The following is a 141,324-nucleotide window of genomic DNA, read 5'->3' on the forward strand; positions in this document are numbered from 1 at the left end:
CATTCAACTTCCCCAAGTTGGAAGAGGAAAACAATTGATAGTACAGTTTGTCATATAAGGATCCAATACTGCACACCTGAGCCATGACACCCACACTACATATGTGCAGCAAGTTAAGTAAATAGTTGTCTATCATGTACATACAGGTCTGCTCAGTTGTTTGCCCATCAGAATAAATAAATCACATGTTATACCACATGTAACTTTTTTGACTTTGAAAAAATTGTCCCAAAAATTCACTACATATAGTTCTGTAGCTGCTCAGGCAATATTGTTGAAGCCATTTCTTAGTAACAGAAAAGGTGTTACATGCAATTGAGTTGATGAGATTACACAAAAATGTTGAGTAAGTGTATGTAGTCAAGCTTTTGAATGCTTTTGTCAATCTGAAAAATGTTACAGCACATATTACATATGAATAACTTATCCTGATAAGCAGATAACTTAGCAGAACTATTTGTATTTCATAGCCACCTATTCACTGAGCCTGCTACACATATGTAGTGTGGCTGTTATGGCCCAGGTGTGGAGTGATAGACATTTTATGACAAATCATACTCCCAATCATTTTTTCATGCCCACTTGGGGAAGTTGAATAATGTTTGCAGTGATGCAGTCCAAGAAATCTCCCAAATATCCTCTACTATCTTGGAGATTTTTCTTCGTGAACCATCTTCATCCATGCAGACAGATGCAAAATGTCTGACAGATCCCAATGGTGCTATCTACTGTTGAAAGACAATCAAGACAGATGTCATGAACGTTATAGGTTTGTGAAAGGAGGAGATGAAATACTTACGGTTTAGTTATACTCAATCTGATAGTGATGTTAACGTTTCTTTGAGAGTGTTTTATTCCCAATCAAGTTTGTTGTAGATCAATCCCAATATGTTTGTGAAAGATGTGTTTTAGATATATATGTTAAGCTTTGTTCTTGTCTTACTCTCTTTTCCTCATCTATTGGAAAGAGAGTAAGTTTTCCCAATAGTCTTGTTATTTCGTTTTATCACTAACATCGACATTGATACACAACAGAACCTTTAGATCAACTGAGCCATCTTATACGCTCGTAACTCTTATTTTCTCATTTCACTTTTACCTCCAAAAACTTAGGTACATACATATATTTACTTTTCTCTTTATCCTATTACATCATTAACACTTTACTATCTTTTCACTTTTTCTTATTTGATTGTTGTTCAGGTTTGTCCCGCGTCTGCATACGTGTGGAGTGTTAGGAGAAGTGTGCTCACGTTTAGCACAATATTAACAGGTTAGTTATAAATGAAAATCATCATATCTATTGGAAAGAGAAACCTTTAGATCAACTGAGCCATCTTATACGCTCGTAACTCTTATTTTCTCATTTCACTTTTACCTCCGAAAACTTAGGTTTGTCCCGCGTCTGCATACGTGTGGAGTGTTAGGAGAAGTGTGCTCACGTTTAGCACAATATTAACAGGTTTGTCCCGCGTCTGCATACGTGTGGAGTGTTAGGAGAAGTGTGCTCACGTTTAGCACAATATTAACAGGTTAGTTATAAATGAAAATCATCATATCTATTGGAAAGAGAAACCTTTAGATCAACTGAGCCATCTTATACTTTACTATCTTTTCACTTTTTCTTATTTGATTGTTGTTCAGGTTTGTCCCGCGTCTGCATACGTGTGGAGTGTTAGGAGAAGTGTGCTCACGTTTAGCACAATATTAACAGGTTTGTCCCGCGTCTGCATACGTGTGGAGTGTTAGGAGAAGTGTGCTCACGTTTAGCACAATATTAACAGGTACCCCGTGTCTCTAGCCATTTACATCTACACCCCTGTACAGAGCAGTATTGTGGTAATATCATGGTTTTGTGCTCTGGCCTTAAGCCTAGAGGTTTCATGCTCTCTGTACACCTTGTTCATCCATGTGGAAGGATGCACAGTGTCTGGCAGATCCCAATGGTACTATCTACACCCCTGCACGGAGCTGTGGTGCAGGGATACCTTTGTTTTGTGTTCTAGCCTCACACTTAGCTGTTTCATGGCCCCATGGTGGTGGGCCCCTGCAGCAGGGCTTTGTGGCTCTCCCAGCAGGCCTGTTGCAAGCCATAAAACCCTGCTGCAGAGGGCCATCAACACAGTACCATGACACTGCATCTGTAAAGTGCAGTGTACACTCTCAAGTACTGTGCTCACCATAAAGTGCAGCAGGGCTTTGTGGCTGCCAATGTTCAGGCCTGCTGGGAGCCAACAAGCTCTGCTGCAGATTCCCACAACCACGGGTCCATGTAACATCTAGGTGTGAGGCTAGAGCACAAAACAACCGCACCACAGCTCCCCACAGGGATGTAGATAGTACCATTGGGACAAGGGGAACAAATTTTGGCAAGAAGTACCATCCAATCTCACACCATTATTTTGACTTCACTTGTAAGTCTGGAAGTTTTGTTATCTTTTTGATTGCTCTGACTTGACTAAGAAAGAGCAGAGTTAGACTCTGTTAAGTTAGTTGATTGCTATTCAAAGAATTCATTTACATTTGTTGATTTTATTTTATCTCTTCATCCCTTCTTTCTTTTTGTGTTTTTGTTGCCAGTGTTTTTTCTTGTTTTCAACTATTGTGTCCGCCAGCCACCCAGTAGGCTAATGTTTTCTATTGAGAAATTTTATTACACCTTGGGAATCTTACCCACAACTTCAACATCACCATGATATGTAAAAAAAGACGAAGTGAAGAATAGAAACAAAGAAACAAATTCATTGAAATCGTAAACATGCCATCATGATAGAGTCACGTAGAGGGAGAAAGATACAAGGCTTCATCCAGTCATACATAGCTTCAGAACAAGAGGAGAAGAGCAAAAAAAAGTCGTGAAAGAATTTACAATATAACTATATTATCTGACAAGAAATGAAGTGAAGAAGATAGATAAATATATGTTCTATGAAAGCGTGAAATGGGACGTCATGAGAAGGTCATAAAGTGGTCAAAAGCTCTAAGATTGCATTTAGTCCCACACAGGACCCCAAAAAAGAAGTTGATGAGGGTATCGCGTAGCACTCCTGAATTTCCAGTTAAAAGCTCTGATGAGTTTTTTCAAAATTCATCAGCCAAAAGCGGAGACGTAAGCTATAGCACAATCTCGAATCTGCATCGAGGGGATAGCGTACCCTTGATGAACAATTGGCTTATTTCCAATGTTGATACCAATCTCCAGTGAAATCATCCCCTGCCATACCTGGTACCACGTTTATTGGGTCTTTGCCGGATGGGTCTTTGCCGGATGGGTCTTTGTCGAATAGGTCTTTGTTGGAGACTACTTGGCCAGATCTTTGGGAGAAGTTTAGATTAGATTGAAAGGATGGCATGGATTTTCCGTTGTAAGCTAAAGAGACGTACTTGTTTGACTTCAAATGGAAAGTATTTGATTTCGGTTGCTCAGATCTATGAGAAAAGTTTTGATGAAATTGAAGCCAGACAATCATTTCAGGTTAAAATTCTCGAGTGTGATGTTGCGTTTTCAATTGAGGGTACGTACGGGATTGTAGAATGAGGCCCACTTTTGTTATTGGCTCTACAAGAGAAATCAAGGTGAAATTGAAAAAAGACGGCGATCGCTGGTTAAAATTATTGTTTGTGAGCTGGCGTCTTTGATTGAAGAGACGTACGGAAGTATATCATTCTTTCCACTGGCGTTATGGGCTCTATGCGAAAAGTTTAGGTGCAATCAAGAACGGAATGGTAAGAGTGCAAATGAGAGTTGTGATTTTGATCCTTTGTCTGCAACTCGAGAGACGTACGAGTAGCTTGGCGAAGATTCAAATCTTTTCATCTTGGAGGGATACGTTGATACGATCGTGACTAAGAAGCAATACGTGGAGTCATATCAGTGGATGGCGATAGAGTAAGGGTGATCGAGGGAGCTGAAATATACCACACAGGAACATGAGGATCACCACACCCGTGCGTTCGCAGTTGAAAAAGGAAAGCATGATGAACGATTTGGGGAAGGTTGAAAGCACCGGTGGTTGAAAGAGTTCGTACTTTGATTCGATAAAGATGAGGTCGCTGCCGTGGAGATCTTCGCCTCAAAGCCTGAAATTCGAAAGCTCTTATATGGTCCCATCTAACGACTCCGTTGCATACATACTTTCGTCATCTGTATGCTGTTGGAGATTGACTGATCGGTGGCGAATTATGAGAAGCCATAAGAAGACCGAGAAACTGGTTGTGTTGGTTGTGTGAATCGGCAGCAAATTGCTCACATACTCAACGCCTTCTGCATGCCCTTACTCTACAAAAAAAGAAGTGCTTCAGGTGGGAGTTAATAGGATATTTGTGCCATGGCTAATATGACCATAAGCTACGCCCACATCATCCCACTCGCCCGTCCGAAACTAGCGGAGGAAGGGTTGTTTGGTGTATTCGGAAAACGGCATGTGTTCCAACCTTCCGAATCTACTTACCTATGAGTGCCATGTTATCATGAGGCTCAGCTCATCCTGTTACCTGGCTGATGGAACGTAATAGAAACACTTCTGTACTTACCATACAAATCGTCTTTATGAGAGTCTACTAAACAAGAAAATAGAAACCGAAGGGATCATGAGAGCCACATTGCAATTGATAATCAAATCAGCCCCTTCGGCAAAGAAAAGCAAAGAAACCCCGCGTTTGGGTAGAAAAAGGTGACGCGTAGCGGGGTATGTACGTAGCCTTTCTGGTTCCCCGTTTTTCAGAGCTGAGCCGCCTTAAGCTCTCAAGGTGAGTTTGCGTTCACCTCAGTTGGTGATGGAGCCAAATCTTTAATGGGATTATACCTTCAACTCGAGATCTGGACGGGGTTTTATCAATACTCAAGCCTGCTACTGCCAGGCTTTTTTTCGTGTAGAATTCTTTGGCCTCTCTACCCAGGTTGGGCTCAGCCTCAATGAAAACACAATAACCGAGGTTCTGTCAGTCGCCTTTGATTCATGATATCAAAAGGTTTCGTCACTGTCTTACGCCGTATCTATCTGCAGTCAGCTCCTGATCTGGGAATGTCTTTCTCAATTTCTTTTTGAGTACATTGGTCACGGTCATCAGGCTTAACTACTGATCACGATAGAGTCAAATGGCCGGTCGAGATGAAGTACTACTCATCATTCTTCTGAGCACAAGTTGGAATCCCGTCTCATTTGATAAGCACATGAGTTCTGATCAAGTCTTGCCAGAAAGAGCGTCGTAATGACCTTATCCTGGTATGATACTGTGTCTTCGGCGTCACTACAGTGTTGTAAGAGCTATCTGTGCATAATATCGACTAGCACGCCGAAGTGAAGAAGGTATACGGACACTCGACAAGTTGGATATTGATTTGGTGGGAGGCACTTCACATTGATCGTATGTTCAAAAAATAACACTATCCTACTGAACAGGTATTATGTGACGCCATTAAACCGCGGGGAAAAAATCACAATGTCTGTAACATGATGTGTAATAAATGAAGTGAATAAGACTGATAAATATAATCATTTGAAGCGTAAAGTCAAACATCATGTGAAATTCACTCAAAGGTAAAATATTATCTAAAGTGTCCAATCATTTTCACACGAAATGATCAAAAACATAAAGTACTAAAGTATCACGTTGTAGTATTGCATTGAATGTTCCGATCAAAAGTCTCGAATGATGCTTTGAGATTTTCTCAGCAAAAAGCGGCGCTAGATGCTTTGATTTCGGATTCGTATTGAGGGTATAAGTTAGTTTTGAAAGATCGTCGGCTTAAAGTCTCCAAGGCTCGTCCCAATGGTTTCCAGCATAATCATCTCCCCCAAAGGCTGCTTGTCCCTTATCGTCGTGTAGTTGTCCAGAAGATCTACCAAGGAATGATTGGTAAGCTTTGTGTGAATGACAATGATTTTCCGTTTTCATATATTAAAGAGACGCACGAGTCTGTCTTGGGATGGGTACCACTTTTGTTGGTTTTCCTATGAAAGAAAATGTAGTGAGATGAAGATGTATTGGCAATTATAGTATATACTTTTGCTGATCCGTCTTCAATCAAAGAGACGTACGAGCCTGAGGTCGCAGGAGTAAACTGAGTGGACGAAGGAGACGAAGTGCCAGATTGACCGGTAGGATACGTTGATGCAATTGTGACTAAGAAAAGTATGCACAGAGCCCTATCAGTGAATGTTGATAGTTGAAGAGGTCTTGAGTAAATTGAGATGTAGTGCACCAAAAAACAAGAAGATAATGATCACTGTACCGGTGCGGTCGCAGGCGAAAAAAGAAAGCATGAAGAAAGATAAGGTTCGGTTGAAAGAATGCGGGTTCTGATTCGATCAAGTAGGAGCTGGTCTTCGCATTACTGGCTCAACTTGACGTCTCAAACACTCAAGACTAGTTAGAAGCACTTCAAGTCTCATATACTTGATTTCATTCGAATCACTCAGCCTTACTCCAGCTTCGCCTTCTAGGAAATTGTATGAGCGCATTGGCATTTCAAGAATGTACAAGAATAAAGAAAGGAAAGGTTTACCATCAGTCAACTAACCATTGGAATGGCTAACCGCCATATGTAAGCCATGCTTAAGTTCAATGGAATCATGAATTGAATCAAAACTTTCTGTCTTGGTTCTCTTGGTCGGTTTGCTCCTGTTTGCTCTCGCCAAGGCCTACATAGCAAGGCTGAAGTGAATTCTGGATTCCATCCATAGTCTTCTATGATCAATGTTGTAGTCGGAACTTGGCACCCTTATGAAAAGTCTGTGGCTTGCTTGGCGTCTATAAACAATTGACCAAATTGCTTGTGTACTCGACCGCAATTGAACTTCATGATACCACTCCATCATTGTACTGTCTCTTGCAGAAAGGATGAAAAAATCCAAAAAACTATTTGGCCTTGAGCACCGTGCGCATGGCGGACCAGGGCGGATACTGGCCAATACTGAAAGCCACGATCTCCCCAAAGTTCTCATGAGATCTCATGAGATCTCTTGCCCACGGGACAACTGATCTCGACCAGCCACCTCCTTCCTCTCCTCCCTCCCCAACCAACCCATCGGTTCTCTCGCTTCGCTTTTCATTGACCGACCAGATGGGATTTCAAAGCTACTCTGAGGACATCAAGCTCCTAGCCACCCAAATGTCCTTGGAGAACGTCGACCTCGCCATCATCAACGCGACACTCCGAACCTCCATATCGGCCACTTCGCTCTGGCGTTGGAAACAACTCTACGAGCGTACCAACAAAGTGATCAGAGACCCTCAAACTTACGAAACCCGTGGCCGGCCTCATGTCTTATCCGACGTACACCTCGGCGTCCTCAGCGAGCTAGTCACCGGAAAGCCCTCGATCTACCTTGACGAGCTCCAACAACAGCTAGTCCAAATCACAGGTGTCCCAGTTTCTCAAGCTACAATCAGTCGCGAGCTGCACATACGTTTAGGCCTATCTCATCTGGTCACGAGGGGAGTTCATTCTGCGCAGTGCGCCGAGGCCCGAACCAATTACATGTTGAGGGTGGGTAGGATTCCACCGGAATACTTGGTTTTCATTGGTAAGTGATCCTTTTAATTGAGTAAGATTTTAATGAAGAGCCATTAAGATCTTTCGCTTATCATGTTTTATGTTTTATCTCGTAGATGAGTCCGGCGTCGTGGGTCGAGATTGTCTTCGAAGGAAGAGCTGGGCTTTGAAAGGAACTCAAACACTTCGCCGCAAGACCCACCCTGATAAGGACCATTGGACCGTCTTGCCAGCTGTATGTGAGCGTGGCATGATTGCTGGAACGGTCATCAAAGGCCCGGTGGAAAGAGTTCATGTGGAACTATTCCTTGCTCGGGACCTGGTGAGTCTCTCATCGTAATCGGCTCGCATATCTCTTTGTTTAACGATGCTCCTTTTCCATTTTGTCACTAGCTCCCGGTGATGAATCCTTACCCAGGAGTCAACTCGGTGCTAGTCTTGGATAACGCTCGTGTGCACCACGGAGGCCTCATCGACCAGTTGTGCCACGACGCCGGTGTCCTCTTAGTTTATCTACCTGCCTATTCCCCAGACATGAACCCGATAGAGATTGCTTTCCACAGCATGAAGTGTCAATTACGACGCGAAGAAGCGTGGGACGAGGTGGAAGACAAGGCCGAATACTTACTATTACTTGCTGCGAAGGTTATGACACGCAGGCTGTTACAACCCCTTATCGCTTACTGTGGCTACGCCACCAACCTCTATTGGCAACGATTCAATCGTGAGGCTCAGATTTAGGGTTCAATCGTGATGCTCAGCAACTTGTGTGCGATACTCAAATGTCCTCCAGTGTGTGTGGTGCGATATCGTTCCTCAGCGTGAAATCTTTATATTAAAATGCTTTTGAGCAAATTTGTTTGAGATATCCTGAAGTGCCCAGTGTGATTGAGAATGATTATGCACGTCAGTGTAATTATGTTTGCCATTTCGATTCAAAGGCCAAGAGCCGAAAAGGCAAAAAATGACTAAGCGAGACGTCCTGGTTGTGTCTTGATGGGGCTTGGCTGCGAGTGACTCACTCCAGAAATCCATGAGCAAGGCACTCTTAGCCAAGTCCAATCATGAATGACTTAGCTTGTACTCCTAGCTTCATAATCTGAGTCGCAAATGTCTGTTTAGCTGTTTAGCAAACAGACAAATCGCTAATTTTGCAATTTTGTAAGTTTGTAATCTCACTTTCTCACGTTCTCGCCATCTCACGGATAAACGCTCGATACTGTCACAGTGACATTAACTTCGTTTGAACAAACAGAGTGGGGATTCATTTCTTTTAGCAGAGCGGTGACAACCTTCTACGAGAGTTTACGAGAGGAGATTTAAGCAGAGCAATGACATTTTTAAATAGGGTAGAGAGGAGTTTCTTTAAGCAGAGCAGCGATTTGGTTTTTTAATAGTGTAGTGTGATAAATGGATAAGATAAGGGAAGCGTGTACAATCCATAGGGAACAAGGGTGTCAAAACGATAGGGGACGATTTGAAAGAAACACGGTTCCTTTAAATTAAAACAAGATCATCCTTGAGCTTTGCCTTTCCCTTTGTTGAGAGGTGGGACTCGGAGTTCGCTTTGGCGAAGAAATTCCATATCGTCATCGTAGATTCTTCGTCTTTCGATACGTTCTTCTTCAATGGCGACTAAGTATGTGTAGTATTCCCGGCTTCGGGTCATCAGTTCAATGGCAGTGTCCCATTTGATCCCCCAAGATGCGATTGTCTTCGCATCTAAGACTTCAGGGAATAAAAATCGGCGAAATGATATGATTCCATGGGTGGCTAAAATGTTCACATCCTTCTCAATACCGGCTTCGTCAAGGTCGCAATACTTGAAGTACTTTTCAATGGGCAAGTCGTAGGAAAGCCGTCGGACCAATTTATAATCTATGTTGATCGAATGTCCTTGCATCTCCTCATAGCTACCAATCCGGAACTTGAGTTCCTCATGAACCTTGGCTCGTTTGATGGCTGACATAGGAGCTGTATTGCCAACCGGAGTGGTGTTGGAGACAGGAGAGATGTCGCCGCTAGGGGTTTGACCTAAGGATCGCTTGCCACCGACGTCCTTGAGGATGATGTCAATCCATATGAAGTCGTCTGGATAGATCTTGACCGGTGGGTCGTCAATAGTGATACCCTGGGTCCCCTTGGCCTGTGGTAACAAAGAGTGTCAGGCTTCGATCAATAGGACATATGACGACTTTGACCAAGAAGAATTAGACTTACCAATTCTTCGGACCAAAGTATCAAGGCCTTGAAGGTGAGTTCCATCTTCTGAGTGAGATCCTGCCGATTAAAGATACGCCACCCCTCGCCCTGTGAGGGATGGGTGCTCTTTGTGGGAGTACTCAGTGCTCACTAAAGGTTATATGGTAGGTTTCTCAATTTTAATTTCTTTATTTCAATTATGTAGTAAGTACAAATTGAAGTAAAGAAAGAAAAGAAAGAGGAAAAGGAAGGTACTGACAGACTGTTTGGGTAAACCCTGACAGACTTCAGTTAATTGACTCCTGAATAGGAGATTTAGTAATTATAATAAGATGTTATTATAATAATGAAGGTTGGATCCTGGACCTTCCTTTAATCTCTATTGTAACAGATCAAAGAGTGAATTAGTTCACCAATCTGGTTGTTCTTAAAGTCACCAACTTGGGGTTGTTCTTAAGGTCACCAGCCTGGAGTTCTTCTTAAGGTCACTAGCCTGGAGTTGTTGGAGGTCACTAACCTTGATTGGGTTTCTACTTAGGGGAAGTAGAGGATCCAGAAAGGAATGAAGAATTGTATTACCTACTTTTAATCAGGAAGCTGATTAAAGTTGATGAAGCTTATCACTAGTCTTACTTGTATAAGACTCTTGATATTTTACTTCAATTGAACTTTAATTGTTCTTTAAAAGTAGTGGGTAATAATTGCTTGGGGGATTTCTCTGAAGGCTGAGAGAGGAGGAGTTTATATACTCTTCTCTCCAAACCTAACTGTAGTGATATTTGTTTGTATCACTACAGTGGTTTAGGGTTTAATTATTACTATTAATTATGATTATTATTAATACTACATGATTACATATACCTGCTATGTAATTTATGTAGTATAAGCATTTTAACTCTTGACACTGAGTTATGAGGTGTAATTGGTGTTTTATTACATATTACATATGTTTTTAAATGTATATGTATATGTAATTGATGTTTGTATATGTTCTATTTACAAGTTACATGTGTTTTGTAAGCTATATACACATGTAATTAGGTTGGTAAGTGGGATTTTGTGTATTATAAGTTAGTTTTGGGTACATGTATATGTACTCAGGGCTGACACGCCCTTATTGGTGTGGAGCGAACTGTGACGAGATTGTAAAGCAGCAAGAAACTGCTTTTGAGGGTCCGCCGGAGCAGCATGGGCTATGTCGGAAGTGGTCGAACCACTCGCATGTTGGAGGGTGTGTTGAGCTCGTAAGCGACCCTGACTTTTCGTGAGTTCCTACACAAGTGGCGGGTGGGATTAGTACCAGGCTCTTGGGTAGTTTTGGGTGAGTGGAAACACATATACGTACCGCACTGGCCACCTGGGCTGTTTTGCTCGGGTTGTCCATAGTCACCGTGAATCCACAATTACCAACGGGGTCTTTAGGAAGCGCTGAATAGAACGCTTTGACCTGCTCGTCGCTAGCAATGGGTCGATTGTGATCCTTGGCGTAGTGATTGTGCCGGGCAATGTAACCACATATCTTCACCGTTTTGCCGGCATCCGCAAGGGTGAGTATGGCAGTGTTGCCTCCACCGGGGTCGTTGTCGACTTGGCTAGCCAAAGAGAATAACCGTGCTTTCAAAAAGCTCAAGGAGTGGTTGTTGACTTGGAACGTTTGCCTCGTGATCGGGATTTGAATCGTCTGATACACCGGTTTACTATTTTTCTTAGGAGGCCCCTTAGAGAGGTCGGTCCCCTTTGGCAGGTAAAAAGTGAATTGAACCACAAGGTCACGAGTTCCAGTGACAGTCAAACCTATAAAAGAGATGAATAAGTAAAATGTCTTATTCATGTGTAACGGATGATAACTGGGTCGTACCTGGTTTGACATCTCTCGAGATCGTTCGAGGCTTAGGCAAGTTGCCACTGACGAATTCAATATCCGAGCTGGCCTGAGGTGGCGTATCAAATTTAGGATCTGGTTCCAAATCAGAGCTGAATCCACGCGGAGTCGACCCGTCTTCACGAGGAGAGCCAGTTGACTTTGGAGTTCCCTCTGAGTCCGGTACAACCAGATCCCACGCAGGATCCCACGCAGGGGTGGCAGGGTTTCTATCTTCAGGGAACGAGCGACGGGCGTCAAAGCTGTAACTAAAGGGAACGATCGGAGGTTTCAGCAAACCCTGAAGGAAACAAATAAAAAATGGATTCCAGAATGATATTTCGATTAAAGCTCACTGATTATGAGGACTAGCATGATGCCACCCAGGGGCGGCAAGCATCCTATCTGCAGGTAAGGGTAGCCGATAGTTATTGTGGTTCCTGTGGGAAATAATCGGAGGTGTCAGCAAGCCCTGAAACAAAAAAAACAACAATGCAACTGATCACAAAATAAAAATTGAAAGAAAGCTCACTGTGGAGCAGTAGGGTATGCCCGTTCTCCAATGGGGGTGTCATCTTCGGCAATTTGAGTTAAAGAGTTGAATTTGTTCATAGCTTTAGAATTGGTATAGTCAAATGGTTGGAAAGTGTTGGTCAAACAAAGATAGTGGGTGTCCAGGCGGTTGCTATCGGATTGGATGGAGGGTGGATCGAGGTATTCCAAGAACGGGACACCCATTTTTTGGGCAGTAAAACAGATAGGGCGTCAAGGTTCGCCCTCCTTCGACTCCATATCGTAGTGGACAGATGTTCAGCCATATAGGCGGTATGAGGCTTTCAGTATTGGCCAGTATCCGCCCTGGTCCGCCATGCGCACGGTGCTCAAGGCCAAATAGTTTTTTGGATTTTTTCATCCTTTCTGCAAGAGACAGTAAGACTAAATCCTACAAGCAAAATGGAGAAAGTTGGGCCTCCACTCCTCTATTACGCCCACCTCGCTGATGGAATTTAAAAGAAACATTAAGTTTAACTAAGCAGCTCTCTTCCGACGCGGCCACGTCTTCGAGAGAGGTCTTAGACGCGCCGGATGGACTTTGATAAGTTTAAGAGTAAATAAACAAAACATCGAGCATGAGATTTCTACAAAATCATTCCCTTTGAAAAGTGAAGTAAATAAAGCCCATAATGGTAAGTAGTATCGTGGTAAATTGTTCATCACAGTAAGAAAAAGTGGAAGTGTAAAGCCTTATCACACCCTTGCACGTTGCTGTGATATGAGACGTGTTGTAAATAATATCGAAATCAGTTCTCATTCACCTCGCATCCAGTTGATGATCAGACTTGAGCTTCATATCCAGTAAATCTTGGCATTGAAGTTTCTATTCTTGAGCTCAAAAACAAAATTTGGTTTGATAGGGGCGAGGAAAGTATATATATAGCCATTAAGCCTCCATATATTCTGGATTCTTGGATCTCATATTAATTCTGATCTCGATGTAGTGAGGCTCTGACACCACATCCTTGGCAACACGCATGCATGATTATATTGTAGCAGGTTCAATGACCCAATCTGGGTAAGATCAATGCAATGGGAATGACTTCTCATGATCCACTCATAACTCATCCACTGCTCTAACTCATTCAAACTTTACTATTCTTATGTTTAACTTTCAATCCATTTTCTACATTGTCAAGAAAAAAAACCCACATATTCTTTTGTATAAAAAACAATTAAATTTCATCATACTAAGCAGAAAAAAAAATCACTTCTCAAACCAAGCTTAACAACAAGAGATTGAGAAAAGAGTGTTTAAGGTAACATTGAAATTTCTAAAACAAAAACCCGAGCACCCAATCAAATCAAAACCAAAGTGACTTTTTTTAATGTTCTTGTTGTTGTCTTTTTTCTATTGACCTAATTTTTGAGCTTTAGCATATAAAGAATCCACCACTGAACCGATTTGTTTTAAACAATCTAAAGTATGATCATAAATCAATTCATTTGAAACCTCATCATAAACTTCTAAACAACCTAGCCCTTGATCGATGATCCCATTAAAGACTTTATCCAAAATCATTTGTGATAATTTAGCTTCTACATCTCTTAATGGTAATTTCACTTGATTCGAAATAAAATTTAATTCTAATCTCGAATATGGTTCGATGATCCTTAATAAGTTTTGTTCTAATAATGTATCATACAGTGATGATAAATGGTTCCTAACAATCGGATCATCCGAAAGTTCTGGCATAATCACAATACATCAACATTTATGTAATACCGCACGCGCGCGCACACAAAAGATAAATCATTTACCTGGTTTGTAAGTCTTGAGAGCTTCTTCGAATTTAGCTAGACTTCGTTCTTGGTGAGCTTTAGCAATGGCTTGCATAGCTTCAGTACCACGACCTGTATACTTTCTAGCAAGTTTCGAATTTTGAATCGTTAAAACATCTTCAGGCTATGATTATCAAAAAGAAAAATCAATACACGAATGCTACATTTGATGGGTTAAAAGGGGTTGAAAGTTGACTCACCAAGTTTAACATCACTTTACACATCAACATACATTTCAATGCTAAAGAAGCGCGAGAATCATCTTGACTAGAAAACCCTTCAAGAGCTTCAAAGAAGTAAGAATAACTGGTTTGGAAAAACGATCAAGTCAATTCGTCTTGATGAATCGAGATGGTCAATCAGAACGTGAAGCTTACGCAGTTTTATAATCTTTTGATTCGGCATGAAGTACACCTGATTGAAGATCAAGTTGTGCTTGTAAGAGAGGAGGACAATAAATCGAATTTGCAGCCGTTCTTGCCGAGATCAAAGCAGCCTAAATCGACCAATCCCGTCAGTTTTGAAGGTCAGAAGAATCAGATCAGAATGATGACTTACATTAGCTTTAGGAGGATCAGATAAAGAATGACGAATTTTGCTTTCTAAGAGATGAACTTCCGTTAAAATCAATTTATCATCTAATTTCTTTAATTCGATCAATAAACTTGAAATCATCCCAAGAGCTTCTTTGGTTTGATGATCCTCAAATAAAAGATTAGATAATTTGATTTCCAAAGATTGTTTTAAAAAGATTTGTGATTCTTCTTTTGACCATTGAATGTTTTCTCTTGTGATTTGAATTTGAATGGAAGATGAACTTGGGTTTTGATTTAAAGGTGGGCTTGAGAAATAATCGATCAAGGTTTTGATCAGTTTAGATGTTTTGGCTTTGGCTATTGAACTCATGAATGATCTACATGATCTGATCGTGTCTGCTAATCCATTCGGATCACTGTTTGATTCCAACATGATAGGGTCAGTTAACAATCCAATACACTAAGAGATTGGTTGTAAATCTTCACTCACTTTTGATCACGGTAGATTTCTCCTAATTTGATCAAAGCTACTTCTTTCTCTCTTAATGCGTTTTCATCCTTGATATCTGAAAAAAGATTAGTATAAGATTAGTGAATTTCTGATGAGATGTGATAAGATGTGATTGACTTACCAACTTGATTTGATATGATTTTGATAAGTTGAGATTGAGCTTGTTTTGGATCTGATTTGATTAAGTTTTCGATTGATTGGATTGAGCTTGACATGGTTTGTTGAGAATGGATGATGGATGGTGAATGGATGGTGTGAATGGTGAAGTAAATGCTGAGTTTAGTTTTTGAAATTTGAATTTGATCGATCGATGACGCGGCTTCGATACAACTTCTCAACCAACTTACACTCTCACTCTACCATCAACCTCAACCACCCACTTGGAACACCTCACTCACAGTCCAGACTATCATCAGCAAACCATGTCAACTTCAAATAACACCAATGCTTCATCCGATCAATCAATCCCATTACCTTATCCTAACTTACTACAACAAGATCGTCGGTTTATCTTAAATCAATCGAATTCTAAACACTTACACGAAAAAGCTTTCGATGAGTTGATCGAGAATATTAAAAAAGATGGTAAGTCCCAAAATCGTCATCATCATTCTACAAATCATTAGCATTCTTATTCTAACTTGTTCATTGATCCTTTTTATTTTAGAAATGGGTCCATTCTTAAAAACAATCTTAGAAGAAGACCAACATCAAATCCCATCCAATCTATTATCTAAAATACCTAAAACCTTACTTCAAGAATTAGAACAAATCAATCAAGAAAAACTTTTATCATTAGAACAAAAGATTAAAGATTCGATTGAAAACTTAGGAGAAACTGAAATTTCGGATTCATTAAGGTCTAAAGCATCTTATCTTTCTCAAATCGGTGCCAAAAAAGAAGAGTGTATTAAAGCATTTGAAGATGCATTAGAAAAACAAGCTGGTTTAGGTTCTAAAATCGATTTAAGATTGGCTTTGATTAGGGTTGGATTCTTTTATTTAGATCATTCACTTATTACTCAAGAATTTGTTAAAACCAAACAGTTTAGTATCTTTTCATATCCTCTTTAATCTCATTTTTTTGATATTAATTCATCTTGGACCTGATCTTGGTGTTTTTTTCTTTGTCTTGATCAGATTAGTAGATTCGGGTGGTGATTGGGATCGAAGAAATCGTTTGAAAGTTTATCAAGCAATGTATTATATGGCCATTCGAGATTTCAAAGCTGCTACTCCTCTTTTGTTAGATACGATCAGTACTTTTACGGCTACTGAATTATTATCTTATGAAGATTTTATTACTCTGACTATCATTTCTTCTGGATTATCATTAGAAAGAAAAGATATGAAGAAAAAGGTCAGAATCTTCATCATTTGATCATTTCTTATTGAATGCCATTCTAATCTGAGTTTGATTTTTAAATTGATATTTCCTTAGATCATCGAATCACCAGAAGTAGTTTCAATCATTTCAGAAAGACCTCATTTAGATTCATTAGTTTCATCAATCTATAATACAGAATATGATAAATTCTTTATTGAATTATCAGAAGTCGAACAAATTTATTTGATTCCATCTCGATTACTTTCGATTCATACTAGGTTTTATGTTAGAGAGATGAGGATCAAAGCTTATAATCAATTACTTGAATCATATAAAAGTGTTTCGATGAAAAGTATGGCTAAAGCATTTGGTGTGACGGAAGAATTTATTGATAGGTTTGTGGTTTTTTTCTTTTTCTTTCGATTTGATTTGACTTGAGTTGAGTCATTTGGGATCCTAATATGTGTGTGTTTTCTCGTGCGGGCGGTTCAAATAGTGAACTTTCTAGATTTATTTCGGCTGGTAGATTGAACTGTTCGATTGATAAAGTTAATGGGATTGTGGAAACTAAACGACCTGATTCTAAAAACTCAATGTATATCTCTGTAGTTAAAAATGGTGATAGTTTATTAAATTCAATACAAAAATTGAGTAGAGTGATTGGTTGAAGGAAATGAAATGAACAATCTCAAAATCAACTCTGTGTTTTTTTCTTTCTTTCTCTGATTTGATTTTTGGTTTAAGAATCGATTCTATTTTTAGTTGTTATCAATGATTGATACTTTTTTTCTTTTGGGTAAAGAAATCATTTTTATTTACATTTTTTTGTAAATTTATTCTCTAACTTTCGAACGAAGACATTGAGTGCTTTTCATGACGTCATGGGACCGATTCCAATGTCATTGAGAGTGTAGAGCAGATCTACAATTCACTACAATGTAACTTATCCGTACGAATTCTAAAAAAACCTTGCCACCAACAAGGGGTTCTATCTATCGTAAGCCATGGTACGAAGTCATATACCCCGATGTAAAGTGAGGAGGTACAGTCGGCTCTGGTTAAACCGACCTCCACACAATTGGGTTCCGAAGCTGTCGGTTTTCACCGAGTACATATCTGTTTGGTCAAAGCATATTTCGTTGAGAATGAAAACTTATTTGGCCACAAAAGTATTGGTTTTCGTCCGAATCGGAAATGAATTGTAACTGCAGTCGCGTCTTAGAACACCGATATCCAAACGATTGGTTCCAAAATCATCAATTTTTACCGAGTCCATATCTCTTTCTTCTCAATCAATTTTCGCTAAAAATCAAGATTTCTTTCACCCAAAAAATCATCCTTAAACATGAATAAATATTTCAAAATTGAAGAATCAAAACCAAATTCAAATGAACCCAATTTAATAATTTGTTTAAATTCAGATGCATTTCAACATCATCCACCGAAAGGTAAAAGAGGAACTCCTTCTAGAAGATTATATGATGATGATGAATGTGTGAAGAGATGGAAAGATGAATTGGGGGACAGATTGGCTAATCTTTTGGAATTACCACCAGGTAAGTGTAGATTTTAAATTTCTTTATATAAAATCAGAATTGATGAAACTTGTTAGGAGATTAACTGATTTGATTTGGTATATGTATTATGATTTCAATCCTAGGCAAGAGATATAGTTTGAAAAATTTTCCTAAAAATTATTATTTATACAAGTATGCAAACTATGGTCCAAGTACCATGGACAAAACAGTCTTGTATGGTAAGACAACACTTTGAAATTGAATAAATATTTTTTGAAAAAGTTTTAATTTTGTTGATTGATGATCTATTTGGATTTTTTGTTTTGAAAAATAGGAGATTGTCCTCCCAAAAGGTTTTGGTCTTATCGTCACTTTGCTAGCTCACATGAATTCCTATTACATCTTTATTGGTTATGTACAAATTCACGTGAAGCAGTTGGGAAATGTCAGTGTCGAAAGTGTACTTCTCGAAAACAAAGGGAGGTTAAATTGTTTATAACTGAATTAGAACAATCAAAACAATCAGAAAGATTAAAAGCTGCAAGAAATCAAAATGATGATGATGATGAAAAACCTTTAAAGAAAGTCAAAATTCAAGAAGTAGATTTATTTCACTCAAGTCCATCTAGTATTGTTTTTGAAAAAAAGATTACTCAAGAATCAAAAGTGATTCAAATTTTATTTTCTGATAACATTAGTCAAATTTCACAAGGAAGTCAAATTAATTCTGAACAATTTGAGATTGATATCTTCCAAGCTTCAAATGAAATTAAAGTTCCTTTTCCTAGTTCTAGTGTTCTCCAGGCATCTGTGCAACCTATCTTTCTTTCTATTAGATCTAAACGTACTCAAACTTCACACAAGCTTCTCTCAAGTGATCCGACCAACACTCAAACATCAAAGGAAAGAGTTCAGTCTTCTAGATCTAGAATTACTCAAGCATCAAAAGGAATCAAAAGTACTCCTCATCTGTCCTCTCAAGCTTCACTGACTGCTGAACCATCATCTCAATATCAATTTTCAATCCAACCAATCAATCAAAAACTAAAAGATGATAAATCATACAAATCAAAAACTCACTTAATCAATCATGATGTTATACCATCAAGTTTACCTCAATACAGATATCTTGAATTAGTTTGGTTTAAATTAAAAAAACCAATTGAAATTCCTGCAAGTATAATCAAAGAAGAAAAATCGATTAAAATCAAACTTTGGCCATCAATTGTACTTTCAATTGGATCAAAATTTAATGAAACACCTAAACCGTTTCATATAAGATTACTTGGAATTCATAAAACTAACAAATCAGTCTTTGATCATGAACTTTTACCATGGAGAAGTTATAATTATGAAAAATTAAGAAACCAACTTAGATGTCAAATTGAAATTAATGAAGAGATTGAAGAAAGTTTGATTTATGAAGATTACCAAATTGCTATGACTAATCTTTCTTATGCAATTCAAATTAGTGTTCATTTACATTCGATGATCAGTTTGAGTGAAAATGATGAAAATGAATTGATTGAAAGTCAAGAATATGAAAATTATGATAATCAAATTTGGTTTGGAGCTGAGGTTTTATCAATTGGAGATTTTGTTATCTTAAATGAAACTATCAATCAAAAACAAAAACAAAAATTTAAAAGTAAATCTGAATTAAAAGAAGATGAAAAGACTTGTAAAGTGATGTTAATTGGAGAAATTCAAAAATCAAATCAATATGATCAACATTCAAACCAATTATATGAACTTACTGGACATCTGTTTACTACCTTAATTTCCAAAAAATCAAACTTAAATCAAATCAAATCAAATTCTAAAACTAAAAAAAATGATGATGAGAATGATGAAATTGCATTACAACCTTATTTTAAAGATCAAATCAATCCATCAAGACTTTTAAGAAGGAATTCTACATCAGGTTTTGAATTTGATTTGATCACTGAAACTGGTAAAGAAAGTGGTATGAAAGTTAAAAGGTTAAGTAATGTGGTAGTAGGTAGAATGTATTCACTTAATCATCTTGGTAAGTTTTTAGAACCTGAAAGGATTCAAAACAGTAGTATGTCAGAAGTTTGTGGTTTAAGAGTTGAAGAAGAAATCAAAAAGTATGTGATTTTTTTTATTTTTGTTTTTATTTTTTAATTGATCATTGAACTAATCAAGATCAAATTATCCTAGTCGGTTGATTATTCCTTCCAGGATTTCAGCTATCTCTTTTGCAATTCAAAAGGCAAGGGAAGACGTAAGTTGATCTTTGATTAACACTTGACATAAGACAATGTATTGATTTAATCTCTGTTAGTTTGAAATGGAGGGGTTCAGGTTCAAATAATATACACATAAATTAGAAGAAAATGGAAACACAAACTAAGATGAAGTATTGGTTTTTCTTCAAACAAGATTTATTTTGCAAGTTTTTTGATTGGATTTTTTCAGCTTTATATTTTTAACTTTCATGATCTTTTTGACAAAAAAAGATCATCTGTTGATCAAATTATTTCTAAATGTACAATCAAGAGTGTGTAAGCTTTCAAGTAAATCACTGTTATCTGTACTAGTAGTATGTATGTAAGGATATCTTTTCTCAGATTCTCAAAACCAAATCTGTTTTTTTTAACAAGTCAATCAAATTTAAAACATGAAGTATTTGTATAATAAAACTTATAAAGATCAAAGTAAAGGATTAAAGTGAAATGCATTTAGTAATGGTTGTTTTGCTACTCCCAGTTGTACTCACAACATCAAGTTTTGACAAGAGACAAACTCTTTATGAGATTCTGAGATGCACAGGAATACATAGCTCAGATAAAAATGCATGATTGATTTTATCTTGTGGTTGGTAACTTGTTCTTAATGGAAGGGACCGGGGATAATTGGACTTGTATATGTGACGTACTGACATTCATTGGATACCTACAGTTACATTTGTTTGACTTCAATGAGCTTATAGCTGTTTACCCATTCAGTTATGTATCCCATAGTGTTCTCTTCTGTCAATTTCATTTCTTCCTTGGATTCTCATTCAGAGTATCATTTCTGCGGGAAGATCACATTTCAGCCATTCAAATAATAACATTTAAGTCCTTGTTTTATTACAAAACTTCCATTTCTTTAAAAAAATTCAAATGAGCCAAGACAATTTCAACTTTAGCATGGATAGGGAGGTTAACAAGAATTTAGAAGCCCTTTCCCTTGCATACACAAATGCTAAGGGCCCGTTTGGCTGGTTTTCCAAAGATTCATTACACAAAAACAAATTTTCAATCTGCCCCTTTTTCAAGGGGCGGGTTGAAATACCTGATTTTTGGTATTACACTTTACACTTCACCAAAAACTCAACCAAAGAGCTTATTGAAAAATTGAAATGGAGGGGCAATTGAGTGTGAAAACTCTTGTTGGTCTCAAAAACAGCCTCAGGGCTGTTTTTCAAAATTGAAGACTTTTTGATAAAAAACAGTTTTTGGTTTTGATCAAATACTGTTGCCAGACGCTGGTATTTTTCACCAAAACCAAAAACCGTATTTGACCAAATACAGTTTTTGGCTTTGGAGAAGTATTTGGTTTCCAGCCAAACAGGCCCTAACGGTTCTGTTGATAAAACAATGTGTTGGGTTTGTTCAGAATTTTCAAAGATGTTTCCTTAAACGGCAGAAAATTGGTACCAGAGATGGTCAAAATTTGCATCCAATCTTATCAAATTTGCTGAGACTGCTTCACTTTCTACACACCAAAATGAAGGCCCTATCCCCGCAGGGCCTGTTTCATCTGACAAAGACCCATTTTTGTTTTTGATCTCACATCAAACCCAGTCTTTCCACCTGACACACCAAGTCAACATGGTTCTTAGGGCAGTTGTAGTCAAAAATCACATAGATCTAACAGAACTTCACTACCTGCTAGCAGTAGTGATTTTCCTATACATGCTCCAAAACAAATTGATGTCACCCAGAAGGTTCAAAATGTTCCCAAAAATCAACAAGAATTTTCTTCACATAGAGGAAAAGAGAAGAAATCTAGGAAGGGCAGTGATGCAGAATCATATGTTTCAGATGCAGATGATAAGCTTGTGGAACATCAAAAATGATTTGAATATTTTCCTAGGATGTCTCTGGGTCCAAACTCAACAGAGAACTACACCCCAAGTTCTACACAATTTGCCGCGGCAAAGAAAGGCTATGCTGCCAATCTGTCACTGGCAGTCAAAGGTTTCAACAACTCAGTCAAACCACCTGATTTTCCTGATGCTTTATCAAAGGGACTATTACAGGTAAATACATTGAACTTTGATCAATTAAAGGTGAATATTTACATTTAAAGAAAGGCATGTCTCCAGCGCTTACCGTGGCTAGAGAAGACAAAGTTCTCAAACTTCAACCAAAAATGCAATCTTTTCAACTCAATGATGTTTGAGAATGGTTCTACTATTTTGACATTCTTCAAAAAACTTACAAAGAATCATTTCTGAGCTGTCAACAATACTTTGCTGCATATGCAAAAATTTACATATGTCAGACAACACTCAAGCAAATTGGTATTGTGTGGTGAATTTTGATGCAACACTTGGAGGAAACTTTGCTTCCAATAACAATTTATCTTTTTCTGATTGGGCTCATCCAAAATTCTCAACCCTCAAGACAAGACACAAGGATGGCGCCCATTGGATTAACAATCCAATGGTCTCTACAAGCATTTTTCATCCTATGGCTTCAACGAGTGGTTCCCAACATAATTACAACCACCAATCTAACCCTCAAGTTCAAGATAGAATACATGCAGCAACTGTTACTCAAGCTTCCATTTGTAAGACACCAAGTTCTCATAATTATTTTGACCCAGATTTTAAGAATCAAGGGAAATTTTCAATTGAAGATACTGGGGATGCAAAGGATCCTGAAAAGTTTTGTTACAAGTGGAACTTACATGATTTCTGCAAATGGGGTGCTAAATGTTGAAGTCTCCACTGCTGTGTTTGTATTTCTTTCAAATATCTATTCTTAATTTTGGAAATAATCTCAAACCAACTCTTGAGTTAATTATCAGGACAACTTCTCCAGCATCAATCCCTGTAAACAGTGATATTAGATCAGAAGTGGATCCCAATCAGAAATTTTTAAGAGGATACATTTGGGACAGGGTAAATCCTGTTGGTTATTCTCCGGCAATCAAATTGAGACTGTATGCAAGACCTTTTCTGGACACGCCATCCCTGGAGATAGACAAAGACACCGCTTACATTCTTAAGCAATACCATTATATTTTTAAAATCAAAACTCCTATGAACATAGACAAAATGGAATCTCTTGTAGTTGTGACCAATTGTTTAATGTGAAGTCGGTACTTAAGGGTTTATGAAGTGGATTTTGGCCCAGCTCAGATCTTCCAAATCCAGAAGCTATTGAAGGTCCAAATCACATAAAAAATGATGAAGAGCAACGTCTGTTGGAAAGCTGGTGCCAGGAGGAGATTGACAAAGGAAACTTTTCTGACACATTCTCCCTACTCCTTGGAATTAAAGTACTCCCTCTTCTTATGGTATCAAAGAAAGATTCCTTAAAAATGAGAGTGTGTTCAATACCCAAACCGCTCCTCTCCAAATAGTGGTTTTGGAGCGGCTTGGTGGTCCGCTGTGACCTCTACAACTGATAGTGGAGCCTCTGCACCAAAGCCAAAACGCAAGGATCTCCATAGCGGAGCAACCACAACAAAATGGGTCGGGGCTTTGGGCGCAAAATATAGCGATTGCGATTTCTCTGCTCCAAAACTTTGCAAGACTTTTTTTTTCATAAATAGCAATTGCAGAGCGGAGCGATCCATAGCGCCAACTCCAAAACGCTATGAAATTGGACCAAATTTCATAGTGTTTCGGAGCGGTTTGAGTGTTGGTGTGTTCAAACATGAGCCATGGTCATCCTTTCCCAAACAACCTTATCAACAAAGACAATATAGCAGTCACCAACAATTCATTAAAATCATTCATTCCATTCCTGATTAACATGAAATGGGAGTTTGGTGAAGTCATTTAATTCAAGTCCAATATCAAGGGAGAATTTCACATTCTTCCTCTTCACAAACAGTATCAAATCCGTCAAATCTATCACATTAAAAAGAAAGTTAGAGCAGATCATATGCTGAGTTTTTGGTTCTTCAGCATCTCCTGACATTTGGTGTGGGGTGTTTTCTTTAGTTTTATGGATTGCTGAGTGCATTTTTGAAATCAGGTATATGAACAATGTGATGGACAATGTTTGGGGAGTGTGTTCAGCAAAGCATTTTGTTGACTTCAAAGGCCACCAGATTCCAACTCCTCAGGCAAAACTACTCAACTTATTCACCATCTTGGGTTTTCTGTGGTTCTGGAAAAAACAAATCCATGGTCCAGTAATTGAAAGTATTGGACATGTCATGGATTCTGAGAGAATGATTTTTTATCTACATCCGGTGTAGTATTTGAAGCTCAACAAGAGCTTTACAACGCCTAAGAAGGGATAATCTACTACGTGAGAATAGTAGAAGTTGCCTACAGACTGCCTTCTTCAAAGAAACCAGCACAAGGGCACTTGCTGACCACTTTGTGATAACAGATAAATAGATAAAGGCACCAGAGAAATGTTCTCAACTTTTATAAGTATTATTCCAGATTTTAAGCACAAAAAGTCCACAAACAATTTCAATTACTAGCACAACCGTTGAAAGCATTATTCCCAAAGAGACTTATAGTCTTGAACACACATAAATAAAATTCTCCTTGCTTTGAAGGGGCAGATTTAAGTGATCTTAGTACAAATATGGTAAATAAATGATGATTGATAACACTACAACAAAGGTATAAGATGCAGAAAAGGGAACAACAATCCCAAAATCATCAGTGAGTATTTTTATCCACATGTAACAACTCCTACAATGGTCAACAGCCTCAAAAACCAGTCAATTCCGCCTAAAGAACCCTAAAAACCATATGATGACGCAATGTAATGATCAAGTCACTAATGTATGATGTAATTTACACAGCCAAAAGTGATCAATTACGCAATAATTTGATGTAAAGCACTTCTTATGATGAATACAGGTGATTTTTTCCTTGTAAACTAGCTGCAAACCAATTTTTGAGATTACAAATTTTTTCAGATGGAGTCCAATTCTGGATTACTAAAGTGCATCTTGGGAAGCTTGTGATACTGATCAATAAATGGCGCCATATTGGGTATTTCGGATGATTGATGAATGAGTTATTGAGTTGTGAAGTTAAGGTTTTTGGTGTTACATGTATGCTTGTGACTGTAAATTCAAAGTTCACACCAATTTCTTATTTCCCTTATAACTCTTTTCATACACCTCTGCTACTAGTGATTTAAAGTTTGTAAATTATGTAATCCACTCTTTTGCTTGAATGAGCTATCTGCCATCACAATCTCATGTCATTTAACATATGTAATAAGCTGAAAACCTTCATTTTTGAGAAAATTCACCCATTTTTACTACTTTTCACAGCTGTTACTCCTTTTTCCTTGCTCATGTGATATGAAATCATCTTCTATAGCCTTAAAAATCCCGGAAAATTTCCTTGGCAACCTTAAATCCTGCTACTACCACCTTTACATATGTAATTTCCACGTATAGCCCTTGTTCACCATCCTCAAGAAAGCACCTTTCTCCTAATAACTTCTGTTTCTCCTTATCAACCTTCAATATTAAAATTGTTACATCATAATATAATTTTGTTCTTTTATATTCTAACCTCACAAAACCCATAAACCTAACATTACTACCCTAAAAACCATCTTCCAGCCTGTGTACCTATATTTTCAATTTTTTCTTATCTTTTTCTTATCTTTTTCTTTCTGTCTCTTTGTAATAACTTTGTAAGTAAACTATAATGATATTAAGAATATTTTTGAAATATGATGACATAATCTTGACCCAATAACCACACATAAGCCTATAAGAGCTTCAATTGATCTGAAAAAACCCATTTCAAATTTTCTGCTACACTGAAGTTTTCAGATAACTTGGTAAACTAATAATGATTAATTTTTTTGAGTGATCCCATAAATAGATCACCACACCGGACAAGAAACTGACATTGGTTGATTTGGTTGAAAAATCTGTTTTGAAACCAAGTCATTCTTTGAAAGATTGGCACGAGTTACTAGGTACTGCATCATGGGCTTGCACTTCAATGCACTGGGGTAGGTTTGATTTATAGACTTCCAACAAATTTGAATAGCGAAATTCAAAGAGATTTACAGTGGTTATAAATTTTTCCAAAATTTCTGATGGTATCAAAGTCCTGCAAACGTTGAGATGGGGGTTAACCAGAAGCATTCAGTTTTCTTTTCAGACGCTTGCATGTTGGGCATAGGCATCTGGGAGCCCATTCCAGCTTTAGGATTCTATTTCATTTTACCCCCTCCAGATTGTGATATCTTTTGGGCTGAACTTTTAGGTGTGGTTTTGGCAATAGACATTGGCATTAACAATTGTTCTAAACAGATCTTTGTCCATTCAGACAACAAATTAGTTGTTGATCTTTTCAGTTACCATTGTCACAACTAGACAGTTTGTCCTCTATTTTGTTATTGTATTATGCGCTTGTTAGAAGCCAGAGTGAAAGTTTGTGTCATGCATGTCTCAGCTGAAAATAATTCATGGGCTGACAAATTATCTTGCCAAAAGGTTTTGTTGACAGAGGACACTTACACTACTCTTTGTCAAATCACTGGTGCTTCTTCAATTTACTTTTTGAAAATTGATTCTTTCCTTGCTTTGGGTGGATTAGAAGCAAATTTATCAGTTTCAAATTCTCACGTCCAACCATGTGTAGATCTTCCATAAAAAAATCATCAATTAAGCATATCAGTTTATCAGATTTAAGAAAGTTATTGAACCAAGATTGTTTTTGTACAGTCTGCAAATTTAAGCTATTTAAATACAAATCCGGTTTTAAAAGATTTGCAAATTTTTGTGTTCTCTTTAAACAACCTTTTATTCCTAATGTCAGAAACTTATTTGATTTGATATCTTTTGCTAGTTGCTCAATCTCTCCACGATCAGTCCAAGCTTACTTAGTAGGCATCCACCATTTTTAAGTTGAACTTTGCTTCCGCTATTTGTCAAACTCATCATCAAGACGTAAAAGATACCATCAAGACTTGCATTAAGAATAATTCAAAACCAGTCATACAAGAAAATCCATTGTCTTTAAGAGCACCCACAATGGTTGTGGTAACAAGGTGATTTATCGTAACTTTACCGCTAAATTGCACACAGGTCCACTATGGGCCTGTTTTACACTTGCGGTCCCTACGACTGAATCAAATTTTGCATCACGCTTGTTCAAATCTACGAAAGCTTAAAACTTGATTTATCATAGGATTTGACGCATCCAATCAGTCAACTGCCATCCAATGATCCATCTGCATCCATCCAGCTTTGCACACCTTCAATCCTCCCTGTCCCCTCAAGATCCCGGCTTGTTAAGATTAGCTGTTTACTCTGAACTTGCTGAAAAAGTATTTTTTTTTTGAAAAAAAAAGTGATCTTGCGGGATCAATTTCACCAAGATCAAACAAGAGGGGAGAAAGCTTGTTGGCTAGTTTCTTGTCAACAACTGAAGACTTCACTTTGGTTCTTTCTAGTCACCAAGGTGGTCATCAGCATAGAAGTGAGCTGGGTGAGGTGTGGTAAGATAGTATAAGTCAGTTCATGATTTTGCCATAGAGTGTAGAGTGTCTTAAGAATGTGTTATCATTGGTAAATCACTTGTTACATCAATCCGTAGTGGATTTCATGCGTTTATCAACTTAAGTAAAACACACATGATTAAATTTTGCGCTCAGGAACGCAAAATTTACAATAAATCACCCTCATGATAGTGGGTGCTCCAAAGCAAATTGAGTCGGTTGTATCTCAATCTTCAAGTTCTCATGATGATGAATTGTTTTTAGCAATGCTAGGTATGGGTTTTGGAGGTCTTCATTGTCTTGAAGACTCATCAATTCCGGATTCAAAATTTCTTTTCAATGCCAAGAAGATCATTTTACAATTTTCTCTTCAATTCTCCACATGCAAAACAATTATTCAGTATCATCTCCAATATTCAAAATGTGATTCAACTTTTGTAGGCACTCCCATTATTATCCAGACATTTACAAATACAACAGCTTGTTCAGTCTTGCTTCTCAAATCATACCTACAATTGAGGGACAATCTATTCATTGGGACCCGCAACCTTTTCATCACTTCTTCTGGTTCTCCACCTTCTCGTACTTGGTTCCTTAATTACAAGGTTTCACAAATACATAGGCAAATCATACTCTGGTCACTCTTTACATTCTGGAGGCGCAACTGCATCAGCTCAGGCCGGCACTACAATAGATTATCTCAAAAGTGCGGGGAGATGGTCTTCAGAAGCATTTTTAATCTATGTCCATGGTCACATTGCCTTACAATTACCTGAGAATCAAAACCACGTAATTGGGTGTTTGTCTCATGTGGGTGAAAACATCAAATGCATTTCAAAGTGAGTTCTGGTTTATGATTATGGTGAATACTTTCTTTATTTGTATTGGTATTCTTTTGCTATTAGCATCAAGATGCTGGTAATCATTGCCTAAACAAGATTTCATACCGGGTTTTCTGGTGGCTTATTATAAGCCCGCAATTTGTGTTTGGGTTTTTGATTCATTTAGCTGACAAGTGATATTTTTTTCCCTCTCCTACTTCACCACTCTTTGATTACCCAGATTACAGGCGGGTTAAAGAGGGTGTTGTTATTATTATGAGGGAATTTATTAACCAAGGGCTATTAGCATTGGGAATTGGCCCAAACTCGTGTTTCTTATTTAGAAGCATTTCTCCTTACGTTTCTCGTAAGCTTCCTGATTCACGTTTCCACCTGTTCATAGGTGAAATATGTAGCTATACCACCTAATTTTTGATTTTTTCGATTCTCTATACTCTTTTAAATTCCGATCTTGTTAGACCTATGGCAGTGTTCGTAAGTTTGAGTGATCTACAATAGGATCTCATGACTCTCTAAATGAGATTTTATTCTGAAATGTGTTTAATCACATCCCTACTTACAAAAACTGATGTGGATCTGAAGGTGAAGTCAACCGAAATATATTTAATTTTGGCGTAAGGCGCTTGATGTATGGCTTTGAGAAGGATATTGTACTGTCACGTTATGGGTTTATGGGTAGAGTCGGGTTTGGGAGCGCGTCCAATTTTGATTCGCGTGACTCGAGTCAGCTTGAAGTTGTCAAGGACAGCCCATCATCGGTCCATCACCTCGTCTCAGATCCATCATAATTCACTCAACAATCATTCAAACAAGATGGAACAAACCGAATCAAATTCTTCGTCTAATCCTGTGGAGCAGCCGATTAAGGAAGATGTGATAGTCCCATCGATAGAGAACTCAGGCTCAGGCTCAGGCTCGCACGAAAAGATAGAAAAGAAAGAAGAAAGTCGATCAAAGGTAGATGAAGGACCGGAATTGGATCATTTATTCGATGATGACATCGATATGAAGAATGCTCCATTGGATCCCGAAACGTGATTGCAAATTCTGTCTTGTCTTCAACTACTCATTCGACGAAAACAAACTTGTTTATTCTAACATAAAAATTCGATTTGATTCATAAAAAAATATTATAACAGAGATCGTGGTCCTGTGGTTCCTGAAAAGATAGAAAAAAAAGAAGAAAGTCAACCAAAGGTAGATGAAGGTCCGGCATTGGATCATTTGTTCGATGACGACATCGATATGGAGAATGCTCCATTGGATCCGGAAACGTGATTGCAAACTTTGTCTTGCCTTCAAATTACTCATTAGACGAAAACCAACTTGTTTATTCTAACATAAACATTCGATTCGATTCATAAAAAACAATTTCACAGGCATCGTGTTCTTGCGGCTTACGATGATCCTTGGGCTAATCTGAATGAACCTCAAGTGATGTCAAATTACTATCGACGACTTTTTCCTTGGAAGCAACTCTTCTTATGGTTGAATCAAGATCATGGTAAGTCAAAGATTTATTCAATGAAAAACAAATGTGATCTTTGACTAAAAAAACATGAACTCATGAAAAGATGAGTCAATATCCGATAGTACCGAACTACGCCTTTACACATCGAGAGTTTGCTGTCACCCTTCGAAATGAAGCTTACCTAAGATACAACTCTTATGCGAGTCATATCGAATTGCAAAAGGATATTATCAGATTGAACCCTACGAGATTCGAAATCGGACCTGCTTATACGGCTCAGCCCAAAGATCGAAAACTGATCTCCAAAGCAGCTTTTAAACCGATCTTAAGAGAATTAGTCTTCGATATCGATCTAACGGATTATGATGATATTCGAAGCTGTTGTTCTGAAGCAAGAATCTGTTTAAAGTGTTGGAAATTCATTACCATCGCTGTACAAGTTTTAGATTTATCATTACGAGAAGATTTCGGATTTCAACATCTTTTATGGGTTTATTCTGGTAGAAGAGGTATTCATTGTTGGGTATCAGATGAAGAAGCTTTGAAATTAACCGATGAACAGAGGAAAGGGATCGTTAACTTTCTTGATATCTTAAGGGGTGGAGGATCAAGACATGGCTTGAAAGTGTCTTTGACCCATCCTCTTCACCCTGCAATCGAACGTAGTTACAATATCCTCAAGGTTTACTTTCGAGAGATTGCGTTTGTAGAACAGGATGCTCTCAAGGATCCTGAAAAATTGTCAACTGTACTGCAAGCTTTGAGTGAATCAGGTTGGTGAATTCTTGTGAACTTGATGCTTGACTAAACAGATGATAGTCTACATTTTCTGACTATGTCGTTCTTTCATCAAACAGAAAAATTGAAGCACATCTCTGAGAAGTTGACGTCGGCAAAAGAATTGACCTCGTTCGCTAAATGGGAAGAAATTCACAAGACGGTCGGACAAGAGATTAAAAATCTTGATAAAAAAGCTAACTCTAGCTTCGGTGATCAAAGAAGGAGCCAAAGATTAAAGGAAGCACTGATCAATATTCAATTACATTATACATATCCTAGAATCGATTTAGAAGTTTCTAAACATATGAATCATCTTTTGAAAAGTCCATTTTGTGTACATCCTGGTACAGGTAAGGTTTGTGTACCGATCGATCCTACTCAAATTCATGCATTCGATCCAGAAAAAGTTCCAGATGTTAGAGACCTTTTAAGACAATTAGACAAAGTTAAACTCAATCAAACTGGAGAAGGACCTCAACAAAGTAATCAACCTAGTTGGGAGCAAACATCTTTGAAACCATATATTGAAGTTTTTGAAAAACATATAAATAAGATTGTAAGAGAAAAATTAAAATCTAAAAAACGTGAGCTTTTCTTTCCCTTGATGCTGATATAATCTTGCTTGTTTTGGTGTAAACTAATGATTGATTACTTTTTTTTGAAAAAAACTACAGAAGCGCAAATGACAGATAAAGCTCACTCTATGGAATTTTGAAAGGCTTTCATTCTTTTTCTCCTGATTTAAACTTTTTTTATTAGAAGATTTCTTGTTATTATTGATGTATATTTGTGAATCTCGATTAAATTGTGTGCTTCTGCTTTGCATGTACCCAATCTATAAATAAATGTCTCAGGGTAGAGGTCATTTTTTCATCAAGTCAAAGGTTGAATTACTGATCAAGTTCACCATAACAAAGGATTAGATGGCTTTTATACAACTTGGTTCCCACTTCTGGCAATATTCTGTACTGGTCGACCAGATCATTCATATCTGTTGAGAAACTTCACCTTTGCCATAAGATTTACATACAAATTTAGTTTGTTCAACGTTTTGGGACTTGATCAACAAGCAATTTTTAACCCTTCAGTTCTCTTCTTCAAACATTGATAACCCAAAAAACAAGGGTACCTATGAGCTATGCAAGAGATATATCAAACAAATAAAAGAAAATGTGCTCGAAACGAAAAAAAGATGCTGCCCAGAATCCTACGGATGGAAACAGCACCCTGTGTCGAGGTAGGAGCCGCTGCGGTCATACCGGGGCCATAGCGATGACCTATTCATCTCGATACTTCGCAACCGGCCCCTCCGGTCCATAATGGCTGCATACCGATACGTCCACCATGCGTCAATACGCTGCCAACGTAATTCGTGTCATCGTCAATGCCCCTTCAGCCCTTAATCATGTACCTATTGTTTTACCAAAGAAACCTTTGTCCCTGATGCATTAATCTTTGCACGAGGTGTAAGCCTGCCACCGTGATAAAGATTCTGAAAAGGGTCTAATTACACAGCGGCATCTGCAATGTTTACCAACAAACGTGGCTCAAAACCGAGTCATGACAATCCATAATGACGAATAAGAACAAAAACTGGGCAAGCTGAATCGCCTTGGTGGTCAACTCGAAGTATGGCATGGAGACAGTATTGGCCCATGGGCCGAAACAGTCACTTGCAGCGTAGACACTATCGCCGTGTCAAGAGGGACAATTGACAACGGTCAACCTGCGTCACATACGTAAACGTAACGTTATGCTTGGCCGACTTATCTAAACACTGGGTCGGGAGGGCGGCGGGCCGCCCACGAGACTCTAGTCATGTAGAAGAAATAATTGTAGTATAGCTGTTATCCATAAAGCCAGATCACAGGTCACCCTCAAAGATGTGGAGCAACACAGGCCTCCACTGTTGGTTCATTTTAACAGTGCTTGTACCAAAGTTCCTTATGAGAATTTCTGAATCTATTATGTTTCACCTTCTGCTAAGGCATCCCGGATGCATAAAAGATCGACAATATCCATGAGACTCTGTGTCGGATTGGTCAATTATATTTTTTTGAAATCAAAGGCTTCTAGAAGGAAAGCTTTATCAGTCTTGCGCAGAATGTAGTAAAGACAAGGGTTCACTGGTGGAAAAATTCACACCCTGAGTTGAAGGCTTCCAAGAATCACCATTCAAATAGAAATTACCTGATAAGGAGCTCTTGAACCTCCAGCAGCTTTGCACATCGTGAATTATACACACCTTGATGTGGGACACTACCTTCACACAGAAAAGTCTTATCTGGATAGCAGATGTGAATAATCTAGACTATCAGTCAAATAAAATTATGAGACAGAACAATAAATTATAGACATACGCACAGTTTCAGCTTTGTTGAAGAGATAGTTGAAATGAATTTTATTTTAGTGTTCAATTTTCATTAAATTCACCAATATTTCAATTCAAATTGTGGTAGTGCATGGTCTATATCAACCAAAAGGGCTTCAAGAAGTGATTTAGGCACCTAGACAAAGGTTGCTTATCTTAAAGCAAAGGAGAAAAATTTGAGTGTTTTGACCACAAAATGAGGTACAGAGTATACCTCTTGTTAGTTAAGATCCTGTCAGTCTTCTCAACTGATGTTTCAATCTCAATGCTACTGCTCTGGAAGATAAGATGGTGTAGGGTCATAAATTTCAAATTCTACACATCACCGTCTCCTTACAAAGGCAGAAGCAAAACTTGAAAATTAACATATGTCCATGCTCTGTTGTAGCCTGCTGTTGTTCATTTATATTGTCCTCACACTTCAGAAATCCCAATCACCAAGGACAAGGTCAATTTTCCAATCTGAGGCGATGGGTCAAAATGCAATGGTCAATTCAGCCAATCATTGAGACCAGCGTCCACTTACATAAACAATTCAAATGTGTCTATGCAAAGCAAATGTTCAAACATTGTTTTGAAACATTGATTGTTCAGATGAGGAATATTATGGGCCTGCTTCCAATCCTTCAAACTAAATAGCTTTCAGATCAAAAACTTTTTCTTATAGAAGATATTGCATAAGATGATGAGATTGTGTTTTGCATTTAGGGTATGTGTCAATCCGTCTTCTATCTTATGACCCAGTCTTCCAACCCCAAAATCAGTTGTCCTAATTTTAGCAAAAAGATCATTCATTATGAGACTGGTTCCAAGCCTCCAACCTGGATAGCAGTTTGGATTGAAAGCTTGTTTATGATATTATTTTGAAGACCTTTCATAGGAACTTGAACCAATGTTTTGCCTTTAACTGATGTGAGCAGCCTTTGCTTGGCCTTATCTGAACAAGTCTTCCAAACCAGGTTTTGAGCCAAGCTTAAAATCTAGCATAACAGAGAAGCTTCCCCTTCCCAAAACCAAATCACAACCAGGATGTGAATACCCACAATATTGATCCATTGCTTACTTCTCCACAAGAAAATATTTTTCTGAGATTATGATAATAAGATTAAGTCTCTTGCATTCTTAATTAGATACATAGGCTGGGTGTGTACCACTCAGCTCAAATTGCAACATAGAGTCCTATTGATTGATCCACCCCATGTCTTCATATTTGTGCACAGAAACTAAGGGCCCGTTTGGCTGGTTTAGCCAAAAAGTGTTACACAAAAACACTTTTTCAATCCGCCCCATGAAAAAGGGGCGGATTGAAAAACTTGAATTTTGGGTTTTCAATTACCAAACACTTGGCCAAAGAGCTCATGAAAAAGTTGAAATAGAGGGGCAAATAAGGGCAAAAACTGTTTTTGGTCTCAAAAACAGTCTCAGGGCTGTTTTTCAAACTTGAAGATTTTTGATCAAAAACGGTTTTTGTTTTTGATCAAACAAAGTTACCAAACGCCGGTGTTTTTAATGAATCAAAAACTGTTTTGACCCAAAAGCGGTTTTTGGCTTTGGTGGTGCTTTTGACCAAAAACCATTTTTGGGTTCCAGCCAAACGGGCCCTAAGCTTTCCAATAACAAAAAAATCTTTCAACCCTTAAAAAATTTACAATCTATCAAGAGTTTTCTTGGAAAGATAATTCCTCAAATTGTGAGTCACTCTCTTTGATCTTTTTACATTTGTTTTGTTTGAAGAGCCATGATAGATGGACTTACACTTTTCCAATCTGATCTTCTGTCAGATAAACTTCAATACAACTAAGATGAGGGTTATCACTCTAGGTTTATATTCTGTAATCCTTTCTCAAGCCCATGGTATCATGCATAAGCAATGGTCAAGCTATGAAAATCCACCCTATGAGATTTCCTCTGTTGGTGACTGTGATGGAGAAGCTTCTGCAATTCAACAGAGTCTAAGCCAATTACAGACAAGTCATATAATAAAAGCAGGACAAGAGTCCCAGAGACTCCCATTGGATCATCAACAAGAAGCATGGATTGAAAGGAAAGGGCTTCAAGGTGATGACACCTTGCAAGATTTTGCCACTGTGGAAAACAAAGAATCAAAAACCACTTTGGTAGCACCATCACCACCTCAAATGGATCGTACACATATCAACTTGGAGGAAGTGGTGAATATAGGACAGGTGCATCAAGAGGAGCCATGTGTGTTACCATGTGGCAGTCAGTGTTCCATCATGCACATATAAGTCAGGACTTGTGAGAATGACACCAGTCTATGAAGGTGGAGTGGTAGCCAAAACTTAAAGAATACAGAGAAGAACACCTAACTGTAGAAATATCAGGTTTCTGTGAAGTGAACAAAGAAATTTCAATACAAGTTACCTTCTCTTAGTTTATCATTCAGCTTTGTTAGATCTACTATCAGTATCATATTGTTTGAAGCAAATAAGGTTTTTAAAACCCACCCTCTAAACCAAGATATGATACATCCTATCCTCTGACTATGCTGGTCATTTGCCCTTCTCTTGAACCAAGGATATACCAAAGGCCATGTATAACTAAATGTCTAGATGAGTTTTGAGGGGAGTCCAGAAAACCAACTTCTGTCTGTCCATTATGATCAATCATGATGATTACCTTTTTCCAAAGACTTTTTCCTTCCTTGCAGTGTAGCACAAGGCAAAAAACAAATTTTGATGTTGGCTATAGATCCTTCTCAAAGGTTCTGTTTCCTCATAAAGGTTATCCTTGGGATAAAACACTTTCAAGGAAAAATCCCTTTTGTGTAGAGGTTTGGAGAGTTCCTCCCATTAGACTTACATACAGTAAAATCTTCAGATTCATATATGTTCAATGAGCTCACTCACTAAATTTGATGAAAAATATATATGTCTAGATCATATGTATACCACCATAAAGTATTTTGGATTGCAAAGAGAAGTAGTGATATGATTAGATCTTTAAATCACAAATTGGTGAAAATATACCAAAATGACTTCTCAATCAAATTTCAAAATACAACAAAAGATAAATAGAAATAACTCCAATTTACAATTACTTTTCTTTTGAAAACTCAAATTGGTCAGATGAGAATTGATATTTGACCTCTTGGTTTAGTTTGTAAAACTTTATCAAAGTTAATTCAAATACTCTTTAAAATCTTTTTTGCTGAACTGTGGGTTTGCTTGACAGCTCTATCCAAATCTAAACTCCAATTTCACATTGGCCTGGTATTTGAACATTATCTCTGTTTTGAGATTTTGAGATTGATTGATTATAAAACTTGTTGAGTGATGCAGCTAAGAATGTGTTATTGAATTCTCACAGGTCTATGCGCATCTTGTACAAGCTCAACTATGGTAGAAGGGATGTTTCTAGACGAGAAGAATTACACCTCAGGGGTTGAATGAACCTGAGTCTAGCTTGTTGGGCCATTCTTGCTGTGGTATTCTTTCACCCATACAATTTGCTATCAGATAAAAAGACCAGCCCAAGACTAATGTGTTAAGCTAAAACCAACACATCAGCCATGTTGACAATCAATTCATGGGCTTTAAACATCCTGTCCATTTTCTCTTTATATTTCATTTTTTGAGGCTTTTGCACATTCTCATGCTCCCAATATGTACCCTCAAATCTAGAACCATCATCCATCACCAGACTCAGAAATCTAGTCTTATGAATTTTGCAGCTCGGTTTCCAACGTTCCAATCTCTATTTAATTTTAAACAGTACTGATGTTTAATCAAAAAAATCAACTCCAGGTTTTTTTAAAAAAACTTTCATTTTGAACTATCCAAAAAGTCTATGATCAATAATGACAATTCTATACTATTAATAAATAAAGAGATTTTAAGCAAAAAACACACACAAAAAGATACTATTAAAATGAATAAGATAAATAAAAGTCCAAAATGAAGGGAAAAAAAACAAGAAGTAAAAAAAAAAGATAAAAGAACCAATTGTAGAACAAACATAATTCTTGATTCAAAAATAAAGTAATCAATCAAAAGAAAAAAAAAGAAGGTTTAAGAGAATTTAGAAAAAGTTTTAACATCTTGTTTTGTACTAGGTAAGATAGAATGAATCGAATTTAATCCATTTAATTTCTTTTCACCTAAATCGATTTCAAATTTAAAAAGATTATAAAGATATAAACCAAAGAAAGTGAGAACCATTCCAAAAGATTGAAGTAAAGAGATCGATTGATCAAAATAAAAGATAGCCAAACAAATCACTGAGATCCGTTTGATGAGAGATGCAATGGAATAAGTCACAGGTGAGGTTCGAGATAAGATTGAAAAGGCTAAGATACATTGTAAGAAATGAATCGATCCATTCAACATAAAATAAAATAGTAATGATTGATGACTCATCGTTCGATCCGGATTATAATTCGTAAGTGACCAAATCTTAAATAAATCAAACCAAATCCAAATCGGAATCATCAAGATAAATGCAATACTAGAAGAATAAAATAATAAATTTAATTTATCGACTTTTCCTTTAGATGAGTTTGAGCTATTAATGATGAGGTTTGGTTTGATTGGATTGGTTGTATCTAATTCTTCATCTGATTCTTGTGGTAAAAGTTTTTTACCATAAATGTTTTGTGAAACGAAAATGATAGTTGAACCGAGTGCACATAAGAATCCGGTTAGGTTGGCGTTTAAATCGAATGAACATGTTAACATAACACCTAATGTTAATGGTAGTAATGAGAAATAAGTCATAAAACCGTATTTCACTCCAAACAATCCACCATAAGCCAAGACCGTAAAGAGTGGTGAAAGAGCCTGTAAAGGTGATGAAAGAGCGAGATTAGAAATCGATCATGAAGAGAATGGGATAGTTGGAAAGACAATCAAGAAATCAACTTACTTTAATAGTATGAACCGTACTGACCGGAACCCTTGAAATAGCCATTGAACTAAACACATGACCAGCAATCGAAAACAAACTCATAATCAAAGTACTCTGAATAGTATTCTGTTTTGGATAATTTAAATAACCTTTTGTAAGATAAATAAACCCACAAGACCAAATCCCAACAAAACCGAATTGAACAATCGTTAAGGTGATAGGGAATTGAAATTGATTTAAAATGATTTTACCAGTATTAGAAGAAATTGCAGATGAAGTATACCAAAGTGAACAGAGTAAAAGAAATCTTAATTTAGATGATGAGATTGATTTATATTGAGTTTTGAAAGTCATTGAATTTAATATTAATTTCACTTGATAATCAAATGGGAAATCTAATGTTTTAGTTTTGATTTTGTTGATTGATTTTGATAGTTTTGATGAAAGAGTTCCATCCCAATGAGAATGAGGTAAAGTAGATTGATTGTATCCATCTTGACTATAATGAGATGACGAGAATTGAGAGAATTGTTGAAGACCAGGAGTGGCTGGCATTGGATATTGATGACGTCTGATTGGAGATGGATCTTGTTTTGATTGAAATGAAGAAGGGATTGAGATTGAGATTGGTGGTTGTTTATGAAGTGAATGAATTGATTGAGATGGTGGTGATGAATGAATTGAAGCAGGTGGAGTAGGTGGTAAGGTAGGTGGTAGTATTGGATGATGATTACTTAATCTTGGTTTGAGTTCTGAAGTGGAATGAATCAGATTAGTTTGATAGTTCATCCTTGAAGTCTTCTTGTTTTGATTTGGTTTGGATTGGTTGATCTGGTTGAGTTGGTTTGGGTGTTCTTTCTGAATTTCCTGTCAATCTGGAAAGTTTTTTTGGTAAATCAACTTCAATTCGATTCAAATTAGACATCTTAAGTCCAATTTCTTAAATCCATTCCAAAATTTAATAGTTTTCATTTCTACAACTCATTTCCGACCTCTTCAGACTGGTCACTGCAGTGTGCCGAATCCGATAGTACACTAAAGACAACCTTAGCATGGATCCCAACTTTCAAGTCGCGAGAGTGATAAGCAATCCAGCTCCTTGATCATCATCGGCACAAGTCAGAGTAAGACTACTAACGTGTCACGTAGATGTATGCTAGTGAAAGAGAAGCACAAATCTACACGCCCACAATATCTACCACAAACATCAGCAGGACCATTGTGAACCTTATTTTATACAAGAGGATCAACTTCAACGTGTTCTCTCAGTGGCTTGAGTCCTATTTCAACTCATTGGTGGCTAATGTGATCATCATTGTCACAAAAAACATCATACACTTGATGCTCTTTTTATCTTGGTTTGCGTGTTTACGAGTAGCACTTGATTAAATTGATTGTTACTGGGCAAATGCGCTCACTTCATTCAATCATCATTTTTTGCTCAGCACTTAGCATTGGTGTTTTGACAAGACTTGTGTCTGAAAGTTTTTGAGGATCCTTCACACTCTTGCTTGCTTTCTAGAACCAAAAACATGACAGATGAACCAATCAACATTCAGACTAGAATCACATCAACCAATCACTCAATATAATTTAGGTAAACAAGAAGAAGACTGCTCAGAAAACATACTGAAACTGGCATAAGAGGATTGAAAAAAAAACATCTATGAAGTGGAAAGATAAGGAGCTGCTACTTCACTATTAGTGTAACTAAGAGAACTTTTGCTCTTGAATCCATACTAGTAAGTACATTTGGCCAACGGACAAATTCCAATAGCCGATAGACAAGCTTCTCCAGAATTCATGGGGTTTTGATGTTTCATTCGAGAATCCCCACAATATCAACAAAATGTTTGATAAACAAGGCTAAGCTAGTCAGGATGTTTTTCATCAAATTCATTTGTCCACAGCACCCAGAGTCGTCTTCTTGTTTGTGGGCAAAATCTACATCTTTGACTATTATGTTTGGGGCCCTCCTTCATTGGTTCATCTGCTATATCCTCTGTACGTGACATACTTTGCTGTGAAGGTGCCATCGTAGACGTTTCTTCGAAATCCTCTGAAGTTTCCATTAGCTGTTGTATCTCATGATCATCGAGTATTTTTCTAATTCTACCCTCGAATTCTTGACGATCGGGACTGAGAGATCGTTTTTCTTCATTATATATCAACCGAAGTGTCTGTCCTTCTCCCATATCCTTGTACATCTTTTTTATACCTTGAGCCCATTTAATCTTAGAAACCGCTCCAGCATTCCAATCAGCGGCGCTTATCTCAGAGGGCCCACGCGCCGAGCTTGTCGCCCCTGAAAGTGGAGTCATTCTAGAATGGACACCACAAGCGAGACTGACAAATAATCCGGAAATAAAAGGGTTCATCCTAATGGAGTCTTGCTACATAACCCATGTATGACCATCAATACGTGTTCTCGAAAAAAGTGAAAAAGCATCAATAAAGTAACATACATCAAACCTGTGTTTTACAAGAATTGAATCCTGATTGTAATCAGCTCAACCTCAAGAAAACGGGAGTATGTTGAAATGTCCCGTTTGATGGCAGTGTGGTGGCAGCGCTACTAAAGAGCTGATCGACTGTGGGTATTTTAAAATAGATATTAACAATTATTGACATAGTCTGGTGTTGCAAGTTGAGTGGGAATGCACGTACCCGACCTAAGTACTATAGATTCGAACGGTCTGAATCACCAAGAAAAAAGGCTACCGATGCACTTGGGCTCCAAGGTATCACACTCTTACAGAATGCCTTAAGATGTAACAAGCGAGGAGACTCGGAGAACGATTCAAGAGTTGAGGTACCAAACGATTGGATGCGAGTAGGGTAGGAATGACTTTGCGGTCCTGCCAGTGCAGAAAGTTGGTTTAGAAGTGGCGGGAACTGCGCAAGGGAATGTGAAGACATGCCTCGGCTTCTAGATTTGGAACGATTCCATATAATGTTCTGCGCGATCTAGATTTTGGCTGCAATGACTTATCTTGTAGTCCCACAAATCGTTTCTCAATCTTGTCGCCAAATTGAACCACATACTAGGTGTACCGAATTGTGTTGCATCCTGTCGAGTCACGTTTGGGGGACCACTGAACGTAACGTTCAGCAGAATTTCCCCTTTCACAACCTGTCAGTTTATATCAAAGAAGATCCAAGCAGAACAATCGGAATCGGTCTCACAATAAGTTTTACAACGCTATCGCATCAGTATCTTTTTCTTGCGTCAACATCCGGGAGCTTGCACCACATTATTTTGCATCCTGATGGCCAGCGTTGAGAGATGATTGCGCGTCGGTACATTCGAGTCCTGAAACCGAACCATCATTAAGATCGAAGCGATAGTAGAGTAATGGAATGATTAAATTTATCTATCTTACCTTTAGCTGCACTTGTGGTTTTGGGAATGCCATTCATCTTCTTGAATTCGTTTCCAGATCTTGATCAGATTCTTGAGGTACGAGTTCTTTTGCCATATGTCAAACGACGATAACAGTTGAGTTAGGTGCGCATAGGAATCCGGTTGAAATGGTGTTTTGAGCGAATGAGTATGTTGATATTACACCTAATGTTAATGGTAAAGATAAAAAGCAAGTCATACCCTGAAGAGCGGTGAGACAGCCAGTCAAAACTTTATCGATGTGATAATAGGTTGCTTGTGGAAAGTTGAAGATTTGAAAAGACAGCAAAACTAAAAACTTACAACTTGGACCGTATAAACTGTGATAACCGAAACCCTTGAAATAGCTATTGAACTGAAAAAATGACCCGCAATTGGAAAAAACTCATGACAAAAATGATCTTGATAGTATTTTGTTTTGAATATTCTAGAAAACCTTTGGCAAGCTAAATAAAAGTATATGACCAGATTGCAACAAAATCCGAATTGACCCAACGTTTAAGTGACAGGATACCTAAATCGACTTAAGATGATTTTTCCAGTATCAGAAGGAATACAACAAGTATAGAGTGAAAAGATTAAGATAAATCCAAGTTTACAAATCGGCTCAACGACAGGTTTGCATGAAGCGCGAGATCTGAGTTAGCCTTGATGACATGTCCTTCTTGCATTTGATGATTTTTGATGATTCTATCAATTATGAATAGAGATTGTGAGCAGGGATATGAATCAGATTGGATCTATCAGCTCATCTGATGAAGCTGGGAAGATTAATGGTACAATTTCTCAATCTGATAGAACTGGAATGTGGACATAACTTCAAATGGGAAGAAACAAAAAGAAGGGGGAGCGATCGGTTTTATAGTAAAGTCAAACTGGTAATCAAAGAAAACAAATTTGGTAAACCAGATTCATACTCATGACATCATTGTGATTATTAAGATCGGCTTGTCGCATCATCAGTGATCATAACACAGCACTGAATAGAAGAGGTAATCAAATCATTGCTACTCAGTTTATGGGCGCAAGAGGGTGTTAGCAGCTGGAATCTCTCGGCGTGAAAAGATAAGCGAGTCTCGCCTCCTCTGACAAGTTTGCTCAGAGCGGCAATTTGAATTTATGAACCTTGTAGTGGTCAGTGTTCATTGGTCAAAGTGGATCTTGAGCTGATAGGTAAGATAATCGAGTTTTCTATCGGAGTTGTATTTGTGAACCCTTGATTGAGTGACTGTATCTGCATAGGTCATCTTTGCTGCTGTCCCAGAAAAGGCGGAAACATTCGGCGATCAGAAAATTCAGAGTGTTCGAGCTAGTGCCAGTGAGAAGTTCCGTTGTTTATTCAAGAGTGGTCAACTCCCTGGTAAGGTATTATTCGGATCTCGGCGTCTTCCGTTCTTGAAGCTCAGCTAATGAAAAGGACACTTGGTTTTTGAGCTTCAAACAGAAAGAAATGTTAAGGCGACATTTAATTCACATGAGATCTAGTAACTTTGGACCCTACTCATTCTTACTCAAAATTGTCAACTTGAAGAAAAGCTTTATTCTTTTCATGAGGAATCCCACAGGCATTTAACAGCAAAGGCAATCGGAAGACAGAGTTTTGCTTTGTAGTCAAAAAAGGTCAGGATGTCAATGAAAAAATCGTAAAACAATCATGACAGGTTTCATTTCAATAATCATCAAATCGATACCCAATAGAAATGGTCTGAGGATTGAAAAAGGTAAAATCAAAAACAAATAATGGATTTGAGAATGATTCAGAATGAAAACGAGAAGTCTATAAAATCATATAGAGATAAGAATACGAAGCAGTCAAAAAGATCGTACAAGGTAAGAAAATTCGCTGTCTAGAGAGGAACTTCGAGGATTGCTACATAACGGTAAAAGGATCTCATGAGTAAATTGAGGTTGTGAATGTGAAAGAGAGACTTAAAAGCTAACCTGGTCCAGCGATCGTAGTAGCATCTGTCACATTTTGAGATGATGACAGAATGACATATGTTTGACCAGCTGCATCTTGAGGAATGCTAGCCTTGCCGTCTTTCCATGATACAGCAGTCTTATTTAAACCGTAGTAAAAGACCGCACTGAAGATGATGTCGAGTGTCAGCCACTAGATGGACTGAGATGAAGTTAAGAAAAGAGAGGCTGAGTTTCACGCACAAGATGTCACCAGTTGCGTTAGAACTCTTTGCTGGGTTCAGCTTGATTTCTTGGCCCTTAGAAAGAGAGCCGGTAGTCTCTAAGACCAAGTTTGGGAAAGGCGTCAAAGGTAATTTGGTGGCAGCTAAAGTTTCACATCCGGGATTGATGAACCCAGCTGCCAAGGTAAAGATTTGGTTGGGGCTCAATGGCTAAATGAAAATTTCAAGCAGTGCTTGAGTTTTTTGTCCTGCATGAATCGAAAAAGTCTAGAGCTTACTGTATCTTCAGCAGAGGGAAACCCAGATTCTCCTTGAATTGCTCGGATGTAGGTAGAGTGACGAGCCTCAACGGTCAAGATAGATGCAGCAATGGTCTAAGGAAAAAACAATCATGAGTTATCGAGATAGATTAGCTCGAGAGAATTTGTGCTGACCAAGTATGCCTTATTGGAGATGGAGCTGGCGCCACCGAGGTAAGCCGAAACACCAACGCCTATGTTAAAAATCACGTCCATTGAGTATCTTGTTATGTTCAGTATAGATCAGTGTTGAGAGACTCACCCTCGAGAATGTTGGCAACAGCAGCGAAGGACTTTGGGTCAGTCACCGGGCTAAAAGGCGCATAAATTTTAGTATCTGAAAATTCTTCTACAATTGGTTGTTAGAGACGTACAAAGTATAGTTGCATGCTCCTACTGGTGTGGCACCAGCGGCGGTGAGACCAGCAGTGAGAAGATCGACGTGGTCCGCCTCATCTTGAAGATGCGAAAAAACAAATGTTCTTCAGCATATTGATTGAGAATGAATTGGAAGTACAATGATTAAGGGTAACCCACCTTTGGCAATCTCTTCAAATCGACTACGGACCCAAGTTGGGAAACCAGCTTTGGTGAAATCAGAAGCGCTGTAATTGGCTAAAGCAGTTGAGTAAAAGGTACTTTCCAAGTGCTCAAGGGTAAGAGCATACTACGGAATAAGATCAAATGGGTCAGTTACACCGATCGGCCTGTGCATGTCATAGTTCGATACTACCCACCTGAAGGATATCGGCATCGGTAAGCGCTGCTGGAGCATCGTCTCTGGGCGACAAGGATGAAGCTGAGACTGAAAGGGCGGCAAGAGCAAATGATGCTAGTCGGTTAAACATCTTGTACTTTAGAATAAGTCAATCTCAAAGGAAGGATTCAAATGTTTCTTTTATAATATAGGCACGTTTGAATGGTTTGATCTGAGAATAGATAGATCTGAGAAGTGGGATGTGATGATGAGAGCAGGAAAGTTAATTCCATGACTGTATATTTATACCAACTTTCTTTGCCGGTGTCAGATGCGACTTAGGCTATGGTAGATCCACTAGCCGTATTGCTTTGCTGAAGTTTCCAAAGAGATCCGGAGGTTCGGTATGAAACGCTTGGACTGTTGAAGAGACGTACGAGCGCGTCATGGATAATGAGAAAATTCCGAAGCGTCAATATTGATGACTTCGAAGGTCAAAGCATTTTCAACGATGAAAACCGGCGCTGCATACCTCTTGTCCATACATCCTTGACTCATGAAGAGAGATGGATTCTTGATTAAATCTTTGTAATGATATTTGATCGATGCTCTTCTTTGGGTAAAAGATCAGCAAAAGATTCAAAGCCATGCTCTAGAATTTCGAGAACGTCCCCTCGCCCGAGTTCGCTGACATCTCTATCGAAATTTTGATGGCGCCATCGATTGTTTCGTTCGTTTTCAGCACTATACTTCTCATGGGAGGTCCCGGACTTCACCTCTTGTCAGAACACATACTCAATATGGATGATTCCGACGTGGACCGAAACCAGCTTTGACCGTGGACTATGTGAATTGTTCATCGATTCGAGCCTCATGACGAGGGAGCCAGGCAGACCAGGCTGAGGTCCAGATCCAGTGATTATCACACCAAGGTCGAACCCATGTAAAGGCCGTTGGACATGTCGCCGTTGACCTGTTTAATCTTCAATTTTCTCTTTCACTGTTTGAGGGGAGGTCATGGACCATGTGATCACAAGATGGCTATAAGTGTCAGGGAAAAGACTAGTTGATAGCTAGATGAGATATATCTCAGTGACCGAAGTAGAGCAAGTAAACCTGCTCAGAAGGATGGAATGTTATGTCCAAACTTCAAAGGCACAAGTCCGACGGCACCTGTGAAGTTCCATAGAAATGTGGGATGGACAGTAGGGTAGGAAACCCGGTACCAGGCCCGTGGTGGTACCGAGATCAGGAGGAAGATTTTCCACCATAGTCTGATCAAATGTGAAAGAAAAGAAATTTAAATGTGCCTAACTCAAAGTGAATTTAACTTGATGAAATAGAATTGGTAATGAGGTAGAGAATGTACAAAGTAAACATTACCCTTTGTCTTTATATACCAATAACATCACTTAAACACAGACACAGAATATCATATGATTACTAACAAGTATGACATCATATGAAAGACCAGGCACAGAAATCCTGGATGTTGTTATTACTGGCACATTGTTAGGGTGCTTATTTTTCACGTTTTTTTTCACTCTCATGTCTCATACATGACTTATTTTTCACTTTGAGATGTTGTATCCAACACAATCAAAATCATGAGTGGTTGCTCATGGCTGAGCAACACATGAATTCAATGAGGCACAAGACCTTCTATACAGCTGGTCATATGAGTCAATGCAACTCTTTGCTGTGATCTGGGTTCTCTTCTTTTGCTACCAAAAATAGAAACCTGTTTTTGTGAATACATTTCTTTTCTCATTCTTTGAAATTGAGATCATCATGTCAGGATGCTCTCCAAATCCCTGCTTTTTTTCTTTTGAAAGTGCTTTGAGGTGTAAATCAGTGTAAACCTACACCTTTTGGATAACTTTGGAGAATGAGATGACTTCCAAACGTTATGGGTTTGTGATTTTGTGCATGGTCAGACTTTTGTGAAAGGTCTTGGAGTGGAATGGTGTGTAAGGTTTGAATTATGATGCTCTGTGTTGGCCCAGTTTGGATTTTTTCAAGTATTCTCCACTAATAAAACTATCGATATCAAGCTTTTGTGGTTAGTTTGTACTCTGCTCATTTGAATCATGTTTTTTTGGGATTATCGAGCTGATATACATTGTCTTTCAATCATTGTTGATCTTGTAGGTATACCACCAGGCAAGCATCAATGTTATGGTAGAGAAAGCTGGAAAGCTGGAAAGCTGGAAAGCTGGAGTCTGTTTGGATGGAGTAGGATGTTATCTTGCATGTTGTTAAGAGCAAGATAAATTTAAGAGAGATTGGTGTGAGTTGGAGGGAAACTAGTAGGTCTTAAGATGTTAAGGCAAAGCTCAGAACTTATGAGGGACTTTCATCCATTGTAACACAACTGTGCTGAACTATAAATGATATGTCTACAAGCACAGTGATTTGGTGTTATGATTAGAGACCAAAATGCTTTGCTATCATTTCCTGGTTGCTATTATCTCATAGAGTGATGCATGGTATTGGATTGCTCCGCCTTGCTATGGTCAAAGTTGGGATTTTGTAGCGCATAGAAGTGTGGTCAAGTTTTTTTAATGCCAGTTTGATTGATTGTATCATGGATGGCAGAGTGGGGATTACCAAGGGATGAAAGAAAGAACACACAGATTTTTGAAAAAGTAAAGAAAAGCATGCACAATTTTTTTGATCTTTTGAGAGCTATTTCTGATGACATAGCTGTAGATGTATCTACCACATGAGTAGAGGCAGAGAGGGGATATTAAGGGGTAGAGAATCAAACAAGAGAAATTAATGGAAAGGTTAAATTGAATAGAAATTATTAAGAGAAAAGAAAAGAAAAATATCTTGAAGAAAGGATAAACTTCTTCTTAGCCTTGGTGCTAGAAGATTTGAAAGCTAAGATAGCTGCAGCTTCAGAAAATTTGCCTGATGGCAATATCTTCAAATTCAACCTCTCACATGCTCCTACAAGCTTCTGGATCATCTGGCCTGTTAATGATGAAGAACTATGCACCACAATATCTGCCGCAGATGAAAAGGTGTGTTTGCATGGACAAGAAACACCTGATAATGCAAGATAGTCACAGGCAAGTGTTGCAATCACAGGGGAATATTTCAAATTCTCGTATAAGTAAAGAACACTGTCAGATGAAACATAATTGAAAAAGTGAAAGCAAATGAACAAACCGACCTTCCACCAATCAAATTCATCTTGACCAGCAAGTAATATGTGGGCGCCTTCTCTGTACTTAACCCATTTGTTCTTGTTTTTGTCTGCAGCCAATTGAGAATTTACTTGAGTGGTAAAGACGTCAAAGTTGGAAACATTGAGGAAATGTGAAACAGACACAGGTGGTGTTTGGTTTACATCTTATGATTATGAGCCAATAGGATCTTTGGGCCACTTGTCAAGGGTTTTGTTGGTCACAGATGTAAACAGCTCTTTGCCTTGGACCACCTCATTGGGGCAATTTAAGTCAAAGAATCAAATTTGGAATCAAGTATTGAAGATGGTACTCAAAACAATCACATCTGATGCAACGGCCTCATCTTCCTATCCTTCAAGTTTGATATGCATCAACTTGAGCATGTACTTGAGGTATGGGTCAGTGCAGTCATCCTCAAGCCAAGTAATCTCAAGGACAATACTTGAATATTCAGCAAGCAAGATAGATCCAGTTGAATAATTTCCTTCCATGTGTTTGGTCACATACAGAAAAGCCTGTGGAGAGATGGGAAGATGTAAATAAAGAGAACATAAATGAAATAGAAGGTGCATGAATGCAAAAATTTGTGAAATGGCTAAAGAATCTGACCTCAAGGATTTTTAACAGGGTCTAAATTATGTCCCATTCATTGCCAGGTATGTGTAAGCCTTAGTAATAACAATTTTTGAAATTGCTGAGGAGAATAACATCCACAACCTATTCATCAAGAGATAAAAAATCATAAAGGGGGGAAGAAAAATCAAGATTGGTAAGTAACCATAAAAAACAGAGAGGAAGGAAAGATACTCACATTGCAAACATCAGACAACCTATTGAGGTAGTCTGTGTCAATATTCCAACACACTCCCCAGCCAGAGATTGGTGAATGGCCCTTTTACTCCAACTCTTCAGCCTTGGCTATAAACTCTTGGTACCTTGCTGAGCTTCTGGGATTAAAACCATTGAATGTTTTGACCTACATCAGAAAATATTGTGTCAGATTGGGGTGGAGTGGAGAGGTTTAAAGAAGATGATTCAAATAAAACAATAGCTTACTTTGCATACAGCCATAGCAATCACTGCCAGCATAGATGCCTCGGGTTGAGAAATCCAAGGCATCATTGGAGGCAAATCCTTGGACAGACCTCGTCCAAGGTTTTCACCCAAGGTATTTTTTTGCCCTGAGAATTACCTCGGATCAAAACCTCAGGAAGCTTCTGTCCGAGGTTTTGCATCTGAGGATACCTCGGATTTTGTAATCCGAGGTAAATATGTTGGTGGTGAATCTTGGAGTTCTCACCAAAATTGTTGGAGTCATGGTCCAAGATGCTGTCAAACAGTAGATCACTCACTTCAAGATCAGTATAATCTTGCTCCTCATTTGAGGAATTGAACTGGAGGTCTTTGTCACCAAGATTGGGTGTCAAAGTGGGGGCTGGTAATGTAGCACCAGGTGAAGTGGGAGGTTTGATGTGCCCAGCATGCAAACCTAACGTCTTGAGGTCTGCTTTGACAACCAGGCCAATCTTGTGTGTATGATACTTGACCTGGTTGGCAGCCAAGTCCCAATGCACCAGGTGGTCAGCTTGGCTGAACATATTCAATAGCTTGTTTGCCATAGTTGCAATCAAATTGCCTGAATTGGTTGCCTGAGCCAGCACACAAAGAGAGAGATTGGATTGGTTAGCATATATAAATCGAATAAATACAAAAAGAAATAAAAGAATGAAAAGGGTCACCAATAGATTATAAAGTATTAAAAAGGATTAGGGAGCTCCTGATAGATGGCTTTTGTAGTTTGAGAGGCCCACATAGTTCCTCAGATATTGGCCAATCAATCACATAGCTTGAAAACAGCTCTAAGTACTGGATTGTTGCATTGGGAAAATCAGAGTGCGTGACATAGTACACAGAAAACTAAGAAAGTGTTGAGAAGTTCAACACTGAAAGACAATTGAGAAAGGAAGGTCTAGAGTGCATTTTGGGTCGACTTGATCTATTTCATCTTGCTGCTGTTTCCGTGTTTGAGGCAGATCACACCCTTCTTTCATGGCAAGATGTTGTCAAGGAAGGGATGGCTGATCCTCTGCATCATCTTGATGCAAGTACAAGTTGTATTAACTTCATCTTCCTCTAGCAAAGTATTCATGATGGTATTGGCACTTTTACCTACAAGGATCATTGCCGGTCTAACAGAGGTGTGATGTTAGTGCAATATCCTCATGAATGACACAAGAAATGAAACAAGAAATTCCAGAGACTCTCCTCTCCTCTCATATGAATAGTATTGCGAAATGATTCCAAGAGTTTGGAAACCTGGCCAAGATCTTGCTTGACACCAGGTGTCTCAACAACTTCAATGTCTGAATCTTGATAGACATCAAGGCCAGTGGGGGCATTTTAATCCTAAAGATGATCTTAATGAAGTAAAGGTCAACAAAAAAAGAGAAAATATAAGAAAAGAAAAGAGATATTATAAGAGCTGAGATAGACCAAATCACTTATATCAAGAACTGTAACTGTGCTCTTTTTCTTCTTCTTCACAGGTGCTAATCAAGGTTGTGATGAGTTGGAACATATTTACCAACAGTACTTTTTCTTTTACTGTGTCCAACATTGTGATTAGTTCCTTTGGGGACCTGTTTGTGCAATTGTGATTGAACAGAAGATGATGCTGGGATGGGAGCAATCAAAGTCAAATCTGATGCCTTGTCCTCAGGTCCAGATTCTTCAGCCTCATCAGCATGTGATTGCAGTGCACAATGTAAGTCTGGTTGCTGCATCTAGACAGAAGAAAACTGCTCATTTGGGCAAAATCTTTTCAGGACTTAAGAGGAAACCATTTTTCACAGGAGAAGGAGTGGGGACATTGAAAGCTCAACAACAACCAACAAGGGGATCAATAAGACACTTGGCAGATAAGTCATGCAAGTAATGTAAAAGCACTTGGCAAATGAGTCACACAACAGAATTGAACACCAAAGAACCAATCTGATTTCACATCATACTCTAACGCCGGAAAACCTGAGCAACATATAAAGATGAATGAGAAGAAAAGAGAACGGTAATAGAACGACGGAAATTCGGGTGGACAGGACAGGGTACCATGACTTAAAGTGGGATTATACTCCAACATAATGTGCGTACATATAAGCTACACATCAAGTGCTTGGTTCGGGATGAATTTGTGATATCGCACGCCTTTGTTCGCGTTCTTCACGTATAGTTTTCAATTTTTGAGATATACCTTCAGATACACTTCCCAATAGTTCGCCGCAACGTTCACAGTAGTAACATGATGCAGTAGGCGTGATCATTGAAGCCATAACCACGCAACATTCTCCAACAGTCCACTCATGCCCGCTTCGGGGATGACGGCAATGGCAACAACTAGTTTCATAGATGAGTTGTTCAGGATTTTCTGAATCAAAGACCTTAATCCGTCCGCAGAACCCAGAGACATCCCAAAGTGATTTATCTTTCATGGATAAAATTTTGCTGTCCTTATTGTACTTGTAGTGTAAGCCATCTGTCTTTTTATTTACTTCTTTTGCTATATGGTGAAGTTCCTCTTCAGTGTATTCCGTACGCGACATACCAGGCTGGGAAGGTGCTTTCAAAGTCGTTGTTTCGAAACCCTTTGAACTTTGCGACACTTGTTGCATCTTGCGATCATGGAGCATTCTTCTCCCCTCCATTGCTTGAGGATCGGCACTAAAAACTTTGTCTCGTCGATTATATCTCAACCGGAGTGTCTGTCCTTCTCGCCATCCTTCGAACATTTTTTCTACAGCTGGATTCCATTTGACCCCGGAAGCCGTTCCAGAATTCCATCCATCGGAGCCCATAGCAGGGGGCACATACGACGAGCTTGCCGCCTGTGAAAATTCTACTATACCGGAATGGACACAGTAAGCGAGATACGCATACAATCCGAGAACAAGAGGTTTCATTTTTGATAAACTATAACACCTGATGGAATCTTTCTGAAAACGCATGTAAGACTATCAAGAAACCTTCCTGAAAAAATGTTAAAGAAGTATACAAAATGTAACGTACATTGAAACTGTGTACTAGGAGAACTGAATCCGATTTGCAATCAACGCAGCTCTAGAAAAACGTGGGTCTGTTGGTTTATTTTTTTTGATGACAGTGTGGTCTTACTAAAGGGTTGATCAACTGTGAATGTTCTGGGATAGGTATTGTGGACGAGACATATGAATTTCTTTGGATGTTCTTCGGTGTCAAGTTGAGCAAAGTTATACGCACTCAACCTAAGTACTGGAGATTTTGATGGTCCCAATCACCAATCAAAGAGTTCAGATGCCACAAATACGCTTCGAATCGAAGGGATCACACTCTTAAAAGATGCGCCCAATTATGAAATGCAAGGACAGCTTGATGATCAAGTTGAAGTATCAAAATATAGAAAGTGGGTTCAGTAGAGCTTGCCAGTCGTGCTAGTGCAAAAAGCTGCTCTAAATAAACTGACGGCAAAACTGCGCATGGGTATGAGAAGATATGCGTCGTATTCTAAATGTAGAACGATTTCACAGACCATTCGGCGCGATGTCTGAATCCCATTTCGCTTCCTACTAGTACGAGCATTGGTTTGAAAGATCGGTAGCGGACCCGCAATACAAAGGTTTGAAAGTTGTTGCGTAATTCGCCAAATTTAACTCTCTGCCATATACTAATCATACCGGGCTGTTTTGCATCCCGATCAATCACATTTGAGACATCACGTAGTGTCGGAAGTAGGCTTATTACAAATCTTCAACTCTATCGCGCTGTTGTCTTTCCGCAATCGTTTCAAGGTCTTTTTTCGATGATCGCGAGTCTGTTTGCCTCTCAGATCCGCAAAATGTGACATGACTGACAGTGAACTCCGACTAGGATGATACAGCGTCCTCCTTAAGGAGTTGAGATACCTTGTCTTGGTTCACCTGGGATCATATTAGTCACTCATTCAGGCAGGTAACTTTTCAGGTTAGGCAAGGAGTAAGAATGACTGATGACGAGCCTACGATAAGCTTAAGAGCTCCATCATATACGCTTCCAGATTTCGCTGTTACTGTGATAATTGATGAACTCTCCCGGACTGCCAAGAGCCTTTGAAACGTCGCACTGATAGAATTGGCTTTGGCGCCCAAAATGACACGGCGTACATTCGTCTTGAAAAGCATATCCAGACCGATAGGCCTCATATGGAAACGATACACCCCATTTCAAGTTATGTGGAATATGTTTCTGAATATTTGTGTATTTTGCAAATATGTAATAGATACAATAGACAGGTGATCGTTCTTAGGCATAAATAAGGCATTAAACGTCCGATACGAAAAGGTTTGATAGGAGACCATAGTATGATGTCAAGGATTTTACTTAGATGATATTGGATATGGTAAAGAAAAAGGCAGAGATAAATGAAATCTGGGCGAGTCGTGACATAAATTAGGGCATGAGGCACAAGAAACCAATGAAACGGTTGGTCATTTAACCCATAACTTCCACAATTGCTAAGAAAAAATGAATGTCAGTTTCTACTTGAAAGAGATGAAAAGGACAATTGGCGGCTTACCTGGTCCAGCGATTGTGGTAGCATCTGTGACCTCTTTGGCGGTTGATAAGATGACGTAGGTTTGACCAGCGGCATCACGAGGCACAGTGGTGCTACCATTCTTCCATACAACGGGAGTCTTGGTTAAACCGTAGTAGAATACAGCGCTAGAAAAAAACAAGTGTCAATTTGGGAAAAAGATAGCAGTGCAGTAACAGATATTAGTGGGATCAGTTTTTGGACGTACTATACATCTCCGGTTGTGGAGGGGGCTTTTGCAGGAGTCAATTTGATTTCGGAACCCTTGTAAACAAGACCATTGGCTCCCAAGGTAAGAGCTGGGAATGGTTTAAGGGGTAACTTGGCGTCTTCCAAAGTTTTGCATCCGGGTTTGATGAATCCAGCGGCCAATGTGTAGATCTGGTTCGGGTTCATCGGCTATGTAAAGATGGAAAAATGGTCAGCAGGAATTTACTTGTGAAGTCAAAAATTTAACTGACTGTGTCTAGCGAAGATGGGAACGGGGATTGCGATTGGATGTTTCGGATGTATGAAGAGTGGCGTGCCTCGACGGTGGTGATAGATCCTGCGATGCCCTGGAAAATGAATAGCACAGTCAGGAAGTCTGATTGGGATGGAGAGCTATGGTAGCACCAGACTGACCAAGTATGCCTTGCTGGAGATGATGGGGACACCGCCGAGATAAGCTGATACACCAACACCTGATGAAGTGAGGACAATGCAGTTCGGTCAGACAGTGCCATCCAAGATATTAACAACGAGATGCAGAGAGATGCAGACCTTCAAGGATGTTGGCGACAGCGACGAACGAACTGGGATCCGTCATAGGGCTAAAGCGATATGTACATGCATGAGTTTGTTGATCGCTCTTTCTTCGATCAAGGCCAAGACTCACAAATCGTAGGTACATGCGCCTACCGGAGAACCACCGGCGGAAGCGAGACCGTCAGTGAGCATCTTGACGTGCTCGGCCTCATCTTGAGAACACCAAAGATTTACATCAGTAAATTAAATTCAGTTGATCATGAGCTGGGACTGCAATATGACTCTCACCTTTTGCGATCTCCTCAAATCGTGTGCGGACCCGTTCCTCAAATCCAGCCTTGGTGAAATCATCTGCGCTGTACTTGGCTAAAGCAGTCGAGTAGAATGTGCTTTCCAAATGCTCAAGAGTGAGAGCGTACTAGAAAAAAATATGAATGGTATCAATTGAAAGGATCAAACTTCTACTTGGCCTAGAGAAAAATCATTCGAACCTGGAGGATGTCAACATCTGTGTATGCTGGTGAAGCGTTTTCGCGGGCCTTTAAGGCGGCACCTGAGACAGAGACAGCAACAAGGACAATGGATGCTAAAGAGTTGAACAACATATCGTAATGATAAGTTTAGAGTCTGCGTATGGATTGATTTAGTTATGAGAAGATAGAATGAGGTGGGATGAAGAGACAGCGCCGATGTGGTACGAACCCTTACCTTTATAAGCACCCTGCAAAACGTGGGGGGAGAGGAAAAGAGGAATGAGCTTCTTAAAACAAAGGTGTATGTCAAAAAGAATTTTCCTTACCCGCCGAATCCGAAGAATTCTATGGAATTCTAGCACACTTTGTGTAGAAGACCAATGCGACTCCACGATGCTGTTATGTGGCGATGTCCAAACGGAAGTTGTACACCGCCAACACGGAGGCCCTCCACATGCTGAATCAAGCTGAATCAGGTCCCCCGACGCCTGCGATGTCAGTATAGTTGGACCTATAAATCTGTAATGAAGGATACACATCGATCCCGAATCATGATGCACAAAACATACATATAATGAAATGGGTATTATTTTCTTCCGTGTGGAAATCTTTCTACCAAGAGGTCTCCTCGCCGTTGGGCAATCAAGCATGATGTAAAGCCCGTTCGATGACAAGGTGGAAGTTGGAACAAGTCGAGGATATCGGAGGGTACCATACTGCGTCATAGAGTTCACGTCTGTTCAACTCTTCAGTCTAAAAGTCTGGCGGTAAAGCCTTTGTGTTTTTGATCACATGCGCAATGCCTTGCCTCCACCAGATGACTTGTTGAAGGTGTGCGAGGTGGGACCAATTGAGATCATACATAACTTCAACTCTGCTGAGTTTGTTGACTGCTCCTATGCACTTTTCTTTCAAAAAAATCAAAAGGGCCTCCGAATCGCCGTTGTCGGCTTATAGTGGAAGTATAACACACCTCCCAGCCCATATTCCTCGTGCATTGATTGTAGACACGATCTGAATACCGAAAGGCTTGAAGCTTCACTCATGTGGAACTGATAGCCCCAATTCATCCCAGCACATGCTCATCATGCTCGATTTAAAGTCATCGATATACGCTCGCAAAGTCAATGCAATAAAGAGGTAATAGTTTTAGGGATGATTAAGGCATTCAAATTCCAACACAAGAAGTTAAGACATCAGACAATAAGACAACAATTGATTTAGGTAGATGAGATCAACTAAAGTAAGCAAAAAAGAGAAAAGTGAAAGCTTGGTGGGGACGGGACATAAACCAAGATACGAGGCACAGTATCAGACGTCAAAGAAGAGATTTGATTGTTTAAGCCATAACTTCCACGATCGCTAAGAAAGAAAAACGTCAGTTTTCAGCCGGTGAGATTACGATCAAGAGTGAAGGCTTACCTGGTCCAGCGATCGTAGTTTCGTCTGTGGCCTTTTGCGAGGTTGAGAGGATGACATAGGTTTGACCAACAGCATCAAGAGGGACACGAACCATACCGTTCTGGATCGCAACAGCGGTCTTGGTCAAACCATAGTAGAACACAGCACTGAAAAATTTTAAATGTCAATTTATGCAAAGAACAGGATTATCAGAAATCATCAAGAAAAGATTTTACATACAATACATTTCCGCTTTTAGCGGGTGATGTGGCAGAGGTCAATTTGATTTGAGAACCCTTGTGAATAGGACCAGTGGTTGATAAGGTAAGAGCCGGAAAAGGTTTAAGGGGTAACTTGGTGGCTACCAAAGTCTTACATCCGGGTTTGATAAACCCAGCCGCTAAGGTGTAAATTTGATTTGGGTTCAATGGCTATAAAGAGATAGAAAAAGTGTAAGTAGAGAACTACTTGTGAATTCAAATATTTTAACTCACTGTGTCTAACGAAGATGGAAAGGGGGATTGTGATTGGATTCCTCGAACGTATGAAGAGTGGCGTGCTTCAACAGTGGTGATAGATCCTGCAATAGTCTTGAGAATGGATAACACATGGTCAGTGATTCTGACTGGAATGGAAAGCTCCGGGATACCAAACTGACCAAGTATGCCTTGCTGGAGATGATGGGGACACCACCGAGATAAGCTGATACACCAACACCTGATGAAGCAAAGACGACGAGATACACTTCGATCAGACCGTGCAAACAAAGACATCAAGATTGAGTTGCAGACCTTCAAGGATGTTAGCAACAGCGGCGAACGACTTTGGGTCGTTCATAGGGCTGAAATACGGAATAGGACCATGCATGAGTTTTTTCATCGCGATTTTTCAAATCAAGCTAGACTCACAAGTCGTAGGTGCAAGCGCCAACCGGAGTTGCACCGGCGGCAGTGAGACCGTCAGTGAGAAGCTTGACGTGCTCCCGCTCATCTTAAAGACAAAAAGCATTCACATCAGTAAGATAAACCCAGCCGAGTATGATTAGACTACAATATGTTGCTCACCTCTTGCAATCTCTTCGAAACGAGTGCGGACCCACGGCTCAAAGCCAGCCCTGGCGAAATCAGCAGCGCTGTACCTGGCTAAAGCAGTCGAGTAAAACGTATCTTCCAAATGCTCAAGGGTAAGAGCATACTAGAAAAGAAATCATATGGTATCAATAAAAAAGATAACACTTCTACTCGAACTGGTGAAAAACTCATTCGAACCTGGAGAATATCGGCATCTGTGAATACTGGTGAAGGCTGGGTGTATGTTAAAGCGGCGCCTGAAACGGAAGCAGCAGCAAGAGAAACAGATAATAAAGAGTTGAACAACATTTTATGATGATATTTAATTTAAAGTATTAAGGTATGTATGTATGGAAGAATGCTTGAATGATAAAGATGTGGGATAAAGATATCTGAGCAGTTGGGCGTATCCACCCTTGCGCTTTATAAGCAAAATGTAAGACTTGGGAGAGAAGAAGGAAAGAGGAACGGGTGCTTCTCAAAACACCGATATACTTAACAGAAAACCAACTTTCCATACCAGCTAATTGCTGCTGATTGTCTATGGAATTCCACCACATTTGGTATGGAAAACTAAATCTCAATTCATAGCCTTGTTGTGTGGTGAACAAGGGTGAACACTTGACTGAAGCATGATAAGTACATACATATTGATGCCCAAACGGAATTTGTCTACCCCCGAGACGGAAGTCCTCCAGAGCCTCCACATAGTCCACATACCGTACCAACTCTCCCGACGCCTACGACGTCGGTATATTGGACTATAACCATAACTTAAAGCTATATCTATAATGAAGGATATCAAAGCACCGGTGTATCGAAGATTCGATTCGGGATGTTTATGAATTCCTTTCGATCTCTTCCAACTAGAAACTGGATGTTTTTATCTAGTACGTATGTATCAAGCTGCATAGAGCGGCGCTGAGCTGCGTCAATCGCACCGATAGTCAATCGAGTAAACTTAGCTTGATAATGCATTTAGCCCGCTTCATGACAACGTTAAACAAGTCCAGGAGAATGAACGCATCGTGCTGTGTCACAAAAGCTTACTTCTATTCAATTCTTTATCCTAGAAGTCAAGAAAGAAGACTAGAGTTTTCGATCGCATGTGCGATAACAGCGATAACTCACCTCCATCAGACTCAGACTTCTTTTTCAAAAGGTGGGTCTAATTGAGATCATAAATTGACTGTCAAGCCAGTATATTAATGCATAAACTGCCATAGGACTGTGAGACTACTTCACACTCACACAGGCACAAAAACATAGTAAAAAGATAAAGAGTGGAAACATAACATAAATAAAGGGAAAAAAAAAGACTCTTGACTAATCGTTTGTGTATCTTGAACAAAGATCTGTTCAAGAACGATCAAAAGAAATCCAAAGATCAAGCTACACTGCCTAATTCGAAACTTCGACGACAGCTAAAGTGTCCATAGAAAAAGAAACGTCTCAGTTTTAAAGCACAAACCAGATGAAACTATGTCAAATGAATTTCTTACCTGGTCCTGCAATAGTGGTTGCATCCGTTGCGTTTTGAGCTGAGGACAAGATGACGTAAGTCTGACCTGCGGCATCGTTAGGGATCATAACACTTCCGTTCTTCCATGGCACAGCTGTCTTGCTCAAGCCATAGTAAAAGACGGCACTACGAGGAGAAAGATGGTGATCCAGATCAACATGAGTCATGGATGACCGACAAGAACCAAAGACACTTACAACATATCACCAGTCATGGTTGCGTTCGTCATTGGGGTCAACATAATTTGTTGACCTCGAGTGAGGGTTCCAGTGGTTCCCATCATAAGCCCAGGGAAAGCCTTGAATGGTAAGTTAGCGGCTGCCAAACTGGCACATCCAGGTTGGATGAACCCAGCTGCGAGAGAGAAGACTTGATTGGGATCAAGCGGCTAGAGAGAGAGAGAAATGTGGTAAGTTTCCATGCACCATTGGTATACATACTCTGCTTGATTGACTCACCGTATCCTCAGGTGACGGAAATGCCGATTCTCCTTCGACAGCGGCACGAATATAAGACGAATGTCTAGCTTCCACCGTCAGAATCGAAGCAGCAGCAGTCTAACAAAGAACATATAGTCAGTTACCTACGGTACTAAAACACTTTGAAGATTTCAAGACTGAAGCTTACCAAATACTGCTTGTTGGTAATCGAGCTAGCTCCACCTAGGTATGCCGAAACACCAACACCTTATATGTGAGCCAAAAGAAACACAAAATCAATTTTTTACAATTTCAAAGCCTCACAGAACCGGCTTCATAAAAGTGACTATCAAAACATTCAACATACCCTCAAGAATGCTTGCAACGGCCGCAAAAGACTTGGGGTCTGTAACAGGGCTGATGGTAGGATTTTGATGTTAGAGACACCAAGAGCTTGTAAGACATAGAAAACACTCGACTGACAAGGTGTAGTTACACGCTCCCACTGGGTTTGCGCCCGCTGCAGATAGAGCAGAAGTCAAGAAGCTCACATGTTGAGCCTCGTCTGAAACACACCCAACATCAGCCGTTGAACTCACTTCGATCATGAGATAAGTCAAAGAATCAATCAAACCTTGTGCAATCTCTTCAAATCGACTACGGACCCATGTTGGGAAACCCGCGTTGGTAAAATCTGAAGCGCTATAGTTTGCTAAAGCAGTCGTATAGAAAGCGCTTTCGAGGTGCTCCAAAGTGAGAGCATACTAAAGAACATATAAAAAGACGTGTCAATCTTTGAAAATATACAAAAACTTGACTTGAATGAAAGGTATGTATAGAGGAAAGATTATTGACCTGTAGGATATCAGTATCGGTAAGAGCTCCTTGATTGTTCTGACGAGCATCAAGATTAGAACCTGAAACGACAGCAAGAGTAGCAAATAGGATCGAGACTAAAGGAGTGATCATCTTAAAATTAATCTTTTTTTTTGGAAATCTTTCTCAAAGAGTAGAATGAAGGTCAAGAATGAAAAATTGTAAAGCAAGAACGGGTTGTGAAGTTTGTAAAGTTGAAAAGTGGACGTAATGAAAATATCTTGTTCGAATTAGCAAGACTAGGTTTTATATCTTTCATTATCTTTTTGATTTGGTTATCCAAACATTTTCAAAACACGCGTTTCATCTTTCTGTCTGTCTGTGAACTGAGACTCAGCTCTCAAGGCAAAGACAAAATCACCATGCCGATTCATATGGTAAGGACCTCAAAGGACAATCTTAACACAGGCACAACTCATATAGTCTTACTACAAGCAGTCCATAAGGGCGGATGGTCCCAACAAAGCGTTTGATCCTATCCGAATCTTGGTCCAACAAATGTCTCATAAAAAAGGCCCATGAGCTCTGCTCTTGACCGTTCTTCAGCTAAGTCAGAAAACCTTGACACAGCTTAAAGATATCGGACAATGCACACTGAATTTGATTCTGGATGATTCATCAGTTTCAACTGTACTGACTGTGCTGAGTCTGACCTATTGATCAGATTCACGACCGGGTTGAACTTCCATAGATAGCAGTTGAAGTGCTTCACATGCGAGGGCGCGGACGCGACCGCGCAGACTCCAGAGAGGGCTTTGTTGAGCTATAACTAAACTCTTAAACTCTCAGTGATTTGTCATTCGGTTCTCCAGCTTCAAAACTTTTTATCAAATCTCTTCACATCACTAGCTCTCCATCAACATATCTCCTGGAGCTAACTTAACTAAGATCCCTCTACCTCGTGAGCGAGCCTTAGCGAGTAGAGGGACTTACCTGTAATGTCGAGTTTCTTGGTGAGGAGCAGATTGAGGTTTTGGTGGTGGGAATCTGTACTAATACAACTTTTCCGTATCGGAATACGAAATTTTCTCTTCTTGACTTATGTTTTGATTTTACTTCTTGTTCATCTTTCTATCTACTCAACTTTTGATTCTCAAATTGAGATGAAAAGTTTTCATTGAGCTCAAAAAGAGCTCATCTGAAATTTCGAATGCTGCGAGTTACCGAAAACAAGAAGGTATGTAATGTGAGACCTTGTGAACCTTTCGACTCAAATCTGCACTGTTGATCATCAGAAGTTGACCGAGAAGAACCGGTCAACAAGGATCAATTTGTTACATGAGAAGGATAAAAACTCGAGAAATTGGTGTTTCTGCCATTGGTTTTTGCCAGTTGCTGTTTTCCGCGGAAACAGCAACTGGAAGTTTTTGAGATACCTACCACTTGTTGACCACTACACCAAAACCTGATCCTAAAAATGAGTTCGCACATTGACCCAGCTGTGGGAGGACTGGATTCAAATACCGAAGCCAATAATCGAGTGCCGGCGGTCAGCACAGCTGGAGCTGAAGAGCCTGCTCAAAATATCACAATCAAGATATGTGATTATATCAAGAAGACATCTTCAATGACTCCAAAGGAATTCATTCAGAGTTTACTTGATTCTGAGGTCCCTGGAGTTGCTTCGAGACGCCAATATTGGGCTACACAGACTGGTTGGTCTTCGACCGAGAAACTTATCTTGAGTATCAAGAAACGAGTGATTGAAAGCGAAAAAAAGGATGGTACTGACCGATGGAGTACCTTCATCCTGAATGAGGCAAGTCTCTTCCAACAACATCAGAGAGTTGAATCCTTTCTGATGAAGTTGCAATTTCAAAAGGCTCACGAGATTCTCAATCGTGAAGAGCCGCCTCCAGGCTATGCTCCAAAGGGAAGCTTTTATAGTTCTGAGCGTGTGGACTACGAGTTTTTCGAAAGCAAGTCTGAGGCCATTCGTGAAAATATCATAAAAAATAGTATGCCTTTCCTCCATTCTTTAATATATGAGAAGATCGAGTTAGCTATCATGGAACGAAATAAATTGCGTGAGGAGAATTAAAAAAAAAAGGCTATTGAAGAAATAGATTCACCTACAAATGATGATAGTGTATTAGAGGCCATTCCTGCGGAGTCAATGGAAGGTATATTCCATTCGAAGAAACCTTCCTCCAGCAGTACTGATGATCATCGATTGAAGCATGTACGTATTTGTGTTGTAATTCAAGTTGATTGGATGCAAAGGAAAACATTAACACTTATGTATCTCTTCATTCAGCTTCCTTGTACTATACTCGCAATGATAGCCTTTGCCTGCAACAGGCGCTTCAATGGGACACAATTACAAAACTCAATTACCTTTATTGCTTGTGGTATCTCCGAGCGAGTCAACGATTATCTACACTTCCTGGGATTAACAACTAGCCGTCAAACTGGATTGAAAGCCATGGAAACTCTTGGAACAGCTTCTGAAGAGATCATCAAAAATCAAATGGCCCAAAAATATAACCTTCGGCCTTTCACCACACTTGATAATATCGACATTCAAGCACGTGTTCACAATCCTCGAATTGAGGCGTCTACAAAGATGTTCCACGGCTCTTATGGTCCGCAACGCTATGGAAATTGGCCCATTTTGGTTGCGGAGCGGAGCCTCCGCTATGGGAGGAACCACTATCATATCGCTATTTATGAGAAAAAAATTCGGACAAGGTTGCGGAGCAATAAAATCGCTATTTTTGCGCTATATAGCGCGCTATAAATGCATTGCTGTACAGCATACTAGAAGGTAAGAGAAAACATGCTTGACATGTTAAATCTATGTGTACCTGGTCTCTCCATACTTTCAAAAGCCTATCATTCCTACTGATAGTGGCAAAATCGACTCGTCGGTCCACAAACTTGGTACATTAAGCACATCACTTGCCTGACAAACACTTGCTTCCTGAAGATCTTGCTATGTACTTCAATCTCAAATGCTCTTGATGTTAATGCTGAAAAGCGTGGAACCAAATCGATCCACATAGAGACAAATAGCAGTGTTGGAATCGGAAAGTCAAGCGTATTGCGCTTCATAGATTGATGATCTTTGAGGGGTATCGATTGTAAGATTGTTTGAATAAAAAACATGCTGAAACAAATATGATATGTCCTAAACACATGACAACTTGAATTCAAACAGTCTTAAATAAACGAATTCAAAACGATACGGATTTGCCTTCATTTACTTGATCTTTATATTCAAAGTAAACACCTACAATTAATATATTGGCAACAGGCCCTCAAGTTCAAAAATGATTGAAAAATGATTTACCGATTAAACCTCCTCAAGGAAGTGGATCACATCGACCAAATCCTTCTACATTTGTCTTCGATTTGTTGAGGTTTGTTGGGGTTTAATTCGGTTGTGATTGAGGTTGATTACATTGATGTATCCCAGAAGGTGTTGGATTTCATCTTATCATGATGATCAAGGACTTGAAAAGGTGTTGAAAAATGCGATCAATGGAAAAAAGTGTTGAGCTAAAGTTCACACGCTGTATAGTTTGAATTTGGCCATCATGATCTAGTCGGAGCAAGCGAGTTTGTTGTCGTTCGATGTTGAGATAATTTCATCATATCGCTACTCTTTTGTTTCTTGATTAATCCTTTTTTTACTGTATTTGTTTCCTCCGCTATATAGCGGAGGACACCTGAACCAGGTGGGTTGCGGAGCGAAAGCTCCGCTATGAGTTTTCCGGGTCCTTGTGTGCGGAGCGCAGGCTGCGCTATATATATTGGTGTATATAGCGGAGTCCCTGGCCGCTCCGCTATCGCTCCGCAACCACTATATGGAGCGGAGCGATTCCGGTATTGCCTGCACATCTTGTTGATAAGATCGACCCCAAGGACTCCAGTCTCGAGTCTCTTCTGAAATACATCGAAAAAAGTCAATCGGAGCCGTTGGAGATTTTCTCAATGTTACGCAGTCAAGAAGATCAAGTACATTGGTCCCTTGTACTGAAGTCGCAGCTGGCTAAAGCTCTCCTGGACTACAAATTCAAGAAAGAGTCGCCAGCCTACAAAACTTGTAAGAAATTACTCGCAACCGTTCCTCCTTCAGTGGACCAAATCGAATGGCACAAACCCGATCTAGTGATGCTCAAGATGATGAGTGCATCAGAAAGCTCCTCTGTAGGTGTGTCTGATATGCTCAATCAATGTTTAAAGCAAACTGGCGAGGACCCGGATAAATGTGCTGAGGGAATTCAAGTATTTGAAGGAGACATGGGAACTTGCTTGAACTTCGAGTCATTGACTCGCCAGCGCTTTCCGGCTGAGGTAGCTGCAGAATCCTTGAGTAGTGTTCTCAACATGCCCGGACTAGCTCATACTATGTGGAATGTGGCTAGCAAGCTTATAAGCCACCATTGGGGTGATTCAAAGGACTCAAGTGACACTGGGCTTCACCGAACAGCTGGCGCGCTTTCAATGCCAACGGACAGACTTCCATCTCAACAGGATTTTAATTCATTGCTACAAATGATTCACAAAAGTCATACGGCTACTCTAGTATTCTTATTGAGATATGTATCATTTCATCTTCAGCTTCACCTACCTCTTGAGCTGATATTCTCTGTCTTTCAGCACACAGATAATTCAGAGTCGTGAACACCCTGTTGAACTTGATAAACCCAACATAGCCCAATCTATCATTGATGAATGCTACGAGAGATACTTCACTGTTTCATCCGTCAAAGAAGCTTCAAAGACTGGGGACTGGACTTTGTATAATCTACGCCTGCGACTTCGCAACTTTGCAACAATTGTCGAAGGTGATCACGCAATGCGAGTAGGAGACATAGGTCGTGTCCTGCTAATGTGGAAGAGATGGGCTGTTATGGCACATGGAGTCAAAGGCCTTTCGCACTATGCAATTCACCTCCCAAGATTTATATTGATCCTGAATCAATTCTTACCTCCAGAGATTTCTAAAGCAATCAAGCATTCACTTTTGATTGCAACTGGAGGGCGCGATGGACACTGGGTTGGCAAAGACTTTTATCTTGAGATTCAAAACTATTGGCTGAAATATTTTTACAACAACTCGGTGGGTCCTTCCCTCTTTCAATCTTTTGATGATCATGGACTGATTAGATCGGTCCATATAGGGTCAAGGTACAAAGATCAAAAGGCTTATGGAACGATTTTCAATCATCATTCCACTTGTGAGAAAACTTTTCTTTCTTTGATAAGATTTGGTGTGATTACAATGGTTGATTGAGTATGAATACTACAGTTGCGTGAGCAGATACATCAAATAAAAGCTCGATCTGGCCTGAAGGATGTATATCAGAACAATCCACATCCGATCTCAGATCAAACAATGAGAGACTTTCTACATATGGCTCAAGTTCACCTGAGTGATCCTGAATACTCTCAATATAAGCGATCTGCTGATGATAACGATGAAATTGATGATATAGAAACATTAGGAATTGAGAAGTTTCGGTCAATCCTCAACATTGAAGCACGAAAGAAGCTTCCTTCTCGCTTCATTTGGGGATCTATGAGCACCAAAACAGAAGATAGAGACAATTCAAATCAACCTGATGAAGGCACTTTAAATTAACCTGACGAAATCTCACTCTTTCCTTGAATCAAAGTGAACCTGATGTACTCGTAAAATGAGAAATTGATTTATTTTTATCGGCTTGTTTTTGTTCTTTCAATTTCAAAGCTTGTGAAGCCTTTTCGGCGCGTAGCTGCTTTTGATTTGCAATGCCTTCAGCTTTGAGATCTTTTGCAACAGCCCTCATTCGTAATTCCTCCTTGTGTTCCTGTTCAATAAGTTCTTTGTTAAGGAATTCTTGATCGATTTCAATCTGAATATCTTCAAGTTCGGATTGATGTAGTTTGTAGGAGTCACTATTAAGCCAAGAATTAATACTTGTCGTGATCATTTCAAAGAGTCCAGGTATGGTTTGTCCTCCAAGGATCTCTCGCAGAAAGTGTCCATTTGAAGCTGAGGTGTAATTCTTAGCAATCTGCCAAGCATGCTCACGGTTGAAAAGAGTTTCAGGTAGATAGGGTGGATCAGTTGGGTATGTTTTCTTGAAAAGAATTTCGTAATTTCCAAGAATGGAAACTGTAAGATCAATGATTGATACATCCAGTCGGATTGGGTCATTCCACTTGCATACAAGTGGAATGTTGCTGGAAAATTTTCGCTTCCTGCTGCTCCTTGGAATATTGAGTAGTGATTCGTCTTCTGGCTCAGATGGAAAAGACGAAAGCAGAGCATTCAAATCGGCCGATTTTGTTTGTGGAAGCAGTCGAATGATTTGAGCAGCTCCTTGAGGGTCACAATTCGAACATCGACAAGCAGGCATTTTTGCATCCTTTTCCCGCTGAATCTCCAAAAGATAACCAGGATCCGAAAGAGACATGGCAATGTAACCCTTTCTGTATCATGCATATTGATCAGCTTTCTGATGATGGACAATTTTTAGTCTTTGTATAGCATCCAAAAAGCTTACAGGGTGTCTAGGGAATATACCACTCTCAAGCAACACGGTGTGAGTCTTAGAGCATGCATACGCTCCTGATTGTCCATCTGATCGTTTACATCGACCTCGGAAGCCGAATTCTTACCGCTAGATAGGTTTGGCTGAACAAATAAGATTACTAAGCCTTCGCTCCCATCGCGTCCACGCCCAGCTCTTCCAGCCATCTGATTTGAATCAGATGGGTCCATCGCACCCATGATGACTACAATCTTGACGCGGGGCCAGTTCTGACCCAGTCCAAGAGCGGAAGTAGCAGAGAGGATTGGAAATTTCCCTTTGCCATAATCTTGGGCCCGTGTTACTTTGTCTTTATCGCCAGTTACAGAATGATATCTACAAATGCATTTTGATTTAGGATTCTTAAAATTGTCTGGTTGACCCCGTGATTTCGAAACTACTTCCATCACCGTCAATGTTCTATTACGAGTACCCGAGTAAATAATCATCGGAGGTAATTCATCGTTTGAAACAATTGATTTGTGAGGAATTATTGCAGAGAGATCTTCTGCTGAATCGACAGTCTCAGTCAAATAGAGTCGAATGAAGCGGAGTTCAGGACGAGTAAGCTCTCCCTGTACCATTGTCATATTTGATGATGTTAAGCTTAAGCTTTTCTTTATGGCTGAGATTGCTTGAGGCCGACAAGTCGCCGACATCAAAAGCATTGGTATGTCATTGGTTGCCATCAGCTGCCGGCCAAGGAACCCATAAGATGATCGAAACAGACCAATATCTTGTGGAGTCACATGAACGGAAAAGTTCTTTGAAGCTCCACTCTCCTGAAGCCCCCACAAATAAATACAGTTTGCTTCATCGACCACTTTCAAGACCAGATGAGACTGAAACTGTTTACTATGGTAAAGAGTTTGAAATGCTTCACTATTTAAGAAGATCTCGGGACTCTTTGGCAACCAATGATAAGTATTAGTTTCTTTGCAAATAAAGAATCGATGTGTTCTCTCTGGATAAAAGAACATACCAAATATATGAATGAGTATTCATTGTTTTTTAATTTCTTCAATACTTTCTTATCAAACGTATTCTTTGTTAGATTAACTGCAGTGATGCCGGAGAGTTTTTTCTCCAAAACCTAGAAAGAATAACGAGGTTCTTCAGGTTAATATGGCTGACATGAATCAGATGCCTAAACACACCTGATTATCACCAAGAGCATCTAGCAGGTTCAAGACCAATATAACGGCCTTCTTGACCTTTGGGAACATGAGGAAGAATAGTTCCGATACTCGACTCTTTCCAGAGCCGGTTGCAGAGAGTAAGAAGGTGTTTTGACCGTTTGCTAGACTGACAGCGGTTTGTAGCTGAACATCGCTTGGCTCGTCATTAAACCACCTAGCCATGAACTTGGCCTTGAACATTGTCCACTGCTCAGAAATCGTTGCGGTGAGGACTTTTAAGCTGAGGCTTATCCGTTCTAAATGCAAGCTACGGCTGGACTCGCTAAGATCGTTTAAATCCGGTCTTTGTTCATCATCATTTGGAGCGCTTCGAGTTCGCCTTTTAGTGGAAGACATTTCGTTTATTTATTGAAGTCTTCCTCATTGAATAGACACGTTCAAAACTCTTGAAGCGATGACTGATCAGTGTTTTTCCGATAAAGTCAAGACATCCTCGATTTTGGTTTTCAAGCTGCATGGATGTCACAGACGACCGTTGAGCCGACCTCCGCAGTCTTTTATGAAATTCCAAAAGCACTCTTTTTGAGCTCAAGGGAAACTTTTTGTTTTGATTGCAAAAGTAAAAGTTGAGTAGATAGAAAGATGAACAAGAAGTAAAATCAAAACATAAGTCAAGAAGAGAAAATTTCGTATTCCGATACGGAAAAGTTGTATTAGTACAGATTCCCACCACCAAAACCTCAATCTGCTCCTCACCAAGAAACTCGACATTACAGGTAAGTCCCTCTACTCGCTAAGGCTCGCTCACGAGGTAGAGGGATCTTAGTTAAGTTAGCTCCTGGAGCATGTATCACTTTCTGTTCCAATCAACCTCCCTACATATCTTTTTTCCTTGCTTCTTGGTACATATCATTCTTAGAAATTGAGCCAAATCCAAACATGGCACTTTTCAATATGAAACCTTTGTCAATATGATCAGATAATGTAAATGATATAACCCTTCCATGTGAAAGATTCCTTAAACCCAGCATGACCAGATCACCAGATCACCAGTTTTCCCAATGAGTCAAATAAATCCCACAAATCATCAAATCTTGACTCTTGTAAAAAATCAAACCAATCAAACCAACCACTTTACAACCTTTAATTAGAAACCAAGTATTTCAGGGTGATGACATAGGGGGGGGGTCAAAACCAGTCTTCACCCTTCCCAAAAGAAAATTATTCAACTTATTCCCCAAGTTTGATTGTGTGAATCTGGATCAGCCTTGTTGGTTATCCTTTAATAATTCCCTAAAATAAAAAAGTGAGAATACATAAAAATTCAATTATCAAAAAAAACTCAACATAAAAGTTTAAAGGAAAATAAACACTTCATGTAAAATAAACACTTCTTTTTTGTAGCTACAAAGCAAATCAAAAAAACACACACACGTACTAAAAATCTAAGAAGAAGAAAACTTCAAAAAAAACTTAGTTAAAGAAGGTAAATAGTCTAAAGATCAAAGAGAGAAAACTTGATGATGTTCAACAAAAAGAAAAAGAAGAAAACTAATAATAAAAGAGTGATAGAGAGAGAAATCGAATGAATAAATCAATGAAAAAAATAAATGAATGATAAAAAAAAACAATTGTCCAAACCAATAAATAAAAATAAAATAATTGAATAAAAAAAAAGAATAATAAACTCAATAAATCACAAAAAAGAAAAAAGTCCAACCCTGCTGAGATCCAACGCTTTTCAAAACTCCTCAATCCTTAACCATTGAAGGAATCCCACTCACAACCTTAACCAAAGGAGAATACAAAGCTCCTTGATTAGAATGATGAGTGATCAAACTATTAGAAGGTAATCCAATCTTCTCATCATCATTTCGTCTCATGATTCCATTCTGATTAACTAACTCGCTTGATTTTTTTCGATCTAATTCCACTTTAGCATAATAAGCTCCTCCGATTAATGTTAAGGTGATTCCAAACAGATTAGTAGGTGTGATCACTAAATTGAATATAAAGATTGCTAAGACGATCGTTAGAACTTGTTTCACATTAGCTAAATTGAAAAACAACCAAAAAAGAAAATCAAATTCAAAACTTCAATTTCAATTTCATTTAATAATGTTTGAGTAAGGAAAGAAAAGGACTGACCAGCAACAGTCATGGTAAGTGCACTAGTCTTTTTATTAGCCGTAAAACTAACCACATTCAACCCAAAGGCAATAAGTCCATTAATCACCAAAGCCAAAGCTTTCTTTCGATCCATCTGATTAGCCCCAAACTCTCTAACTCGATCCATCTCACCTGTCCAATAACTCCAAACCACACATTGAATAAACGCCAAGGGTGACATTCTCAATAACAAATCTAATGGATTCAACTTTAACTTTCCAACTTGAATCAAATTCGTAATCACCGTCTTAAAGGAAGCTAAGATGGTACCTAATAAAGTTAAAATCAAACCCCATGTGGTCCATCCGTAATCTCCATAGGTTGAGAATCCTACACCGGCTACGACTATGAAGAGTGATAGATAAGTTTGAAGAGGATATGATTTATGAAAATAAAAGATTGATAAGATGATCGTAAAGAGTGGTGTAGTAGCTCTAACAACTTGATGAAACTGATTTTCCCCCCCCCCACACACACAAAAGACCAAGAAAAAATAACACGAATCAGTCAAACTTTGAAAAACCAAAAAGGGGTAGAAATCGAACTCACAGGAACAGTCACCAAATGTAAACTCAAGTTAGAGACGGCAATATTAACGGTATAAAGCACACTAAAAGCCACCAGAATCCCACTTTCTCTTCTGTTCAATCTAGCAGACTTAAACAAACCACGGTTCAAAGCAAACTGAGATCCAACAGTCGATGCCAAAGCATGAATACCGGTCAAGGTCCAAGGAAACGGAAAGCCTAACAAGACTCGTTTGTTATAGATCGTAAGACCTAAATTGAAGGCGAAATAATAAATCAACCAAGCTGTGGATGAATCGAATTTAGATGAGACAGGTGGGCTGAGTTTAGTATAAGGAGATGGATGAGACGAGTTGGTGAGTCCTAATGGTAAGGAAGCTGAGTGTTTCGAAAGATCAATATCAGTATCAAAAAGAGAATAGATAAAGAAGGTTTAGAGTGAGATGGACTGACTACTTTTGGGTAAAGAAGCTAAAGAGGAAGGAGGTGGGTTTGAATAGAATGGACGAATAGGTTGATGGTTTAGAAGAAGTTTAGTAGATGTAGTAGGAATCGAATGTTTAAGATCGATTGAAAGACGATCTTTTGAAGCGGATCTAGTGATCGTATTAGGATGTTGATTGAAAGAAGTAGAAGAAGATCTAGGTTTGTTGGGAGTCAGATTATAATCCATGATGTTATGATTGAGTTGATCAGTAGGTGTAGATCTTTGTAGTTGGATTGACCAATCTTGATGAAGTTGTTGATTTGATTTTGAGATTGAAGAAGAAGGAGAAGAAGTAGTTGAAGTTGAATTAGAAGTAGGTGAATGAGATGAAGTAGATTGAGATGAATCAATGGAATCTGAGATTGAAGTTGAGATTAAAGAGAATGATAAGTTTTGATTTTGATTTGGAATTGAAGTCGTCATTTGAGTTGAGAATGATCAGTTGAGTCTTGATGGTCTTGATGATGATGATGATGATGATGATGATGAATGGTGAAATGGTGATAGTCTTCTTCTTGTTGTTGGTTTGGTAGTGAGGATGATGGAGTGAATGATTTTGATTTTACTAATTTTGGTCAACACACTTTGATTTCTATTTTTAACTTTCTTTCAATTTCTGACCTGATTTTCACTTTCACTTTCACTTTCATCAACACTTTTTACTTTTCTCATCAAAGCTCATCAAACTTGGAATAACAATCATCATTTTCGATCTCCAACCCTCACACCTTTTTAGGTTGCCCAGAGTTACACAGTTTGAAAAAGAAACCCCCAACATCTTGATGAGATCTTATCAAGAACAAATACATTTCAAAAACTTCAATTTTTTCATTGTTCGATCCAACTACAAATCAAAATTCAAAAGTATGTTGACACGTACAACCAAAGAAGCTTTAAAGAAGCCAGATAACATTGATAGATAAGAAATATACATACCTTGTGATTTGTACAGTGGGTCACAATGATCAAAAAGTTACAGTTTTTATCTTTTATTTTCCAGAAATTGGATTTCTGCAATTATGAAAACCTACCACAAACCCTGTTGAACATCACCTCCTGTATTCTTCCTATAGAACTACTGGCATAGGATCCCAAAAAGTCAATGAAAATTGTCATCTAGCAAAGATGGTACGGTCTATAATCTCATGGTTCAAGAGATATGGCACAGTTGAATGGTCCAAACCGATATTTCCACTCAAAAAAACTTGACTAATTATAATAATTGACATCTACTGCAAGACATTCAATGGTCACAAATTTTCAGCTATTGAACAGCTTACTACCAACTCAACTATACTATCATCAAGTATGCCATCCAACAGTTTTTGAAGAACTGTGGCTTCAAGTCTTTTTCTATGGACATCACACCATTCTACAATTATCAGAATTTCAAAAACCTACTAGAATTTGTAAAGCTCAATAGAACCTGGACTATGGGTCACTGGAGATTGATGGTCTGAAACAATGAATGAACTTCCAGCATTGGAATGGAAAATTTCTGGGGGCTAAGCATTCACAACAAACAGCTAGAGAAAGGTATCAGCAAGACTGTTTAGTTGCTTACCACTTGTCAAGTTGTTCAAGTGTGATGGAATTGGGTGGATTCTATGCCACAACCAAGCTTGGTATAGTGATATATGGAGCCCTGGAAGGATAATTTCTGAAGACTCATGCATCAAAAAATCATGAAAGCTATCATTTTGCACTTCTTCAAGAATTGGTCAGAAGCACTTGGTCTCATCTTGATGGAGGAGAGTTTACTAATACTATGCTTGATGACTCACATTTTTGGAATGATCAAGTTTACATTGTCAAGTTAATATGCTCACTTCTATCACTGGACCTTAATGCAATTGCAATCATCTGTGATCACCACACTGCCATCAATTTTTGCAGCAGATCAAATCAGACATTGATTCAATGTTTTAGTTGTTTCAATGGTGCCAATCCAATAACATGAAGTTGCCTGAGATCACCAGGTGAGGTTTGGCCCTCAGAGGCTATACAGTTGGTGTCAAAGAAGAACATCTGATCCTGATGTATCATCTCTCACATAATTTAGATGGTTTTTGTCCAGGATCCTCTCATCTACAAGAGGGGGGAGACTGAGAATGGTGGTCAAATATGTGTCATCATTATGGGTTGAGCATGTTATAAGATACAGGTAATCCTGGTGAATAGTAACTCAAGACACTGTATCAGCCTACCTGGAGTGAGTGAAATACTACAATGTTTGAAAATGTTGTACAAAACAAAGTTGCAGATGCACCCTTCCTACACCAGTATCAAAGAATCAATCTTGTTGATTACAAGATTATGAGCATCAATAAGAACAAGGGAGAGCATCAGATACCTTAGCTTCAACATGCCTTTAGTACTTTGAGCCTTTGAAAGCAGAGGCTCACTACTGATGTGCTAGTCAATTATGAATTGAAGATAATTGAACTTATTGATAATGTTTTGAATGACTATGAATGATAGTTGAATTTAATTCAACAACAATCTTGGTGGATTTGTAATGTAGGAGCTGGATTTATGGTGCCTACATCCTCCAATATGCCTATTTGAGAACCTGTGCACCTATCCCAGTGTCTGCATCAAGCATTACATTTGTAGACACCATGGTGGAGCACCTAGACCTCAATTGTGTTCATTTAAAACCTTGCGTGTCACATTTTCACCTAGCACATGCACTCCCAAGACCATTCACTCTGAAACATTAAGTCACAAGGATGATTTTTGACCAAAATGAATTTTCCAGTTATGAGAATGCTTTTTGAGTTACAAAAATGATATTTCAAGTTACAAGAATGCTTTTTGGGTTACAAAAATGATCTTTCAAGTCAAAAGAATTCTTTTTGGGTTACAAGAATGATGTTTTAGTCACTCAAGAAGACTCAAGATAACATTTGAGTAACTGGTAATATCATTTATGTAATTATGGTTCTCAAACCTGTGCAAGAACTGTGCAAGACCGACGTGCAAGATCCGTGCAAGATTTCTTGCACCAATCTTGCGCATTAAATTTTTTGACGACCCCAGCTATTTTGTTCCAACTGGTACGAAAACCGTGCGAGACCGACGTGCAAGTTCCGTGCAAGTTCCGTGCAAGTTCTATTCATGTCTTGCACAGAAGTTGCTCGAAACTTGCACAAATTTTTGCATAGGTTTGAGAACCATAAATTTGAAAAGCATTGTTGTATGTCAAAATACCATCCTTGTAGCTTGAAATATCAATTTTCCAACATGGAAAGCATTGTTGTAATCCAAAATACCATCCTTTCAACTTGATTTTTGTTTTCCTAAATCAAAATATCATTTTCACAACTCAAAATTCATTCTTGTAACTCAGAATATTATTGTTTTCACTTGAAAAGCATTCTTGTAGCTTAAGATATCATTTTTGGAACTTGAAAGGCTTTCTTGTAACTCAAAATGTCATTTTTGTAGCTCAAAAAGCACACTTATAACTCAATTTTGTAGAGAAAATGGTGTGAAAATGTGTTATGAAAGGTTTTAAATGACCAAAATCAAGATGTAGGCACTCCATTAAGGCGCCCACAAATGCAAAGCTTGACATAGGCACTGGGATAGTTGCCTGGTTGCTCAAACAGACTGGGAGAGAAAACAAAAATAGGTTTTGTAACTGCAACAGCTTTTTGAAAAAAAAATCTTTCTTGAAACAGCTGCCAATAAGCCTTTCAATTTGTGATTACTGAAACTTGTCAGTGAAATGGATATAAACTTGTACCCTTGTTATCTCATCATCAGACTATTCTACATACCATGAATATGCCAAACCTCATAAATTCTCATTTCCTAGCAAAATGGTAATTAAAATCACTTTCTGAAAAACTACTGGAGTTTCCCTCACACTCATCACAATCAAACTTCAGGCAGGAAAATAAGGTCAAGAAGATGTAATACTACAAAATGTTATTGGAGGTGACAAAAAACATCTGAAATACAACAACTTTATTTGTATACCCACTCAATTGTCTTCATGGCCTTCTTGCCCCATTTTTGATCTTGATTTTTTCTTCACAATCCAAACAACAGATGTACAATAGAAATCAGGGCTTGGTAAAAGTATAGACCAAATGGTATAGGTTTTGCATAAGTTTCAACCATATTCAGACATATTCAATTAAAAAATATGTAGCAATGTTGAATGAATGATCATTTATCCATAAACAGGAGAGTAAAAGAACTTTGTGAAAGAAGAGGAACTTGTACTGATAGTCATAAGAATAGAGACACAATGACCTGGTTGGTAAACAGTTCATTGCATCTTGTAGTCATTTACCTTGCAAATGTCTGCTCCAAACATTTTGTAATTCCTCATAGGCATTGAAATGGGACCCCTTGATTTGAGACTCTGTGGGGGAACAGGTTTTGACAGCCTGGTTGCTCAAGTTAACCACAACAATACAGACTCAAGAAACAGAGAGAATTTGTGATCATGTAGCGGCAAAGGCGTGTGATTTGTTGTGAATATGTTTCCTTAAATCTCTTTATAACCTTACAGAATGATCCCTTCACCAATGTTGTACCACAAATAGTGTCCAAAGTGAGTCTCTTGTATTGTAGAGCATAGAGCAAACAAACAATAGCTTTGCTTGTTATTTCAAAGAGTGAATTAGTTGAATGACATCGGTAGACTTCCTCTCATTGCCAGTGGCCAATGTTTCACATGTGGGCCTTTCCAATAGCAACACCATTTTCTGACTGTGTGCTGCACTGCACATTTCTACTTTTCGAGAGAACCTGGTGTGAAGTTGGAGTGTATGCAATTTTATCATGGGTTTTCAGTTAATGAGTGGTCGTACTATGGGTATAGTGAGGTATGATCGATATGTACGTGTCAAAGAAGGTCAAAGAGCACCTTCATCACTTCGATCCACTCAACTCACTATACCGACATCATCTTCTCAACAAGCTCATTGTAACCTCACTTGGTCTTTCAAACTCAACGACACCTGATTTACCTTAGAGTAAAGCAGCATGAACTTCAGCGTGGAGGTACGTTGGACTTCCTTACCGTTCTCCTAAGATACAGGCCGAAGAACTTGATCGAACTAAGCCTTATCCCCTCTTCGTCCAACCTATCATCCTCTTGAACTCTGTGGCGATGGTTCTAATGGCAGGATGTCGAAGATCGTGATGGAGCTAGACTCTCGTAAGATTTAAATCGACAAATTGCCCTCAAATCATTGATCATGTTCACACAAAGCTGAAGACTAACCATGGACTCCCTCTACCCTCTTCAGCTGGAACGTCTGGCCTGGATCAAGACTCGAAAGTACAAGGATTGTAGTCCCCATAGCTGCACTTTATACTCCCCTCAAACAGCGTGACGATCTACCTCCAGTTCTCTACGAGCCCGTCACCTGTAAACCTCCTTGTCGGGCTATTCTCAATCCGTATTGTCAGATCGATGTGAGGGGAAAGCTATGGATTTGTCCCTTCTGCCTTCAAAGAAATGCTTTTCCACCTCACTACAAAGACATCTCGACCACTAATCTGCCAGCTGAGCTCTTACCGAAATACACAACGATCGAATACACACTCAACCGACCAGCACAAATCCCCCCCATCTTCTTATATGTTGTTGATACTTGCTTAGATGAAGAGGATTTGAAGGCTCTGAGGGCAGAGTTGGTCATCAGTTTGAGTCTGTTACCACCTACTGCTTTAGTCGGCTTGATCACATTCGGAACGATGGTAAGAGTCTTTTGCACTTTGAAGTATTAGCTATCTGGTCTTGATAAATCTTTCTGATTTACTTCGATTTGGATCTACAGGCTCAAGTCCACGAGCTTGGGTATGGAGAATGCCCTAAATCTTTTGTATTCCGAGGCACAAAGGACTATTCTCCTAAACAAATTCAAGACATGTTAGGTCTTGGACTCTCAGCAGGGGCCATTCGACCACCCAATGCTCCCATGCCGCCACCAACTCAACATGGTGCGACTCGGTTTTTGCTCCCTGTTCAACAAGTTGAATTCTCTCTTACCGGAATCTTGGAGCAGCTTCAAAGAGATCCTTGGCCGGTTGATAGTGACAAACGTCCACAGAGGTGCACTGGTGTGGCTGTCAGCGTAGCAGTAGGATTGTTGGAAGTAAATCTATTTCTTTATGTTTCATGTCAATAGCTAGATCTATTTCTGACCTGTTTGCAATTTTCATCCTCACAGACTACTTTCCCCAATACTGGAGCTCGCATTATGCTCTTCGCCGGTGGCCCCCCTTCACAGGGTCCAGGCCAGGTCGTGAGCACGGAATTGAAGGAACCTATCCGATCCCATCACGATATTGATCGTGATAATGTCAAATACTTCAAACGAGCTTGCAAGTTCTACGAGGCCTTGTCAAAACGAGCCTCAGCTAACGGCCACGCGATCGATATCTTTGCTGGGTGTCTGGATCAGGTTGGGCTGTTAGAAATGAGATCGTTGGCAAACGCAACCAATGGGTTTATGATTCTATCAGATTCATTCACTACCTCGATTTTCCGACAATCTTTCCAAAAGCTTTTTGAGAAAGATGACGAAGGACAATTGAAGATGGGTTTCAACGCGACATTTGATGTTCAGACCACTAAAGAACTTAAAGTCTCAGGGTTGATTGGACATGCAGTCTCAGCCAATAAAAAGTCGGCTTGTGTGGGAGAAACTGAGATTGGAATCGGACAAACATCAGCTTGGAAGATTTGCTCATTAACTCCACGGACTTCGAATGCTGTTTATTTTGAGGTTGTTACTCCGGCCGGCCAACCTCTTGCGCCTAATTCAAGAGGTTGTGTTCAATTTGTCACTCACTATCAACACGCTTCTGGTCAATTTCGGTTACGAGTCACCACGTTGGCACGAGTATTCGCCGAAGCGGGCAATCCGATCATCTCTACATCTTTCGATCAAGAGGCAGCTGCCGTTTTAATGGCTAGGATTGCTGTCTTCAAGGCCGAGATAGACGATTCGCCTGATGTATTGAGATGGTTAGATCGAATGTTAATCCGACTTTGTCAGAAGTTTGCCGATTATAGAAAGGAGGAACCTAGCAGTTTCAGATTGTCAGATGGATTTAGTATCTATCCTCAATTCATGTTTCATTTGCGGAGGAGTCAATTCCTTCAAGTGTTTAACAATTCGCCTGATGAAACAGCTTTTTATAGGTTGGTGATCATTTTCTGTTCTTACATTCCTAAACTGGAGTGATCGTCGAAACTGATAGTGTTCATGACGTCCCAACAGACACATTCTTAATGCCGAAGATGTAAACAATTCACTGGTAGCAATTCAGCCGACATTGATGTCATACGGACTCGATACCGAACCCACGCCAGTACTCTTAGACTCAGTCTCGATCCAAGACAATACTATCCTTTTACTTGATACATTCTTCCACATTTTAATCTTCCATGGTGCTACGATTGCTCAATGGCGTAAAGCTGGTTATCAAGAGCAAGAAGATTACGCTAACCTAAAGGAATTGCTTCAAAGGCCAAAAGATGATGCAGCTGTTGGTTAACATTCTTTGAAGTCTGATTTTAAGTTTTTGTGTACTGATAATGGACTTTTTTTTCTCTAGGATCTTCTGTCTGATCGATTCCCTGTACCGCGATATATTGTGTGTGATCAGAATGGATCACAAGCTAGATTTTTGTTATCGAAATTGAACCCTTCCACTACGCATGCAAGTGGTGGTGGAATGTATGGTCAGCAGGGTGCAGGCGGTAGTATGATCTTTACGGATGATGTCTCTCTACAAATCTTTATGGAACATCTCAAGAAGTTTGTGGATTCCATTCTGTATATTGGTATCTATTCCCCGTCGAGGATTTTGAATTGACGAGATGTTTTTTTGGTACAGGTTGGCAGTCAGTGGTTCAAATTAGAGAATAGAGGAACAGTGAAAGCAGTTTTCTCAGCTTTGAGACATAGATTTGGACCAAAGGTCTTCCTGCTCTGGTTCTTCAATCATCGAGTGGTTCGAATACGAAAGTAATGCTAGAGATTGTTTGAGTTTTGTTTGTTTCTTTTTGCAACTTGTGTGGTAATAAGATCGGATGTGACTTTTTACTTATAAAAGGTAAGCATGCGAAAAAAGGTGACTCGAGGTAGTTTGGAGCAAAGATTTTGGAGGGTAGTTTGGTTGGAAGGGATGTTTTGTTTTTGAATTGCTGAATAAGCAACTGTTATAAGTTGATATGAAGAAACGAAGAACTGACGTAGACCTTTGAAGAGCGTAAAAATGAATAATCAATTGTGAGCAATCCAGATGAGAATCGTGCGGATTCTCTTTCCAGTATGCTTTGACTCTGATTATGAGACTGAGACATGAGGGGTTTGAAGAGTTCAACTTCTTGTGGTACAGCTGATCAAGGTATACAGTTACTTGATATAACTAAATCTTAAACCAAACCGTGAGACTCGGAAACAATGGCAAGACTGGGACTGATCAGCACTTGAAAGAGTGCCATCGACAACCCAGAATCAGAGTGAACTCTTTTGAGTGGACAATTGGATAATTTGCATTTCAGGTCAACAGATTGCGTGTTTGAAGAGAATGTAAAAGGAAGAGAGTTGAAAGGAAGGGGATACATTAAACAATTGACAAATGCAAAAATGTCCTTTTTAAAGGTATGATGTCAGCCAGGGCTGGATTTCTTTTATAAAACTGCTTTCAAAGCTCATCACTAGATATTCGATTAACACAAGTGGATATGGTTTGATTTGCCTTGCTCGATCTACAGAATGAAGGAGTCTTGAAGCAATGGTTGAATAAATTCAAAGGCTTCATCTCTAAGAGCGTGAAGACGGTCTTAGGAGGAAATAGTCCACTAGGCAGTCCTAACCACGAGCGCTTGGTTGGAACATTTACCAATGCTTCAAGTGCAGCTTTTAGACGGACTACATACTTCATTCCATCTGGACATCCGTCAACTTCAGATCCATCCAATCCTAATCCGAACTTGAAACTATTCTCAAGTCCGATCCTAGCACCTACCCCGATGGAAGCTTCCAGATTGACCACCTCCAACATGATCCCAAAATTGAATTGTGGCTTCAAATCTTGGACAACACTGAGCTCTACTGGCTCGATGTTAAAGCTAGGCTTGTGAAGAGTAATGAAGGGTTTTATAGGTGAGGAACTGCTAAGGGACGGATCTGCATGAGCGTCAATTGTGGTGTCCATACGTTCCCACTCTATATCAGCTCCAAAGGTTGTACTGGCTGTGCCTTGGAAAGCGATAGTTGAACTAGTGACCAGCCTTACTTCCGGTCCGATTGTGATGATCTAGAAATAAGAAGTGGATATCGTCAGGTCAAAGGACTCTCTTGTGAATGTGGGATGAAATGATCACAATTCCTCACATTTGGAATCGACAATCCTGTCAATCCAGCCGATATAACCGGGATATTTCCTAATTCAAACTCGACCCTTCCCTTCACATCCACTTTCAAATCCACGCGAGCTTTCATTCTTCCAGTGATCCTGGCATTCATCCTTCGACGACCGCGCCTACAAAATGCAAAGCGATGAGACCGTAAGGTATCAAGCGAAATCCAACTTCTTGGAGTCAAATTTCCATGAACCGGTTTGAAATTCTCCTCCGAACAAACATCGGCTTCAGAAATTGAAGCATTGGTTAAGGTTTTAATAGAACTTTCAATTTCATCTTCAGTGATCCGAACAGTCTCCTTCACAAGACCGAGAACTTGCAACTTCGTCTCTGGTGATAGCCCATCATTGATTGAAACATAAAGTTCTCCTTCTGCAACAGCTGTAAGTTTTTGAGCTTTATGTTTTGTTGCTAATGCAGCTTGTCTGATTGATTCCTTAACTTTGAGGCTTTCGGCCTCATCGGTTGGCGGATTTTGGGTGTATTCCGAAAGTTTTTGAATGAATTGCGAAAAGGCGTCAGATAGTTCACGACTCAAGATTGTGAACCATCTCAAAGTAGATTGTTTGGAGGATCTTGCTACCGTTCGTAAGCTCTCTTTCAACTTTCGTTCAGCTTTAGAAAGTGAAAGGACGATTTTGATGGATGAATTGATTCCAACGTTTATGATTCGACTTCCAGTTTCAAGGATTAGATGAACTCTAGCGTGAAAGTAAGAATCTCTTAACGTGATTTCGACTGAATGATTATCTTCTTCCCATACTGTTAAAGGTATTTCACTTTCTTTGGCTTCCTTGGTGGTAACATTATAATTGATTGATGGGTTAAAATCAAACTCCGGTGCATCACGAAGTCTACGACGTTGAAGTGAATTCGGTGAATTTGTGTGATGTTCTAGTTGAACTTGATAATCATGTCCAACCATATCCCAACGTGAACGATACCCTGAGAAGCTCATAATTTGATCTGAGTCTGAGTCTAATCTAAGTAGAGAATCAAGTGTGATCGGATGGTATTCCTCATGTCCTTCGAGGTCGTAAGCGCAATCTCCATTCGACCCTTCAGTGATCAGGATGAGAGGCAACTCCCACTCTTCAGCTCGGCGTCTGGCTTCTGTAGAATTGAATTCCAAAGAGATTCCATCTGCAGTACAATGCATTGATCGAATAATTGGATTGTCGAGTACCACAAGCGCTTTATGTCGGAGATGCCATTCCACTGTAGCTAAATATTGTGAATCTTGTGGCTCGCCACCTGATAGTCCATAATGTAACGTCAGATTGTAAGTAGGCTCTGATGCTGCAGTTTCACGTCGAACCGGGGAATCGGGTGATAAAGGATGTAAAGTTCGGTGATCAGGAATCTCTGAGTTGGTTTGAGCCTGGATCGCAATCAACAAGATACTCGAATAGAAAAGTGTGGTCCAAAGTTGACCCCGTGTCAACTGTTGTCGACCTATCGAGCTCCGTCTTTGGAGAAGCATGAATGGGTTTGGCCAAAAGTTAACAGCTGTTAAGAGCTTCGCGGGCTGTGTAGAAAAATGAACGACTGAATGAACGAAGAGGAATGACTGAAGTTGGAATTTATTATCAATTATCGATGAAGGAATGTAATAGATTCTAAGACAGGCCTTGCAAGTCGTATATGGAAGCTAACTGGCATAAGAAATGTTAACAAAAGCTTGCAGGGAAAAGAAAGCGGTGCAATTTGAATCCTGAATGCCAAATATATTTTCCAGCTCTTGGAATTTCTCTAGATTTACACGATCTCGATGAGCATGTCAAGGCTCACACCAATTCTGTGACCGCACAACAGAAATGCATATTTTTTGGGATCCCTATTTTTTTTTTACCTTGAGTTACCAGAGTTGACTCATTGGAACAAGAAAAATATGAAAATGTTTTATTGACGCGTCTCTGAAGGTTATCAATTGAAACCGCGAAACTTTGTCCCATCAAAGGTGGTACAAAACATCAGCTTTCGCCGAGAGGTTCTCTTCCTCAAACTCATATTGTGGAAATACGCCGTCATTTAAACGACATATGTACGGCTTTCGAAAAGATATCAACAGCTGCGAGCGTCTCACCTCGTGGGGCTGATTGAATACCATAATCACGCAAATGAATGCTAGGGACACAGTTCCATATTGAATGTAAATCCCTCGCTGGCGAGTTTGGTGGATGAACTCGGAAAGACTGAGCCAAGCAGAGTTTGCTGAAACCCGTTCGGTCGGGTCAACACGTACTTCAGAGCTGAACATCAGCGTCATACCAATAAATGTTATGGACCCAGCTACATCCTTTTCCGATTCCCTCGCTCGTGAGGATGGTGGCCATGGAACCCGAAAGGTGGAGCGCAAGCAGACACCGCAGGCAGATGATTTGAGATGAACCCCGTTTGACTGAATCTACACATATCTCAGATCCAAGCGATTCCGTGCGCCAAGAGGAGAAAGAGCGAGAAAGGGCCAGTGGAAAGGGCTTTATATGCCTACTCGGTTCTTACACGTGAGAAAGTTCCACCAAAATAAAGGTATTTTTTTCAAAGTGCATAATCGTGAATTGCATAAAACACTAACTGACACTAACTGAAAAAGTCACTGATAGGATCTAGCCTTAGGAGAAGACGGCCATTGATCAGAACAGGTGGAGTTCGTTGTCTGTAGATTCATAGTTGCTAACTTGGAATCAGATTTTTGTATTGTCATCTTCTTGTTGCATATAGAGGCATATAGCCTGATGAAGCCTGATCATTGATGCCGATGGGTTTCAAATCATAACCGACCCGGTGGTAAAGTCATTTTGGATTTTCAAAAAAAAGTAAATCCTCAAAAACCATCATCAACACTCTCAAAAGTACATAGCATCATCGATATCAAAAACCATCAAGCAAGAAGGAAAGCGAATGAGATTGGTTTTACAAAAAGTTAATCGTTTGGTCAGACCCAGTTCCAAGCTCAATCATCTTACTACACACAGCAATCCATTGACCAATTTGGTGAAATCGTTCAGTACAAAACCTAGGTGAGGAATCATTTCCTCAATGTCTGACGAATCATGAAGCAAAGTAAAGCAAAGTAATGAAACTACATAGCTCACATCTAGTTTGGAATGTTTGAATCGATGATGAGGATAAAAGTTTAAGAATGCGAGTGGTACCAGTACCAGTTCGAAGTGATAGTAGGCAATTTGTCTGAATTGTGACTTTTGAAATCGATCAAGACCTTGGACTGACCACCATCGATTCCTGATTTGTTCAATTTTGATATTTCTCAAATTGTAGATTATGCATACCTTTTGATAGATGAGTAAGTCATATTGTCCAACTCTGGTCTGAACAAAAGCCTTCGAGGAGTAAACAACTGTTTTCTATTACTCAGCAAAACCAATACCGCAGCAGTTGTAGATCCTTATGATCCTGAAAAAGTCATGAAGATGGCATCTCAAGAAAAGGTCGAATTGTCGGGAACGATTCTGACAACTCATCATCATGAAGGTAAAGTCACTTTGAACTCTTTTATCACTTCAATTCACTTGATCAATTAACCTTGCAATTTTTGAAATCTCACATATCGCAAACAGATCATTCAGGTGGAAATGCAGAGTTCCAAAAAAGGATGGGCGATCATTGTAAAGTATATGGTGGTAGTAATCAAATTCCAAAATTAACCAATAAAGTAGGAGATAAAGATCAATTCAAGATTGGTGAAGATATTCAAGTGACTTGTTTGGCTACACCTTGTCATACTCAAGATAGTATCTGTTTTTATATTGAAGATGTGAAGAAAAACCAACGTGGAGTCTTTACTGGGTGTGTTACTTTCAAATCGCTCTTGCTATTCAGTCAAAATATAAACTTACTAGTAGTGAATTCAAGTGACACTCTCTTTGTTTCAGGTTGTGGAAGGTTCTTTGAAGGTACTCCTGAAGAAATGGATCATGCTTTAAATAAACAACTTGGATCCTTACCATCGGATACAATCACATATGTAGGACATGAGTACGTTTTCAAACCTTTGACGATCACTTTCACCGTCATGATCACCTATACTTAGCTAAAGTGTTTTTGTCCATTTTTTAAAATATAATAACAGATATACCAAATCTAATGTTGCTTTCTCAGCATCGATTGAACCGAAGAATCAAGCTATTCTAAAGCTTAAAGAATTTTGTCAATCCAATTCAGTTACTACAGGCAAATTTACCATTGGGGATGAAAAGTGAATATTTTTTCTCGTAAGACTATCTCCTTGAATTAACGAATTGATTGATTTTCTTTCGATTGTTTCAGGAACTTCAATGTTTTCATGAGACTCAATGAACCTGAAGTGATTAAATCTACTGATATGAAATCAGAAATTGATGTGATGAAAAAACTAAGAGAGATGAAAAATTCTTTCAAAGGTTAAAATATAATTCCATAGACTTTTTTCTTCTTTATTCCAGATGTACGATCCTACATTATTTAACATCCTTCCTTGAATCATTCATCCACCTAAAAATAAGACTTGAAAGAATTTTGATCATCAACAGAGAAGAATTTGACTTACTAACTAAGATTTGTATCTGTGGGTTATGTAAACCGTACTCTCTTCTGTTTGTTTGCTTTTCACCATGTTCGTGTTGTACTCAGTGTTGTGCTAATCAAGTCAGATCCGAATGATACTGAGCTTCGGCTTTCTATGTGTTTGTCTTTCAGCCAACTAGCCTTTCAAGATTCCTGTCTCGACATTTGTGCAACGAGCCACAAATAAAACTGTGCATGCAGCGGGGAGTCTTGTTCATCATCATTTGCACCAAACCATAGCTAGCAGTCTGGCGAGAAAGTCGGATTCCAGAAACCTGGTAGGTAGACAAGAACGAGCTCCAAATAGAAATTGTGTCAAAACAGCACAAGCGAGGTTTTGCAGGAGTTGTAACTTCAGAATCTCACTTACAGGTTGCTTGATCTAAGAACGTCAATTCATCCTCCAACAATATCCTTTAATCTTGAGCTCAAGCTCTAGGAACGAGTCTGCCAGAAAACAGCCTTTCCGTCAATCGTAGAATTGGATTCGGTACATTGAAGCTACTCAGATAGATGTCATTCGCGATTGTATCAAACCCTCTCTATCAGAGACTCTATCAGAGAGGCTTTGGTTTATCAGTACTTGAGCGCCTCAACTTACACCTCTAGAAATCAGCTTTCATCAACATGGCAATGTCTTTCCAATTGATTTCCTTCCAGAATGCAACTGGGAGCTTGATCCCCAAGTTTGTCTCCTGACTTTGACGAATTTGGTGATAATGCCTCATGCCAAATTTCGCTATATTCGCTGCTTTGCGGATTGCAAAAAGCTTTGTCACCATGTGTTTCTCACCATGAAAGATACGATTCTTTTGACAAGATGTCAGAATCTGATGACGATTCAGATTAACCATGATTCATCTGACCTTTATGACTTCATTGCCGATAATGTGTTACCTGATCTCAAGGTGATGGATCTGTATATAGACCATGAAGAATTTCCCCTTGACCCAGATATAGCTCCTGTAGTGACTCCATTGAAGAATCTCTGCGGGTCTAAGAGATTGAATTTATCATCTTTCCACATCACCTAGAAGCAGCTTTTATGTATATAACATAATGCTCTTTACATGCTAAGATTCTATGTATATCAAAATAATTTTAAATTGTGATGCATGAACAGACAAACAGATAGATGGATTGATGCCTTGACAAAAAGTTTCACTGAAAGATCCTCAGTAATATAGGACCTAGGTGTGTAGATTTCTACCAATTGGGTTTGGTCATATCTTTTCATGCTTATTGAATAATCTCATTGAATCGTTTTTATTGATCTCATTGGCCCATTCAACTTATAGTCCAAGTCCTGTGCATCAGAAAATCAAACAAAGGTCATTGGTATTTTGAATCTCGACCGGACCCTTGATATGTAGATCAACATCATACGTACCAAGAATCCACCAAAATCCAATTCAGGCACAAAATGACACTCAATATCATGGAGCTTGAAAGCATCGGCCAAGGATTCTTCCTCTTGAGATCCCCCATACCGATGAGTAGTAAAGATGAAATGTTTTAAGTTGTTTGGTTTTTGAAGACACCCTTTACCAGTACATTTCAAAACTGTCTTCCAATACTCTCCTCCATGGGTGATGCTGGCGACCACAGTTCGAATGGCTTGAAAGATAGGCCATTGAAGCCAATAAGGATACGAAGATGGGTCTTTCCAAGAAAGAGCACGTATCACACGAAGTTGTGGAAATGACAATCCGATGATCGAAGTCGGAATGCAATATGGGATATGTGTTGTAAAAAGACCTTCAAGGGTGTTCTGAATAGATGTAATTGCCATTGCGAGCTGCAATTGGGGGGGACCTATGACGTAATCAAATTGCACTACTTTCAGGCTCTCTAATCCGAAGAGATAAGAAATTCCAATAACGTTGCGATTGGAACTCTTAAACCACAAGTGTTGTAGCTTTGATAAAGCCCGTGGCTTCAATTCCCATAATGTCAAATCATCATAGTAAAGTACCAAGGATTTCAGGTTTAGAGTGGCGTTAAGTAATTTCGATAATGATTCAGGGTCGTTATCAATATCAAGTGAATCGTAAGTTTGGTGTCCTATCTCCAGAGTCAATTTTTCTAGACAATTGATGTGTTCGACAGACTTCAGCATGCATGGTAGAAATCCCACTGAGCAGCAAAAACTCAAGTGTAACTCTAACAGGTTGTGACCGAAGAACTCAATCACTTTTGCGGCTTGATCCATGAAAATCGGAGAGAAGTGTGGGTCCCTAACTTCAGCTTTCCAGAGCTCCTCTTCAGAATCCTCTTCAAAATCATTTCCGTCATCGAACAATTCTAGTTCTTCACTCCAGTTGTTAGCATCATATAATTTTGAGTACCATAGGTGGTCGATTCGAAGTCTTTTGACTGGGCATGTATAGTTTGGATCATCAATTAAATTTCCACAATTCTGAAGTAAAGATTTCAAGCTACTTGGTTTCTTCAAGCTAATTGTATGGAAAGCAAAAGGTGTGATTGCTGTTGACCAATTCTTGCAAACTAGGCGCAGACTGAGAAGTTCCCTGGTTGAGATTGGGTGAAGGACAGGCTTGGATGTATGCGGGAAATCCCGCACGGCAATGATCCTGGAGCCCGCAACAAACGATTCGATGATTAGAGAGAATAATTCGTTCGGAAGCGACTCAATTCCGAGTCTGGTGGTTGATCGAGATGAGTTGTCTGACATTTGACTTTTGTTTTATGAGCTTGTGTTGGAATGGTTTGGAGACTCGATGGATTATAATTCGAACTGAAGCTTTGGAGGAATGAATCGTTGTTGACCTGATTTCTTCATGACTCTGTTTACCCCTCACTGGTTGTATGCATGACATCATCTTGTTCATCACTTTCATCTTATGGATCCTTCTATTCCTATCCTTCACTTCCTTTCCAACCCATCTATCATTCTTACTCGATGACTTTCTTTTGTGGCTTTTACATCCCTGCCCTTGCTTAAAAGAGAAGGATTCGAGCTCATCCTTGTCCGATAATTTCTTTTCTGTGAGTTCTTCGTTTCATCCTTACTTCCGTCAGTTTCCTCTTACTTTGCTAGTGAAGTTGCTAGAAATCAATATTTCTTGAACAAACGTCCTGGCAATCCTTCCTTACCTTCTCTTTGAATGGAATCCCCCGACCCACGAAATAATCCGCGGGAGCAAAGGTAATCTGTGACTCCGCTCCAGCAGAATAGGGCTCAGCAGAGTCACGAAATTTCTCGACTTATTGCACCTTCAGCGCTACACAATTAATCAAATCAATTTGATTGCACGTCTAATCTCATGTCTGATGAAGGAATTCTGCATTCATTGATTAAGTACCTGGTTGGGTGTAGTGTGTCTGAGACAAGAGGAAAGTCACCCGAGTGAAATCACATTTGGATGTGATGAGGTCGTTGGAGAACCTCGGAAGGTTTTACTTCTGCTGGCTCATGACCATCCATTCCTGTCCTTGCTTTTCCACTCCACTCATACTCGCCGTGTTTTTCCTGCTTCTCATCACTCTTCATCTGATTTTTTCCCCTTCTCTGTAACTTTTTCCAAAGACCTAGTTTACCAGCTCGAAAGAAACATCAAGAGCCGTAAAAACTAAAAACGTTTTACTGAACAATCCATGTAGTCGGTTCACAATTCACAATTTCATTTTGTCAATCAAACTATCAACTACAAAACCAGTCTCACGAAATTTTTGGTGAAGTCTCACAGCGAGTTACACAGACAGAGAACGATAAGTCACAGTCACGGTAGACGTTATAGCATGAGAATTGTTCAAAATGAAGGACCCAAGACTCGAGAACAATCGACTCCCTCAAACTAAAGAATCATCGGAAGATCATGAAGACCTACTCAGCCGCTTACCAGACGAGATCCTTCTCGAGATCATAGGACACCTTCTCGATCACTGGAGTGAACATGACTCCGAAAAGATTCGCCGTACGAAGCTTAAACAGTCAATTACTCTTTCATCAGGAAAGCAGACCATTTTATATATCTATCAACACCTCCCTGAATCTCCAATATTAACTAGCTGGCAGGCTTTCTCCGTTGTCAATCGGAGAATTTATTCCCTGTGCCGACCATTCATATGGAAGGTGAGTGAGATATTGCTCATCTCGCCAAAGTTGCGCAAGGCAGCGTATGCGCTTCTGAGATGAATTGCTGCTGATGAGTTCGCAATCTATCATTTTCTACCTCTGCCTTTCTCTGCTGCGAATCCAATGGTTCAGTATCTTGAGTTTCCTTCTCCGTTATCAGGTCCAATGTCCTTCTGGAGGGATGAAATCTTATCAAAACATGGATCTCTTGTCCAAGTATTAGATGTGAAGTTGAGAGATGAATGGTTTCGAATCCCTGACCCTCCGTCTATCGAACAATCTAACAGAGACAAGATCTGATGTCACTATTCGCCACAATCTTCTCATGTAAACCAAATCAAGTTCATCGAAGAGGATACGGACTTTTGGAATGTTGAGGAGTTCCATTCTGACAATCTTGCCGTTCGAGGCTATACGCAAGACGAAGGCCAGCCCTCAACGTTTGAGGTCTCTCTCGAAAGCCTTGTCAAACTGGTCTCTCATTGTAAAAAACTTACGACACTCCATCTCAATCTTGGGCACATGAGGGGAGATTGTCACTACCCAGCCATATTACATGACTGGGATTACAATTACGCCTCATTGTTTTGTCAACTGGGATATCTTCAACATCTCAAGATTATCTATCCAAGGTCACAAATATATGGAGTACACTTATCTGAAGCCCTCAAACATCTCTCGCTCCTGGAATCACTCGAGCTTACAAGACTTTCGATCAAAGATTCGACCTGCCTCTACAATCTTAAAAACCTCAAAACACTTGTTATGGATGGAGTTGATATATGGAGAAACTCTTGGGGTTGTGATGAACATCCCCCTTTGCTAAAGAATCTTACGATCTGTGATTTCTCTCTGCTTCCGTTAAAAAAGGTGCCTTGTTTTCTCAGTTTTTGGGCGCCTCACCTCACTCATCTGCACATTCGAGTTCTTGAAGAACCTGACCGTTTTCCACGAGAGGACCTTTCAGACTACGACCCCAAATGTGAACAATTGACACTTCCGGCTTTAACTCATTTAAAAATATGGCCTCATTCAAAATGTCACTATATCCACTACTTTTCAAATTGCAAGGAGCTTTATCAACTCACGTTTTACGACTTTATCAGACGTGAATGGGATGATGAACTTTCAGGTTTCTTCGATCTCATACCAGATGAATCATTTCAAGTAATAAATGGTTTATCAGACTTTATTATCAACAATGAATTTCCTAAGCTTAGATGGATAATCTTACCTGTGGAACACGGAAACTTTTCACTTGATCCAATTGCGGCTTCTGCACTGTTTCCATTGGAAGAATTTTGTAAGTCTAATGGTATAAAGTTGATTTATTTCTCTTCTGAAGCACCTCGACGAGACTTTCTGTGAAGAGGATTAAAAGATTGTTCCCTATTAGATCTGAGATTCCTTGGGGGTGACTATGAAAGTTATGATGTAGTATCTGTGAATGGCTTCTCAAAGCTTTTCAAGACTTGTAAAACATAATCCCTACACTTTTACTGGTCTCTGAAAGTTATGATTGAGTTATACTTGACAATCTTATCTTCACATTGTATTTCGGCCTAGTGGTCTGGTACAGTTGCTCTTCTGTCTGTAGGCTTATCTCATTTTGTATACTATCAAAATGAAGTTGTATCAGAATCTTTATGTTTGGTGATCGTGTTTTGATCGTACTTATAAATTAACAAATTGTGATGACAAAGAAATGAATTGGGTATATTAAAAACATTTTATTTCGAAAGATGTCTAAAGATAAAGGTTTTAATTACAATCTCATGGTACAAAAAAACGCGTTATTATTTGATTGCGGTTTTTGGTTTTTTCAATTTATTTCAAAAATGAAGAAAGATTTGAACTTTTGAATTTAGTTTGATTGAATTCTGAATTCATTTTCATTATATCTCTTTCATTATCTCTACCACCACCATCTCTACTACTATCACGATCACGTGAAAGTAAATAAAGGAATTTATCTATCAACTGTTGGAAATGATGAAGAACAAGAAGGATTGATGATGAAGATGATCAGTTTGATTCAAAGTAAGTATATGAAAACCAATTGAAAGAAATAAAAGAAAACTAACTTGATTTGATTGATTGATAGATTTTGTTTGAGTAGTAAGATAGTGAGTTAATAAAGCATCATTATTTTCCTTCCAAACCAAACCCCCAACCCCAAACAAAGACAAGCCAAGTTAACATTCATCATCCACAAAAAGGCAGCCATCAAAAGAGTAAGGTTTAAATCATGAAACTTACTTTTGAATATTCTTGAACGAATTCATGATGATCATTAGCTTTTGGTAAAGAAGAAAGAAGTGAAGAGATTTGTCTTAAGATTTCATGATGATTTAAATCTTGATCGTTTGGATTCGAAGTTTGATTAGTAGTTTCAATAATCAAATTTAAATAATCTAAAATACTTTCCAATCTTAAATGTAACATTTTGATCGCATTACGTTGAGTAGTTAAATTAGCTATCACTAATTTCATTCAATCCGCCAAAGAACAGTCGAATAATTAGATCAATCGGGGTAGTTGAACTCGAGGTTTTGGATTGTAAACTTACGAGCATTTTCTTTACTATTACCTAAATTAGGTTTAGCAATATAATCCACAGCGATTCTTTCAGCTTCACTAGTTTCAACCGTATAATTACACTTTAAATAATTCGATTGTTCTTCTGACGAAGAAGGTTGTTGATGATTAGAATCTAAATTCAGAAATTCAAAGATTTCAATCGGAATGTCTTTATTAGAATCTTCAATTTCTTTATGATTATTAGTAGTAGGAGTAGAAGAATTAGAATAAAGTACTAATAAAGGTGAATTTAATTCAAAGAAACTAGTTAATTGAATTTGAATATTTAAATGATTGATAGTAGGTTTTTGGCCAATCGTATACCATCCTAATAAATCTAATGTTGGAAAGACTTGTTTGAATTGTTCTTGACGTGTAGTCATAAAACTTTGATCTACTACTTCATCTTGAATTAAAATTTCAAAACTATTGACGATTTCTAATTTTCTACCGATTTGTGTACCTATTAAGGCTCCATAAACTAACCAAAGAAGAAAAAAAATCATGATAAGAATGGGTTTATTGGGTTTTTTGGGGGGATTCCTGAAATGATTTGATTTACTTTGATTTGGGTTTGATGGGTTTTGTAATTGATTTCTGATTTGATGATCTGAGATATTGAGGATTGGTAAAGGATGACTGTGTGTGTTTCAAAAGTTTCAAAATGAGTCTTTGATCAGTTATTTTTCGAGAAAAACGATTTATAGATATTTTCTTACAAACTGATTTCGAGATCTGAGATGGTTTCTGAATTTTTCATTTCGTTGGTTGATGGGTTATGTTTTGAATATTTCTTTGAAGTGAATGTTGGATTAATGGGTTGAGGTTGAATGTTGAATGAATGGAATGATCAGAGTTGGACCTTTCTACACTTATGTACTTAACTAAATCCAAGCTATGTACTGAACAATTTGACTGAACTTAAGACTTAACCCGATCAGTACTTAATTCAACCTATGACGTAATGTTCCATTTCACTCTCAACAACAACAACAACAACAACAACAACAACAACAACAAGCATCATCATTATCATCATTATCATCAGAAAGCTCTCCAAAAATGTTCAGGATCAAAAGGGTTTCAGTCTCAGCCTTCAACCAATCTCGACCTTCATCACATTTACATTTAAAGCCTTCGAAACCCTTGAATCAAATGCGAAATCTGAATTCTAAACCATCAAGATTGAAATCAACAACCTCTCCATTGAAGAATATCAAAGTGTTGGATTGCTCTAGGATATTAGCTGGTCCATTTGCCGCTCAGATGTTAGGTTAGATATTTTTTCGAAACAAGCTCACTCATCATTGATCCATTCACACATTGGCTAACTGTGATTCTATCTCATAGGTGATATGGGGTAAGTCATGAAGCCCCTAATCAAAACCCCCAAAACGTACCGAGATAATCTAATCAAAGAACTGTCACTGTCTAAAGAGCAGAAGTGATTAAAATCGAAGAACCAAGAAAAGGTGATGATACACGTTGGTTGAAAACTTTAAAAGAATCAAACGAATCCAATTTCAAATCCACTTCTAGTTTATCTAATTATTTTATTTCTTGTAATCGAAATAAAAAATCATTGACTTTGAATTTAAAGGATCAAAAAGGGATTGAGATTTTTAAAAGATTAGTTAAAGATTCAGATGTTTTGTAAGTTGGTTTGGGTTTTTTGGAATTGAACTTTTTTTCACTGATTTTTTTGGTTTTATGATTTGGTTTAAGGATTGAAAATTTTATGGTAGGTAAATTAACTTTTGTCAAATGAATTTCAAAAACCAATCTTCCATCTTCAAACTCAATCGAACCTTTTTTTCTTCAAAAAAAAACAAAAAAAATGATAATTGGGGTTTTCCAGGTAAAATGGAAGAATTAGGTATAGGTTATGAAGTTTTAAAAACGATCAATCCGAATTTAATTTATTCGAATATTTCAGGATTCGGTAGTACAGGACCTTTATCAAGTTTACCAGGTTATGATGTAATAGCAGCAGCTCAATCAGGTTTAATGTCAATCACAGGTGAACCTGATCGATCACCTATGAAGATTGGTGTAGCTTTAAGTGATTTGATTACAGGAATTTATACTTCTTATGGTATTTTAGTATCACTTTATCAACGCGATGTTAATCAAAATCGGATTGGTGGTCAAAAAGTTGAAAGTTCATTGTTTGAATCTAGTTTGAGTGTTTTGGCTAATATTGGATCTAGTTATTTAAATTCCAATGAAAATGGTCAAAGATGGGGTACTCAGCATCCTTCGATAGGTTAAATCTTTTTCTTTATTTCTTTTCTCATCTACGAAACTGACCGTAGTCTTTTGAAAATAGTTCCTTATCAAGCTTTTGAAACTAGTGATGCTTATATGATTGTAGGTACTACTAATGATAGACAGTGAGTCATTCTCTCTTCAACTCATTTGCCAAATATCAAATTCGCCATTCTAATGTTATTTTGATTGGATGTAATCCGAAAAGGTTTCAAAGACTATGTGATGTACTAGACCTACCTTCACTGAAAACCAATCCATTATACTCAACCAATTCATCAAGAGTTACTAATCGTTTAAAATTAATTGAAATCATAAATCAAAAACTTAAAAGCCAATCTACATCGGAATGGTTAAAGAAATTCAAAACTTCAGGTTTACCTCATTCTAAGATCAATTCAATTCAAGAAGGATTTGATGAATCACAAAGTTTTGAAAGAGAAATGATTGTAGAAATCGATTGTGAAATGTCAAAAACTGGTAAAATCAAATTAATTGGTAAGGGTTTTTCTTCTTTTTGTTTTCTCTTTTACAAAAAAATATAGAAATTTATGTCTTTTTTGGTTGGTTTGATATATTATAGGTATACCTATCAAATTATCTGAAACACCTGGTCAAATTCAATTTGCCCCACCTGAATTAGGTCAACATAATCAAGAGATCTTGATGAAATTGGGTTATAATCTTGAAAATATTCATCAATTTAAAAAAGATGGAGTAATTTAATTTTACAATCAAGTAAGTTTTATGAATATTTATATTTAAGCGAGAGAAAGAGAAACAAGGGTTAAATTTTTTCAAATTGATTCATGATTTTCTTTTACTTGATTGTTTTGAATGGAACAAAAGAAATGTTGATTATGTAGAAAATATCTTTGAGGTTTTGTACAGTAAAATATATGATGAATTGATGTGTTTTTTTCTAACCCAACAAAGTCCTTCTTGGCAAGTGAGCCTGCAAGAGAGGGTCTTGTGGGTTCTCCACAAAATTTGGTGTGTGAGCAAGAAACATTTGGCTGAGGCGTTTTTCAACCTGCCATAACTTATTACCCTTCAAATAAACAGTCTTCAGACCAAAGAAGGGTCCTGTGCACCTGCTCAACCTGCATACATTGATGCTCTAACTGTGTATTTGATTCAATAATAGCAGAGAAACCAAAGGCTGAAGTTTGCAACAAAACCAAAATCTCCAAGAAAGCTGTCCAAGCTATTAAAAGCTCACACCAGGCTAGCTGGAATGTTACACATAAACCCATTTTTCAAGTCTTTCTGTAGTGCTTTCCTGAAACCAATAGGGAGATGCAAAAGAACCAGTATATTTAGGTTGAGTGGGTGCACAGGACCTTTCTTTAGTCCAAAGACTGTGTATTTATGGGGTAAGAGGTTATGGTGGGCTGAAAAACTCCCCAGTCACAAGTCTCTTGCTCACACCCAATTTTTTTTGGATAGCCCAAAAGTCACCCTCTTGCAGACTTCTTTGCCAAGAAGGACTCTGTTACGGCAGGTTTTTAAAAAAAATGGATATTTACATGAAATTTAAAGTTTCCTTGTGCAAAAGAAATGTAGAGATTAGACATTTACCAGACAAAACAAAATTGACTAGAGTCTGCAGAGACAACTGAAGCTTGGTGAATTTGGCAACTAACAACCAAAGAAGAAGCATGTATCTTTTTCAGCTTGTGATTACATATAAACTCACCAGAAAAGGGGGAAGCATGGAGCCCAACTCTGCCTTACTGGCTGGAAGGAAATGGGATGTGTTTTAGGCAAGTCAAACCCCTAACAAGGCTTTGGCAAGCCCCCAGTTTACCACCAATGCTGAAGGTGATGTCATGTGGCATATTTGAGAACTCACACCATGTGCAATTTCACTCATGGATCAGCTTATGGACTAGGAGAATTTGAGGCCGTCTGCACTGACATGTACTACTGCTCTTGGTGTGGCTATGGAGAGGGGCAACCTCTTACCTTCCCTATACAGGTAACAGATATGACTACAAAAATGTGTCAGGATGTTGCAAGCATAAAATGTGATGGCATATTTAGGGGATACAAAGTAAAATTAAGGCATGTGCCTGGTGTTGTGCCCAGAATTCTTTTGGCTGTGAATTTGGATTCCATGCCCAGGGTTTTGCCCAGAGAATCCAAATTTACATTCCAAATCCTGGCACAAGGCCAGGGATGTGCCTGGATTCTAATTTGTATCCCGTAATTGCACCGGGTGTCAGTCTGATGCACCTTCTGCATGGAAAGAAAAATACAGTGGCTAAAACCAAGAATGTGTTATAATCCTGCCTGCAAAAATCTTGGGGGTCCAAACCTTTTGAGGTTTTTTTCTAGCAAAAAAACACTTGTTAGCACCAAATATTCAGTGACTTTGGCCTTTTTAGGTCCCTGAAAATAGTACCACCACACTGGTTTTGAGATTTATGTGGCCACAATTGAGCTTTCATGGTGTAACTAGCATCATTCTGAGTCTTGTAAGGTTTTTGTTAGCCTTCACTAGAACTCTAGATTCTTTCCGGAGAGCGGGACTTGAGGAGAGCACTGGAGTAGGACTCGGAGTAAACTTATAACTTTGGTATATAGATTACAAACTAGCTCCAAAGAATCCCATGTATTGCTCTCAAAGAGTCAGTAATCCTCCTAGAGATCTGAAAACAAGATATGAAAGGTAGAGACAATCAAAGAGATAGAAATGCTCACCTAGCTCCAAATAATCCCATGTATTTCTCTCAAAGAGTGGCAATTATTTGAAGCCAGGTTAAGACAATAAACATATGTGTGGTCTAGCAAATCCTGTACTCCTACTTCCATAACATACTTTCATGTTTGTATTCCTTGTCAGTCCCTGGTATGCCCTATGTATCCAGCTAGGCACGTGGTCTAAAAATGTGTTACAGGCTCCATATTTTCTTTTGGATAGACAAATTTGAGCTTGTCCTTCATATTACTGTATCCACCTCAATAAGCACATTTCAGCTGTCTAAGTATCATGCCCCAGCATCAAATCTGGGCATTGCATCATCCAGCCTTCAAGTGAAACTTGATTTTACAGGCATCATTGTAACTGGACACCCAAAAGTGCTATAAGAACCTACCAATAAAAGATGATTTTTAAATACCAGTATATTGTTAAGCCATGGGTTGTGGTACCGGAAATGTGCCAGGCAAAAAAGATGTACCTAGCCAAGGGCTATCAGATGGCACATACATGGGAGCCTTTCCATGCCTGGTTGCTTTGGAGAAGTGTGAAATGTGTTTTTACCCCAAAGCCAAAGAAAAACATTGCAGCTCAGGTTGTGCACTCACAGACAGAGTTATTGGTGATTACTCATGATGCACAAGTAAAGTTATGAAGGGCTCTGGTCAAGGTGGATCCCAGGCAGCCCAAGAATTAATATCATACCTCCTCCCTGCAATGGAAATAGTAGAAGTAGTGGCTTGGGGCCAGTGTGATTCTGTGTTGGTAGGCTCTCTCAGTGCTTTCTGGAGTCCTATTGTTGAGTGCAGTGACAAGATTTGGAACAGGAAACAGGTGGTGAGCTTGATTTCTTCCCATGGACAAGGAAGCCAATTTGGGCAAGTAGTGGTACACTGGCAAACTGAAGCACATGTCAATATTCACAAGAACCATTTCAGAGGAAAAGGGAAAGAAGTAAATTTGCTCTTGATCAAACTCCTGGTAGTCATCTGGCCTAGATCATGACTCCACATTGGCTGATTGAGGTCAGTGGCTTGAACTTAGGGCACTGATTGATCAAAGCTTTTTTAGTCTTTGGAGAGATAAACTCTATTTGAGAAGCATTTTTGAAATCAGTGGTAAGATTAATGTAGAGCGGCGGATAATCCGCAAAGGCATCACAATACTTACTGCAGTTTTCAGGTAGCGTTGGTGTTAGAGATTGGACACAGGAGCCTTGTCTGAGGAGTATATCTTTGGTCCATATATTTATTGATCCTGGAAGAGAAGTAGGAAACTCTAATTTCTGAAATTTGGTAGAAATGATTGATGTGATTAGCAAGCATTCCTTCATGAACAAGTTGTTTCAAAAATGACTTACACTCCATAGCCATGGTCGGCATAGTTGCTATATTGCACAAGAAGTATATAAGTGAAAAGGTTTGAATGCTATTCAAGATTGGCGAGTCATGGTTCAAGTACGTGAGGTATGGTCCATCTTCACCTGGAGGGAAGGCTTTCACCCTACGTTTGCGCTTTTTAGATTGATTCATTCTAGCCTCAAGTGCAGCCATGCAATCCAGTTTTTCAAGTATCTTGTCAAAAACATCGATAGGTAGGTCCATGAGGCGCAGGGGACGAGATTTATGTCTCAATTCCTCGGTTTGAATAATCTCTTCGACTTGATTGAATTAACTTTCGAATCCCTGAAGAGCTCGTGATTCAAGAGTCTTATTGACCGACGAGAAAGGGCCATTTGGACTTTCGGGTAGGCCAAGTTGAAGAAAGATCCCAAGCATCCATTCCTTAGACCGGGTAAAGCCTTGCATTTCAAGTTCTTCGAAGCGCTTCCGAATGAAGTCGACTCGAGATGACGGTTTACTGGCCGAGTCTCACTGTGACGTTTGGAGACAATCTCGTGCCAAAGTCCAAGCTGAGCTGCGCGACCAACGGATGGCATATCGATATACTTTGGTGAGTAGCTGGTTCCTGATGTCCTCAGGCTCAAGTGATTCAGTAGAGAAAGAACTGAGAAGTTTCAATGGACGATGAATTTTCCTTCTTCAAAAGCAAGTCCACTCGAGAGTTTGATTCGGGCTGTTCGGCGTGACAGAAGTGGTCAAGAGAAAGTCAAGAGAAAGACCATGACGTCATCAGTGATGATCACGTTTCATCAAAACTCGCGACCGTGAGTGTATGCGGGCAAACAAACCGAGACCTGCAAGATAACTTGGGACCCTATCCGTCTTGGTGCAATGAGTACAAACAATGTGATTATCATCATAATTGCATAAGTTAACATTGTTCGAGGAGGAATGACGAAAATTTGAATGACAACTAAAGAAAAACAAAACTTAAAGAATTCATGAACTGAAAGACAATTTGTTAAACAGTAACGACTTGAGTATTACAGACTTCACAATAACAACAACAAGCTGATCAAGTGATGTGAGTTTCTTGATCAGAAAAGAGAAATCTCAATTTGAGGACTCAAAGTATATGAAGAAAGATGAAAAGAGATCCCTTTGGATTTACAAAACGCTTCTAATGGTAAAACTCTTTCACTTGATTCTGGATCAAGTGGAAAACGAGTTTCAGGTACAAGTAAAGATAAAAGCTTGAGTTTAGGAAATGGATCACCAAGAATAAAATCGATAAACGTTATATGATCTTCAGGTAGAAGATGATAAACTTTTAACACTTCGATGGTTTTAGAATCTTTAAAACAATGAAAATAATCACAAGATGAATGTCGCCAAATTGTCAAATGTGTTAAAGATGGTAAATCGAATTGATGGTGTCTTGGTTCGAATTCACTTAAATCTTCTTGTAATGGTCTAAAATGCGCATTCCAAGGTTCATCAAATTTAAGTTCCAAATGAGTTAAACCTGGTGCCCAAGTACTAATCAACCAAGGCGTGTTTGATAACCAAAGATTAGCACAATCACGAAGTGATAAATTAATCAATTGAGGTGGACCTTCATGACAACCCCAGGAACCATCTATGACATCAACATCGTGTAAAGCTAATCTTTTGAGATTTACTGAATTTTTAAGACAAGTAGCAAGGCTATCGACCTCGACTGGACGTTCAACTGAAACTTTAGAGCATTCGAGTGATTCTAAAAGTGGTAGGACTTTGATCGGTTCAATAATACAACCAGCCAAGATTGAAGATAACCAAGGACCACTGATTTGAAGATGACGAAGTTGTTTTAAATCAGATAATAAAGAAGTTAAATTATTACGTAAAATCCACATTTCAATCGGATCAGGAGAAGCAAAACCTGCATCAGGAGAACGGATTCTAAGAGTCGAGAGTTGTGAACATTGAGAAATCACTTTGATCACATTTTGAGGTGAAAGACCATGTGACTTTTGACGTTTAAAATCAACATGGTCTAAATCGTGAGGTAGTAGATAAGCTGAAACCGCTAAATTGTCTGAATTGATGATTGGTACATCCCAGAAATCTTTATCTTGTTCAATGAATTTGATTTTACGTTCCCTTAAAGAGTAATGATTTAAATTCCCTTTTCCACTTGAATGTTTAATTGAAATTGGTTTAGGTGGTATCTCAAACCATTGCTCAGTTAATCGTATAGTGATTGATTGAACATGAGGCCCATGTTTGGGTAAGAGTTCGTCATTCCAATATGACATTGGAATCGGCATCAAAGTAGGAAAATTTATAGCCTGAAAGAAAAAGAAATGATTAGTAATTGGGAGATATCAATAGCCAAGTTGAAAGTGGACTCACCTTCCAAAGTAAAGGTCGACAAATAGAATATAACCTATGATTAACAATCGAAAAAGACTGAAAACTAGTCAAGATTGGACTTTGTGGTTTATGTTGGTAAGTCCATAGAGTGGTACGTTTTCCAGAAGTAAGAGTAATTAAGTTCTCATGTTTCTTTGTAGTTTTGTTTGCTAATTCATTCGAATTATCAAGTTTGAGATATTTTATGATTTCTAATAAGATTTCATCTGGTAAGTCGTTTAGATAGTCTTTTGTAAGTTCATCTTGTTTTGAAGCTGTTTTATTTTGTCGAGTTTTGAGTTTTCTTTTAGTTCCCATTTCTGAATTGATGGTGTTGATACTGATAGTGTTGATGATGAAGTTGTTTAATTCACATTTTCATCAAGTTGGGGCTCATATTTAACTACTCGGATGCTAATCGGATCATCAATGGCAATGCCCCGATTAGGACCACTGAGAGCGCAAACGGACCGTCCTGTTTTGCACCCTCAGTCTGTTGTCTTCGGGCTTTGTGACATTTCTACGCAGCCATAATCATTTTGCGACTTTTGAAAACGTCAACAGATGAACCAAAGCCGCACCGTCCTACTACATATATTTTTATTATGCCAGGGTCCATGGTTCTGGGTAAAGCTCGATGTATAGCCTTGGCCCCGGTGATAGGTATGCAGGAATGCCCTTGGGATAGTGAAAAGAGTTTGGTATGTATTTGGATTTTTATCCTCAACCAGTGCTCCAACCCACTAGTGTTTTGTATCATCACACCGCGGGAATTGATAAGTATGAAACTCGATTGAGCGAAGTTGCGGTGTCCAAGTCCGCAACTTCCTTCAATCACGGGTTTCGTTTGCAATACGTTCACATTACGTTTGCAGGTTCCCCTCGGGCTGCCCTGTATGCGCACGTCTAGTCAAATTTCATGTATCATGTTGTATCCTGTTTTGTCACAATTCCGTCTCCCTCAGTTCCTTTCACATGATGATCAGAGGCCTCAAAAGGGACCTTAACCACACCAGTAACTTATCAACACGCTCATTCTTAGCTTGTTCTCAAATCCACATAAGGTTAACTCCAATGGTTCTTGAGTGACATCAACAACTTGTTGTATCGATCCTTTGAGATAGATCTGTTTATCATTCTGATTGAGGTATTTTTCCATACATGATCATCGAAACAAAGTCTAAACACAAATAAATTGATCAAATTCGAGATCGATTTCAAAGAACGATTACAAACAGAATCGAAATCGAACAAAAAAATGCAAATATAAGAATTAGGAAGAGAAAGGACAATCATAATCCTACATGTAGATTTTCTGATTAAGAGAAACAAGAGGGGATAGGTATTTGAATTAATTGAGAAAGATACATGATTCATAGCATGAAAGTGAATCAAACAAAGAAAGAAAAAAACAAAGGAAAACAAAGCTACAAGAGTAATTTACATAGAAATTTTATGATTGAAAAGAAATGTAAATGAGTTGATTTGTCAAAACAAAAGAAAGAATTCTAAAGAGTGAAATCATCATGTGTTTTTATGAAAACCTAAGACAGAAAAAAGGATTTCAAAAGAGTATCAGAGATTTGTTTTGGATTTTGATGCAGTGAAGCAGGAGTTTGTTTGACTTACGTTAAAAGAGGATTGAAAGTATCCACAAAAAGAGAGGACAAAAATGAAAGATGAATTTTTTCTTCTACTTGAGGATCTATGAGGGTCTACATATCTAAACGTGAGGGCAGCTCGAGGGGAACCTGCAAACGTAATGTGAACGTATTGCAAACGAGACCCGTGATTGAAGGAAGTTGCGGACTCGGACACCGCAACTTCGCTCAATCGGGCTTCATACTTATTAATTCCCGCGGTGTCAGATAGCCCTTCTTTGCCTGCCTGCAATCAAGTACTGTATAACCTTACAGGCAGGTAATGTTTGTTTCTTTTTTTCCACCCAAAGTGTGCTTTACGGGTTCTGTATGTGCTCTCCGGCGGGGCCCTCCCTGGTGTGTGTCGCGGGTGCAACAGGGAGTGCAATCACATCCTGTGAGCCCCAAAGATCAAAATAGGTGGCTGCCTAGGGTGCAACACCTCAGACAGGCCCAGACTGTTGATCAGAGCACACCCACTTGATTTGAGGGATAGAAAATGGAACATTGATAAAACTAGAAAGCTTACTTATGAGTCATTCACAATGAAGCAATTACGTTGTTAGTCAAGGAGGTGCTTATGAGTGAATATGAAAAGGCTTGAATGGATGAGTATCAAGCCTTGTGAACTCATAGGTTGCTTATAAGGAAAATGAGTGCACTTCTAAGAGTTAAGAGCACACATTTGAGAATAGAGATGAATGTGTAGCAACATATTAAATGAAAGTCAAGACAGCCTATCTAAATGGAAAACACAACATCATATCAAAATATCACAACTGGTAGGATCATAAGATCACAGTACACAATCATTGTAGAACTTTTAAGTCTATTTGTGCATAACCAAGACAGTGAATATTACTTATTTCTGGGAAATGTACCACATTTTTTGGTGTTGTAGTTGAACTAGAATGAACCATATCAGCAATATGGGAACAATGAACATTACTGATTGCTGGGAAATGTGCCACATTGTTTGATGTGAATTTTTATCCTGACCAAAACTTTACTGCACAGAATTACATAGAGAGCAGCTGGATTTATTTCAAGTTGAACAAGGTTTGGAGATGTTTTAGAGCATGTTTGGTACAAGTTGATATACATATATTGTGATATACTACACCAAACCAATATACAGCATATCAGCATATATATACATATATGAAGTTTTGAAAAGGACCGGGGTGTTCAGTAAATTTATTACAATGGACCCTGTCAACTTCCCAGCAATCCTTATTTTCTTTGATAAACCTGATTTGGTTGACATCAGATGACATAAGTGCAGGCTTAATTCAAAGTTGGTCTTTGGTGGGAGACATTTGAAGCCAGTCCAATCTTAACCCCACATCTACCACTTTGACATAAGATCTGTGTTTTGGCAGAATCTCCTGATCACATGTGGACATTGGACTTCTTTTTTCAGAAGGAAAATTGAGGTACTAGAGCACCAGAGTAGCAAAGGATATCCTACAATTAACAGCACATATTGGGGATATGTCTTGGCAGTTTCAATGTACCAAATCTGAGTGACCCTCCATATGAGGGGTTGACAGATTGAGTACATCCTTCAATTGAGGACTATAAATTATTTAAGACTAGTCATGATCAGAGCTTTGGGTTTGTGTTGATAACTCCACACTGTAGTCCTCTTTCCTGAGCTAAGGGCAATCCTTGGTTAATTTTCTGAATTGTGTAGTATTTCCATTGAGGTAAGTTGTTCCAGTTGAGACTGGGATCATTGATCAGAAGGTATTCTGCAATATGAATAAGGACCTCATGTGATAGGCAAGAAAATGCATTTTTATGAGTGTTCAATGCTATGTTGTTTCCCAGAAGTTGCTCTGTTGCCTGTTCTGGGTTTGTCATTTTGATCAATGGTTTGGTGAATTTGAGAAAGTTAAGATTGAGAACTTGGAGCAATTATGATATCAAAGGTTTTGTCTTCAAAGTCAAAAGGGTGACCAAAGACATAGCATGAGAGACTTCATCAAGTTCAAGCCAATCAACTTTAAGAGCTCAGACTAAATTCAAGTGTCAATCAAGCACCTGCACATCTCTAAAAGTTGATATTTATCAGCTCAGTAGCACTCATGATGCAGCCGGTATATCTGTGCAACCTGTCAATGCAATCCTAAACAAGGAAAGCAGGGTGCAGGTCCTGCAAAATCAACAAAGTTTGATCACTTGTCCTTTTGGATGATTTTTTTGCTTGAGGCTGAAGTTGCAAGCTTCAAGTGAGCCACCGGTCTAATACTTCAATGATCAGCACACTCTTACAACAGCAACATGATGTCACATAAATAGATGCTTTGAAGAAAGCTGCAAGATGTCAAATGTAGGAAAGTAAACCTAATTGTTACATTTTTAATCTCTCCAAGTTTTTTCATCACATCAATTTCTAATTTCATACAATATCAGTGGATAAGATTGTTGCAGAGTTCATGAAGTCTCAAAAAGATATCAACTTTCTAAAAAAAGATCAAAGAAACAATTCATTGTCATTTTGACACTCACTTTTCTAAAAAAAAATTACCAGCAGGAATTGAGTTAGACTGGCAAAATTCTTTAATCTTTGGGATATGTACCTTGATTTCTTGGTTCAATAGATGCTGGGAAAGAACCATCAGATTTGTTATACTGGTAGCAAATCAAAAAAGGTTTCAGTCAAGTGAAAGGATTTTGTGAAGTATAAGAGGTAAGGAAGATGGACTCATGTGCTTAGGTGATTGTACCGGATGGTATAGACCCACATATTGTTCAAAGCATGATTCATTTCTTAACCTTCCACAACACAAGGAGTGCATAACTTTTAGCCATAATGATCAGTTTGAAGGTTATTTGGGTATCAAGACTGATCTGAAGGTCCACACCCAGTGAAAACTCCACATTGGTACCAGATATTACTGAAAGAGATTTGACACATATCACTACAATATGCTGCCAGATCACCACAAGAAGTAGCAGTTGAGATAGGAGTCTTTGTAGATGTGTCCCAAAGATTGTCCGTGTTTGCTTCATTCTGATTTATTTGACATTAAGAATCAGTTCAAAATCACATTAAATTATCTATTATTTCTTCTTGGAGTCTCAATCACTGGTGATTGTGCAATTCTTTCTATTAAACCTGTTCAATCATCCTTGGTACATCTACAGGGGCATTAATGATGACTTGACTTCTCATAAATTGTAAGAGTAGTATTGGTCCACAAAGCAATTAAATTATTTCAACCTCATTAAATCAAAGTAGAGAGTAGCAGTAAGCAAGTAGAGTGGGAAAAGCGTTAAAGAAGGTTTATGCGGTGCACAAGATACTTTAATACAAGGTTATCTTGAATTTGTCTACATTTTCAGCCATGTGAGTACAGTCGATTGCAGAAAGCTTGGAAACTTTTGCCCGCCAAACTTGGGCAAATTGGCGTGGAATTCTTTCCAAGCTTTGTGAAATTGACTGTACTATATTCATCACAATCGACAATCATTTTGATGTTTACTCCAAGCGTGCAAAGAGAAGCACACTGGGTAAAAGCTTGATGTGCACGGAACCAGGAAGAAGACTGAATATAATCCCGTTGAATTTGCAGAACTCTTCCATTATACTCACTGTGGTTGCCTTCGCCCGGTCAAGTGGAATTTCTACAGGTTCTATATGCAATGTGATGCTCTTGAGATTAGGGAACACATTATTGGTGATGAAGTCAGCAAGTTCTGATAGTTGGTTTGAACTATCATCTGAGATATCATCGAGGCAATCGTGTCTTCGAAGGTGATAGAACGTGAGATGACAGAGACTTTTGCAATTGCGGAAGCGGTGAACATAGTGACAAGTGGCATGTGGCCATATGGAAAGATGCGTTAAAGCCGGTAAATGAACTTGAGCTGGGTGAAACTCTGGAACGTCTTCTGTTGGAAAGATGTTGGCCTGTTCATGAAATTTGATATCTAGATGAGTAAGCTGAGGCGCCCAAGCACAGATAAACCCAGGCATATCTGATAAACAGAGTGCGATGCAATCGCGAATGGTAACATCGACTAATTGAGGAGGTGCTTGATGACTGCTCCAAGAGCTGTCCAAGGCATCAACGTCCTTCAGCACAAGTTGCTTGAGATTTTTGAGATTTGAAAGACAGGCAGGAAGGCTGTCAACCTCTGACCCCTCACCTGCCAAAAGGTGCGCAAGCTCGAGCGATTCGATTAATGGGAGTTGAGAGATGGGTTCAATGAAACAGCTTGTGGATATCGAATACCTAGGACCTCGGATCTTGAGATGTTGAATACGTCCAAGATCACAGAATATTGGCAGCGCAACAAAATTTACGAGCCGAATTTCCGAGCCAAGTCGAGTCAAGCCAATTTCACACATCTGCGAAATACAGATACCTTTACGGATGACAGTAGTTTCACACGTCCCAAAGTAGGTGACTTGACAACGGCCTCTTCTGGAAAAGAAAACTATCGAACATATCCCAATCGAGATGTCCCAATCTAGCGAGCATGCGCATGCCTCCAGGCAGTTCTGCATGTCTCCTCCAGCGTTCTCGTTCAAAATAAAACTTTGCCCCATGTCAATTGCACTACTATTGCAGTTTGCAAACGTATTATGTGAGTTTGAAAAGAAAGGCAACACCGTGCCCAAACTATCAATGCCCTGCTGAAAGGATTGACGCAATCCAACGAACCGCATATGTATATACATACATGGAATTGAAAAAGATGACTTCCATTTCCCCAATGAATGTTGTAGCTGAGATTTTAGCCGCTGCCAAAACCATCCGAGCGCTTCTCAGAGGCTTGATTCTGCGTAACTTTAGTATCTTCAACACCTCCTGAACACCTCCTGCTCAATTCCCTCAATAAATCCCTATTATTGTCATACCTTGCGCTCGCCAATATATCACTATGCTAGTCGTAGACCTCGTCAAAAAACTTGCCAAGTCTTACCCCGATACGCTCAGTACCCTCACTGTCAGCCAGCTTACCAAATTTACAGCACTGTCTGCCGAATTTATCAACAGGACCGATGGTGTTTATGGACAATCACCCCACGAAGCGCCCATCGAGTTACTCACCCACAGCCTTGATCCCGGCCAAACCATGGCCACTTGGGCTAGACTTTGGAACGTGTTATACTATCACCTCCCAGACTGTGCATACGACACCAAAATTTTCGAAAAAAACGGCATTCCTTTCATCCATCGGCCCAAAGCTGCACTCATCATTCCTGAGCGAACCATCAATCCACCTACCAAGCATTGCCTCTCCTGCACCACGGAGGCCCGTGGCGACCCAGTCACTCTTGACATTCGAACCCAAGTCTATGGGTACTTGTTTGATATTGATGGCATTGAATCGATCCAGTCCTTTTCCGGTTACTGTCGTCGTAAGTAATCATACTTGATACTACTTGTATGATGGCTGACAATGTATGATGGCGATCACTGGTTTGAACTTTGTAGAATGTAAGGTCACATACAGACCCTGTTACGTCCGTCGGGGTGATGTCCGTGAATACTACACCTTAGAAGAAGGTCATCCCAAAGATTTTTTTCAAGTAACTCGACACTACTTTATGACACATAGACTTGCTGATCACCTCAACCACCTGCAAGCTATTGGTGTGTAAGTCATTTTCGATAATTTCACTCACTCTGATGCAAGACGTTACCCATTCCCCTAAGGCTATATTGACATCCACAATCCATGTTTTCCCAGAGTCAGCATATACAACCTTGTGATAATATATAATCGAGCACATGCGACCTTCAATAAATCTTACTCGAATGATTTTCGGCAAGCTAGATACACACGTCAGATCAGTCACCACGTGATGTCTATAGGACTGGATCTGTCTCGATTGATGCGAACCTTTCACGCTCGCGGTGTGAGATTGGTCGCTGACGCTAAAGGAACCGATGAACATAGATTCTTTTGGGCCATGCAGCAACATTTGATGTGGCTAGAGCTCGAAGGCTCAGCGTTTTCCAATCATGTTTGCTCGATTTGCACTTCGATTGAACCCATTCCTGACTCAGATGATGCGACAAGTATGTTTACCATCCGTATTTTTTAGTAACCATACTATGAAACTAACTTAGACCTCATCCATTCAATCAGTCATGCGTGCAGCAGTTACCGATGGCGTCACTATAGGCCACTATGCTTGCAGCGCGTCAGAGGTGCAACTTAAATCCCTTGATCCTAATGGACCCAACTATTGCGATGCCCCTCTTGAGAGGCACAACGATCGGTTTTGCCCCTTACACTCATCTCTCCACCAAATATGTTACGCCCAGCCCTGCTTACGCCGTGTCAAACCTGGCCACAAAACCTGCGAATTGGACGACCACGTTAACGCCTTCAAAGAATTCAAAGGCCGCAACAAGTCACTGTTTGGTCTACCCAAGCGATTGAAGCGTCCCAACACTCATATTCAACTTGATCCCAGTACTATTCTGTCACCGGCGACTGGTGAGGTTACACTTACAGAAGATGATCTCATGTATGGTGAAGTTGAAGAACGCGAGCATGAATCTGCTCGAGACGGTGGTGAATCAAAAAAACATAAGAAAGCTTTATTCAGTCGCCTTCGAACGCACAATGAGCAGTTAATGGTTGCCCCTTGCGGGGTCATTCTGGCTCGTAAGACATTCTACAAATCCGAATCCCTACCTAAAGTTAAGGTAAGTTATTTGGCAAATACATGTGCCAACATGACTTACTATACTAAAAACATGTCTATCTTGTCAATAGGAATTTATTTACGAAACGTTCCCCCACCAAATGCCGCAAGTCATATTCTATGACAATGCATGTGGTTTGTATTCACACATACAAAACAGTGAGAAGGATCGCAAGAAGTTTGAACGCACACTGTTGCCAGTCGATGCGTTTCACATCAAATCACACAAACTCACTCATACCACCTGCCGAGAGAACAATGATCCAAACCTTTTTCCAGAGCTCAAGGTCATCATCTCCCCTGATGGCAAGTGGTAATGGAAGTTTAATTCTTCTGCTGCCGAGATCGTCAACGCTTGGTTTGGCCGTTTTGACCCCATGTGTCGTGGAATGCATCCAATCAAGTATGCCTTTGTATTAGAAGAGTTCATACGGGTTCACAACGAACGCCTAGTGGAAAGATTAGGTAAACGTCCTGATGTTCAATTTTGTCTGAACATTGAATATACATCAGTCCCTATGTAATATGGGGCTTCGACCTCTTTACTATTGTTAATCACAAAATCCAAAACTTTAACCAATAATTGTCGTATAATTTTGCTATTATACACTCATTATAATTGTGGTTATACTACACCCTATATGATAGATCAAATAGTATCTTTGAAAACAGACTATTTATATCAATTGAGTAAACTCATCAACAAAACTGATTTTTCAAATCTTTCCTATGTACTAATTAGTGATTCTACCTATGTGTCGCCATAACTGGCTATGGCGATCACGATCAAATATTACAGATGTTAATTCTTAATGATCTTTATTCTCTACAACTTTGTTGTCAATTACATGGACAAATAAAAAACTAAAGTTTCAATCCTCGAACTCATACTCAAACAACATTGCTCGATCTGATACTACAAAATAAGAATGATTAAGATGCGTCAAAAAATTAACAACTAAAAGATGATCTTGTTGCGCGATGGAGATGTCTCATTCATCTCGCAGAACTGAGGCATCTGAGGCATTGAGTAGGTTACATATGCTGTTACATTCATGGTCCCATCCGAAGTGGAAAAACAACATTCCAATATCGTGGTCAACTGCCTTGTCACTGTCATTGTTAGGAACGGATACAAGCTATCAGATTATTGAATAGAACCTCAATTAACAAAAGATATTCAACTTTTGTTACAGCAAGATACGTTGGAGATCGTACCGTCGATGTCGCAATCAATTTGGCTGATAAGCGTTTTGCCGAGACTCGCATCGTATGCGTAATGAATAAACGCATGAATGAAATCTTTCCATAGATCAGAAGCCGGCGCTCGCATGAGGAATTTGTAATCAATAACATAGCGCTCATTGCGAGGGTCGGTAGTGCTTCCGCAGAAGTACCACCCTGGTTTGCCTTTGCCCACCGCTCCAACGCTTTGCAAAAGCATAGCCTCTTGAACCTGAGGACAAAGATGTCGTCAGACTGGGTTGGAAAGAAACAAAAGAGGAAAATAGGTAAATGGGAAATCACGTTTAGGCCTCTAGATTTCCTATACAAATCTCCTAATCTTTTGGTGTCATCACTCTCAGATTCAAGATGAAATAGCCACACATCACAAAGCTCATCTTTGAATAACTGCAACGCGTGAGCTACAAATACATTGGCTTGACTCATGCTGAGTACTTCCGAGCGGCCGGAAGTCTTACTCCTGTACCAGTTGACATGATTTTTGGCCGTGAGGGACTTTGGTACGTTACCAATTTCCAAATTGACCAACCTCGCCACCCATTCATGATCCCTTTGAACCACGGTCACTGCTGCTCCAAACTTATATACAACAAGCTGACTATCGTAACCCGTAAAATCCTCTGGATCATAAAGGGCTGGCTTGACACCACGCAATACCTTTGGCAGGGGGTACATGAAGGCTGCCTTTGTCTTTGATAGGTCTCCCCTCAAGAAGTTTTTGTCACGATCTGGCGAACAAGCAATCGAAAGATGTTAGTCCCTTGGAATACGTAACCAAACAAAACCAAACTCAACTTTGTTCGGCGTGATCGGTGTGATCGGTGTGATCGGTGTGATCGGTGTGATCGGCGCGAACGGCGCGAACGGCGCTTTTACCTTTTTTGTTGTTTTCTCGAAGATTGGTGTGATCTATACATGGCATCAAAGGTTTATAAACGTGGATCCAAGTGAATTTTTGGCAGTACAGAGAGATAGGAGATAGAGACCGAGTATTAGACAATCCGAAATAACTCAACTTGCTGGATCTAACAGGTGACACATGGACATCTTTTCTTTGATTGAGCTAATTGGTGCGGGACTCCAAGCATGAGCAGATGACTCGACTTCGTTGCATTCGGATGGGGAAGCTGTGACCGATGACAACTCGTCTTCGCTCATCAAATGCCCACCTACCGTACCTGCCACGAAATCATCACCTTGAATGGTTTCTGATACGTGGGTAATGTCACTGATTCTTGTAAGAGAAGTTGGTGGAGTTGATGGTTCAGTTTTCTTGGATGATCGAGTGCGAGAGGGCATTGAAGCGCAATGATCTAATTAAAATAGTAATTTAAGATTGACTCCAGAATCAAAGTAGAAAAGCAAACAATGAAATGGAATTATAGTAGCCTCACTGCTCACACAACGTAATTGATCTATATATTAGGAAATATTGTGGGCGGATGAACCGAATAGTTCTGGAACAATTCCTCTATATATAGAAAATATAAACATATTTTTAAACTAGAGTCATTGTTTGACAATAGTTTGGAAATATAAATTGGCCAGTGTAGTGATCACATTATGCAAATCTTCATTGTGATAGACTAGTTTGTGTATTTCACTATTGTCAAATGACCGTAGGGAATTCTTTGCTTGTAGTTCTGAAAGATGGGATAAATTGATTGTATTATATATGGAGTTGATAGAATATCATGTGAAAGATCGCGCTCCGTATTCACTAGGAGAGCTTCCGCGCTTCACGGTCACTGGATTGAGTATCATCAATAATTGTGGAAACCAGTGTAGTAATGTGCATAGATTAGTAATTTGCAACTTTGGTCTGCGTTACCTGTAGTTTGTATATATATCATAAGGAATCGCTCAAGTGGATATGATCAAGAATCATATCAAAGGAAGCGGATATCAAACGTGTTCGATATATTGTTCACGTTTGTTTGACTAGGTGTTCTTCAAAGGAAAATCTGGTGCTCATCGAATCAAACGTTTCAATTTATTGTCCAATTTACAGGAAATCCAATACCTATCCTTGTTCAAAGGAGAGACATTGTGATATCATTTTCAAAAGGGGAAGAAAGGAATAAACTTGACGTTTGGTTGACTCGATGAACTTCAAAGGAACATCTGAATCCATTCGAACGTTTCGAATTCCTCAAGATTTACCTTTGATACAATTCTCTTCAAAGGTTAATCTTGAGGAATTCGATTATATCCTTGTTCAAAGGAGAGAATATATTTTTCGAAAGGGGAAGATAGGAATTGACAACTCTTGATGCGGAAAGATCATGAATTTCGAAAGTAACATGTTCTTTTCGAAATTTCCTCCACATAAAAACGTGGCTGTCCTGTTGTCTGGACCCTCCTCTCAAACCTTTTCCCATATTTATTCACCATCCCCTAGAACTCGTCTATCCTAAAGATTGCAGTATGGCTCCACAAAGTGATAAATTTATAAAAGGACATGATCAACCCCTGGAAAAAAAACAGGGTAATTAATAATAGTTTTCAACTGCTCTATTTATTAATTGAGTATTTTTGGCTAATTCCTTTTTCACCGCATCCAGCCAGCCCAAATTCGGAGGAACAGGAAGCTTATCAGGAGTATCTAGCTTCCAAAGAGGACAATACACCTGGTAGGATTTCTTTTTCAATTGCTTTCATTATCTAATCATTGCTAATTCTCTGCTTTTCAACATATCCAGCAAGTCCAGATCCTGAGGAAATGGAAGCCTATCAGGCTTACTTAGATTCCCAAGTGGAAAATATACCTGGTACATTTTATTTTCCTTCTCAGTTGCGGTTTGGAAATTAATCATGACCTGAATGTCCGTCCGTTGTATTAAAACAGATATACGGTTCTCTAGTGCTGAACCTGAGGAGGTGGAGGCGGTTATGGATTACCTCAAGTCCGAGATGGGGCCTTCAATGGCTGAATTTGATCAGGACGCACCATCAGAATGCGGTAGCTATGACTCTGTTACAAACCGACGTCGTCCTTTCTGCTATGCCTTCCATGGCCTTTGGGAATCTGGTTACTGCAAATACTGCCAAGACACTCCCGAGAACAGATCGGTTGAGGAGGAAAAGGATGAGGCTGATGCTCCTGAGGGTACTCAAGAAGCATAATTATTTGTTGATCTATTTGCTTATTTGGATGATATTGGATGCCTTTTGAAGGTGATCGGATGTCTTTTGAGTATGATCGGATGAGATCAGATGCCTTTTGAAGGTGATCGGATGTCTTTTGAGTTTGATCGGATGAGATCGGATGTCTTTTGAGTTTGATTGGATGAGATCGGATGCCTTTTGAAGGTGATCGGATGTCTTTTGAGTATGATCGGATGAGATCGGATGCCTTTTGAAGGTGATCGGATGTCTTTTGAGTTTGATCGGATGAGATCAAATGCCTTTTGAAGGTGATCGGATGTCTTTTGAAGGTGATCGGATGTCTTTTGAGTTTGATCGGATGAGATCGGATGCCTTTTGAAGGTGATAACCAGATCTTTCAATGTCCCCTTCCTTTTAAGTCCTTACACTACGCCAGATCACTAATTTACCGCTGAGTTTATAAAATTGAAACTGTAGAAAAATATCACCAATACAAGGGAGGTCGGAAAAATTTGAAAAAATAATGATTCAATTCATGGGTGCTGTCCCCTCATTTTGCATATATTTGCATATTTTTGCCATGATGTTTGAAGTCTCCCCAAACCAAAATGCTCACAGGGGATATTATGTCAGAAACTCAAATTTGGTCCAAAACTAGCAATATTTGGGCAAAAACCTTCAAGCACAAAAATATGAGTATTTTTGTTCAATCATCTGAACACTTGCAATTTATGGAAGTCGCATGATGGCTCTACAAGGTTTATTAACGTGCTGAAGCCATTGTAGTAATGACTTCTATGCTTATATATGGTTCCTGCTGTGTACGTCTCTTGATATATCTCACCCATTCTTGGAGACACACAACTTTTTTGTGCACAAAAACTGTAGAGCCAGAATGTGGCATTCAGAATGTCAAGACACTACAAGTGTTGGAGCAAAATTGATGATTTGGTTGGTGTTGCAAGGTCACTGTCTCTCTACCTGCCAGTTTTGGACCAAATCTGGGTTTCTGACATTATTTGCATTGTGGTTGTAAAAATATGAAAAAATATGCCAGATGATTGGAATGCACCAAAGGGCCCAACCAATATTTGTTCATATTTTTCTGACCCCTCCCAGCTTTTCCACAATTGTCTATGTCTGCTCAATTTTCTAAACTCAGCGGTAAATTTTCAATTTGGCGTAGTGTTACTTCCTACGTTTGAAATGTGATACACAAACCTTGGCCTTGTTACTTTGATGAATATCAAAGTACAGGCCTGATATGTCAAGAATCAATCCTACAATCTTTGCCAACATCAAATGGGCAACATCCATCTGTGACCCGCTTGGGATATCTAATGGCAAGTTCTGACCGTATCATTAATCAATGTGAAATGGAATTTTTTTTAGTTGCATAGGTTCTGCGCGCACAAACAAGGTCTATTGATTAGGGAGTATGATGACTAAAAGAACATGAAGTGGAAAAACAAAGATTGTGATATGTACATTAAACGAGTAAAGGAAAATTGAAGTGAAAGGTCCAGAAATAGAAACATAAACAGAAATAGAGAGAAGAGAAGAGAATTTATCACTTGTGCTTGTGTAACTTGACACGCTTTGTAGGACGAGAGTGGTTAGAGTTAGAGTTAGATGTACCTTCTGTACCTTCTGTATCTTCTGTATCTGCCTTCTTGGATTTGTTGTTATCCCATTCCAATTTAAAGTGATGTTTGCCTTCTTTGACTGTATGATCGGGGTTATCAATTGTGTAAGGGGTCAATCTGGCTTCAGTGATTGCATCAAGCCATCGCCCGTAGGTAGACACCGTTGAACGTGCATATTTGTACGGTTTGCCAAATACCCTGTTCCAAGCGTCTGGATAAGAGTATTTCTTTTTCTCATCCATGAATCTCTTCATGTCCGACATCAATACACCATGAGGCCATTTCTCATTTTCGGAAGTGTTGGAAGTCAAAGGCTGGGGAGGAGTTGAAGGCTGGGGAGGTTTTGTGGAGGCGGAAGGGCGAGGAGCCGGAGTAGGACTAGCAGAGCTCAGTCTTTGAGTATCGGTAAGGTCACGAGCTACTGTTTTATTGGACTCGTCTTCACTTGATTCGTCACTGCTGATTACATGGAGGTTTTTGAGGTTGACTTGTTCAGATACATCAGGTCGAGTCTCCTGTTGGCGTGGTGAAAGGAATCTTCGTATGTCCATTACACCCTTGGACACTTTTTTGACTGGTAGTAAGTGAGTGTCCATATCTTTGCATTCAAACTCGTCGAGTCCAGGAAACATAACAAGGAGTCTGTTAGAGTCAAGCGATGGAGATCCAACTGAGTAGGATTCGACCATGGACATCCGCATGTCAACCTACACATAAATAAAAATGTAAGTGTTGGTTAAGTTGCGATCAGATATATACATCACAGGATCGAGTGACTGACCCAAACCTGTATGTCAACGTGCCAAACTCGTAAGTTGCCATTCCAGTCCTCACCAAACTTCTCATGAACCAGAGTCTTGAGGTCTTCGGATTCGTGAAGGGCAAACGTTGGCCATTCAGGTACATATATTCGAAACACACGACATACCTGTTTGTTCAAGTGGAAATATGTAAGCTCAACGATACATGCATATTCATCTAGGACGAAGTGGAACATACATCGGCTTCAGGCCAAACCACCATTGTTATGTTGTTGCTAGCTGCCTTTAGACGTTCCTCTTTTTTTCGTTCGGTTGCCTGTTTCTGGATTGAGGTGGTGCGAAAGTTTCTGAAATCGGAAGCAGGGAGACGTTCGATGAATGTGCGACTACCCTGTGTTTGGCCACTTGGTGTGGCGTGTTCATTGTCGTCGCCGGCCTGCGGTGCTTGGTGAGTTTGGGAGTTGATCGTGGTGATGCTCGCTTCCTTGGGTTTTGTCTTACGCTGGTTTGTGTGTACAGAACACCCTGCAGACTTATGGTTGAGGTGGTAGCAGCACTGAAAGGATACATACAAATTCATATCAAGAGTCAGATAGATTTGGTTGCAGGCTAAATTAATAACGGGACTGACCTCTGAGCAGGCATTTACGCTGCATTGATTGTTCCGTTGCACCTTATGTCCTTCTGCAGTTTGCCCGTTGACTCCTTCGCACGGGTGATACTTCTTGCCGCGTGATGGTTTCACAGACTGAGTAGCTTGTTGGGTCGCTGGTGGCGACGGCAGTTGCGCATCATTCATGATCCTGCTAAAGTCCATAGGCAGATAGGCGGATAAGGATAGAGCGGAGTTGATTTCGATGATTTCGGAGTGAAATTTATCGCGATGATAAGTTCGAACGTAGCCTTTGTCGTAGTGGCACTGTGTGGTCATGATTAGTTAGTTGCACAGTTCAGTGTTATTAAGTTTAAGCAAACTTTTGTCTGTCCTTACCTTAATTCCAACTTTGGGATTTCGATGTGGCTGAGGAATATAATAAATAGTAGAATGAGGACGTCTTTGCTGACAATTCTTGTTGAGGCAAACAAGTCCTGTCTTGTGGTCTTTGATTGGGGGGAAAGGTAAAGGTTGAAGGGGTTGAAGAGGTACAAGTTGATATTTTTTGGCCGCTTTCTTTGTAGGGCGAGTATTGGCAGGCATTTCGGTCAACTCAAGGCTCAAAATAAGGGTGAAGGTAAGTTGATGACCTTGCATCGTCCCGTGCAATGTCTCCGTTGTTGATAAATGGAATGTTGGGTGGGATTTCTACAGCGAATGATCTGATCGATTGGGCGGGGGGATGATTGTCGTTGAGGATCAAGTGTTTGACATTCCGAAAGTGTCAAATCTTAATAATGAAATGTACCTGCGTCTCATGGGATACTCGCTCGATTCCGGCTCGGTTTGGCCTGGCCCGACTTGGCTCGGAAATTTCACCGTCCTTCTTATGTTCTCCAAGATCAGAAAACAGTGAGATAAGATTGTCCTTGAGGTTATGTAAGTCTTTCGCTGTACGATGTACCCGAAACCGATCCAGACAATTGAGACAGAGCGTTGAAAGCCTTTGACACTGAGAAAGGACTTTGATGAGGGTGCTGGGACAGAGGCCAAATACGTCGCGGACTGCACTTGAGTGTTCACCATTAGGACCAGACATTTCTCGACCCTCGGAGATGTTTAGATTGTCAGAATGCACACTTTCAACTTCCCAATACTCCAAATCCTCTTCAATGAAATTGATTTTATGGACAGAAGAAGATCGGAGTGGATACTGATGTCGATGTTTTTCTCTGACCGGGGGGGTCTGAAACCATTCTGGTCTCAACCCAACGTCTACTACTTCAACATGGAATCCATGTTTGGGAAGGATTTCTTGATGCCAAACGGACATGGGACTTGATATAGCGGAAGGAAACTTGAGATACTAGAGTACCGGCGTAGACGACACACGACAGAATGATCAGTACATATCAGTGATTTGCCTTAGTAGCTTCAATGTACCAGATTCAACTCACCCGCCATATGATGGGTCGACAGATCGAGTACGTCCTACGATTGACGATGGAAAATGATTGAAAACTAGTCATGATGGGCGATTCGGGATTGTGTTGATAAACTGAACATTCAGTATCCGTTCCAGGATAATGAGCAATTTCCTGATCAATCTTCTTGCGGTAATTCTCTGTGGATTCATTGAGGTCATTGAGAAGGTATTCTGCAATGTCGATCAGGATCTCATATGGCAGGCGAGAAAGCAAATCTTTAGTGGCCAACGCTGCTTCGGTTCTTGGGTATTGTTTTTGGATCCCGGTATCCTCACCACCCCCCCCTAGTAACTCCACCACCCCCTCCCGTTCACAGCTAGTGAAAGGCTTAGTCGCTGCTGACACAAGTCGTGACAGTGCTAGCTTGAACCGCGCTCTCAGCACTCACTGAGAATTTTCTTTGATTGTTTCCCTAACAAAACATCATATAGGTACAATAATTGAAGGATCCTTCAAGTGTTGCGCGAAACAAACAAACAATATGAATCGAGATCGCTCCGACCGATCGAATTTGAATCGATCGGAGCGATTGGAAAACAATTCTGAGAAACAATCAATCAGACCGATTGAATTGATCGTGTCGAGTGCCTTATATGTTTCCCTTTTTTTGGGTTAGTGTGGTTAAGCATTTGAAAGACCAGATAAAAAAACACATGATGTCAGGAGAACCGATTGAATTGATCACATTGTGTTCTTGTGCTCAATCCACTCGGTTCTCAACCCTTTTGAGCAAGTGTGATTGCTCGGGTAAATTCCGTAGCTTATTGTGTAGCTGGACAAAGTTTGATATCTTTGATGACTCGATTACAAGATTCATTACCAAAGACAAAGGAGTGTGGTGTCAAAATGAATGACGAGAGCCAACAAGGCGATGATCTTGTAGAGCTACAGAGACAGACAAGGAGAGAGAGAAGGACAATTCAGATCCATGTATGTATTTGGTGGATCTTATAGTGTTTGTCCTAGGATGTGTTGAGCATTGTACGACTAGACCACTCCATGCTCGACTGTGGCCGGATCTGCTGATTCTACTGGGATAGGACAAGTTCTTTTGTTGTGACCTGTCTTGTGGCATTGGCTACATCGAGGACCGTTTTGTTCAGCTTCCTGATGCTCATGACGACAAAGATCGCGCTTGGTCTTGTTCGAAGATCCTGTAGGCCGACCACGAGATCGAATCGGAGCTGGATCACCAATGGTGGGAGTTGGACTGACAAGAATCCGGCTTAACTGACTCCACAACACGCTCTGTTGATGGGCGGGGAGAGTGTTATGTTGTGCTCGTACGAGGTTGAGTAGCGAGTCAAAGTTAGGTGGTTGGTTGTGTATAACTGGGTCAACTAAAGGCGGTTCTAGATGCCAATGAGGGTCGAAGTGGTTCACAGCCAATTTCCTCGAAGATAACATGAGATGCTTCAGGAAGTGGGCACAGGGCAATCCTTTTGATCCAGAAAGTACGTAGGTGCAGTTGTTGGTGTCATCTAAAGAAAGGGCTTTTTGATACTGCTTGTAGGTCTATTTGTGATTTGGGTTTAGAATGTTTCATAATGAATCAGGAAAGGAATTGTTGGGAGGAAACTAGACAAGAACTTACCTCTAGTAGTGCGTAGTGCGAGATTTTTCTGTTGACATCAGTCCAGATTTGAGGACGAAGTCGAGATAAAGTATGAGTTCGATCAAAGGCTATACGGTGTTCTATCCTATCTCTTTGCTGTTGACAAACAAATTCCAGCTTGGTGTATACAGTTGCAAGATCACCAGTTGATGTCCAGATCCAGCCTTTGATACCAGCATGACCACCTTCAATCCGAGAGGTGACGGTGTGACCAAAATGTTTTATATCCTTTGTCCAAGCAGTTACAAACTTTTCCTTGTGAATCACCCACGTACTCTTGATGTAATTGAAAGAAGTCTCGCCAATATCAGTTCGAAGAGCCTCAAAGCGTGCTTCGAAGTCTTCGGGAGAGATCGAGTTGCAAATTTCCTGCCAGCTGCTTTGAAACGCTTTCCATTGCTCGTCTGTTAATTTCATCTTGATGTTAGCTTGAATATTTTTCTCGATATGCCATTTGCAGAGTAGATTCTTGGTGTGTGGTAGAGTTTCCTTCAGAGCGTTCATCAAGGCGAGCTCTCTATCAGTCACAACAGCCTGCAGATTTGAAAGCTTGGACCCAAAGCACAGCTTCATCTGCTCCAAAACCCATCGATAGTCGGCTTCAGTTTCTTGTCGCATTAGACCAAAGCATAGAGAGATAGACTGATGTGTTGGTGAAACTCCCATCACGTGGAGGAGTGGCATTTGAAACCTAAGACAACCAAACCACAAAAATCAGTCAGTCTCAACTCTGATTAAACTTGATTGCTGTGAAAGATCTCACCGATTGGTTTTGTAAGTTGAATCCATCAGTAGCACATCAGATGTCCAGAAGTCCGAAGCCGACTTCACACTAGCTTTGGGGGCAACAAACAGACGTAGGAGTCGGTGATTAGAATCCAGTTCATAGGTATGGAACACATCATTTGCCTTGAGGTTGTCTATCAAAGCTTCAAGTGGAGTGCGTCCATTGAGATCCAAAAGTTTTTGTTTCTTGATCATGTTGTAGATGTCCTGGCTGGTTGACAAGTTAGTGGGATCGGATGCCTTCAAGGTGCGTAGAATGAGTCATGGAGGAACACCTGCATTTGCAAGGTTAATAACAAAGTTGTGCTGTTCTGGTGCAAGTTTACGTGAAGCTGGTATCTCAGCAAGGTTTGTAGAAGGTTCATGATTGTTGTGCTGATCATTTTTAAATTCAATCTTCCACTGATGAGTGATTTCCACACGTCGAATTGTAGCAGACCAATTGCATCCCAGAAGTTGAGTTGAGGTGGATCGAACTGCACTGACGACTTGCTGAGGTGTTCCACCATGAGAACAGGCAAAGACTCGTTTCTTTTGTCTCTTATGTTTATCAGAACAGGTGCGGGTGATTTTCAACCAGTAGCCTGATCCTTTGGCATAGTTCCGCAGTGCATCTTCAGCTTCTTGTAAGGATGGGTATATAACTTCGCCAAAATCCATTTTTGAGGTGTGGTGTGTTGTTAGATGATGACAAGAGTTTTTGAGTTGTGAGCTGTGGAGTTGGATGATATGGAGCTGGGAAAAAGTTGGATAGAGCTGAAGCTTTTTGGGTGAACTTCAAAAATTACAAAGATGGGAGCGTGGTTCAATCTGGCACTGTCACGACATGTGTCACCAGGCACTAAGCCTTTCACTAGCTGTGAATGGGAGGGGGGTGGTGGGGTTACAAGGGGGGGGGGGTGGGGATACCGGGATCCTTGTTTTTTTGCCTTTCTTGGGTTCTGCAATTTGTTCGGTGGCATTGCGAGTCCGAAAGGTAGGATAGAGAAGCGATGGAAGTTTTGAGAGCAAGATGATGAAGATTTTGTCATAGAAATCAAAACAGTCACACAGTCAAAACAAAAGTCGGGTCGTGAGGAATTTCAAGCTCAAGTCTCAGACAGCCTTAGACACTGCGACTGGACAGGCTCAGACCTGCTCAGAGTCCAGACACACTTCTAAAAAATCACGACCTTGATACAGCCTCCTATGTACGCCACCACTGATCTGAAGAAGGAAACCTGCCTCAAAGGACACATTAGATATGTAGCTCATTCATCATCACAAAATACAATCACAGTCCAGAGGAGACTCACTGTGGAATAAATCCCAATGTTTTCAGAAGCGTGTTTCCTGAAAGACATTCTACCTTTGATTTCTTGTACTTTTTCAAACACAATCTTTGACTGGGACTTAATCCAACACCAGTTTTCAAGGCCCCGGGATTTCTCATTGGGTTGCTAGCCACTGCTGACATGAAAGGGATCCGGGATTAAATAGGTTCCTTGGGGGAACATGATTGAGAGTAGAACGGGTCATCAAATTATCATCTTGCACTGCTAAGCTTAACTACGTCCTTCTTCCAACATGGCCGCATCTACTCTTGAAGAGGCACTGAGGACTTATACCCCAACTGTGGTCTGAGAGCAGCAAGATTTTCAAGCGTGTTTGCTTGTCCCTTTTTCAGGGCTGTAAATGTGGTGAAACCTTGAAATGAATTCAGCAGAGCTTCTTCAAGCACTTCTGCTTCTCCTCATACTGTTTTGAGCCTGTCACCACTCTTATATCGTGAGGAAACTTGATTCCAATATGACACCAAATATCAAGTGATTTTGAAGGGTTCAGTGTGCAAGTCTATCTCATATTTACATGAACTCAACAACTCAACTGTGCAACTTTACTCAAGTAACATGGTGTAAAAAGTGGCACACATGTGTGTACAAGGCTTGCAAGGAGCTCTGCTCAACTCTTTGTGAGGTTGCACAACATTGTGAGCCCTCAAAAAGGGATCACAAGCAAAAGTGCTTGAGATTTCTGCTGTTTTCACTGTCACTTCAGGCCAAAGTCAGGGTAAAAGCTCTAAACCCCTCTTTGAGAGCAGGCGTGGCCGTGTTGGAAACTGTGTAAATGTAAGCTTATTGCACTGCACACCTGAGCCATAAATCTCATGCTATGTATGTACAAGCATCTGAGTCAATCCTTAGCTATCAGAAACATACAGGTCTGCTTAGTCATCTGCTCATCTGGATAATGAAATCACAGGTGATACAACCTGTAACTTTGTTCAGATTGAAACAAGTGTGAGACGTATGGTCATCACATTTACATATCCCTTATAATAATCAATTATTTTATGTTAGTGTGAAAAAATTGCCATGCTCGTGTTGCTAGGATATGTGGATGATTATGTATTCAAGGCCATGTCCCTCTCCTCTTCCTTGGCAAACCACATCAATTGTGTGACCAATGCTCAGCTTAACAAAGTCCTATTTAAGCTAAGTTCAATCCCATTACACTTCTCATGGCCCCAATGCTTCCATAATGTTAATCTATCCCTGGGCTAATATCTCTATCTTCATCACCACAACCACTATCCTCTCCAACACTGTTTTGATTGATATGCGACTAACGTGATTTCCACTAGATTTTGGATCTCGAAATGGTATGATTTGAAGACCAAAGGAATCAAACAAGTTGAGTTTAAGTCAAGTCTTTTTGTGTTGTAATGATAATGGTCAAAAAGAAAAGATAACATGAACAACAAATCTGTTCCTTCAAGCAAATTGGATGTTGGATGTTCTATACTTCATTGATTTCACTTCTTCAAGCTTCTATCTCCACGCACAACTTTCTGCATCTCAAAAGTGGACTGACTACATAGTAATCTATCCAAACAGACACCCAGCTTGGATTTTTTGCTTATTCTGAAGCCAGATTTGTGCTCAATCCTTTGCAATACTTTCAACATTCATTTTACCATCTCCAACAGATGTGGTCATCCCTTATGACAACAATATGCATTTTTCAAGAAGATCCTTGTTCAATTGAGGAGATCATTCTTAACTCCACTCAAGTACAAGTTGGAATAATTCTGAAATTGATTCAAATGACAAAATTAGCATACCTTGAAAGTAGCAATACCCGGGAACAAGATAGGCCAATTAAATTTGTGTTTGCCCAACTCCTTTATTCCTAGACATCAAGAGGGTCAGGCTACAACATTATACAAACAGAGAAAAGTCATTCCAATTCATCATAGCAATCCAGAGAATAATCCTATTTCATCATTCATAAGATTAAATCCGTGTCAAATGAATTGCCAGAAACATTCAAACAAACCAAATATTCCACCTTAACAAATACTCAATTTGAGTTGTTTCATCAAAACTCTCCAATCCTGTGATTCCTATATTTGCAAGGCCGTACTTGTAACAAAGTCTTGTTCCTTCTTCACAGAATTGAGAAGTAATTCTTCCACACCTTTGATTTTACTGTGGCTTCTCAACTTCAATTTGACTTTTCAAGTATCTTTCTTTTAGTACTAGTGCCCTGCATACTCATACATAGGGTAACAAATTACATACCTTTGTTTTCACTTTATCAAGACTTCCAAGACATTTTTTGGGGGTTGTAATCTGATCAATTGGTCCACATTTAAATAACACAGACAGGCTTTCTCAAGTTGAGTTTGAAAATAAGAACAGTGAGGAGAGATATAACTGATCAATCACTTCAACTTTTCATAATGGAAGCGTTGGATTCATTGCTATGACCACATATTTTAATGGTAATCATGTATTCCAGGCTATTTCACTTCCCTCTTCCTCAGAAAACCACAAAAATTTTGTATTCAAGGCTATGCAACTACTTCCTTTGGTGACACATTTGTGATCCTATTGCAGACATGTTCACCAGGTGCTATTCTCTTCAATACTCCCTTTGATTTCAATATGATGCAAATGAGGAAATCCCTCATCAACACAGTTTGAGTCTTCTAGGAACCTCTCTATTCAATTTTGGTGGTCATTCTCATCCCAAAACAGGCAAAGGTTGGAGGTGAAGTTGAAAATTGATTCAACTTACAAAATCTCAGTCCCTTAAAAGCAACAATATCACTGGGAATGCAATCAATCAAGTCAATTTCCTTCTCACATGAATCACACTGCTCTCATCACTCCCTGCTAATTACTCAAAAATTCAATCATCTCAAAAGCATCATGCAGTCCCACAATCAATTCTGATATCAAGAACTCATGTCCATTGTTAGGATTGATATAGTTGAACCAGATTGTTCAACTTATTGGACTTCAATTGATTTAGTTGAAATTTGATACCACCCTAATTCACAGAGCAACATTGGTTAAAGACAATGTCATTTTCAAAAGTGTGACAAAAGCTATAAAAGAAGTTCATAAGATTCCAAAGACAATCTCCAAATGGCAACAAGCCATTAAATCAGTCAGTAGATCTAAACAGAACAATGGGGGAACCATTGGAATCAAAAGAATCCAATTAATTGATCAATCAATAGTATTAGAATTAAGACAAAGCACTCAAGTGGGAGCATTGGGGTCGGGCCAGCAAAGTTTCTGGTGTTCTGGGGTGTTCTGGTAACTGTCCTGAAAATTTCCCTGGAGATTCGCAAAAAAAAATTAGATCCATCTGCACAACCAATATAAACTTGTAGTGAAAAATCCAAGGTATAATTAAACGCAAATCCTCAGACAGAATCTTTCTGAGATTTTGGTCCAAGGTAGTTTTGTGCGTCAAAAGATACCTTGGATCAAATCCTCAGACAAGGTCTGTCCAAGTGTTTGCATCCAATGATGCCTCAGATTTTTCAATCCAAGGAATCTATGTTGGTGGTGCTGTGGATTCTTGACCCACAGCCATCCAAAATTGGACTGCTGAGAACATACAAATTTGCACCAGCTATCTTCTTCCCTTCTCAATATGCTAATTGCACCTCTTCTAAGCAAGAAAATAATCAAACCTAATGAAAGGCTAGGCCTGTCTAATATTTGATCAATCCTGAGGGGGCCACCCTGGTGTGAAAATCCGGTGAGCCCCTGGCTCCTGCCCATGCAGGTCTGGGAGCCGGGATGAGTTTTAGGACCAAAATTCCCGCCGGGAATTGTGGGGGGAGTATTTGAGGCCAGGGCCAACCCCCCACACTCCCTGCAGATTTGTTGCACACGAGAAAGTAAGAGTGGACAGGTGGAAGGTCACTCAGAGTTGAGCTAATGCTGAGCAGTTCAATTTCACAGTTCTGATTTTATGTTGGCAATTAGCTTTGGTAAATACAATTTGTAATCTAATCGACCTATTTACTTGTGGTGGTATTAAAACACCCAAGATGAAAAGATTATGAAGTAAATGAAGGAAAAAAACACAGGCATAGGATTAAGAATGTGTCATGCACCAAAGCTGGATTTTAGTGATGAAGATGAAAGCTACTCAGTCTATGTGACTAAATCTCAAATAATGTTCTAAAGGAAGATCTTCAGGACACCTTGTGTCCCTTTGTAAATGAGTCCAGAGATACACTTCACACCTCCTTTTTTTCTGTTTTGGTTGACTCCCCGCATCCCCTGGGGGATGCTTGGACAGGTTGCAGCATTACTCAAGACGACCAAGGAGGCACCGGGGCAACTCCTGATTCAAGCCTACAGTCTTTGCAAATGAGATGGGTGAGATCATTTCGTGAGAACAAGAGCCCCAAAGTCAATCGAATCCTTGCAACCAACTTATCAACCTTGGATTGAGGAATCTGAGGTGCTCTTGGCTTGGAAACCCTGGACAGAAGCTTTCCAAGGTTTGGATCCAAGGTGATCTTTGGCCCATAATGATGTGCTGGACAAAAACCTTGAATAAAATCTCTCCAAAGATGTGCATCCAATGATACTACTGTTTCATTATATCTTGGACATTGAGAAAAAATAATAAAGTTGGGATTTCATTTTTTGACTAGATTTAAACACAGCAACCACTGTATTGTCTGTTTTTCATTGGGGAATTTTGAGGTTTGATATACATCAAGGTAGTAAAAAACTTTGTTATTGTTTCTCAATGTCCAACATATAATGAAATAGCTGTACCTTGGATTTCCCAATACAAGGAATATATGTTGATGGTGCCTGATTTTCAATTGAAAGTCAATTCCAAGAGTATTGCTACATTGTGTGGTAGAAGTGAGTCATACAGGATATAATTTGAGAGTTGGCAGTAATCAATGAACATGCCAAGATAAATAAAAATCAGCTGCAGGATAAACCATAAAATTGGTTTGAAAGATGCCAGTGAGTTGTGGTATCATCTCTATTGAAAGAGTGAGATTGTCAAAATACAGAACTGAGGAGGTGAAAAGCAAACCCATTGTGGATTATTGGCTGGTACAAAGGCTGCAAATTCTAACAAACACTAACCAATTTATGAGTGAATTATCAAGATATGGGGCCAATGATTGACACATACATCAATATGATGCTATCACAGTGTGGCGGCTGGCCGCCTAATATCTAGTAGATTATAATTCACTTAATATTTAATACTTGGATCCCACTATTTCTAGCCCCCTATCCAATATCTGTCGCCCCCCTCGGGTTGACCCAGGGGGCGTCAAGGGATTTGTAGCCCCTTTTCAAAAAGAAGGGGGTGTCACTTCAACTTTTCATTTAGTTGTTTTGATCCCATTGTCATGATCATTTCTAACCTTGAGCAGTATGATTCACAGCTTGATTCTGAAACAAAAGAAGATGCTAATCAAATCAATTTCAATCACTGATCTAAAATAATTTATAAAGTTATTGGAGACAAAAAGGTTTCAGCAGCAACAGCAATTATAAAATCAATTCTACCAACTCTTTTATACAACTGTCAACTACAGACTGAAGTGATTCTAATTTTCTAAAATCTCCTGATGAGAATGAACAGTTTTAATGTGTTGAATTGGTTAATTCTTTACAAGTGTTTTCTGGTACCTCTTTATGTCGACCAAAGATGAAGGGAGATGCTCTGCATGTTAAAAAGTGAATTCAAGATTGTCAAGTTGAGTTGCTATTGGTCGCACATGATGAATGTGATGCTTATGATTCAGTGATTGGTTTGAACATACGTCTCAAGACTACTTCTACACCTTTCTTACAAATTGCAGCTCCGCCACCCAAAAGAGATTACCCTTCAGGTATGATAGTAACAAATTAGTCATGCAGTCTTCTCAACACAAGCAATTATAAAATCCAAACAGTTCATACTTTGAAGACCGCATTTGTTTGGACTGATTGATTTGAATTCATTGTTTAAAAATCATAAAGTCTTGATGATGATACAGATTCACTTTGTCTTAATAAACCAACTTCCAAATCGCATAAATTTTGCAAAGCACCAATCAAGTCCAACACCTTCAACTTCAAATAGCTTGAACTCATTTCCTAATTCCCAAACACCAATTTGATTTGTTATGAGGTAATGTGACTTTGTGAGGTTGTATCAATGGTGGGTATGGAATTGGATCCATGAGATTGTTCCTGGCGGCAGTGGGGTGTGAAACTTCTGATGTTGAAGACATTGGGTGCGGGGGATGCTGATGTTGATTTGACACAGTGGGATCAGTGAAAGTTTTGATTGGTTGTACGGACCTAAAGGTACTGACTGAATTAGTAGCCCTGTTATTTACTTTTATTTTGATGATGAGGCCCCTGCGGTCCCAAAGGAGACCAAACAAAAGAGGCAGAGGGCTTCATCTTGGGATAAAGAAGGGCTTCATCACAATGAAGCCCACAGAAGTAGCCCCCTGAGGTCTGACTCAGCGCTAGATTTGCTTGGGCTGTGTTGGGTACCTCACACGCCGGGCAAATTCAGGTCATGCAGTGCATACAGGTTGCACGGTCCTGAATGTATGCCAGGACCTGGGGCACCTGTCATGCATGCAGGACTCATTATCCTGTACACACTCTGTATCAATCATACCAATCACATGTATTTGAGTACGTACTGAGATGTATATGTCACATAGCTATAAGCCTCTCATGAGGTCTGTATTGGCCCATCATTGTGGGCCAGATACCCATGTCACTTGTATGACTGGTGGGGGTGCAATACATGAAGACATGTCATGCAGCTGTGACATGACTCAGGGTGCAAAAATATTTTCTGTTTTCAACATGACTGCGCAACCTGTATTCACTCCATGACCTCAATTTGCCCGGCGTGTCAGGTAATACCCCAAAACATGGGGGCTACAGGTATCTCCTAGGGGGGCAATAGATAGTGGGGTCCTAATACTCAGACTTAAAGATTTCATTTCATTATATACTGATAAGAAGGATCACAGCTGATATAGAAATGTTAGTTGATATAGGAAAGGTAAGATTGCATACTTGTATAACTAACCTGATATAGAAATGTTAGTTGATATAGGAAAGGTGAGGAAAGACCAATCCATCTACAACCAAATCTACAATAGATATATAACAATATGCTAATAGGTTATAAAGATATTGATAGAGAGAAATGTAATTAGCATAACAACATGATGTCATTTACAATCACTGTCACATAATAGACATCCATAACATCCCCCCGTGCTAATAGCATTATAATTTTAAAACACTCCCAAAGAAAGCCTATGTTTATTTAATAAAATTTTTGATAACCCTTTCGTAAACATGTCAGCCAACATACTTGAAGTCAAAACATGAAACAATTTTACAATCCCATCTTCCACACACTGCCTCACAAAGTGAAATCTCGTATGAATATGCTTCGTCCTCGAATGGTGTGATGGGTTTTGAGCTAAAGCCTCCGCACCTTCATTGTCGACACTCAATTTTATGACTTTATCCTTTGAAATATTTAACTCATTTAACAATGAAACTAACCATCTTGCTTTGCGACACGAATCACTCATCGCCATGTATTCAGACTCAGTACTTGAAAGCGAAACTACTCTTTGTTTTCTTGATCTCCACGAGATAGGTCCGTCTCCCAACATAAAAACGTAACCAGTCGTTGATCTTCGTTGATGTCGATCTTCTGCCCAGTCAGCATCAGAATAAGCTCTCGGATTTAATTCAGTTCCTCCTAAATTCAAATTTAAATCTTTTGTTTTTACTAAATACCCCAAAACCCTTAGCGCTGCATTCCAATGACCATCAGTCGGTTTCTTCAAAAACTGCGACAACCTATTCACCACAAATGCCACATCTGGCCTCGTACACTGTGCTACCCACAACAAACCACCAATAAGACTTGAAAATGGTTTCTTCGTAATCTCATCATCGCCATTTGACGGTACCAACAATTTAAAGTTATCATCATTTGGTCACCTGTGTGTTCCAGATCACACGATGTAATACCGTGACATCTATGTGAAAGCATACGGTGTCGTACTGTAGCTTGCTGCACAGACCTCCCAGACGTCTGGGATAGCCAACACAACACCGTACAAGTCATTCTTGACCAATCGACTCACTTCAAAATCAAAGTGATCAATTCCCCCATTCACCCTACCTACAAACCACAATCCCCACTCCACACCCACATTCACACCCCATTCACACCCCCAAATTCAACACCCGACATCTTGTGAAATTCAGACCGGTGGTTCCCCCATTCACACAACAAACGTCCATTCCCACCTGTAGCTGACTTTTCAAAATTCAGACAAGTTCCCAAATTCACACATCAAATACCCATTCCCACCTGTGGGGCTAAGACCCATTTTTTTTCTGAAACGCATATAAGGGAATTCCCACATTCACACACCATCGATTTGCAGATCACCAGTTGTGACCTGGGTTTTAGATTATACACAAGCAGCCCACCATCACGGCCAATCGACTTATCGATCCAAGCTACATGCCTCTAACACCAACCTCATACCTTTGCTGACCTTTCATAGAACCACAAACAAACATACATCATCCTTAATCATGAAATTTGAACATAATACAAACATAGTCGTGTACTCCCAAACCCTTGAAGCGGTTAAGTAGCTCTTTTGACCAACGCTTTGAACAAACAACCAAGTCTTGTAAGCTGAGCTGTAAAAGGTTTATGGACCTTTTCAAACGTTTATTCACCACTCAAAACAATGACATTTTGATCTTTACATACTACAAATCATTCACCCATGTGTGAAATCAAAATTCACACATATATTTCACTGATCCATCAAGGTCCTTAAGTTCACACTGACACGCCAGACTCATTACCAATTATGAGAATAAAAAATTTACACCTCCCACGCGCAGACACACGAGAGGTCACCTGTACTTGCACATTCATATCATGATGGTGAGAGTGTGAATACGAACATATATATATTGCCGACAAACTATACACCTCTAGTACCTCATAGCTCACATCTGTACTACAACAATTCAATCCATACAAGCTAAGCTATTAACTACTCATGTCAAAGTCCAGCATCCTCCACATCATTTTCATCGAGACTTGGCAACAGTTCCTCCACATCATTATCATCCAGACTTGGCAACAGTTCCTGACCAACCTGAGTATTCACATCACCTGCAGACTCCACTTCACTAACCCCTTGAGCAGCGCTTACAATTAACCTCAACCTGAACTTACCATTGTTCACATCGCTTAACCAGTTGCGTCGAGCCTTTGCATCCATACCTGAAAATCCCTTCTGCAACACCTCCTTCGTCATCAAACAACCCGGCGCTTGTATGACTTCTACTTTGCGCGCTTTCAAGACGGTGATTGGGTCGGGCACACGTGGAAAGATCTTAGCCTTAGCAGGCGCATTAACCAGGATTTGACCTGTAAATTATCAATCAATCAAACTCAGATCAAATAACAAAGAGAACTGAGAAGCTGTAGAGACATACACTGCCAGCATTAAATAGGTTCCCTGGTCGGAACATGACCTAGGCTGGGAATATCATTGAGAGAAGAATGGAGCATCAAATCATCTCGCACTGCACATCTGAGCCATAAAGCATACACTACATATGTGCAAACATCTGAGTAAATCCTTAGCTATCAGCTACATACAGGTCCGCTCAGTTATCTGCTCATCTAGATAAGGAAATCATGTGTAATACATGCTGTAACTTTGTTCAGATTGAGACACACATTTCAAAATATTGACTACATATATCACAATGGCTACTCAGGCAATATTCATGGAACTGTGTAACAGTAGCAGAATGGGAATCAATCAATCAAACTCAGATCAAATAACAAAGAGAACTGAGAAGCTGTAGAGACATACCCAACAAGCCGTTCAGCTTCCCACCCAAATCCTTCTTATCTTTGTCGCATTGATTGTTTGACACTTTGTGGTGAGTGGTCACTGCAGAAGTATTGTTCGCTGCGTTCGAAGCTACGACAGCTTTGATTTCTTCGTATGTTGTACCATTTTGACAGTATAGTGGAAATACATATTGCAGTTGTGCTTTTGCGGAAACCCACGTTGACATCTCGTCCCTAGAAGTGTACTCTCGACACCATCCCCCACCTGCCGTATTATTGCTACACGCAATGATATAGTAGTCCAGGCCCACTAGTTGGTGGTCGCGTGCAAGCTGAAACAAAATAGTTTTCAATTGAGAATGATGTTAAACGGACCAAATGAACACGAGGATAATCCCAAAGAGACATACTTGTTGGGCTATCTTCTTCATACACTGAAGAGATCGCTTCTCTTCATTCTGAACCGAAGTGCCGGGTGTATTGAGCTCCCGATCTTTCTTGACCTTTTTCTCGTCGACAAGCCGTTCATAGATCGGTCGGTAGAGATTCTCATCCTCTGGACTGAGCTTTGGAACCTCCGGCACCAGAATGCTACTATCACCAAAGACATTAATGTCTTCATTGATGGTGATTGATGAGTAATCTGGATAACCTCCAAGTGCGTAGAACACACAAGACGTAAACACCGCATACTTGTCATCGTCGAGAGCTTGATAAGAATCAGAATTGGACTTGTTCCGAAAGGCCAAGACCGCGGCAGCATTGGGGTCTCCTCGTTGAGGCACTGGTATCACAATTAAACATAGCAAACATGATTGGATTGTTAGTTAGTTAGTTAGTTGGCTGATGACATTCACATTTTACTTGACTGCACGCACTTGGGTTTTTGTTGGCTGCAATAGCAAAGCTCAACCAGCGATGCCAAGGATTCTCTCCATGGGTTCCACCCAATAAACCGCTGAGAACAACCAACTGACGTTAGCAAATTACAAGTCTTACAATTTTTAAATAGTTCTGTGAGAAAAAGACAAGACATACAGTGATCACTTCAATTTGATGATGCCAACACCAGAGATCATCGCAATCATATGGAGAGTGTGGTCCAGGGCCTCAAGTACAGCCTGTCCTTCTACAATGACCTCAGCGCTTAATTGATGATTAGATGAGCGTTGGCGAGCTAATTGATCTTGAATACGAGCTAAAGGCCAATATTTCTTGTACTGATGATAATTTTGTAACATGATTTCTGATAAGTCCACTTCATTGATAGCGTTGTGCTGGGTTGCAGATGGGGTTGGAAGGTGATTTGGTTGGGCATCAAGGGCATTCGCAACCGGGGGAACAACCAACTGACGACGAGGTCGTTTAGCAGCAGGCAGCGCTCTAGTTGATGATGTCTGGCGTTTGGTGGTGTTGGCTTGAGTCGAACGTGTTACTCTTGAGTTGCTAGAAGGCATCGAGCTTGAGGTCAATCGAGAGCAAAGTAAGGGAAGCTTGAGGTCGACTATTGGTATAAATCAATAATGAATATGAAAGAGAAAAGATTTGTCCCCAAAACTTGAAATCGAAATCACCCAAACAAACACTGTTTTCAAAACGCAGTTCTTTGCTTCTATTCAATTTCGGTGGGGATTCCAAACACGTGATTCAAGTATGTAGTTATGTTCAGTATGTAGTTATGTAAAGCTTTCCCACCGGTGGGAGATGATTCCCCCCAGTCAGTGGGAATCACAAAAATCACGTGAGTCACAAAAAAGACATACCCCTTACGTACATAACTTCCGTACTTAACGTTTTACGTAAGATTCATCCACCACTTGAACAGTATTTGAAATGTGGAGTAATGCACGCCCACACACCTAATCGCTCCCGACAACACGGTAAGGCGTATTCATTCCAATGTACAAGACACTAAGACTAAACAACGTTTAGTGTGTCACGCCTCAGACGTACGGCTCACATAAAATGGAATCACGGTATGTTGCATACGCAAAAGCTTCGTTTACTCTTTGAGTAACAAGGCTGGATGGATTCTCACAATTATAACATATTGACTCTGTTTTCATTCCATACTAAAGATTATGTCATAATTCATCAAATAAAGCAGGTGCCGTGGTTTCCCAACAAAAAGGGGTACATATCACTAAACTAGGGTCTAATGGACCGGAAAGCAGGGGCTCCTGCGCATCAAAACATCCTCAATCAAAAAAATTTTGCTGATCAAATGCTAAGTTTCTCCTCACCTCATTTGCTGAAATCTGTTGTCTCCAATTCATCATTCTCATGGGAATCTCCGGTCGTGTAATTCCCCTTCCAGGATCCTCTAAAGCATCCAAACGCAAGGGGCCTCCAAACACTGAAGCAACTCGCCTGAAAGCTGAACTTGACGAAGCTAAGATTGCTTATAGCAAGAAACGGTTCAACGAAATTAGTACTGCGCTCAACAATCCCCCCCAACCCAATCCAGTTCTCGAGCAAGATGATCAAGATGAAATACCTGATCCGCCACCCATTCCAGAAGGCTTTGACAACACCGGTGAAGACGCACACCCTGTCCCTTTCACCCTAACTCAATTGATCACGGACGATACATACAAGCATCGGCGACTCCAAGAGGATGCGCAGTGGAAACTCATCATGCAAAGCGTATTTGTAGCTTTCATGCATGGCACACAGCGTACTTCGCAGTGGGGAAATGTAGACAATTGGAATTTTGACTTCAATGACCCGCTGTTGTGCTCATGTCCCAAAGACAAGAAACACACTCGAGCAGTTAATGCATTGGATATACTTTGTGAGTTTCATTACTACTCTATGTTGAATTATATCTAATGTTCCTGTTATGCTTTGACTTCAAGATCGTTGCAAATTGAATGTGGAATTCTGTTTGTGCATACCTGACCAAGTCAGGTTGATCAATCTGGGTTATTTAGGAGGTACACCTACCAGGCCTGAAACAGCCTTCTCCCTCCGACTTCTTCGATTATATCACTTAGCATGGCAGTATTGCCATGCTAACATTCAACCTTTTTCATTGATGATAGATGCATACTTGGATGCATTCAACCCTCCCATACTAGTACCTGGAACTCACGAGGTGTGATCTTCTCATTGAACTTGAAGTACAAGCAAGCTGACACATCTTCCGACCTGCGGTCCTTACATTCAGCCTTGCCTCTGGCGGCAACCACTCACAGGTGCAATCATTTGCTATCGGCAAATTCTCAAGGCGATCGAAGAGCTTGAGAGTCGCAGTCTCGAGCTCACACCTCTGCAGAAACTCGCCGCTAATTGTCCGCGGTGCTTTGGTCCGGCTGGTGCAATGGGAATCCAAAGCGGACCACAATATGTGGTTTGTGTCAATGGTAACTTTCAACAGCGCCGTCACGAGACGGCTAGTCGAACGTTCACCGAAATTCCAGTTTCAATGCCTTCTTTGTTCATGCATCTGCAAGCAGTGGCTCAATGGGCGCCGAAGGCTTCGGGAAAAGCCAAAGGTACCGTGAACGATGATCTGGTGGTATTTCATCTCCTTATTCGATCATATCGAGATCAACCCGCACATCTACATCTACTCACCTTCGCCCTTTCCGTAGGACCCTTGCACACAACAACACACAGCTGCAGAAGACAAACGTAATGCTTCCAGCTGGCGAGGATGCGAAGAGACTGGTCTTATAGGCATGGCGTGTCGGCATGATCACATGATCAAGTTGGTGAATGTGATACAAAGCGGTGAAAAGTTAGCCATTTGATGTCTCAACCTTCAACCTTTTCAATAAACCCTGATTCCAAGCATCAAATAGGGCGCATTTCGTCCACGCCTTGCTTGGGGAACTGTTCACATGCATCTTGGAAGGATATACGGAATCGGTAAAGGCAGGTGTTATCCTGTTGTATGACATTGGATGCACAATGGAAAAAGGTGTCATAAAGGTGATTTATTTGAGTTATTTCGATGTTCACTTTGTTAAAAACTTGCTTTATCTTTCAGAACAACCTCTTTGCCGATGAACGAGCCGCAGATCGTCTCCTGTTTGGTACAAGCGCATTCCATGCCTACGTACACCGTTGGAGCTGTCAATTACAATACAACCCACGCCTTAATGCGCGTTTTGGCCTATCTGATGGTGAGGGCCTGGAACGCGAATGGTTCAAGGTCTCACCTCTGATTTCGCCACTTCGGGGGTCTAGCCCTCAGTTTCGAGTAGATGCCTTGCATCTCAAATTCCAGCATAACAATGCTCTCTCTCGCGAGAAAGCAGGTGATAAGTTTTTCAGCAGTAGTTATGTTTCTTTATTTTGACTTCGACTGATATTTGTTTGACAATTCTAATTAACAGCAAAGTCGGTAGTTCATAAGCTTAAGATTGCTGAGAAAAAGGCTGATGAAGCCCGCCTTAAGCTAACAGAACTGGAAACAACCGTTGGTCACACCGTCGATTATCTGGGTGCGCAATGGGAACGTCAGCGACAGTGCCAAGCCGAGATCATGGGAGATGATAGGGCTCAAGAAGTGCGGGCTCAACTGGCGCGTCTGATCGAGCTTGAGGAAGATTTCAAAGATGCACAGTAAGTGTCTGCATATGTCTTCACTCTTAACCCACACTCAGTCATTAACAGTTAATATCGCTTTCATATGTCATTTTATGAAATGACATATAGTGACGACCTCAAGAAGCTTCGACGCAAAAGACAACGTAATTTGTCACAAGAAGAACATGAAGCTTTGCGACGTCTCCCATCCACGCTGGTTGAGCTCGAAAAATCTATTGTAGAAGTGGCCGAAGACCTAGGAGGTGAGGCATATCGTAATATGCCTGAACTTAAAGGCAAGTGACACCGTTTGATCACTGGTGATCAAAGGTCAAACTGATGATGTGACTTCCTCAGACCCCCGTGCGCGCCTTACTATGCGAATACGGATATCGAAGGAAAATCTTTATGAGGATTATGTTGGGAAGATCGAGTGGCAAAAGAAATGGAGTCAACCTGGTCTTGGTGAGACCGAATTTTCACAAATTATGCTATGATGGCTATTCAATTTTTTCTTTGTCTTAGGTACTACGGAACAAGGCAGATACAAGAATGTAATGGAAAAGCGCAACAAGGCATTGGCCCAAAAGTATTCTACTTACAAATCACAAGTAGAAACTTATCACCATGATTACCCGGATTCCCCAGCATTAGATCTACCAACATTCGAAGAGGTGAAGTCCATGGACATTGCCAACACTTTTTGGAATATTGGACATCTGACCCATCCTGAGGAGCCCTGGGCGGTCGATGAATCGGTACAAATCGGTATTCAGGCTTTTCTAACAGCAAGAAGCTGTGCTGAAGAAAAGGAGAGAATCACATGTGAGATACAACACATGATGCGATCCGCGCTACAGATGGAAGAGAAACTGTCCAGCCTCTACACATTGAGTCACCTTCGTGAGTATGACATACTGTATTATTGTATTCTCTCTTTAATTTGTTACTTTTTGTGCCTGTGTATAGCGTGGGTAGCTGGAGCACCTCAAGAAAGACGACCATTACAGTGGGTTTTGCGAAATGGACTTATTTCAAAGGCTAATTGGGAAGCCAGTCAAAAGGTGTTGTAGGCCTTGCCCAGTCATCTGCAATTGAAGTATTGCCGTAATTGGATCCTTTGGCACACTCACCTGCCAAGGTTATTACAAAGAACAGCACATTATTCCCACGAGTCTGCTCAGGCTATAACAATGCTGCAAGTTGCGTGGAACGAGTTGATTGCGAGGTGCAGCGGTGTTTGGGAGAAGATTTTGCATGGTCCATACATCCAAGCCCAACAGCTCGATGAATTCGAAATGATTGAACAAGATTTGTTCGACCATGAGGAAGAGATAGTGCGCAACAACATTGATCTTCTTGAAGAGGATATGCGGAATAATCTTGTCCTCATTGACAATGAGGATGACATGGAGGAGGAAATGCTTATTACTTGATGATATCTGTCACATATGAAATTAATATCTCAAACATTTTTGCTTCGTTTATTTGAAAGAACACTCTTGGGTAGAATTATTTGTTTTTTGAGAGTTCCAGGTAGAATGAATAGGAGAAGACCACAATTTATTAAAATGTGATATTATATGATGTTGTGTGCCTTGCAAAACATCATATAATTCACTGGACAACTTTGTACAAAAGTGCCTAATTCATGTGACCTGGAAGGGTTTTGCACTTAGGCGGCCAATATGGTAACTATTTTGAGTGTTACAGGTAGAATAAAAAGGAGAATATGTGATTTAATTGAAACATAGCATTGTTGAACTTTGTGGGCCTTGCAAAGTTCAATATATTTCATTGTACGATGTTGTACAAAGTATGACATCTTCAATGTGTTTGAGAGAGATTGGCACTTGAGCAGGCCATATAGGTACTAATTTGAGTGTTACGGGTAGAATAACAAGGATAAGAGGTGATATTTTGCAAAAGTCATGATATTCAACAATGTGCGCCTTGCAAAGTTGCATATGTTTCATTATATGCATTTGCACAAAAGATGACATCTTCATGTGGCTTGGGAGGGATTTGCAGTTCAGCAGGCACTATGGGTACTATTTTGAGTGTTACAGGTGGAATAACACTCTGAAGAAGTGATTTTTTGCGACAATGATCATATTGAAAAATGATCTCCATGCAGAAATGCATATAGTTCATTACATGCATTTTTGCAAAAGGTGACATCTTGAAAGTGTTTGGTGGTGAATTGTACCGGAGCGGGAATATTTGTACCATTTTCAGCAGTTCATATACAATCACACCTTGAAGATGTGAGGTTTCCAATAATGTGACATTGTGCACCTGTGCGCCTAGCAACGGTGCACATTTTTCATTATTGGACATGTTTCAAAAGTCCACATCTTCAACCAGTTTGGTTGGACTTTGTGCTACGGCAGGAGAATACCCTTTGCAACTGAAGTGTCCATAAGTGGTTCAAAAATTGCAGATAACACAACATGAGCAAATTGAAAAGTGTCTACATTGTGCAGATACATAAGTTTTATTAAGGTACATTTTGGATTGGGGCTCATACCAACTGTGTAGGTGTGATTCAAACCAAGGAAAGACCAGATATTGCATGGATTATGTGCAAGTGCAGCATCAGATAACATGATCCATGTTTTCTGACGCAAAATATGTCACAAATCCCTACCAAAGTGGTTGAAGATGTGGTCTGAGCAGCAAATGTGCATAATGAAAAGTGTGCTCCTGTGCAAGTTGAACAAAGTTCATTGGAGTATTTTACCATATACTCCACATCATCACTATGTTATTCCTTGTTAACCACAAAAAAAGGACAAAAATCCCGCACTCCATTATATATCTCAACCAAATGCCTTGAAGATGTTGTTTTTTTTAAAAATGTTTATAATGAACAACAATCAGACTTGCACAGTGCACAAAGTCCAATACAAACTTTTTTGTGCTTTACCACTTATTCAAAGTGTTATTCCCCCTCAACCGCTCCAAATGGTGGACATGTTCCATTTGGAGGTGCAATTCACCACAGCCATGTTAAAGACATCAACTTTTGACCAAAGTTGTATAATGAACTATATGCAGAATGATAAGGCACACAATGTTTATTATGATCACTTTGGCCAAAGCCCGCATCTTGCTTTCTTCATTTCACCTGAACCACTCAAAATAGTACACATAATGCCCAGGTAAGTGTAAATCACACCCAAACACTTTGAATATGGCCACCTTTGCATAAGGTTGTATAATGAACTATATGCAGAATGATAAGGCACACATTGTTTATTATGATCACTTTGGCCAAAGCCCGCATCTTGCTTTCTTCATTTCACCTGAACCACTCAAAATAGTACACATAATGCCCAGGTAAGTGTAAATCACACCCAAACACTTTGAATATGGCCACCTTTGCATAAGGTTGTATAATGAACTATATGCAGAATGATAAGGCACACAATCTTTATTATGATCACTTTGGCCAAAGCCCGCATCTTGCTTCCTTTATTTCACCTGAACCACCCAAAATAGTACACATAATGCCCAGGTAAGTGTAAATCACACCCAAACCCTTTGAATATGGCCACCTTTGCATAAGGTTGTATAATGAACTATATGCAGATTCATAAGGCGCACAATGTTTATTATGGACACGTTGGCCAAAGCCCACATCTTTTTCTCTTTATTGCACCTGAACCACTCAAAAAAGTACACATAATTCCCAGTGAAGTGTAAATCACAGCCAAACACTTTGAATATGGGAACTCTTGCATAAAGTAGTATAATGAACTATATGTAGTTTTACACGGTATCTTTATTCCACCCTGCTGAAAAGCAATGCAGGAAAGGCTTATAAAGGCTTATATCCTTGTTAGTACTAAGTATGATTGACATAGTACTGTCACCTAACCGTAAGACCTAATCATAAGGCCCTTAAGCTATCTTGTACATAACGCGTCGAGACTCGTCACTCGACACACGCTCACGCGTGTAGCCCTAACCAAAACCAAATGCACATAACTAACCCTAATGTCCCCTAACAACCGCGTTTCAATCAAACACGCTTATATTATCCAAGACGCGTGGAATTTCCCACATACATTCCACTTTTTCCCTCGCCTTTGTTCAGTTTCAATCAAACACGCTTATATTATCCAAGACGCATGGAATTTGACTTGTTCTCTCCCCACATTCCACTATTTCCCTCGCCTTCTTTCATCCCCATCAGAAACCTCGTCAACCCACTTCTCACCAAACGAACTAATTGCTATCTTGGACGTTGAAATCGATTGTCCTTCAGTATGACCTTCATGAGTTCTTTCTCCAAAAGCTCACTGTCACTTACTGAACTTTTGGTCTTTGTTTAGTTCACATCACGATTTATATCCAATACGAGATACGAATTCCAACACCGACATTCCCTTGGGTAGGTCTCGCCCCTTATCCATGATTTATCTTGCCTTTTCTATCTACGAGACAGCTGACCTTTTTTTTTCTAGATTCGATTCTCAGCCTGGTTGTGCTTGTTCCATTTCAATTCAATCGAAGGCAGTCAACGATCCGACTTAGTCATTTCCGTTGAACAGCAGAAGTCGCCGATTGTCCTGTCGTGTTGTTGGACTCTGAGCTACGAACCAAGGCAGGGCATACGGCATTCTGTCTGTGAGACTAAGACGACTGGCGATATCATCAAACCAGCCAAGTAATAGGAGTGTCTACGAACCACCTTGGTCATTACCGTTGAACAGCAGAAGTCGCCGATTGTCCTGTCGTGTTGTTGGACTCTGAGCTACGAACCAAGGCAGGGCATACGGCATTCTGTCTGTGAGACTAATACGACTGTCGAGTTCATCAAACCAGCTAAGCGATAGGATTACCAACCAGAACCACCTCACATCATGTAAGTGATTCGCACACTCTAATGAACCTATATCGTATTGATCAATCAAAACCAGAGATTGACATACTTTGTTGGTATTGCCAGCTCTTATGGGTCGTCAACAAAACCGAGCAGCGCAACGAGCCGCGGGAGTGAAACCGTTGAACTTCAAGTCAAAGAGTTCCCCATCTCACATCAAATACCAGTTGCGGCGGGAGAAGAAAGGCAGCATAGGACGACCTTACTATCGATTTCACCGCAAACGTACTGCTTTGAAGTGCCAACTGGCTCAAGAACTAGGTCTCCCTTTGAACACCAAGTTCATTTTCAGATATGGATTGGATGATCGAACAAATTCTGAAGTTTTGAAAGACATAGAGATTTATCATGGGACCGTTGTAGTCATCAACAAGGCAGATTTATCCTTGGTTATTGCGATTCAATGCAACCGATTTCGAACTATGGATGACAGTTTGCAAAAACAATTCGACCACACCATCTCTACCTGCTTTCTTCATGCTCGGGCGCGCAACGAATGCAAGATCAATGGCTCTCACAAAAAGAAAAAAGGTGAAAAGGTAGATGATGAATATGAATATGACCATGAACAAGTATGCGGTTGGATGGGATGTTGTGGTTGGCGTGGTGGAAGTGACCCAGGAAAATCTTTGGGTCCGTCTTCAAATAACTTCATCATTATGTCACTTTCATCAAATCTGATATGATTATTTGACTTCTAGGTGCTTATGCAATTAGTGCTTTTACAGCAGCCAGTGTTGACCGGATGCTGACTGATAAAGAGCGCATGGAAAGGTTTCACAAGATTCGCGATTTTTTAGCTGGCCAATTTTCCAGTCTATCTCTTTATGTTTTCAAGACAAATTTGGCGATTGGACTCATTACTCAGGTACCAGGATTTGACCATTTGGAGTGGCAGGACACTCCAAATGGTCAAGTTTTCGCATCGAACTTGGTTGTCAGCTGCGATGGGTTTGCCAATCGCATCCACATCGACAAAGACCATACTCGGTACGCTTTTGGTCTATTCGGACTTATCATGCATTCGACTGGCCTTCCTTGCGATCAAGAGACGGCCCTCAAACTTGGATCAGTTCGGGGCTTATACTTTGTGGTCGAAAAGTTTGGTATTAAGATTGCCTTGACACGTTGCAATGGAATATATGAAATCTTATGGGATTCAAAAGTAAGTGCATGTTGATTGTAGTAACGATGATGATCTCAAAGCTGATAGTAGAACGCTCTGCTGTAGATCCCTCATTACACAACAACTTCAGAATCATTTGATTCCGAAGG

General features: G+C 39.6%; 29 protein-coding genes across 29 annotated transcripts; 9 read left to right on the forward strand and 20 right to left on the reverse strand.

Moving 5' to 3' along the window:
- Positions 1 to 3,173: 3,173 nt before the first annotated feature.
- Positions 3,174 to 3,817, reverse strand: MELLADRAFT_101832 (uncharacterized protein; the record flags this gene model as incomplete). The annotated part of the gene is made up of 4 exons (XM_007404663.1): positions 3,174 to 3,429; positions 3,524 to 3,559; positions 3,654 to 3,689; positions 3,786 to 3,817. The coding sequence occupies 4 exons, from the start codon at positions 3,815 to 3,817 to the stop codon at positions 3,174 to 3,176; spliced, it is 360 nt and encodes a 119-aa protein (XP_007404725.1).
- Positions 3,818 to 5,748: 1,931 nt separating this feature from the next.
- On the reverse strand, positions 5,749 to 6,470 carry MELLADRAFT_101833 (uncharacterized protein; the record flags this gene model as incomplete). Its single annotated transcript, XM_007404662.1, has 4 exons — positions 5,749 to 5,864; positions 5,916 to 5,954; positions 6,042 to 6,126; positions 6,339 to 6,470. The coding sequence occupies 4 exons, from the start codon at positions 6,468 to 6,470 to the stop codon at positions 5,749 to 5,751; spliced, it is 372 nt and encodes a 123-aa protein (XP_007404724.1).
- Positions 6,471 to 9,011: 2,541 nt separating this feature from the next.
- MELLADRAFT_89131 (uncharacterized protein) lies at positions 9,012 to 9,763 on the reverse strand (the record flags this gene model as incomplete). The annotated part of the gene is made up of 2 exons (XM_007404661.1): positions 9,012 to 9,644; positions 9,719 to 9,763. The coding sequence occupies 2 exons, from the start codon at positions 9,761 to 9,763 to the stop codon at positions 9,012 to 9,014; spliced, it is 678 nt and encodes a 225-aa protein (XP_007404723.1).
- Positions 9,764 to 13,467: 3,704 nt separating this feature from the next.
- On the reverse strand, positions 13,468 to 15,160 carry MELLADRAFT_115081 (uncharacterized protein; the record flags this gene model as incomplete). The annotated part of the gene is made up of 7 exons (XM_007404660.1): positions 13,468 to 13,805; positions 13,878 to 14,022; positions 14,099 to 14,204; positions 14,276 to 14,394; positions 14,457 to 14,850; positions 14,925 to 15,000; positions 15,067 to 15,160. The coding sequence occupies 7 exons, from the start codon at positions 15,158 to 15,160 to the stop codon at positions 13,468 to 13,470; spliced, it is 1,272 nt and encodes a 423-aa protein (XP_007404722.1).
- A 454-nt stretch (positions 15,161 to 15,614) lies between these two features.
- Positions 15,615 to 16,940, forward strand: MELLADRAFT_101836 (uncharacterized protein; the record flags this gene model as incomplete). Its single annotated transcript, XM_007404296.1, has 4 exons — positions 15,615 to 15,991; positions 16,086 to 16,305; positions 16,387 to 16,667; positions 16,769 to 16,940. 4 exons carry the CDS (start codon positions 15,615 to 15,617, stop codon positions 16,938 to 16,940), a joined length of 1,050 nt encoding a protein of 349 aa, XP_007404358.1.
- Positions 16,941 to 17,617: 677 nt separating this feature from the next.
- MELLADRAFT_101837 (uncharacterized protein) lies at positions 17,618 to 20,321 on the forward strand (the record flags this gene model as incomplete). Its single annotated transcript, XM_007404297.1, has 6 exons — positions 17,618 to 17,828; positions 17,933 to 18,028; positions 18,124 to 19,791; positions 19,831 to 19,900; positions 19,959 to 20,037; positions 20,232 to 20,321. 6 exons carry the CDS (start codon positions 17,618 to 17,620, stop codon positions 20,319 to 20,321), a joined length of 2,214 nt encoding a protein of 737 aa, XP_007404359.1.
- Positions 20,322 to 29,754: 9,433 nt separating this feature from the next.
- On the forward strand, positions 29,755 to 31,283 carry MELLADRAFT_51463 (uncharacterized protein; the record flags this gene model as incomplete). Its single annotated transcript, XM_007404298.1, has 4 exons — positions 29,755 to 29,821; positions 29,911 to 30,561; positions 30,646 to 31,152; positions 31,258 to 31,283. The coding sequence occupies 4 exons, from the start codon at positions 29,755 to 29,757 to the stop codon at positions 31,281 to 31,283; spliced, it is 1,251 nt and encodes a 416-aa protein (XP_007404360.1).
- A 3,458-nt stretch (positions 31,284 to 34,741) lies between these two features.
- On the forward strand, positions 34,742 to 35,246 carry MELLADRAFT_101839 (uncharacterized protein; the record flags this gene model as incomplete). Its single annotated transcript, XM_007404299.1, is given in 2 exon segments — positions 34,742 to 35,144; positions 35,164 to 35,246. 2 exon segments carry the CDS (start codon positions 34,742 to 34,744, stop codon positions 35,244 to 35,246), a joined length of 486 nt encoding a protein of 161 aa, XP_007404361.1.
- A 1,724-nt stretch (positions 35,247 to 36,970) lies between these two features.
- MELLADRAFT_32747 (uncharacterized protein) lies at positions 36,971 to 38,159 on the reverse strand (the record flags this gene model as incomplete). Its single annotated transcript, XM_007404659.1, has 2 exons — positions 36,971 to 37,738; positions 37,824 to 38,159. 2 exons carry the CDS (start codon positions 38,157 to 38,159, stop codon positions 36,971 to 36,973), a joined length of 1,104 nt encoding a protein of 367 aa, XP_007404721.1.
- A 1,517-nt stretch (positions 38,160 to 39,676) lies between these two features.
- On the reverse strand, positions 39,677 to 40,183 carry MELLADRAFT_101841 (uncharacterized protein; the record flags this gene model as incomplete). The annotated part of the gene is made up of 1 exon (XM_007404658.1): positions 39,677 to 40,183. The coding sequence occupies one exon, from the start codon at positions 40,181 to 40,183 to the stop codon at positions 39,677 to 39,679; it is 507 nt and encodes a 168-aa protein (XP_007404720.1).
- A 2,544-nt stretch (positions 40,184 to 42,727) lies between these two features.
- MELLADRAFT_70656 (uncharacterized protein) lies at positions 42,728 to 44,601 on the reverse strand (the record flags this gene model as incomplete). The annotated part of the gene is made up of 9 exons (XM_007404657.1): positions 42,728 to 43,078; positions 43,150 to 43,295; positions 43,372 to 43,562; positions 43,631 to 43,726; positions 43,787 to 43,845; positions 43,914 to 43,963; positions 44,026 to 44,107; positions 44,189 to 44,318; positions 44,389 to 44,601. 9 exons carry the CDS (start codon positions 44,497 to 44,499, stop codon positions 43,056 to 43,058), a joined length of 888 nt encoding a protein of 295 aa, XP_007404719.1.
- Positions 44,602 to 50,706: 6,105 nt separating this feature from the next.
- MELLADRAFT_59115 (uncharacterized protein) lies at positions 50,707 to 51,498 on the reverse strand (the record flags this gene model as incomplete). The annotated part of the gene is made up of 1 exon (XM_007404656.1): positions 50,707 to 51,498. One exon carries the CDS (start codon positions 51,496 to 51,498, stop codon positions 50,707 to 50,709), a length of 792 nt encoding a protein of 263 aa, XP_007404718.1.
- Positions 51,499 to 53,041: 1,543 nt separating this feature from the next.
- MELLADRAFT_59116 (uncharacterized protein) lies at positions 53,042 to 54,496 on the reverse strand (the record flags this gene model as incomplete). The annotated part of the gene is made up of 9 exons (XM_007404655.1): positions 53,042 to 53,064; positions 53,127 to 53,272; positions 53,353 to 53,543; positions 53,606 to 53,701; positions 53,769 to 53,827; positions 53,907 to 53,956; positions 54,022 to 54,103; positions 54,180 to 54,309; positions 54,383 to 54,496. The coding sequence occupies 9 exons, from the start codon at positions 54,494 to 54,496 to the stop codon at positions 53,042 to 53,044; spliced, it is 891 nt and encodes a 296-aa protein (XP_007404717.1).
- A 1,207-nt stretch (positions 54,497 to 55,703) lies between these two features.
- MELLADRAFT_124084 (uncharacterized protein) lies at positions 55,704 to 57,144 on the reverse strand (the record flags this gene model as incomplete). The annotated part of the gene is made up of 9 exons (XM_007404654.1): positions 55,704 to 55,726; positions 55,787 to 55,932; positions 56,006 to 56,196; positions 56,260 to 56,355; positions 56,424 to 56,482; positions 56,557 to 56,606; positions 56,674 to 56,755; positions 56,830 to 56,959; positions 57,034 to 57,144. 9 exons carry the CDS (start codon positions 57,142 to 57,144, stop codon positions 55,704 to 55,706), a joined length of 888 nt encoding a protein of 295 aa, XP_007404716.1.
- An 8,126-nt stretch (positions 57,145 to 65,270) lies between these two features.
- Positions 65,271 to 66,059, reverse strand: MELLADRAFT_101845 (uncharacterized protein; the record flags this gene model as incomplete). Its single annotated transcript, XM_007404653.1, has 1 exon — positions 65,271 to 66,059. One exon carries the CDS (start codon positions 66,057 to 66,059, stop codon positions 65,271 to 65,273), a length of 789 nt encoding a protein of 262 aa, XP_007404715.1.
- A 2,558-nt stretch (positions 66,060 to 68,617) lies between these two features.
- On the reverse strand, positions 68,618 to 71,023 carry MELLADRAFT_41728 (uncharacterized protein; the record flags this gene model as incomplete). Its single annotated transcript, XM_007404652.1, has 4 exons — positions 68,618 to 69,368; positions 69,464 to 69,935; positions 70,034 to 70,389; positions 70,465 to 71,023. The coding sequence occupies 4 exons, from the start codon at positions 70,919 to 70,921 to the stop codon at positions 69,067 to 69,069; spliced, it is 1,587 nt and encodes a 528-aa protein (XP_007404714.1).
- Positions 71,024 to 75,400: 4,377 nt separating this feature from the next.
- On the forward strand, positions 75,401 to 78,747 carry MELLADRAFT_41731 (uncharacterized protein; the record flags this gene model as incomplete). Its single annotated transcript, XM_007404300.1, has 8 exons — positions 75,401 to 75,520; positions 75,646 to 75,677; positions 75,769 to 76,222; positions 76,303 to 76,620; positions 76,696 to 77,672; positions 77,752 to 78,019; positions 78,089 to 78,291; positions 78,371 to 78,747. The coding sequence occupies 8 exons, from the start codon at positions 75,503 to 75,505 to the stop codon at positions 78,393 to 78,395; spliced, it is 2,295 nt and encodes a 764-aa protein (XP_007404362.1).
- A 436-nt stretch (positions 78,748 to 79,183) lies between these two features.
- Positions 79,184 to 81,727, reverse strand: MELLADRAFT_101848 (uncharacterized protein; the record flags this gene model as incomplete). Its single annotated transcript, XM_007404651.1, has 3 exons — positions 79,184 to 79,798; positions 79,876 to 81,432; positions 81,698 to 81,727. The coding sequence occupies 3 exons, from the start codon at positions 81,725 to 81,727 to the stop codon at positions 79,184 to 79,186; spliced, it is 2,202 nt and encodes a 733-aa protein (XP_007404713.1).
- Positions 81,728 to 82,745: 1,018 nt separating this feature from the next.
- On the forward strand, positions 82,746 to 84,585 carry MELLADRAFT_46632 (uncharacterized protein; the record flags this gene model as incomplete). The annotated part of the gene is made up of 8 exons (XM_007404301.1): positions 82,746 to 82,927; positions 83,043 to 83,083; positions 83,187 to 83,211; positions 83,284 to 83,399; positions 83,486 to 83,714; positions 83,781 to 83,903; positions 83,998 to 84,123; positions 84,195 to 84,585. 8 exons carry the CDS (start codon positions 82,809 to 82,811, stop codon positions 84,310 to 84,312), a joined length of 897 nt encoding a protein of 298 aa, XP_007404363.1.
- Positions 84,586 to 85,791: 1,206 nt separating this feature from the next.
- MELLADRAFT_59124 (uncharacterized protein) lies at positions 85,792 to 87,165 on the reverse strand (the record flags this gene model as incomplete). Its single annotated transcript, XM_007404650.1, has 1 exon — positions 85,792 to 87,165. The coding sequence occupies one exon, from the start codon at positions 87,163 to 87,165 to the stop codon at positions 85,792 to 85,794; it is 1,374 nt and encodes a 457-aa protein (XP_007404712.1).
- Positions 87,166 to 89,125: 1,960 nt separating this feature from the next.
- MELLADRAFT_101851 (uncharacterized protein) lies at positions 89,126 to 90,135 on the forward strand (the record flags this gene model as incomplete). The annotated part of the gene is made up of 3 exons (XM_007404302.1): positions 89,126 to 89,343; positions 89,457 to 89,872; positions 90,083 to 90,135. 3 exons carry the CDS (start codon positions 89,126 to 89,128, stop codon positions 90,133 to 90,135), a joined length of 687 nt encoding a protein of 228 aa, XP_007404364.1.
- A 261-nt stretch (positions 90,136 to 90,396) lies between these two features.
- On the reverse strand, positions 90,397 to 91,909 carry MELLADRAFT_101852 (uncharacterized protein; the record flags this gene model as incomplete). Its single annotated transcript, XM_007404649.1, has 6 exons — positions 90,397 to 90,549; positions 90,654 to 90,722; positions 90,829 to 91,052; positions 91,139 to 91,630; positions 91,712 to 91,788; positions 91,869 to 91,909. The coding sequence occupies 6 exons, from the start codon at positions 91,907 to 91,909 to the stop codon at positions 90,397 to 90,399; spliced, it is 1,056 nt and encodes a 351-aa protein (XP_007404711.1).
- A 302-nt stretch (positions 91,910 to 92,211) lies between these two features.
- On the forward strand, positions 92,212 to 94,143 carry MELLADRAFT_32982 (uncharacterized protein; the record flags this gene model as incomplete). The annotated part of the gene is made up of 8 exons (XM_007404303.1): positions 92,212 to 92,422; positions 92,500 to 92,509; positions 92,587 to 92,802; positions 92,875 to 92,894; positions 93,008 to 93,415; positions 93,479 to 93,542; positions 93,626 to 93,915; positions 94,001 to 94,143. 8 exons carry the CDS (start codon positions 92,212 to 92,214, stop codon positions 94,141 to 94,143), a joined length of 1,362 nt encoding a protein of 453 aa, XP_007404365.1.
- A 4,214-nt stretch (positions 94,144 to 98,357) lies between these two features.
- MELLADRAFT_76514 (uncharacterized protein) lies at positions 98,358 to 100,215 on the reverse strand (the record flags this gene model as incomplete). The annotated part of the gene is made up of 2 exons (XM_007404648.1): positions 98,358 to 99,797; positions 99,862 to 100,215. The coding sequence occupies 2 exons, from the start codon at positions 100,177 to 100,179 to the stop codon at positions 98,562 to 98,564; spliced, it is 1,554 nt and encodes a 517-aa protein (XP_007404710.1).
- A 711-nt stretch (positions 100,216 to 100,926) lies between these two features.
- On the reverse strand, positions 100,927 to 101,238 carry MELLADRAFT_89148 (uncharacterized protein; the record flags this gene model as incomplete). Its single annotated transcript, XM_007404647.1, has 1 exon — positions 100,927 to 101,238. The coding sequence occupies one exon, from the start codon at positions 101,236 to 101,238 to the stop codon at positions 100,927 to 100,929; it is 312 nt and encodes a 103-aa protein (XP_007404709.1).
- Positions 101,239 to 104,346: 3,108 nt separating this feature from the next.
- Positions 104,347 to 106,062, reverse strand: MELLADRAFT_101855 (uncharacterized protein; the record flags this gene model as incomplete). Its single annotated transcript, XM_007404646.1, has 2 exons — positions 104,347 to 104,520; positions 105,103 to 106,062. 2 exons carry the CDS (start codon positions 106,060 to 106,062, stop codon positions 104,347 to 104,349), a joined length of 1,134 nt encoding a protein of 377 aa, XP_007404708.1.
- A 5,787-nt stretch (positions 106,063 to 111,849) lies between these two features.
- On the forward strand, positions 111,850 to 112,548 carry MELLADRAFT_101856 (uncharacterized protein; the record flags this gene model as incomplete). Its single annotated transcript, XM_007404304.1, has 4 exons — positions 111,850 to 111,910; positions 111,987 to 112,055; positions 112,125 to 112,193; positions 112,271 to 112,548. The coding sequence occupies 4 exons, from the start codon at positions 111,850 to 111,852 to the stop codon at positions 112,546 to 112,548; spliced, it is 477 nt and encodes a 158-aa protein (XP_007404366.1).
- Positions 112,549 to 113,959: 1,411 nt separating this feature from the next.
- MELLADRAFT_89150 (uncharacterized protein) lies at positions 113,960 to 116,996 on the reverse strand (the record flags this gene model as incomplete). The annotated part of the gene is made up of 8 exons (XM_007404645.1): positions 113,960 to 113,975; positions 114,105 to 114,883; positions 114,958 to 115,104; positions 115,176 to 115,493; positions 115,569 to 115,856; positions 115,929 to 116,240; positions 116,341 to 116,846; positions 116,990 to 116,996. The coding sequence occupies 8 exons, from the start codon at positions 116,994 to 116,996 to the stop codon at positions 113,960 to 113,962; spliced, it is 2,373 nt and encodes a 790-aa protein (XP_007404707.1).
- Positions 116,997 to 130,932: 13,936 nt separating this feature from the next.
- Positions 130,933 to 132,079, reverse strand: MELLADRAFT_89151 (uncharacterized protein; the record flags this gene model as incomplete). Its single annotated transcript, XM_007404644.1, has 4 exons — positions 130,933 to 130,954; positions 130,998 to 131,406; positions 131,501 to 131,580; positions 131,670 to 132,079. The coding sequence occupies 4 exons, from the start codon at positions 132,077 to 132,079 to the stop codon at positions 130,933 to 130,935; spliced, it is 921 nt and encodes a 306-aa protein (XP_007404706.1).
- Between the last annotated feature and the right edge of the window lie 9,245 nt (positions 132,080 to 141,324).

Source organism: Melampsora larici-populina (assembly GCF_000204055.1).
Source record: "Melampsora larici-populina 98AG31 unplaced genomic scaffold MELLAscaffold_2, whole genome shotgun sequence".
In the NCBI taxonomy this organism is placed as follows: domain Eukaryota; kingdom Fungi; phylum Basidiomycota; class Pucciniomycetes; order Pucciniales; family Melampsoraceae; genus Melampsora; species Melampsora laricis-populina.